This window comes from Erpetoichthys calabaricus, chromosome 4 (genome assembly GCF_900747795.2).
Source record: "Erpetoichthys calabaricus chromosome 4, fErpCal1.3, whole genome shotgun sequence".
Lineage (NCBI taxonomy): Eukaryota > Metazoa > Chordata > Cladistia > Polypteriformes > Polypteridae > Erpetoichthys > Erpetoichthys calabaricus.
In genome coordinates this window covers 127,361,435-127,505,613 of record NC_041397.2, presented here as the reverse complement: position 1 = coordinate 127,505,613, position 144,179 = coordinate 127,361,435, and the positions used below count along the sequence as shown (strand labels likewise).

Below are 144,179 nucleotides of genomic sequence, written 5' to 3'. Positions count from 1 at the left end.
AAAACAAAAGGTTGAGAATAGCAAGCAAAGCGAAAAAGTAGGCAAGAGACAGGCAGGCAGTAGGCAGACTTGTTTTATTATTTTAGAGTTGTCCACTGAGCATTCAGAATAAAAAGTCAGTTGGCACCTATAAACTCACCCAGAAAAGCAGAGCCATCACGGTATCAGGTCAGGGTCTGTACAGTCTGTTTACTCTACAGATGCAAGTATTTTTTTACTAAAGGTGGCCTGAAAAGTTTTACTGTAATTAAAGCACATTGTTTTAGGCATTATGTGTTAAGCTAGCAGCCATCCAAGACCTAGACTAATTGTGGGACATGACTTATTGGGTGGCTAGGCTCTTTAAAGTTGAGGTTTTAAAGTATTATAATAAAAGGAAAATCTGAATTATGAGAGTTGTTTTCCATTTGCTTTAATGAGAAGAACTTTGCATTAAACAACAGTCAGGGGTCTCAGGGGTAAGAGTGAATGGGACAGAATCTGATGCAAAACTATACTTGTAGGTTACAGGAGTGTTTAGAAGAGCTGTTCTGATTACACTTGTTGATCAAAGTGCAGAGTTATGGGACAGAAAAAAAAACTACATTATGAAGGGGTTTGGCTGTAAGTTTTAGTAATGAAGATACAGTAACAAGCTAACCAGTCAAAATTACAAAAAGTCTGGAAGTGAAGCATAAACATAGGTCAGTAAAATACTACAGCTTTGCATAGCACATCTGGAATAACACTGTGCCAAAATCAGTTGGATAAAACAAATGTTGTTTGACAATCAAATGTTAGCTTTTGCTTCTGAACAAGACCTTTTCTGAATAAATTTGAATTACATTCAAATAGCACCATTTGATCTGACAGCTCTACCTCATATGCACTACATTAATTTGGCATCCCTGTGTGTGCATCTTATTATTTTTTAAATTAATTAAAGGCATTGCCAAGGGACACACTGATAATTAAATCAACATCAATCAACCAATTCTTCTTCTCACACCATACCCATCTCCTACAGCAAAGAAGGCTCAAGTTCTGCAGGCAGCCCTACCCTGGTAGCCATGGTCTGCCACTGATTTAAGATGGAAATTTGGAACTTGGCTGGAATTGACTGCAGGGCAAAATTTAAAGCCACCTCCAGGCTTAGTTAATGTAGAGTCAGGTGGTGAGTTATAGAAGACCAGTCAACTAGCAAGAAGAAGTGAAATGACAGAAGAGGGAGAAAGATGGAGACATTATTACGTGTTGTGAGTTTAGGTGATTTGTGGTAATGCTGGTAGGTAAAGGGCAAGTCTCCTCACATGTTACACAGAATTCCTGTATAGTTATGTTCAGAGAGGATGGAGATTTTTGGATTTCTTCCTGTTTTGAAAATGGATAGATGGATGATATTGTCTATAGAAAGATGCTATATCTGAAAAGGTTCTCTGTTTGCCAAGTGCAGAGCAGTGATGCAATGGATACCCTTTCTGCCTCGCAATTGTAAATTTCCTGGGGTTGAGTCCCAGTACAGTCAGTGTCATGTTTGAAGATTCTCCCCATCATCACACATTTTTTTTCCAGGTTCACTGTTTTTTTTCCTACATCTCTATGTAATTATATTTTAGATTTTATGAGAGAGTGTGCCCTGTGATATCTTGGCACTGTGTCTTTGAACTGGACAAAGCAGGTACAGAAAATGGAGAGATTTCTGTTTACTAGCTAAACTAAATATAGCATTCCCACAGTATTTTTGTAAATTTAATGCTTCCTACTCAAACATCATCAACCCATCCATCCATTTACTAAACCTACTTAATACAAAGCGTTTGGATTAAAAGCAGGGTCAGACTTTGTAACAGGTTATTTGACAGTTTTAAACTATATGTCGAATCATTATTCAGATTGTACTGTACAACAGGTGGCCTGCTAAACTGAACTGTAAATTTTCAAATGGACAGAAATTCTCATTTCAATAAAATAGCTTCTCAGAATGAATCAATGGAGAAAGTGGCGTGATGGCAGGACAAGGAGTTTCTACTGTTTTCTATGTGCATTTACTCATTAAGTTAGTGGAATTTGAGAGAATACAAATGTAGTAAAAGGTGTGGCTGTTCCCAAATACAAATATAATATCATCTAATGAAGCAACTCTGTAAAACAACCTGAAAAGAAGAGTGCTAATATTTTAAATTCATATTCAGAATATATTTCTTTATTTTTATAGAAAAATAGAAAAGTGTGTGGAGAAAACACAATCTGTAGTAACAAATCAAATAAGAATAAAGCAACCTATAGCTGTATTGCTAGATCTAGCTAATTTGTATAGATGGGCTGGCCCACCATCTAGCATAGTGCATTAAACCCTCTCTACTACACCTTTTCCAAACCCTCTGATTTTCTGTCCACTCTTGCCACACAACATCTCTGCCTGTAAAAGTGCCACTACCAAGGGATGGCCTATAAATCCCTCACCAGGACAACTTCCACGGCATGCCAGAGGTCAGTTGTAGATCAGCATTGCTCCCTGTACCCCTGAACCACAAGTCACACTTCAGGGACCGGGCTGCCTCACTGCATGCTGTCTGTAATATGCAGTAGGGCCCCACTGGTTTCACATGGAAAAACTTTGTACAACTTGATGGTTAAGGGGGATTGCTGTAGCTTTCTGTGATGTTTCTCTTACAGTAGTGCTAATTGAGTAGTTAATTCTCAGCCAGCTTTTAAATGCGGAAAGCATAACACCCCAGTGTCAGTTGACTCACACTGGCAATTTACAGTTGCCACTGTAGGCTCCTCTTTTGCAATGTGGAGCATTCATTGTTGCCCTTGTAAATCTCACTTAAATGACGTTATTGTCTCACAAATGAAGAAATTGCCAATCAGTATTCCTGATTTACAGTGCACTTTTTGTTGTTGCATGACCTGTAAATCACTACTTCAAAAAATGAGATACACTGCAGCAGATTAATTAAGTTAACATTAAATTAATAATGTCAAATTTGGATATATGTTATTCAAGTTAATGCTTTATTTTCCTTAAGCATTGGAAATTGTGTTGGAGAAGACATACTGTACATGTCCACTAGATGGCAGAGCTAATGTTGGCACTAACTGTACACCAATTAAGAGGTGTTGACAATGTAGACTGCTGAGAAAAGCACATTCATGTGAACAGGGATGGCCATACCTACATGGTTCAGATAGCACTTGTGGTGTAGGCTTGAGCAGTCAGAAAATTCAAACAGTATATTGTGACCAGGTTGGGGAGTACTCTGGAGGATACCCCACACCTAAAAAAATGTAAGCACAATCCAGTAAAGTTTTACAAGAGTAATTTATTATAAAAAATAACTATACAAGGGACAGTAAAAAGATGTGAAATACAGAGCGTCATCTTGAGCTCTTCAAAATGTTAAATCAAAATAGTGTGGGTGCCTGAAAATAAATTTTAAGGACATAAAATTATTTTAATTTTTAAATCATTCATTGCTGATTACTGGATTTATGAGAAAGCATTGAAGCAGCTGGAGGGTGGGAAAGAAGCTGTCTGTGAGTGTTTCACAGTCTTTATGGCGCTATATGCTTAAATAACAGAGAAGAAAAATACATCTGCTGAAAAGCTTCAAGACTATTTGAGGAAAGGGGCAAAGACTTTGAGAGAAAAAGAATAAACAGAAGACTCTTGCTGCTGTTAGAGTTTATCTTGGCCTCAGAGATGCTTAAGAGTGTGATAATGGATAGCAGAAAGTGACAGGGAGTGTTCATATTGTAGGAGGACACAGCTTTAATCTTGAAATGACCAGATTTACAGTGCTAATCTGTGGCAGGTTTGTAAATTTGTTAATGGCATGCGAGTGCCTTAATCTGTATACTGTACATATAGTATTTAAGTATGCATGTCTCATGAATAGTGACATTCCTGCCAGATGGTGCTTGGAATAAAAGGTGGACTGGCTTTTGTTTCAGTTTTGCTTGTCCATGTAAAGAGGAAATTGTTTTTCTTAAGTTATGCATATCCTAACTGATTGATCATTCCATTGTACTAGAATAAAATTTCAGTGCTCACTCAAGACTAGAGCACTGGTGGGATCCCCTAAAGACCATAGGGTATTTCACACACTAGAGGGTGAAAGGGAAGGCTTAAATGAACACAAAGAGAAAACAGAAACAACAAAGGCTGTGTTCATTTGGGCATTGCTAAACACTAACTGCCCAACTGTACAATGTAAGTGATTCTTCAAACCCCTCCTCCCCCGCATATCTGGCGAAGATTACACTGTTCATCTCCTCCGTAATACCATCCCTACCGAAAAGCTTGATGTTGACAGCATTATGTTGTGGAGCTGCTTCTCTGCAGAAGGGAAACTGGCCAGAAGAGAAGGAAGGATGAATGCAGCCTTGAAGAAAACCTGCTCCAACGTGCATGCAACCACACATGGGAAATCGTCCACCTTTCAGCATGACAATGACTTGAAGTATACAGCCAAGACAATTTGGCTCTCGAATAAGTCACTGACTTTTCTTGAGTGGCCCAGCCTAAATACAGACTTAACCTAATATAACATCTGTGGTGAGCCTTAAGATGGCTATTTATAGACGTTTCCCATCAATTATGTCAGATCTTGAGAGGATCTTCCAGGAAGAATGGGTAAACTGCCCAAATCCAGGTGTGCAAATCTTGTAGAGAATCACCCCAGGGAAGGCTCAGAGCTGTAATTGCTGCCAAATGGGGTTTCTATTATTGCTGAATTAAAGGTTTGAATTCTGAAACCAATGACAGATGTCAGTTTTTGTTTTTCAAAAATTTGCAAACCTTTCCAAAAACATGCTTTCACTTTGTCATGATGGGTTATTGAGTGTAGATTGATTAGCACAAATAGCAAACTTACCCATTAAAAATTAATTAAAATAAAGTGTGCAGAAAGGAAAGGGGTCTGAATACAATGTGTATATATTGTAATAACAAAGCTGAGACAATAAGGAGGGTTGGGGCACCTGTAGGCAAATCTCAAATAACTGAAATTGCAAGAAAATAAAACATGAGTAAACAGCGTTAAAGAGAACGTCTTTTCAAATGGGAGTCTGTTTCTGACTGCTCAAAAAGGTGGTGCTTCCGGGTTACGATGGTTTCCAGAAGAAAGAGTCGGGCCCAGGAGGACAGACACCCAAAGTGAAGTCAGTGATGAAAAAGGCGTTAATCTTCCGGTCTGCAGAGGGAGAAAAAGAAAAGACGTAACCACAGAGCAGCAACCCCTGGAGCGGCAGAGAATTATCATCACCAGAGCCCTTAAACTGTCCCCTATGCGCACATGCATATACACACACACACACACACACACACACATATATATATATCCATCCATCCATCCATTTTCCAACCCGCTGAATCCAAACACAGGGTCACGGGGGTCTGCTGGAGCCAATCCCAGCCAACACAGGGCACAAGGCAGGAAACAATCCTGGGTAGGGTGCCAACCCACCGCAGGACACACTCAAACACACCCACACACCAAGCACACACTAGGGCCAATTTAGAATCGCCAATCCACCTAACATGCATGTCTTTGGACTGTGGGAGGAAACCGGAGCGCCCGGAGGAAACCCACGCAGACACGGGGAGAACATGCAAACTCCACGCAGGGAGGACCCGGGAAGCGAACCCAGGTCCCCAGATCTCCCAACTGCGAGGCAGCAGCGCTACCCACTGCGCCACCGTGCTGCCCATATATATATATCTCTATATATAATCTTGATTTGGATCTTGATCTTTGTTTGTCCGCGAATTCATGTTCCCCTGACACTGCCTTGGTTGTTACTTTTCTTTACAAACACTGTCGATACCACTCTTTGTGTTTAGATCTGGCGTCGATACCTGCTTCGTTGTCGAGACTGTGGTTTTTTCTGTTTCTATCGACCGTCATTGGCAGCACTTCGTCCAGATCGAATGTTCACCCGCTTCTTGGAGTCGGCAGTCAGAGTATATAAGTCGGACACACTTCTGTGATTTTCCATCAGTCGGCGTTTGGAGTTCAAGAAAGAAGCATTGGTTCTTCCTTACTCTTTGGATTGCCACAAAGCAACCTGCGAGATTGGAGAAAGGTTGAGAAGAGATCGCGAGAGGAAATGACAGCGTCGTGAAAACGAGACGGACTGTGAACGGAGAGAAGCAGAAATTCTCCTCCACCACCACATAATTACTATTTGGACAGTGATTCCAAGTAGGCCGTTCCTATCGAATCAGTGTCCAAGGGTTTTGTTTTGTAATTTTGTTTCCCTTATAAAAAATCATAATGCTGTGCGACGAAGGGCCCAGTTCACGACTTGCAGCCGTGTTTAAACAGGGAGCCCTTCACAGACAACTTTAACATGCGCAACGTAGTTGTGCGCGCATGGCTAGTATATATATACTAGCAAAATACCCGCGCTTCGCAGCGGAGAAGTAGTGTGTTAAAGAGGTTATGTAAACATATATATACATAAACATATATACTTATATATACATATCTACATATACACATATCTACATATATACATATATATATACAAATACACATCCACATATATATACATATATCAACATATATATACACATACATATACACACATACATACATACACACACACACACACATATATATATATATATATATATATATATATATATATATATATATATATATATATACAGTAATTCCTCCTCCATCGCGGGGGTTGCGTTCCAGAGCCACCCGCGAAATAAGAAAATCCGCTAAGTAGAAACCATATGTTTATATGATTATTTTTATATTGTCATGCTTGGGTCACAGATTTGCGCAGAAACACAGGAGGTTGTAGAGAGACAGGAATGTTATTCAAACACTGCAAACAAACATTTGTCTCTTTTTCAAAAGTTTAAACTGTGCTCCATGACAAGACAGAGATGACAGTTCTGTCTCACAATTAAAAGAATGCAAACATATCTTCCTCTTCAAAGGAGTGCTTGTCAGAAGCAGAGACTGTCATAAAGACAGAGAAAGCAAACAAATCAATAGGGCTGTTTGGCTTTTTAAGTATGCGAAGCACCGCGGCACAAAGCTGTTGAAGGCGACAGCTCACACCCCCTCCGTCAAGGGGCAGGGAGATAGAGAGAGAGAGAGAGAGAGAGAGAGAGAGAGAGAGAGAAAAACAAAGTCAAAAATCAATAAGCCTTTGAGCATTTAAGTATGCGAAGCACCGTGCAGCGTGCAGCATGTCGCTTCACTAAGCAGCTGCACACAGAAGGTAGCAACGTGAAGATAATCTTTCAGCATTTTTAGACGAGCGTCCGTATCGTCTAGGTGTGCGAACAGCCCCCCTGCTCAAACCCCCTACGTCAGGATCACAGAAAGTCAGCGCAAGAGAGAGAGAGAGAAAGTAAGTTGGGTAGCTTCTCAGCCATCTGCCAATAGCGTCCCTTGTATGAAATCAACTGGGCAAACCAACTGAGGAAGCATGTACCAGAAATTAAAAGACCCATTGTCCTCAGAAATCCGCGAACCAGCAAAAAATCCGCGATATAGATTTAAATATGCTTACATATAAAATCCGTGATAGAGTGAAGCCGCGAAAGGCGAAGCGCGATATAGCGAGGGATCACTGTATACACATACAGACACATATATATACATTGTAGCAGTTGAAGCTCGTGTCCACCTCTCGAACCCTCAGGTACCACTCTGATGACCAGGTGAAAGTATAAATTATATTTATTTTATAATTATACGGTGCACCAAGCACCCTCCACACCACACTCATATACTAACAATACTCTTCTCTATAAACCAATACCTCCTCGCCCAGACACATCGCCATCCTACCTCCCAGCTCAGCTCAATGTCTGGGCTTACCCAGAGTCCTTTTATAGCCCCTGACCCGGAAGTGGCTCCAAGCCAAACCCACAAGTCCGTTTTCCTTCCGGGTCAGGGCAAAGTCCTTTTCTTCATCCCGGGAGCACATCGCTTCTTCCAGTCACGTGACTGGGATGCACTCCCGGGTTATAGGGCATGCCAGAGCCCACTAGCCCCCTTACAGCGACTCCTGGCGGCCCCCAAGGTATCCAGCAGGGCTGTGTCAAGACACTACACAGTCCATGAGGCCCTGCTGGAACTCGGGGCGCAAATATGCTGTCCGGAGGGCTCCTCCGAGCGGCCTGGGGGTGACGACCGGAGTCCATAGCCGGTCGTCTGTCACAACATATACATATTTACATATCTATATATATATATACACATATATACATATCTACATACATACACATATCTATCTATCTATCTATCTATCTATCTATCTATCTATCTATCTATCTATCTATCTATCTATCTATCTATCTATCTATCTATCTATCTATCTATCTATCTATCTATCTATCTATCTATATACATCCCCGTGCTTTGCAGCGGCGAAGTACTGCTTTTAAATTTGTATTAAGAAGAAAACGTTTTTAAATTGAGTGAAAATCTACCAATAACAATTTGTTAAGGATCTGTTTTTTTGTGAAGCTGACTTCACACAGCCTCTCCGCTGTTTTATAAACGAACGTCATATAAGGTCTTCCTTTTTCGTTGCTTTGCCAACGGAAGCAGCCTTTTTATTTAATCCTGTTTTTACGATTGTTCTGTTTGTATGTCACGTTGTCAGTTCAGCACTCCGGTTGTAATATGACCAAGCTGTGCAAGCACACTCTTGAGAATTCAACGTATAGTTGTACAGGAGAAAAGCAATCTTGCCTGAAATCAATGGCAACCTTTTGTAGGTCTATGAACTTAATTTAAACTTTAGGTTTACACGGTGCTTTCTTTCTGAAGTACCTGCACTCATGAATATGTCTGTATGCGTCAGTCGCTCAAATCCCCACGGTTCGCACCGGCGAAGTTCTGCTTTTAAATTTTGAAGAAGAAAAGAAAACCTTTTAAAATTGAGGGAAAATATACCAATAACAGTTTGTTAAGGATCTGTTTTTTTTGTGAAGCTGCCTTCACTCGAGTGATGACTTCGAGCTTTAAGCCTGAGAAATCACCCCGTAAATGCACACGTTTAATTGCACATCTGTTAATATGTATGCTTACAAAGTTTTAAAAGACACTCAGTAATTACACAGTATTAAAAGACACTCAACAATTAATGTCATTTACCTTCGTTCCCGCGTTTGACTCGTGCTGTAAATCTCTTCCTTGTTTTCACTTCACGTGATTACGTAGGAGGCGTAATACGTGATGACGCGATACGTGACTCCGCCTCCTCCATTAGAGTATATGGACAAAAAACAGGTTCCAGTTATGACCATTACGCGTAGAATTTTGAAATGAAACCTGCCTAACTTTTGTAAGTAAGCTGTAAGGAATGAGCCTGCCAAATTTCGGCCTTCTACCTACACGGGAAGTTGGAGAATTAGTGATGAGTGAGTGAGTGAGTCAGTCAGTCAGTCAGTCAGTCAGTGAGTCAGTGAGGGCTTTGCCTTTTATTAGAATAGATTCATGGCATTCTTAGTCTGAATCACAATCTGATTGTATGGGTGGTTACCTGCCAGGTAATGCTTGTGGTTGGTCAGCAAGTTGGCTAACATCCGCCACGGTGCCCTCTTTTCAGTTGCGAGAAGCAGATCATAGAATGGTTGAAATAGTTTTAACGTTAGGGGCTTCGCCTCTGACGCTGACGTTCGAGGTTCGATTCCCAAGAGGGGATGCAGTGAGTGTGTACGCCTGATGAGCCCAGAATTAGGGCGAAACACGTGTCGCGTACTCTTTGCATTATTTGACAGTAAAACTATTTCAACCATTCTATATATATATATACTGTATATATATATATATATATATATATATATATATATATATATATATATATATATATATATATAGGGCGGGGTGGCATGGTGGCGCAGTGGGTAGCGCTGCTGCCTCGCAGTTAAGAGACCCAGGTTCGCGTCCCGGGTCCTCCCTGCGTGGAGTTTGCATGTTCTCCCTGTGTCTGCATGGGTTTCCTCCGGGTACTCCGGTTTCCTCCCACAGTCCAAAGACATGCAGGTTAAGTGCATGGGCGATTCTAAATTGGCCCTAGTGTGTGCTTGGTGTGTGGGTGTGTGTGTGTATGTGTGTGTGCGCTCTGCGGTGGGCTGGCGCCCTGCCCAGGGTTTGTTTCCTGCCTTGCGCCCTGTGTTGGCTGGGATTGGCTCCAGCAGACCCCCGTGACCCTGTAGTTAGGATATAGCGGGTTGGATAATGGCTGGATGGATGGATATATATATATATATATATATATATATATATATATATATATATATATATATATATATATATATATACAGTATATATATACACTATATATACCGGGGTGGGCAAAACAGGTTTACAGATGTGAGTATTCGAAACACAGAGTTTCTTCTTGTATTATTTATTAATTATTGTGTTATTTATTTGTTATTGGCCTTATTATTTGTCTTATTATTATTATTGTTATTATTTCGTATCCTTACTTAGCAAGTAGATTACAAGAATGTGTAAATAATGAAGGCCAGCAATTTGAGCACTTATGAGATGCACTGTGCCATTGTGACATTCTTTGAGTTAATAAAGCAATTTAATTAACATAACCTGCCTGTCTTTTTCAATATGAACAACTGTAAACTTACTCTTGCCCAACCCTGTATATACAGTATATATAGTCAATTTACAGGATCAGTTTTGTCACATGTACAAAGTACAGTGAAATTCTTACTTGCATTTGCTAACTGGAAAGCAACACATCACCACTCTCTGGTGATCAGTGAATGTAACTGCCTTACATTCAAGCCACTGTCTCTTTACCTAATAACATCAGAGCACATTAGTCATAACCTAGCAGCCACAACTTATATACCTAATGGGGTCATTCATCAAATAGAAAGAATCATATGATGTGCCATTCTGTAATTTGTGGCCTGTACTATCTTTTATACATACTGTAAATAATGTCCTCAAACCTAATGGAACCAACCCCAGCACCATCAGGCACAAGACATAGCACTAGTCCATTGAAAGGCTCATGCGCATTCACTTAGGGCCAATTTAGAGTTGCCTGGATGTCTTTGAAGATTTGGGAGGAACACTTGAGTACCAGGAGAAAAATACATGCAGACACAGGGAGAACATACAAACTCCACTTAGACAATAACCATGCGTTTGATTTTCAAGCTGTCAGATTTGTGAGGCAAAAGCTCCAACCACTTCCATTCATCTTAGCTTTCAGATTCTCAAGCTTAGAGTACTTATTACAGGGAAGAAGATATGCAAGATTTACCAAGACAAACAAAAAAAAATAGAGTATTAACATGTCAGGATTGTTTCCCATTGTTACAGTGCTGGGAAGACATTCAATTGCAATGGAATATAGTTCTTTATTTTTGCTCACAGTACTTTAGGCAGGGTTCCATGGCTTACAAGTTTGGTCATGAAGCTATGTTTGTCCCTTTCATATTTAGCTTAAATAAGAGAATAGCCAAATGCAAATGTCTGCTTGCAAAGATAATTATTATTCAAGCCAACTGAAAACATTCATAACTTGCAATTCTAGCCAAACTGGGCTTCATAAATACAACTTCACTTATAAATATTTAATTGTGTTCAAAACAACATCAAAGGAGTTTTAAAGATACCCATTAGAGTTTTTTTTCTGATGTAAAGTATTTACCTATTGTGCTAGCTGTTATTATTGGCTTCCTGGATGACAAAGAGATGTCATGTCAATAAAGTGTGTGATAGAAATTAAAGGGCCTGGCAGGGCCATATGTGAAATAAACTCACACTGGGTGAAGAAGAGCCCTCCAAAAACCAAAATTATTATGAAGCTCCCATTTGATAATCATAGCCCATGCAGATGTAATAAATGCCCAGAAAGGGAGTATTGTGTATTTGTGCAGTACATTTACATAGGGAAAAACATGCTATAATTGTGTTCATATTTTGTACAGTTTTAACAAAATCAGTTTAAGTGACAGGCGGCATGGTGGCGCAGTGGTAGCGCTGCTGCCTCGCAGTTAGGAGACCCGGGTTCGCTTCCCGGGTCCTCCCTGCATGGAGTTTGCATGTTGTCTGCGTGGGTTTCCTCCGGGCGCTCTGGTTTCCTCCCACAGTCCAAAGACATGCAGGTTAGGTGGATTGACGATTCTAAATTGGCCCAAGTGTGTGCTTGTTGTGTGGGTGTGTTGGCACCCTGCCCAGGATTGATTCCTGCCTTGTGCCCTTTGTTGGCTGGGATTGGCTCCAGCAGACCCCCGTGACCCTGTGTTCGGATTCAGCGGGTTGGAAAATGGATGGATGGATGGATGGAGTTTAAGTGGCATATTCAAGATTACACAATAAGCTGCAGATCATTAGTGAAACAGAAACTTGACTTTGTAGTTTAAAGAACACCACTGTAGTCATTATGGCATACTGTCTGACTAATTTTGACTCTGGTTTTTATCAGATAGGCAAAAGAAATACAGTATACATTTATGCAGTAAAGTATTAACTTTCATTTACTCATTTTTTATTTTATTTTGTGCTGTTAGCAGCACGCATCATCACAAGGCACTGGACAGAGTGAAAAAGATTACAATACAGCATGGAAAATATAAACTGAGAATTCCAATCAAATCAGCACAGGACATATAACAAACAAACTGACAGATGAATCTGTCACACTGAGGTATTGAGATGTCTGTGGGTCCAAGCTTTTAAATGGAAAAAGATGCCAAACAGACACTAAAGAATATGCCAGCCAAAGTGTAATTAACTCAGTTTAATTATGCATATCAGTATTCAAAATGCTTCCATTACCATTTTTTTTTCCAAATATCACTCATATTTACTTTATACTGCTTTTTGTTTACATTGTGAAGTTAAAACTGATAATAACACCATCCAACCTCTGGTCCTTAGGGTCAAGCTGACAGAGATGGGAGTAGATTCATACCTGGTAGCATGGATCGTGGACTATCTTAAAGAAAGACCTCAGTATGTGCGTCTCGGGAACTGCAGGTCTGACATTGTGGTCAGCAACACAGGAGTGTCGCAGGGGACTGTACTTTCTCCAGTCCTGCCACATGCAAAAGTTCGCTGACGACACTGCTATCGTGGGCTGCATCAGGAGTGGGCAGGAGGCGGAGTACAGGAACCTAATCAAGGACTTTGTTAAATGGTGCGACTCAAACCACCTACACCTGAACACTAACAAAACTAAAGAGCTGGTAGTGGATTTTAGGAAGCCCAGGCCCCTCATGGACCCTGTGATCATCAGAGGTGACTGTGTGCAGAGGGGGCAGACCTGTAAATACCTGGGAGTGCAGCTGGATGATAAATTGGACTGGACTGCCAATACTGATGCTCTGTGTAAGAAAGGACAGAGCCGACTATACTTCCTTAGAAGGTTGGCGTCCTTCAACATCTGCAATGAGATGCTGCAGATGTTCTACCAGATGGTTGTGGCGAGCTCCACTGTGTGCTCCACTGACAGACTGAGAAGATCGTTCCTCCCCCACACTATGCGAATCTTCAATTCCACCTAAGGGGGGTAAACGTTAACATTATACAAAGATATTGTCTGTCTGTATACCTGCATTGTTATCACTCTTTAATTTAATATTGTCTTTATTAGTATGCTGCTTCTGGAGTATGTGAATTGGGATTAATAAAGGGATTGGGATTAATCTATCTATCTATCTATCTATCTATCTATCTATCTATCTATCTATCTATCTATCTATCTATCTATCTATCTATCTATCTATCTATCTATCTAAACAAATGAACAGATCAGTTAACAGTTGGGCAACAGATTAATTAATTCCCACTATAACTGTTTTTAACATTTTTAAATCATTGTCTTTAAATACATGTGTACATACATTTAAAACAGGTACTGTATATGTAATGAAGGATCAGGTCAGGGTAGATCACAAAATTAGCAATTTGTATTGACTTCATGTGTGTATTGTGAAATCAAAACAGGTATCTCTTAAATTAGAGCCGTATGATATCTTATACTCCAGTAATATGAAGGCTAGATTATTAATAAATTAGATTAGAATTAGAATATAGAAATTACAATAGAAATATAGATTAGAAACATTTGCCTCTTCTACTATTCTGCTAATCTAGTTAAAACTACTAAAAGTGAATGAATTATACTTTTAATTTTTTTAGCTAATACAGAAATTGTGTTAGGAGAGATAAAGACAGGAAGAGTCATTCATATAATGACAACAAGATCTTTGCAAATATATTAGAGACCACCACCTCTGAGAAGGCATTATTTTATATCCTCTGTCCCCATTTTGTATCATTTGTCCAAGTTATTGAGACTTCCCTTCATGTTACACAGCCTCCAACGACATTCTAAAACTTAGTGTGGCAGATTTCAAGGCCACACCTAGTCTGCACTTAGATTATATTGTGTTGCTCCCTGGCTGCCATTAAGCCTTTTGAAGTATCAATATCAAGGGCAGAGATATGAGAACCAAGCCAACCACTGTGACAACAAAGCAAATTCCCCTTACAGCATGAAAAGCTTTCACCTGTAGTGAAACGATTATATATTAAATTAAATGTGAGATCAACAGGTGAAATTTATAAAGACACCAAACCTTTCCAAAAAATGTAACAGTTAAATAATCTGTTTCAAATAGTTAAGGATCATTTTATATATACTGTATATATATATATATATATATATATATATATATATATATATATATATATATATATATATATATATATAAAGTAGTTTTTATTCCTGAGCTGCAAATATGCAAACCGTATCACAGACCTTCTCTTCCATATATATATATATATATATATATATATATATATATATTATATCTGTGAATGTACTCAATGACTTTTTACAAGTCACATTTGATTAAAAACAAGAAAAAATATGTACTGTCATTTATTAACATGTATCTGCTTAATTACAAGCTAGGGCCAGGACTTTGTAAGTCTGCAGCACTAACCATCTGCCACCATACCCCTTTACCTTACTTGACTACAAATATAATCTTTTTATCTGGTTCTGGAGGAAATATTTAAGGGATAATACTTAATACCTTCTTGCTAAAGCTCATCACAACAGAGTTGTTTAGAGCTATTAAATGGTAACTCTTTCCATTAGAGATGTGTGTATATCTCAGGAGAAAACAGTTCCAGCTGTTATTTCTGGGAACTCATTAGCGGCATCACTAATTGTTGTATACTAGAACAACTAGTTAGCTGCAGAAAACTTGAGCTTTTCTTTGTTTTTTTTTTCACAAGGTTTCAGAAACTGGGAGCATAAATGGACTAATGAACATAGGAGTAAAGGGTGCTAAGGTAAGTAGATGTGTGCTTTCTATTAAATAAAATGTAGTTATGAATTTTAATCAATTCTTGTTTATCATGGTGCCAGAGAGTAGTGACATGGTGCATGATGGTCAGACATACTGTACGTGCTCTGTACCCATAACAATGTTACTACTACTACTACACAATTAATGCAATGTTTTACTATTTCTTTAATATTGTAGTTAATTGTTTTCGTTAGTTTTCACCAATGACCACAACATCATACTCTGGATAACAAGTCAAAACCACAGTGGAGCTTGGAAAATGGTAATAAGCCCTGCTGCCTTACTATGTAGAAACACAATTCTCTACACAGGTCGGTATTAGTTGTGATGGCCAGCCCAACCTTCCAGAAAATTCTCCTCTCATACAAAGTTAACTGTCCTTGTGGTCCTTTATCTATATGCAGTGCAAGAACTGTTCTGGCCGCCATGCCAGCACCATATCTGAGGCAATCTTTACCAATAATCCCAACATTTTTCTGTCAGTGGTGTGAATCGTGTATATTCTGTTGATACCGTCACACACGTGCGAATAGGAGGCAGCTAAAGGATTTAAGTAATGGTAATACCACATCTGACCAGGAGGCGGCAGGGTGCACTGACTGTCTTTCTCAGTTCCCTGCAGACCTTTCCGGAGAATCCTGCTAGGTTCTGGCACCTCAGAAGACCTTATTTCGGTTCGGGGTGGGGTGTGTGTGTGGGGCCTTAGATGATGTCACTTCCGGTCAAGAAGATGTCACTTCCAGTTCTAGCCCCTTCGATGATGTCACTTCCTATACAGGCCTTTAAAGCCGCCATCTTACCACCAAGGAATCAGTTCTGTTTTGGACTCAGTCTTGTGAACAACTCTGTTATTTTCAAAAGCCTTTTGCAGCCAGGGATATTATATGGTTGGCTGCCCCAAACATTTTCATGATGTCTGGTCTGTGTTTATATCACAATACCAAAAAAGACATTTGCAAGCTAAGAACAGACAACTTGGGAACTTACAAAGATGTGGTGAAAAAAAAAACTTTATTCTCAGGCCAAGAACTTTATTTTCAGTCAAGTTTTAGGTTGTGTCAAATTTGTCCACCTGAATCTATATCCACAATACATTTTAGGCTCTCCTTTTATTTCTTATCTGAAAGCTAAGTCCGCATTGTGAGCAGCTTCATAGCAACAAATTTAAAACATTGTTAGTCTTAAATTGCACGTGTCTTGTCCAAACATGCTGCTATTGCTGTACTTGCCGGCAAATGATTTAACATGGCCTGCAATAAATTACTCTACTTCAATTGTATATGCCCCAAAAGAAAGAGAAAATAAAGGTAGAACCATTCTAGGGCGTCATGGGGAATTAATATACTCACACAAACAGGATTATCTCCTAGTAACCTTCATTTCTAATAAAAACAATGCTATTTCAAGATTCAGCTTTCTGGGTTTGAAAGAATCTCATGCTCTGTTCTTGTTTGTATGGGGCAATTGTGTTTGACCTTGTGTCTATATGAGTTTTCCTTCCATGTTCCCGAAAATGAGAATGGTTGGTTTAATTGGTATAGAACAAGAAATTCTCCAAAAGTAGGGAACTAAATTGAAAACCATCAATGGGCCCAGAACAGTTCTAAAAGAATTATAGTCTTATATGGCTGAGATGAGAGAAACTGTGCAGTTAATGCTAAATGCTCAGGTGGCTTCATGGGAGAAAAAATAAAATCAACTCAACTCTTTGATCTCATGAGACCAAAATCTTTCTTTTTGGTCTCAATGCTAAGCACTATATTTGATGCAAATGTAACAATAAAAAGTCATTTTAGAAATTCTTATTCTCTCATGAAGCAATATCATGTCATAAGGCTCACTTGTTTATAATGCTCTGCATGGCTTGTAAAGAGAGGGACCAACATGGATACAGTAAACCTCAAAATAACCCTAGGAGAACATCCTGCCACAGTATCCAAAAGACTTTCGTTTCCCCATAAAACAATCACCCAAAATATAATCAGAATCACACAGTGTTTACTTAAAACACAAAGCTCACTATCGTGAGGCAAATCAGTCTTAACCTTAATCCAACTGAAATTATATGTTAGCAGGTCAAAATTACTGTTCAGTGTCCCATCAAACTCAGAGATGCTTGAACAAGAAAAAATGAACAAAGATTGTAATGTCCACAAGTTGGCTGGGGCGTATCTTGAATAAGTGAAGGTACTGTTTTATGCCAAATATACCATTACCCCAAGAGCAATGCACAAATATACCATTACCCCAAGAGCAATGCATACTTACCACTGTGGTAATAAACATTTTTTGTAAGCAAACAAATTCAGAAGAATCTTTCTTGGATAACAATCTCAAACATGACTGGTGCAATCTGCTTGTTTTTCATCTGGTCCCAGGATTGAAGAACTAGGTAACACTACTGTAAGATGAGCTGAATATAGTGCAAAGGCTGAAACTAAATGTACAGCTGATGTAGGGATATATTAAGATAACAGATAGTAATGAAGAATCTCACAAGTTTTGGAATTTATTCCATTCATGCTTCAATCTATCCATGTTTCAGAAATCATTTGTTCTATTGCAGAAGAACAAAATTCTATTTTGACAGCAATGAGTATAAGAAAGAAATCCAAGTCTTGATACAATGCCAGTCCACTATGGAGCGCACATACACCACTCAAAGAATCTAACTAGAAAAATTTAGTGTCACAGTTTAACCAAAGTATGCCTACATTTCTGATGTGCGAGAAACTGGAACAGCCAGACAAAAACACATAGAGAATGTGCAAACACCATACTGGGCCAAGAACTGAATGCAAGTGCTTTGAGGCACATGACAACAATGCTAGTCACTGTGTCATTTTTGTAGTAAGAAAAAAAGGCTTTATACTGTTTAATGTCTGTCTTAAAGAATTGTTACTGTAAATTGCTTAATATGCAATGCATACCCTAAAGAGTTAGAATGAGTGACATTACAGCTAAAGTCTTTTAAATATTTAAAGCATGTTTGGGAGGGTGAATTTAATACTAATGAAATGCACACAGGCAGGTATGGGCTTATGAAATATATACAGGCAGTTTTCGATGTCTATGCATGCGACCATATACTTAAAACTTAATTGTCTGCTTCATTAAATATATTTTAACAGTAGGAGTTTAATTACTTGAGATCTTAGGTAAGATCTGCACTCTAAATGGGTTAATGGCAATAAAATGAAAATTATGTATGATTTTAGAATTAGTTTGTTATTTCACATTTCTCCAGGCACCCAGGACAAACTTATAATTACACAGGATCACATAGCGGGTAAAAAGCCAAGTGCTCATCTTACTCATGTAGGACAGTATCAAACTTATAAGAAAAAAGTGAAATAATAAAATCTCTTTGACCCCCTCGGACTTTACTAAACACTTTTCTTCATTTTCTACTAACCCCTAATTACAGCATACAAGATATGATTATAAAACAATGAGAGACTGCACTTACAGTTCCTGCAAGATTACAATGCATGCTTGTTGAGGAAAGTGACATATTCTTCCCAATGAGGACAAAAAAGTTTATCTCTTCCCATGAAGTACAACAGACTTAAATGATGCATTTTTAATATCACTAAAAAGTCAATATGATGTTCTTCAAAACTAAATTAATAATAATTTTAATTTACCAATCTACTATTCCTAAAAACATATTCTTAAGTTTGTCTAACAACTTTTTATGCAATGATCTGTTTATTATGATAAAGTAATAGTATCAGACAACTTTAATATTCACAAATCTTCCGTAAAACTGATTCTGCTAGTGCAATGTAGCTGACCTAGGACAATTACCATTTGGTCTTAAAACCAGGTATATACAGTTAGGTCCATAAATATTTGGACAGAGACAACTTTTTTTCTAATTTTTGTTCTGTACCTTACCACAATGAATTTTAAATGAAACAACTCAGATGCAGTTGAAGTGCAGACTTTCAGCTTTAATTCAGTGGGGTGAACAAAACAATTGCATACAAATGTGAGGCAACTAAAGCATTTTTTTAACACAATCCCTTCATTTCAGGGGCTCAAAAGTAATTGGACAAATTAAATAACTGGAAATAAAATGTTTATTTCTAATACTTGGTTGAAAACCCTTTGCTGGCAATGACAGCCTGAAATCTTGAACTCTTGGACATTACCAGATGCTGGGTTTCCTCCTTTTTAAAGCTGTGCCAGGCCTTTACTGCAGCGGCTTTCAGTTGCTGTTTGTTTGTGGGCCTTTTTGTCCGAAGTTTAGTCTTCAACAAGTGAAATACATGCTCAATTGGGTTAAGATCAGGTGACTGACTTGGCCATTCAAGAATTTTCCACTTCTTTGCTTTAATAAACTCCTGGGTTGCTTTGGCTGTATGTGTTGGGTCATTGTCCATCTGTATCATGAAACGCCGCCCAATCAATTTGACTGCATTTAGCTAGATTTGAGCAGACAGTATGTCTCTGAACACCTCAGAATTCATTCTGCTGCTTCTGTCCTGTGTCACATCATCAATAAACACTAGTGTCCCAGTGCCACTGGCAGCCATGCACGCCCAAGCCATCACACTGCCTCCACCGTGTTTTACAGATGATGTGGTATGTATGCTTTGGATAATGAGCTGTTCCACGCCTTCTCCATACTTTTTCTTGCCATCATTCTGGTAGAGGTTGATCTTGGTGTCATCTGTCCAAATAATGTTTTTCCAGAACTGTGCTGGCTTTTTTAGATGTTTTTTAGCAAAGTCCAATCTAGCCTTTCTATTCTTGAGGCTTATGAGTGGCTTGCACCTTGCAGTGCACCCTCTGTATTTACTTTCATGCAGTCTTCTCTTTATGGTAGACTTGGATATCGATACGCCTACCCCTTGGAGAGTGTTGTTCACTTGGTTGACTGTTGTGAAGGGGTTTCTCTTCACCATGGAAATGATTCTACAATCATCCACCACTGTTGTCTTCTGTGGACGTCCAGGTCTTTTTGCGTTGCTGAATTCAAAAGTGCTTGCTTTCTTTCTTAGGATGTACCAAACTGTAGATTTTGCCACTTGTAATATTGTAGCAATTTCTCGGATGGGTTTTTTCTGTTTTCGTAGCTTAAGGATGGCTTCTGTCACCTGCATGGAGAGCTCCTTTGACCGCATGTTATCTGTTCACAGCAAAATCTTCCACATGCAAGCACCACACCTCAAATCAACTCCAGGCCTTTTATCTGCTTAATTGATAATGACATAACGACGGACTTGCCCACACCTGCCCATGAAATAGCCTTTGAGTCAATTGTCCAATTACTTTTAAGCCCCTCTTTTTGTAGCCCTCCTGGAAGTGCTCCAGGTAGTAATTGGCCTAATTAGGCTGCACTTCCAGGGGTGGCTGAATTCCAGCCCACAGAGGCTCGTTAAGCCGTGCAGCTCCTCTGGGTGGTGGCCACGGAGCCCAACAGGTCTGAGTCCTGAAGTCCCACACCTGTGGCCCCGATGTAACCCAGGAGAGCTGCCATCACGCATTCTGGGGAACGTAGCGTGCATCCCATGGCTGCTCCCCTGTATCCAGTGTTGAAGGAGCGTCCCGGCTGGGCATGGGACTCGGCCGCCCGTCACAATATATATACAGTGGAACCTCGGTTTGCGAGCATAATTCATTCCGGAAAAGTGCTCGTAGTCCAAAGCACTCGTATATCAAAGTGAATTTCCCCATAAGAAATAATGGAAACTCAGATGATTTGTGCCACAACCCAAAACTATCCATCCATCCATCCATTTTCCAACCCGCTGAATCCAAACAGGGTCACGGGGGTCTGCTGGAGCCAATCCCAGCCAACACAGGGCACAAGGCAGGGAACCAATCCCAGGCAGGGTGCCAACCCACCGCAGGACACACACAAACACACCCACACACCAAGCACACACTAGGGCCAATTTAGAATCGCCAATCCACCTAACCTGCATGTCTTTGGATTGTGGGAGGAAACCGGAGCGCCCGGAGGAAACCCACGCAGACACGGGGAGAACATGCAAACTCCACGCAGGGAGGACCCGGGAAACCCAAAACTATTCATATAAAAATGATTAATACAAAATATAAAGTAAAAATACATAAAAAAATGAACTTGCACTTTACCTTTGAAAAGAATCATGGCTGGTGTGAGTGAGTTTCTAAACTCTTGTGGGATTGCAACCAACAGAACGACACGTGGAAGAGCGTCCCAAAGCAATCGCAGTCTCCCAGCGCTGTAGCAGTTCTCCGTAAAAGCGAATCCGCGCGCACACAGTCACAATGCTAATGCTGTAGTAAACACTATACGCTCATACGGATGTTGATTATATGAGTGAGGCACACCGACTTAGACGGAGAATAGGAGACGATTGCCCACAATCCCGCAGTGAGAGAGAGAGAAGAACCACCAGCTCAGTTGTGATCACATGACGCTTAGCAGACAAACTACTCGTACTGCAAGACCTCGCTCGTTTATCAAGTGAAAATTTATTAAAAAGTTTTGCTCGTCTTGCAAAACACTCACAAACCGAGGTTCCACTGTATATATATATATATATATATATATATATATATATATATATATATATATATATATATATACATTCATATTTTTATATATCTATACTAATAAAAGGCAAAGCCCTCACTGACTCACTGACTGACTGACTGACTGACTGACTGACTCACTCATCACTAATTGTCCAACTTCCCATGTAGGTGGAAGGCTGAAATTTGGCAGGCTCATTCCTTACAGCTTACTTACAAAAGTTAGGCAGGTTTCATTTCGAAATTCTACGCGTAATTGTCATAACTGGAACCTCTTTTTTGTCCATATACTGTAATGGAAGAGGCGGAGTCACGTATCGCGTCATCACGCCTCCTACGTAATCACGTGAACTGAAAACAAGGAAGAGATTTACAGCACGACTCAAACGTGGGAACGAAGGTAAATGACGTTAATTGTTGAGTGTCTTTTAATACTGTGTAAGCATATATATTAACACATGTGCAATTAAACGTGTGCATTTACGGGGTGATTTCTCAGGCTTAAATGCTTGCCTTTTATCAAACGCGGGAACGAAGGTAAATGACGTTAATTGTTGAGTGTCTTTTAATACTGTGTAAGCATACATATTAACACATGTGCAATTAAACGTGTGCATTTACGGGGTGATTTCTCAGGCTTAAAAGCTCGCCTTTTATTAAAAAGGTAAATGCAAACTGTTTTCATTCTGAAGGGCACAAACCACGTTGGATTTCAGCCGTTAAACACACAAAAATGTTGGTACACCAGATAAATAAGCACAACATATTATCAGTTGTATTGTATGCTTACAATACATATAGAAATGTGTTAATCGTTAACTAATAGTATGGGATGGAGTTTTTCGACTCGCGCCTTGATTTAAACGATTGCATGTCTTGGTGGGTTTGCGTAGCTTATTGTCAATATCTTTACACCTGTTTTTAAGACTTATTAACTGAAACGGGCTTTCACGAAAAAAATTAGGGCTTTGCTACAGGATACACCCTCCACAAGTTAAGGAAGTAAAAATAAAAGTATATATTTCTGTTTTATTTAAACCTTTTAAGTTCGTATGCATAGCCCCATTTAGCTGTTTTAGTTTTTTTTTTCTTTCTTCAGTAATATTTAATCTCCTTAAAGAAAAACAACATATGCATTTTACTTTTTTTGTATCTCTTTAGTAATATTTTAGAGTAAAAGGATAACCAGTATTTAAACCTTTTATGTTACTTTATAAAGTTATTTTACACAATGTTGAAAAATTAATAAGAAAGCTACATATTTTGGCAGCTGCTGCTTTAATTTTCAATGAAATAAAAAAAGCTCTCCAAGAGAAAACCTCAATGAAGAAGAAACAGTTTGCACTATCTAAAAAGGAGAAACCCTCATTGATAAAGGTTTGCTGCAGATGACTTAACTGAAAATAAATGAATAGTTCCTATGTGTATAATACATATTTATCTATTTGACTTATGCCTTTATTCCAGCAACTTGCAACATCTGAGGTACAATTTGTTACATTACTTTTGTTTTTTGCAGCACAGGCAGGTGAAGTGACTTCCTCAGGGTCACACAGTGGTGTCAGTACCAGGATTTGAACTGACAAGCTCCGGGTTTGCTGAAATATTACTGAAGAAAGAAAAAAAAACGAAAACGGGCAAATGGGGCTATGCATACAAATGTCCATCCATCCATTATCCAACCCGCTATATCCTAAATACAGGAGCCAATCCCTGCCAACACAGGGCACAAGGCAGGAAACAAACCCCGGGCAAGGTGCCAGCCCACCGCAGGGCGCACACACCCACACACACCCACACACCAGGGACAATTTAGAATCGCCAATGCACCTAACCTGCATGTCTTTGGACTGTGGGAGGAAACCGGAGTACCCGGAGGAAACACAGACAGACACGGGGAGAACATTCAAACTCCACGCAGGGAAGCGAACCCGGGTCTCCTACCTGGCACCTTTCACTGCGCCACCATGCCGCCCACATACAAACTTAAAAGGTTTAAATAAAACAGAAATATATACCTTTATTTTTACTTCCTTAACTTGTGGAGGATGTATCCTGTAGCAAAGCATATATGTATATATATATGTATATGTAGATATGTGTATATATGTATATATGTATATGTATATATATGTTTACATAACCTCTTTAACACACTACTTCTCCGCTGCGAAGCGCAAGTATTTTGCAATATATATATATATATATATATGTGAATGTATGTATGTATGTATATATGTATGTCTATATTTGTATATACAGTGATCCCTCGCTATATCGCACTTCGCCTTTCGCGGCTACACTCTATCGCAGATTTTATATGTAAGCATATTTAAATATATATCGCGGATTTTTTGCTGGTTCGCGGATTTCTGAGGACAATGGGTCTTTTAATTTCTGGTACATGCTTCCTCAGTTGGTTTGCCCAGTTGATTTCATACAAGGGACGCTATTGGCAGATGGCTGAGAAGCTACCCTACTTTTCTCTCTCTCTCTCTCTCTCTCTCTTGCGCTGACTTTTTCTGATCCTGACGTAGGGGGATTGAGCAGGGGGGCTGTTCGCACACCTAGACGATACGGACGCTCATCTAAAAATGCTGAAAAATTTTCTTCACGTTGGCTACCTTCTGTGCAGCTGCTTTGTGAAGCGACATGCTGCACGATGCTTCCCATACTTAAAAGCACGAAGGGCACGTATTGATTTTTTTATCTGTCTCTCTATCTCTCTCTCTGCTCCTAACGGAGGGGGTGTGAGCTGCCGCCTTCAACAGCTTTGTGCCGCGGTGCTTCGCATACTTAAAAGCAAACAGCCCTATTGATTTGTTTGCTCCTTTGAAGAGGAAGATATGTTTGCATTCTTTTAATTGTGAGACTGAACTGTCATCTCTGTCTTGTCTTGGAGCACAGTTTAAACTTTTGAAAAAGAGACAAATGTTTGTTTGCAGTGTTTGAATAACGTTCCTGTCTCTCTACAACCTCCTGTGTTTCTGCGCAAATCTGTGACCCAAGCATGACAATATAAAAATAACCATATAAACATATGGTTTCTACTTCGCTGATTTTCTTATTTCGCGGGTGGCTCTGGAACGCAACCCCCGCGATGGAGGAGGGATTACTGTTTACATATGTGCATATGTATATATATGTGTATATATATGTAGATATGTATATATTTATATGTATATATATGTACATATGTATATATATATGTAGATGTGTAAATTTGTATATGTATATATATGTATATGTGGATGTGTATATGTATGTATATATATGTATATGTAGATATGTGTATATGTAGATATGTATATATATGTATATGTATATATATGTTTACATAACCTCTTTAACACACTACTTCTCCGCTGCGAAGCGTGGGTATTTTGCTAGTTTTGAAAATAAAATTCAAAATTAACATCCGACATATGGTACAGGTATTGAGTGGTATTTATACACAAAAAAAAATGGCCACAGGAAATGATATAACAGGAAGTGATATCATCACAGCGGGACCGGGAGTGACGTCATCAATGAGGGGACGGAAGCGGAAGTGTGGAATGGCCATTTTGGATTCTGGAACGGAGGTAAGTGAAGTTATTTGTCGTCTTTGTTTCTGAAGGAACAGAGAGAAGCAATAGTACCCATCAGTAACTGTTATGAAGAAAGGCAGACTTGCAATACGCTGTAGTCGCTGTGGTGTGTCGGTTAGAACACAGGAACTAATCCAACCATTTCAAGAAATCGCTTTAATATTGAGATGCCAAATTTCACATGAAGTAGAACAACTGTACAGGTAGGTGAGTAGGTATATGTGTGGTTCTAACAGGCAAACAACAAAATAAGACATTTAGTACATATACATGTTATCTCACTATGCTATACACAAATGTGCAATAAGTGGCACTATAACTTCACACTTTCAACGCAAGGTGTTTGCAATTACAAGTTCAATGTGGAAACGTAAAGTATTAACCTAACTACTAATTCAGAACAGTTTTCTATCTAGCCTTTAACACTTAACTTCTAAATATGTACATAAGCACTTACATTTGGTCAACAACACACAAACTTAAACTTTCTCCAGCGGCTCCAGTAGTTCCGGCTTTCACGAGGTATATCTCACAAAACGCGCATGCACCCTGCACACGCCACGGTTTTCACGTCATCATGCTTCAGCGCCTTAAAGGCACAGGAGCCTTTTTTATAGCTGCCCCCAAATTTGATATACCAAATTTGACCTTTTACATCATTCTAAAGGTTTGTCACTGGAAGGCTCATCATCAGGAATTCTTGGAAGTTCTATAAGTCGGGTCACAGGTCGAGTATACACTTTTCCATTAATCCGTACTTCAGCTGTTCGAACTCGTCCATCAGCTCCTGGTATGACGCGCAGCACTCTACCTACAGGCCATGAAGCTCTGGGTAACTGTGGATCAAGAAGCATTACTACCTTTCCATCTGCTAGATTAGCTGCCTCTTTCTGCCACAAGATTCGGTAAGTAATACTTAAGAAAGCATGACCAGAAACGATCTGCCAGCACCTGACTATGTCTCCACCTCCTTCTAGTTAAGAGATCTGATTCAGGATAGACAACCTGAGGAAGAGAGGAGTCAGGCCGCCCCATAAGCAGATAGTTGGGGGTCACTGGGTCAAGATCAGATAAATTGGAAGAAACGTACCCCAAAGGTTTTGCATTTAAGATCCCTTCTACTTCCACTAGAATTGTCCTCAGCACCTCTTCAGTAACTGTTTGGGACCCCAAGGTTATGTTAAGTGCAGTCTTTATCGAACAAATCTCCCGCTCCCAAGCACCACCAAAATGTGGTGCACCTGGTGGATTGAACTGAAACCTAATTTTTTGTTTGACCAGAAGCAACTTAAGATCATTTGTTAAACTTGCAAAGGCCTCACACAACTCTCGATTACTTCCACGGAAATTTGTACCTTGATCACAAAGCAATTCATAGGGTTTTCCCCGTCGTGGAATAAAGCGTCGAAGGGTCATTAAGAAGGAGTCTGCATCCATGCTATTAAATATGTCCAAATAGACACACCTGGTTGTAAGACATTTAAATACTACTCCCCATCTCTTTTCATTACGACGGCCGACCTTCACAATAAAAGGCCCAAAGCAATCCACTCCAGTACTATAGAATGCTGGCTTAAATAAACGGAGCCGGGCTGGTGGCAGATCGGCCATCTTAGGCATTTGAGGTTTAGCTCGCCATCTTTGACACTCTCTGCAAACATGCTGATGTTTCCTAATTGCCTCTCTTTCTCTCAGGATCCAGTATGTGCGCCTAATTTCAGCAAATAAACGTTCTGGTCCAGGGTGACTAAGTTGTTCATCAAATCTTTGAATCAGCAATTTTGTCACAGGGTGAGTAGGATCCAATACAATAGGATGCATTGCATCACATTCCAACTGCTCAGCTCGCCGCAGCCTACCACCAACTCTGATAATTTCACTGGAATGGTCAAATTCTGGAGATAAGGCTATCAGTCTGCTACTAGAAGAAACAGGTTTATCTTCTTGTAGTTGACTGAACTCATCAGGAAAACTATCTATTTGAGCCCTTCGTACAAGTAGCAATTCAGCCTTTTGGTAATCAGAGGCACAAAGTTGATGATCTTGCTCAGCTCCTTCAACTAATCTTACAGTGGCTTCTAACAGCTCACCATAGGTGCGAAACTGACTAGTATCTGGAATAGCTGGTACTAAAAGTAGGAGGACTGTACAGGGTTTAGTAGGCTTTAATTCGGCTATATCTTCAGCAACATTGGTGCAAGTCATTTCAGGCCAATCCCTTTGGTGCTGTAGGAGAAAGGGTGGTCCAAATCGCCAGTGACCTGGTTTCGCTATCTCTATTAAGGTCTTTCCTCTAGTGATGTAATCAGCAGGGTTATTAGCAGAGTCTACGTAGCGCCAGGTATCATGTTCTGTTAGCTCTTGAATCTCAGCTACTCTGGTGCCCACAAATACCTTAAATCGGCATGAATTAGAATGAAGCCAATTAAGCACAGTTGTTGAGTCTGTCCACAAGGTGACACTTCTGATCGGTATGGATATTTCTGTTTTGAGTAGCTTGGAAACTTGAGCCCCTGTCAAAGCGGCACAAAGTTCTAACCTTGGGATCGAAAGCTGACGCTTTGGGGCTACTCTGGATCTAGCCATTACAAAGGAAACCTGCCAGTTGCCTTTACCGTCTTCCATTCTAAGATAGGCCACTGAACCATAGGCCCGTTCTGAGGCATCACAGAATATATGCAGCTCCCGTCTGGTTTCTGGGACATCCATATCAGTTGTTTGGTAGCACCGGGGGAATGTAACCTTTGACAAGTGAATTAGCTCTGCCTCCCATGAGCACCAGGCCTGAAGTAAATCTTCAGGGAAGAGAGGGTCATCCCAATGTTGCTCCTTTTGCCAGAGCTGCTGAACTAATACCTTTGCCCTAGTAGTGAATGGAATAAGGAACCCAAGTGGGTCATACTGACTTGCTAGAACTTTATAAATATTCCTTAGTGTGGGTCTGTCATACTTAATTTCCCGATACCTGTAGCCTAGAGTGTCAGAAGAGCAATACCAGCATAAACCCAGTGTAGGCTCTGGAGAATGTATACGATCCTGAGCTAGCCACAGTTCACTCATTTCAGACCGTGCTTCCTTTGGCAAGTGACCTATCACAGCAGGATTGTTACTAGCCCACTGTCGTAACTGAAAGCCTCCTAAATTAAGGAGATTTATTAATTTATCCACCATGTCCTTCGCCTCTTTAAATGTGGAGAAACTCTGTAGAAAATTGTCAACATAAAAATGCCTCTCAACTGCTAACCTTATATCATCACCAGATTCACTATGATTATGAACATGAGTTTGCAGGGCAAATGTAGCACAGCACGGGCTACAAGTCGTGCCAAATGGCAAAACTTGCCACTCATAGATGTCAGGGTCCATCTTTTGTCTAAAATTTCGCCAAATGAATCTAAGGAGGCCCTTATCCCTTTCTAACAGGCTTACCTGGTGGAACATAGCCTTAATGTCTCCACTAACACCCACAGTATGCTCTCTAAACCGAATTAACACTCCTAATAGTGATGAGCCTAAAGTGGGCCCAGGTAACAAGTATTCATTTAGCGTTGATCCTCTGAACTGAAATGAGCAGTTGAAAACTAGCCTGTTCTTACCATTATGATGAACCATATGGTGAGGGATATACCATGATTCCTGACTAGCTACTGCTTCCCTTGGTATTTTAGCGATATAGCCTGCTTTCTCCAGTTTCTCTATTTCCGCAGTGTAGATGGCTGCGAATTGTGGATTTTTTGCTAGTCTTTTCTCTGTACTTCTGAGACTTGGCATCACTGCTTCTAATGAAGAACTCAGGCAGGGCATGTCACTTCTTCGTAACAAAGGGGTTGCGTATCGCTGAATTCCGTCTACTTCCATTCGAGCAGTTTGACTTTGAAGAAGAAGTATGGCTTCTTTATCCTGCTTGGATCGAGTGACTGACTCAACATTCCTATAGGGCAAACAATCCAGTTGCCAAAGTCTTTCCACATTTCTAAACAGTTCAGCATCTGGGGACTGGAAGGAGGAAAACAAGCACTGCGTGGAAGACATTTGATGTTTAAGTCCCCTTACTGGCCCTAGCAATGTCCATCTTAAAGAAGTCTTGATTGCTGCTGGCCCTCCTGGTGGGCCAAGGCGTACAGGCTCGAGTGGGTTGAGTAAGTGGGGATGGTCAGCCCCAATGAGTAGAAGGGGACGCGCATTTTCAAAATGAGGAATACTCAAGCCTTTAAGGTGTTGATACTTCTTCTGAAGAGTAGTAATCGGGTACGAATGTTCACCCAATGCTAGCCGCGTTGCAGTAAAGGCATGCTGAATCTTAAATTTCCTTTGTGGCTGTGTTGCAGGAGTTAGCATAAATGAAACTGATGCTCCCTCCAATGTCTCAATGTCATGTCTAACTGTCCTTAACTTCATCTTTTCAGATTCTCCCTCTAAGCCAAGCTCTTTAGCTGCTGCTGAAAGCAAAAGAGTCCGTTCGGAGCCATCGTCTAACACTGCGTAGGTTTCCAAGGCTCTGTTGCCATTATAAAGCATTACCTTAACTACCTTAAGCAATACATAACTGCCATCGGTGGGTCTGTCACCATAAAGAGTCTCAGTAGATGAACTCAGCACACAGGTATCTTGTTTTGGGGGGAGAGTGTTAACTTCATGCAAGACCTTTAGATGTTTCCCTTTACATATATTGCAGGGTTTTTTGAGATTACACTGAGCTGCTTGATGCGAACGTCCACACCTCCAGCATTGTTTCTTGGTTTTGATCCAGTCTATAATTTGCTCTTTAGTGAACTGCTGGAATGTGGGACATTGACTAAGGAAGTGCTCTGTATTTTCACAATATGGGCAGTAAGGTTTAGGCTTTTCTTTCTTCATCTCTGACGGGTCATCTATAGAAGGGTTGGAAGTCTCAGTCGCAGAGCTTTGGTTTGCTCCAAGTAAGACCGTAGTTGGTTTTGGTCCACGTTTAGGTTCTCTGTGTTTCTCCACTTGTCTGGGCTGTCCTCCTGAATCGTGACACCACACTTCAAATTTTAGCCAAGTTGAGAGATCAAGTAAAGTATAGGCCGCTCCTGGTCTATGCAGCATGTGTCTGCGGAAGTTCACCCGAAGGTCTGGTGGAAGCTTTGTCAACAGACGAGCTACATGAGATCCACATCGGAGTTCAATGTCACCCTCAGGCCCTATGGTTCCCAGCATACCTACTAATGCTTGCACATTTAAAGCAAACTTCTCAAAAGCTTCTGTATCCCCACTACGAATTGCTGGGGAGTTCATGACTGCTGAAATTTTCTTCAAAGCCAATTGATGAGGTTGTCCATATTTCTCAGTAAGAGCTGCCATGGTATCAGTGTACGGGTAAAGAGAGTTCAGGTATGCATCATCTATTAAACGGGCTTCCTCTAACTTCAGGTGCTCAACCAAAATCTGGTACTTGAATAGCTCTGTACTGCTTACAGGGAGAAGGTTGGTTAGGGCTATCTTGAGCCATGCAAACTCACTGGGATCTTTATGGATGAAGTCTGGGATTGAAGGTTTAGGTCCCCTATAGAAGGTCTCTTGCGCCTGCGGAAAGTACTCCCGCTGGGGATGATCGAGAGTGTACTGATCACATTCTGTGGATGTAGGAGGTTGCAGGATATACTGGTGAAATGGCTGCGGAGGAGGCTGGTGAGGCAGACGAGGAAGACGAGGAAGAGGCATTGGAGCAGGTGTGTTAGGATCCACACAGTACTGATGTAATGGTGGATGTTGCCTGGTTGGTGTCCTTTGTGGAAGTGCATCACGATTCAAATGGGAAAGGGAATCTGGTCTAGGTGGAGAAGAGCAGGACTGAATTCTGGCTTGTCTACTTTGGGTTCTCATTTCACGCATCCTTGCCACCATCTCTTCCATTAGGTCAAGCATCGCATCGGACTCCTGGCTAGGTTGAGGATCCTCCTGCTCATGGACAGGTGAGAAAGGTGCATTAAAACTGTTATCAGGGGCATTTGAAGTCCTAGGAGATGGCACTGGTGTTCGATAGACAGTCCGTGGTGCTGGAACTGGTCCAGCCCTTCTTAATGAGTCAGGACTAATATTAGAAAGGCTAGCTGTCTTTGATTGTGAGTGTTCATAGTCTCTCTCAAGCTGTAGCTTTTTATGAGAATTATTCTGTGCTCTTGGTGAAGTTATCTCTAGTTCTCTACGATTTGGTGTTGCTTGCGCTTGCAGAGTTTGAGGTAACAACATTCTGCTGGCATCATAATCCTCTTCTTGGTAAATTGTGTGCAGTACTCCTGGCCGCAGTGAAGATGATGCTTCCAGAACCCTGTAGCCTGCATAGCTTAAATCATAATCTTCTAAGTAACGCAGAGGGCGCGATTGTCTTCTTGGATAGGTCGCTCCAGCTTACTGGTTGGAGTAAGGATACATGTTCCACAGTAACTACTGCGATCCGGCTCGAAGGACCAAATTTTGTTATGAAGAAAGGCAGACTTGCAATACGCTGTAGTCGCTGTGGTGTGTCGGTTAGAACACAGGAACTAATCCAACCATTTCAAAAAATCGCTTTAATGTTGAGATGCCAAATTTCACATGAAGTAGAACAACTGTACAGGTAGGTGAGTAGGTATATGTGTGGTTCTAACAGGCAAACAACAAAATAAGACATTTAGTACATATACATGTTATCTGACTATGCTATACACAAATGTCCAATAAGTGGCACTATAACTTCACACTTTCAACGCAAGGTGTTTGCAATTACAAGTTCAATGTGGAAACGTAAAGTATTAACCTAACTACTAATTCAGAACAGTTTTCTATCTAGCCTTTAACACTTAACTTCTAAATATGTACATAAGCACTTACATTTGGTCAACAATGCACAAACTTAAACTTTCTCCAGCGGCTCCAGTAGTTCCGGCTTTCACGAGGTATATCTCACAAAACGCGCATGCACCCTGCACACGCCACGGTTTTCACGTCATCATGCTTCAGCGCCTTAAAGGCACAGGAGCCTTTTTTACAGTAACCCTTCATCTCGCGAGAGTTTACTCACCTTGGGGTTTGCTGGCTGCCTCCTAATCACACGTGCGTGACAATATACAGTGGAACCTTGGATTGCGAGCATAATTCATTCCGGAAACATGCTTGTAATCCAAAGCGCTCGTATATCAAAGCGAATTTTCCCCATATGAAATAATGGAAACTTAGATGATTCATTCCACAACCCAAAACTATTCATATAAAAATGATTAATACAAAATATAAAGTAAAAATACATAAAACAAATTAACCTGCACTTTACCTTTGAAAAGAATCATGGCTGGTGTGAGGGAGATGAGAGAGAGGAGGGTTATTGTGTAGGACAACGTTCACTCTAACTAATGGAATCTCTGCTATCTGTTGGCTCACTGGAATCTTCTTCTTTTTTTGCAACTTTAACAAAGAACCTATCCAATGACAGTTGCTTTTGCCTGAAGAGTCACTACACTTGGACATAAAATAAAAAAGATGCTTTACGCACTGTAAGGATTTTAAACGCTTTTGGAATTCTACCCAACGGGATGACACGCGGAAGAGTGTCCCGAAGCAACTGCAGGCTCCCAGCGCTGTAGCAGTTCGCTGTAAAAGCGAACCGGAAAGATCGCGGACATGCTATAAGCACCTGCCATTGATGAGTGATACAAGGAACATTATTAATGCGCATTTCACAGTATTACTTGGCCACTAACCTGGCCATGACCCTGCCTGGCTGCTGTGTCTGTGTATAGGAGAGTGGCAGATCCCGCTACAATAAATAACCGTGCTGTTCTGGTTTCAAGCTTAAATTAGAAACCAAAAGGCATACTTGAGAACATAAAGTGAGAAGTCTATAAACTGGAACAAAAGATCAAAAAACAAAGCACAACACTCATTAAGTATTTTTACCCAACTACCCATTTTACACTGTTCCACTGTTGACATGACAAGCTACGAAATTTGGCTACACAGCCATAGCATGTCCACAAATTGGTGACATCCACAAATAACAAGATGGCATCGAAAAGAAATGTGAAAATAAGAAAAGGTGGGCCACCAATCTGCTCTTGGTCTAATGTACCCCGTGTTGTTATATTTTACATAACCAATGGAGTGATAATTGCTGCCTTTTAAAAATCTTATGTATCATGTGTTGATAAACCATACAAATAAGAATTTAATTGAATTTTATACATGGGGTAATAAATCTGCTGAACTATACACTATGCTATATTTAATTTTTTAATAAAAACTTTAGACATATGATATAACCAATGCTATCAGCCACCTATATGTGGTAATTGAATTGGGAATACCCATCAACCAAACAACACTCAGTGTTAAATGCTTTCTGTGGTAGGGTGTGTGAGTGCATAAAATGAAAAATACAAAGAAAATGAAAAATAAAGTATTACAGAGACCAGAAGATGAGAAGCAAAGCATAAACTTAGCCAAGTTCAAATCCAAAAGTCTGTCCTATCATTAGTCTAGGCCAGAATCAGAAACGAAAAATTCTAATTAGCCAGAAGACTCTAACCAACAAACAAACAAAAAAAAACCACAAACACACTACACTTAGGTTTTGAAAGGACTATTTAGAATTTTTTAGGTTTATTCCTTGCTACGACGTATAATATGGGCTTTGTAAATTGAATGTGGGCCTTTTCAGTCATCATTTTGTTAATGTTATAATCATCACCATTTTGTTTACCCATTGTTAAGATATAGCCATGGTCACTAGATTCCAAAGTTCAGAGGTTGGATCTTAAATGTGTGATGGGTTACTATGGTTGCACTACCTCATCCAAGTTTGTGAATGTACTCCAACCTTTAAGTACATCATTTGAATCTATTTTCTATTTAAGTATTTTTTTGGCTTTTACCTTTGCTTGTCTTTTTGACTTAGAGTTTTAATTCCCGTTTTGATTTTGTCCTCAGGTTATTGATCTCCTGGTTTTGACCTTTGTTTTGGTGATCAAAAAATGATTTCCTGTGAGTGATCCCAAGATCAGATGCCTTAACCATGACATGTGGACTCTGCAAGTGAAAGTAAAACTATTGAAAAAAAAGACAAGGGACATGTATTTAACACATAATCACCAACCTAACCCAAAAATTAGGTGCTACATCTAGTTCTTATCTCAGGGCTAATTGCAGCCACAATGAAGAGCTAATAATTCTGCATCCTACTAGATTTTCAGGTGACCTTAATAGCTACAGCTATTACAGCTACCTGATACAGCTACCTGTATTTAAAAGGAGTTTGCCTGCTGATATCAAGGATGAGCTGGATAGCCATGACATTGGAGAGACAAAGGAGTAGATAACAGATGTGGCACAAAAATTTGGATTGAAGCTACATTAATGGTAATTAGAACAAAGGTGTGAAAGGGGAATGTTAAATTGGCTAACTGATACAAAAGCAACATCAGAGCCTCTGGATTTGGATTTGTTAATCCTACTCCTAAGAGTAGGACCAAATTTGCATTACTGTCTGATTTTTGACCCAGTTTGGACTACTGATTATAATCATTGTTTTATTAAAAACTTCAGTCTGGTAATGTCCTCAATCACCTTGTTAGGTAGGAAATACAACAAGAAATTTATCTGGACTAAGGGGGCTCAGACCAGTTTTAACTATATCAAACATTTATTTACCTCATCTCCTGTACTTCATCATCAAGACTGTGACTTGCCCTTTATCTTAGAGGTAGATGTATCAGCTGTTGGCATTTAAGCAGTATTGTCTCAAAAGTTGGTAGACTATGAATTATAACATCCTGTGAGGTTTCTTCTCTAAGAAATTAAACCAAGCTGAGCAAGATTATGATGTGGGCCATAAAGAACTGTTGACTTTAAAGTTAGCTGACATTATTTAGGGCCCAATTTCTTTTTGATATTTACACTGACCATAAAACCTACTGTACTTAAAACCAGTTGAAAGACTAAATGCTTGTCAAGCTTGATAGGTATTGTTCTTCTGCCTTCGTTTCAACTTCCATATCACTTACAGATCTGGAAAAAGGAATGGCAACACGGATGCCTTGCCTTGCATTTTCAAACCTGATGGATATCACCAGGAGCCAGAACTGATCATTTCTTATGAGACATTGGTGGGTACAATGATACTACCATCTATAGATGACTTGTTGCCAAAAACAAGGGAGGTTAAAAATGATCACCTGACTCCAAAAAACATATTCAAAGGTAAATTGTATGTTTCCCCAAAATTAATGCAACAGCTTTTAGAAATTTCACATCTACCTCCAATGATGGGACACTCGTGAATTACTCACACCATGTATGGTTTGTAACAAAACTTTTGGTGTGACAAAATGCATAAAGACATCAGTGAATATGACAAAGCTTGGAAGGTTTGTTGAGTTAAGAATTCACCCAGGTTTTCTGTTGGATTAATTCAGGTTTTTCCAAATCACCAATTTAACTCCTTCTTAAGGATCTACTACTATTCTAGTGGTAGTGGATTGATTTTTAAAGCAGGCACAATTTATTTCATTAAAGGGGATACCTTCTCCTAAGATTTTAGAGGAGTTAATATGTGTTTACTTTGTCAGTGGTATTTGATCAAGGTCCACAGATTATTTCTTAATTTTGTAAAGCTTTCAGTGAACATTTGAGTTGTTTAGTAATCTTACGTCTGGATATCATCCAGAAGTCAATGAACAAATTAAATGTGTTAATACAAACCTTGAGAAATATCTTATGAACTGTTAGCTCCAACCAAGACAATTATGCAGACTTTTTACCCTTAGCAGGGATTTCTAGGAACATTCTGGTAGAGTATGCTTTGTAAATGTTGCCTTTTGAATGTCTCTATGGCTGTTGTCCATGACTATGTGATCCAACCTTGATTCCCTTGTCAAGTCCTAGTTTTCCTAGCTATATTAAACAACTTTATAGTAACTGGATTTTGGCTCTTCAACATCGGAGGAGGACTGGATTATTACCTAAACACTTTGCTGATAGGAAATACCAACCAGCACTGGTTTTAGAAATTGTAAAGAAAGTGTGGTTAGCTACACAAGAAAATAGCTTACATCTGACTTCTTGCAAATTAGTGACAAAATATATTAATCCTTATGTCATTATGAAATGTATTGGGCTCTTTCATGTACTCTCTCCTTGCCAGCACATTTTAAAATGTATTATACCTTCCATGTATCTCAGCCATGACCTGTCAGTTACAGTCTTTACAATGTTGTTTCTTCCCCCAATCACTCCATATCAATTATTAGTTGAAAGTAATATGAAGTACAGTCCATTTTTAATTCCCGATGACATAATGGGTTAGTGGAATATACAGTATGGTGCATTGTAAGGCCTATGGGCCTGAAGAAAGGACTTGGTTCTGTTTTGATGCCCTTCACTGACTGCATCTTTTTTCTTAGTTTCACAGTAAATTTCCTCAGAAGTCTGATGGGCATGTTCAGAAACCACACTGTTAAAAGGATGCTATATTATGAAAAGACTACTTAGTCATTTTTTTCCTCACTAAATAGAAACTTTTTTTTTGAGTGTGGCAATCTATTTTTAGGTTTAATCCTTGCTACAACCTACAGTATATAGGTTTTGTACATTTTATTCATTTCAGATGCCATTTTATTTATGTTAATGATTGTCACCATTTTGTTTACCTTTTGTTATTATGCAGCTATGGTGACTGGAGGTGGAGTCTCTGAGGTCACGACCCTGATAATAACTGTGCATTGGGTTAAAACATCATATGTCGACACACTTCCTCATCCATGTTTGCAGATATACTTCAACCTTTATGTAAATATTTTGTTTAAATCTCCTTTCATTTCAAGTATTTTTTTTTCTTACCTTTGGTTGTCTTTTCTACTGAGATTTGAATTTTTGCCTTTGTTTTCATGTTTTTTAATCTCACAGTTTTGACCTTTGTTTCATTTTGATCGCTCCTTTTCTTCTGATTTACCTCAAAAACTTATCCTTGCTGTTCTCAATAGCATAACATGGCAGTTCTGTCTGTAGTCTTGGATAATCAGAATGTGCAGTGTGCTAATGTTTTAACTGTTGCATTGATGACATAAAATCCTTCAAATGCCCAGCATCAGTGAGTAGCAACACCTGTGCAAATGTACACAGAATGTTCATAAAATGGTGGTGCACATAATAACTAATAATAACATTGTGATAAAACATGAAATAATCCTAGCACCAAGAAAAACTCTCCATAAGTGAATGCTAATGTTAGATCTTATTTCACCAGTGTAAAAACCCACAAATAAAACTCAATCCTGACACAAAATATACAGAAATAACCAGGTTACAATATGCAAGCTTTCGAGGCAACTCAGGCCCCTTCTTCAGGCAAGATGAAAAGAAGGGGCCCGAGTTGCCTCGAAAGCTTGCATATTGTAATCATCTTGCCTGAAGAAGGGGTCTGAGTTGCCTCAAAACCTTGCATATTGTAATCTTTTTAGTTAGCCAATAAAAGGTGTCATTTTGCTTGGCTTTTCTCTACATTCATAATGGCTAACACGGTACAACACCCTAGTACTACAGAAATAACCAAAAATCAAATTAAAAAGGAACCTGATCATAGCAAGATTATGCAATATACCTATGTAGTGAAACATAAAACAGTGCCACAAACCAAATACTGATTTTTATAGTGCATGCTGAGTCATTTTGGTTGAGAATATGATAGGAAGAGTAAAAAAATGATTGAGGACAGTGTATTTGAGTGAGTAAGTGTATTTAGTAACTATTACTATTTCTTGTTAGTAGACTTTTTTTTAAGTCCTTCATATGAAGAACCAATTCTGCTTTTAGACAATAATGCAAATATAGAGCTTTGTTTTGTGGTATTTTTAAATCAACTTTGAAAGATTTGTAATCATCTTTAAAATATTATAGAAATAACTTTGGGTGGATGGAGCAGAAACGGAAGAATATACTCAGACAATGTTGGTGGTAGGTGGCCCTTGTTTTTCAGCAGCCAAACCTGAGTATCCTACTTACTTGTCCCCATATTTCTGATCCATTCTTGTAGTCTATGGACAACCTACTGGGGTCTTTTTTGGCAGGGTATATAGATCATAGCCTTAACCCAGCCACAGGGGATGCACAAACCAGTGTGTTTCTTCGTGCCGGTCCCAAGCCCAGATAAATGGGGAGGGTTACGTCAGGAAGGGCATCCGGTGTAAAATTTTGCCAAATCAATATGCAGACAACAATACAAATTTCCATACTGGATCTGTCGAGGCCTGGGTTAACAATGACCACCACCGGTCAGCCAACAGGGTGCTGACGGAAATTGGGCTACTGTTGGCCAAAGAAGAAGAAGGAGAAGAAGAGGTGGGAGACATGTCCGGAGGCAGGAGGAGAAGAGGAAAGTAAAGAGAGTGGAACTGAGTGTAGGAAATTTGAATGTTGGCAGTATGACTGGTAAGGGGCGAGAATTAGCAGATATGATGGACAGAAGGAAAGTTGGTATATTGTGCGTGCAAGAGACTAAATGGAAAGGGAATAAGGCCAGGTGGATCGGAGGTGGATTCAAATTGTTCTATCATGGTGTGGATGGGAGGAGAAATGGGGTAGGAGTTATTCTGAAGGAACAGTATGTCAAGAGTTTTTTGGAGGTGAAAAGAGTGTCAGGCAGAGTAATGATTATGAAGCTGGAAATTGGAGGTGTGATGATGAATGTTGTTACTGCATATGCACCGCAAGTTGGGTGTGCAATGGGTGAGAAAGAAGATTTTTGGAGTGAGTTGGATGAAGTGATAAACAGTGTACCCAAGGGACAGAAAGTGGTGATTGGAGTGGATTTCAATGGGCATGTTGGTGAAGGGAACAGTGGCGACGAGGAGGTGATGGGTAGGTATGGTGTCAAGGAGAGGAATGAAGAAGGTCAAAGGATAGTGGATTTTGTCAAAAGGATGGACATGGCTGTGGTGAATACGTATTTTAAGAATTTTAAGAGGGAGGAACATAGGGTTACGTACAAGAGTGGAGGAAGATGCACACAGGTAGATTACATCCTATGCAGAAGAGTTGCTCTGAAGGAGACTGAAGACTGCAAAGTAGTGGCAGGGGAAAGTGTAGTTAAGCAGCATAGGATGGTGGTCTGTAGGATGACGTTGGAGATCAAGAAGAGGAAGAGAGTGAGGGCAGAGCCAAGGATCAAATGGTAGAAGTTGAAAAAGGAAGACTGCAAGGTTGAGTTTAGGGAGGAAGTGAGACAGGCACTGGGTGGCAGTGAAGAGTTACCAGACAGCTGGGAAACTACAGCAGATGTAGTAAGGGTGACAGCAAGAAGGGTGCTTGGTGTAACATCTGGAAAGAGGAAGAAGGAAAAGGAAACCTGGTGGTGGAATGAGGAAATACAGGAGAGTATACAGAGGAAAAGGATGGCAAAGAAGAAGTGGGATAGTCAGAGAGATGCAGAAAGTAGACAAGAGTACAACGAGATAAGGTGCAAGGTGAAGAGAGAGGTGGTGAAGTTTAAAGAAAAGGCGTATGATGAGTTGTATGAGAGGTTGGACACTAAGGAGGGAGAAAAGGACCTGTACCAATTGGCTAGACAGAGGGACCGAGCTGGGAAAGATGTGCAGCAGGTTAGGGTGATAAAGGATAAAGATGGAAACATACTCACAAGTGAGGAGAGTGTGTTGAGCAGATGGAAAGAGTACTTTGAGAGGCTGATGAATGAAGAGAACGAGAGAGAGAAGAGGTTGGTTGATGTGGAGATAGTGAATCAGGAAGTGCAACGGATTAGCAAGGAGGAAGTAAGGACAGCTATGAAGAGGATGAAAAATGGAAAGGCCGTTGGTCCAGATGATATACCTATGGAAGCATGGAGGTGTTTAGCAGAGATGGCAGTGGAGTTTTTAACCAGATTGTTTAATGGAATCTTGGAAAGTGAGAGGATGCCTGAGGAGTGGAGAAGAAGTGTACTGGTGTCGATATTTAAGAATAAGGGGGATGTGCAGGACTGCAGTAACTACAGGGGAATAAAATTGATGAACCACAGCATGAACTTATGGGAAAGAGTAGTGGAAGCTAGGTTAAGAAGTGAGGTGATGATTAGTGAGCAGCAGTATGGTTTCATGCCAAGAAAGAGCACCACAGATGCAATGTTTGCTCTGAGGATGTTGATGGAGAAGTTTAGAGAAAGCCAGAAGGAGTTGCATTGCATCTTTGTGGACCTGGAGAAAGCATATGACAGGGTGCCTCGAGAGGAGCTGTGGTATTGTATGAGGAAGTCGGAGTGGCAGAGTAGTACGTAAGAGTTGTACAGGATATGTACGAGGGAAGTGTGACAGTGGTGAGGTCTGCTGTAGGAGCGACGGATGCATTCAACTTAGAGGTGGGATTGCATCAGGGATCAGCTCTAAGCCCTTTCTTATTTGCAATGGTGATGGACAGGTTGACAGACAAGATTAGACAGGAGTTCCCGTGGACTATGATGTTTGCTGATGACATTGTGATCTGCAGCGATAGTAGGGAGCAGGTTGAGGAGACCCTGGAGAAGTGGAGATATGCTCTAGAGAGGAGAGGAATGAAGGTCAGTAGGAACAAGACAGAATACATGTGTGTAAATGAGAGAGAGGTCAATGGAATGGTGAGGATGCAAGGAGTAGAGTTGGCGAAGGTGGATGAGTTTAAATACTTGGGATCAACAGTACAGAGTAATGGGGATTGTGGAAGAGAGGTGAAAAAGAGAGTGCAGGCAGGGTGGAATGGGTGGAGAAGAGTGTCAGGAGTAATTTGTGACAGACGGGTATCAGCAAGAGTGAAAGGGAAGGTCTGCAGGACGGTAGTGAGACCAGCTATGTTATATGGGTTGGAGCCGGTGGCACTGACCAGAAAGCAGGAGACAGAGCTGGAGGTGGCAGAGTTAAAGATGCTAAGATTTGCACTGGGTGTGACGAGGATGGATAGGATTAGAAATGAGCACATTAGAGGGTCAGCTCAAGTTGGACGGTTGGGAGACAAAGTCAGAGAGGCGAGATTGCGTTGGTTTGGACATGTGCAGAGGAGAGATGCTGGGTATATTGAGAGAAGGATGCTAAGGATAGAGCTGCCAGGGAAGAGGAAAAGAGGAAGGCCAAAGTGAAGGTTTATGGATGTGGTGAGAGAGGACATGCAGGTGATGGGTGTAACAGAACAAGATACAGAGGACAGAAAGATATGGAAGAAGATGATCCGCTGTGGCAATCCCTAATGGGAGCAGCCAAAAGAAGAAGAAGAAGTTGATCATAGCCTTCTGGTGCTGTCTCCTGCAATAAGAACTTTGAATGTGCTGGATATCCCAGTAGGAATTCAGATGTACACCAGAAGAAGAGAGTGAGATGTGGCCTTGGCAAAACTATGCAATACTTCTCAAACACATTATACTACAGGGGGCTCAGCAGTTGCAACAAATGCTTGTTCATCTATTAAGACAGAAAAATTGGGGCCTTGGAAGCACGGCAATAGGATAAAGACCACCAGGCCTATAAAGGACATCGCATAGTCTAGTCCCAGGCTGGGCCTTTTGAGACTTACTTGCCTCTTATTGGTGTATAGGGTCATTATTGTCAAATTTACAGAGTACAGTCTAATTCTTACTTGCATATACTAATCAACATGAAACACATTGCCACTATCTCGTGCCATGATTAGAGAGTATAATTACCATACCTTTAAACTTCTGCCTTCATTACCTGACTAATCTCAGATCACAGACAGACTATAATAATAAGAAATAAAAAATAAAACTTGCAGTGAGAAATCTGCCTTAAGAAACGTGCAAATTTAACATGACTAAAAGCTGAGGTTTTCACATCAAAATCTATTGAAAGGAGTTCTAGCCTGGTCTCTTTATATCATAGTAAAAGAAGAAACACTCCTGAACTCAGACATGCTTTTTTGGCTTGGCCAGATGTGACCCCAGAAAAGGGATTAAAGCTGCCCTGAGCTACAAAACAGTAAGCATTGAATGAGGAAGTAGAGCTGGGCCAATGGCTCAATTGAGGGAAGACAAGAAGACTGCACTGATCAAAACAGAGGTGAGATGTGGTGAGGTAATGTGAGAGGAGTAACACTCCTATTACAAAAAGGAAGGGAAACATTCTGTTCATCCAAATTATGAACATTTTCTTTTCAACCTTATCAGACATGTTTCTAAATGCTGACTATCCATTCTGCTCCAGATTGTTGACTTGGATACTATGAGTCTGTCCATTAACAGTCCCCTGTTATTTGGTGTCCTAGCAAATTTACACAAGCTATGTCCAAACCACCTGCAATTTTTATGGACACAAACTGCACTTGTGAATGTATTGCCATTGTGCCATTAGCATCCAGTTTATTGTAACAAATTCTTTCATATCAAAACAATTGCAAAGTTCAGTCGTGTTAGCTCCCAAATATTTAAGAAGTGCATTTGAATTAATATAAAAATACAATAGTTTTTTTTTCTTTTTTATCTGTTAACATAGTGGCTTTTCCCTGCAAATAGGATATTACAGTGTGTCACTATGCAAAAAATTAAAAAAACTTTCATGTGATTAAGAGCTAAATTAGTTATATGCCTTTAGACATCAAAGTGAACACTGACAATTTTCATGAATATGAAAAAAGGAAATCTGCTACCTAGATAACTGAGCACTTCTGCTATGGCCTGCTGATGAGGTTTTAACAAAAACATTCAGCTGCATTATTCATAATAGGATCTAAAATATTATATAATGTTAAGTAGTTACTGGCCCTATCCTCTTTTAGCACTGCAATTACTAATTCGTTAAGTGTAATGATGATGATATTGTGACTTAATATACCTTTTTCATCAGCTCTTTTCTTCTCTTATTTTCTTTTTCCTCCCAAAAATGTACTTGATGGCTTTGGCCTCTCAATGATTGAATGATCTTTCATGATTTGCTGTTAAATATTTTTTTTTCAGTTATTGTAACAGATACATGAGTGAGCTAGGTTCGCTTCCCGGGTCCTCTCTGCGTGGAGTTTGCATGTTCTCCCTGTGTCTGCGTGGGTTTCCTCCCACGGTCCAAAGACATGCAGGTTAGGTACATTGGCAATCCTAAATTGTCCCTAGTGTGTGCTTGGTGTGTGTGTGTGTGTCCTGCAGTGGGCTGGTGCCCTGCCCGGGATTTCTTCCTGCCTTGTGCCCTGTGCTGGCTGGGATGGGCTCCAGCAGACCCCTGTGACCCTGTGTTAGGATATAGCCAGTTGGACAATGACTGATGACTACATGAGTAAGTGGTCACCAACCGCTTTAGTCAATCAAAGATTATAGTATGTCTGACTAAAGACTAAACTAACACAATGTTCAACAAATATATTTTTCATTAATTATTTTATTTAATTTAGTGATGTATGTATTTATTTGTAAATCAGGCTATATGACAGGCTTTGCACTGTATATCATTTGGTGGGGTGCTATTCCATATACTTGTGTGCGTTTAAAGAAAATTGAGTTGCATGTATGTATTTTGTTAGATGTCACATCACTGATCTGTACAGTAAAGGAGTTTTAAGAAGGGTACTCCTTTACAACCCCTCTTGGGCTCCATTCTTGTTAGCAGATAGTAGGTGCATTGTGAGGAGAAGATTAACACGGAACAGTGAAATAGGTAACTGGCTGTGGTTGAGTGCCGTGCTCTATGGGAAACAGGGTGATTGTGTAGTCCAGATTATTTGCCACACTCCCTATGCCAGGAATCGTCACTTTGTCAAGCTGTAAATTACCCAATACAGTGGTGCTGCATCTTATTTTAGTCATGTTTCCATTATAGAGCAGGCGTGAGTATCCAAGGGTAAATCAAATACAGCCAAATGATGAGAAGCACTTAAAATAAATGTAAAAAAATATGATTAAACCTGAAGTAATTTAAATTACATAATTACTGATATAGAACTTAAATAAATGTAAAATTTAAAAAGTCAAAATCTTTTAATTTACCGCTTCAGTTTTAAAGAAAAAATGTAACAGTTAATTAATTTATTTCAACATCACTTCATTCCCTTAAGGAGCACAAGAGCCAATCCTAGAAGCATTGGGTGCAAGGTGGAAACCGGGTCAGTCTATGTCACTCACCCCACCATAGCGCGGGCAAAGTATGCTATTTCTGAAAGGAATTCAGTTGTATTTTAACATATAGTTTTCTTATTTTATAGATTTACAGTGAAGTGGACACAAATATTGTGTCCACATTTCTGTTGCTTCCCCTTAATTCATCACCCGAAAACTTTACCTTTGACTAAAGAATGCATCGATTATTTTATGTATTTGTATGTTATGTGGTGTAATGGGGTTAACGTTCATGTCAATATTATAAAATGTTAAACTAGGTCCTGAAAGGGGCTTGGAGAAAATGAAGTAGAGCAGTTGGGTAACATCCTGCATGTGCCCGCTTCTTGATTAAGTAATGCAGTAATGCGTTGAGCGCCATGTAAAAACAGTTCTGCATAAAGTGGCGCATTTCATGATTGAACTTCATAAATTAGTTCAAAGATGAAAGATTCGTGCTTCACATTGTTGACTATTCCCTGCGCACGTGGATATTAAACTATTAAAAAAATGACATACATCATTCTACACCACGCACTGCTTAAAGGAGAAATGTATCATTAACCGGGGGGCAACAGTACAAAAATGGACGGATGTAAATACAGTGCCAGCTAATTAACATATTGACAAAGGGTGGTAAAGAAACAATGTATTAACGTTTAAGACTTGCGATTGGTCTGTATTTTAATTTAATAGTGTTCACACATTCGTTGTTAAAATTAGTAATATTACTGCAAAAATGTATATCACATTTTATCCTACCACATAAAATAAACACTCGCCCTCCCATTCTCGCGAGGCAGCGGACATGTTCTAATTCTCGCGATATGTGAATGTCAATGGCTCTCTGTCAAGCTCTGTGATAAACTCTCGCGTTAGCTTCGGCTTTTCTATACCACGGGTTAGTGAAAGGTGTCCGGTAAAAAAGCTTCGACTGAGCTTAGGGACAGATCGAGACACAATAGAAAAAAAACGAAAAAAAAAAAAACTTAAGAAATACGAAATAAAGAACATCAAGTGACGTAAAAGCAAACAGAAAAAAACCTTCGAAGCTCAACCTTTCTCTTTAATCAAAATTATTCCTCGTTATTCTTTAGTTATGAGTCATGTGGCCGTCGAAAATGCGCTCAGTCTAGACCAGCAGGTGAGTTATAAATAAATGGTAAATATTTGTCTATTAAAGGGATATGATACGTTATTTTAAATCAAAACGTGTTCAGATATGTGTTATACGATAGTTTTTTTTGCGCTTTCCCGTCTGTTGAGGTAAAATGGTGGAGAAGGAGCGACTGGTAATGATGGCGGAGGTTCGTATTTCAGTGCGGAGTTTTAGAAGCCGCACAATGGCGGCCTTTGTTTCCCTGACACCGGTTTTCCTTTTTCTCGTCAGCGTTTTTTCGCCATTTCTAGCACAGTTTAGGGGAGTAAACTCCTATATTAAACGTTTTTGCGTTCGTTTGGCGAAATCTATATAGTTGAACATGAATGCTATAGTGTCCTAAACTAACAACGTAGTCGCTTTTGAAAATGAACATTGCGACGTTTAGTGGAAATAGGAAAACGTAGTCGAACCCTTTTTTTTACCTTCGATAATACCACTCGATATTAAATCATCGGTTGATAACTGTCATTGTCTTAATAGATGTGATTTCGTCAAACCCATCACTGTTCTATTTTTACATACATGCAAACATTTAGTTTTAATAGTTTTCTGGATGTACTGGTATGTTCTGTAATGTACAATTTTTTTACTTTTGTAGATGTAACTTAGAATGTAATGCATAATTATGTGTTTTTGGTATGAATGAGCTTTTGATTACTTCGATTATGTATAGGCCTACATAGCGGGTTTATGGTAAAAATGTGTTTACCAAGTTGATAACTGTACTTTATGTTGGAACCAACGGAATTCCGCATTTGTTAGTAAAATGAAAACGTCGAAGGTATTTGCGTTCCGGGAAATCGGGAGAGGGAGTTATCTTTGTAATTAAGAGGACGTCGTCGGCGTCATTCAACCGGATGTGGAAACTGCTGTAAACAAGCCCTCGGGGGAGATTGAGCCTGCTGAGGTTTTTTTTTTTTTTTTTTATCCCGCACAGTTGGCACGGCTTCAAACGACTACACACAAGAATGGAAAAAATATTTTTTTTATTTATTTAAAAAGAGAAAAAAATTGCTTGCTATGCAGCTTGTAACTCGACTCCTCTTTCTTCACTCGGGGCTTGTACTGCTACCCGGGTTAGGACGTGGCTCTATGTAAGGAGGTGGAGGAGGAGCCCCGGGTACAGCAGCAATTGAAGGGCTCGGACCTCGGCTACATTACTATAGTGATGAGTTCAGGAAACTTGGACGCTGACCGGCCGTGGCAGGGAGGCAGATTATCCAGAATCTTCATTTCATCACAGTTTCGAGTGAGCCGGATATTTCGGGGTAATGGTCGACGGTACCATTTCCCTTTCTCTGATGAACAATGACTCGCCTCTGTTGCACTGATTTCTGTACAGAGTGCCGTGTTTCATTTGAATATGATCCCTGTTGCAATTTTTTCGATGTTTTCTTTATGTTGGCTTCTAATCAGTCTCTCTGGAGCCGTCTCTTTACTGGCATCTTGGTGGTTATTTTTTACTTTAATTTGTTGTGTTTGTGTTTGGTAGCTGGCTGGTCTAGACCTGAACTCTGCAGCAGAAGGACAGAGCGGAGGAGGGGCAGGCAGTAAGTAATGTTCTTTTGTCATTGCACTGTGCACTTGAAACTGTTATAAATTGAGTGTATTAGTCTTTCATTTGTAGAATAGTTTTATTTCTTAATTTCTTTCCAGTTAATGACGTGTATACATTTAGATTATGAATGTGCTAAAAGATTTAGCAAGTGATAACAATTTATTGCAGTTGAACACATTCTAATTCATTTTTCTGTTAATTTTGTTTTAATCACTTTTAAAATATTTCCATGTCACACAGGACGTTATATCCCTCCTCATTTAAGGAACAAAGAAGCTTCTAAGAATGGTGAGTAGTGCAAGATAAAGTGAGCAAGGTTTACTTTTATTGGTTAGTTGAATGTAGTTTGTCCCTCTTTTTTATAATGTGAAATAAAATACTTTATTTTAATTTGTTCATCATTTTGGTTTATTTTAGCATCTATGTCTAGAAAAGCAAAACGATATCTGCTTGAATGCAGTTTTTTTTCCGTTTTTATTTTGCAGACTAATTTTGTTGTAGATTGTGTTGTCTGTACTTTAAGTGGACATTCTAGGCTGCTGTTTTGGTTTATAAGGACTTGGGGCACTTGAACATTAAGTTCTGTCAGTTTATTTTGCATCATAGTAGTGTGTAGAACATTTAAAAAGTTTGGAGTAACAGTTTAAAGATCCAAAATTAAAAAATCAGCACAGTAAAATTTAAAAATGAGAAAATTTGAAGATAATGTAAAACTTGCCATGTTGAGCAAAATGGAAATTTGCTTACATTTTGTTTTTAGTGCGAGGAGTTTAAACTGCTGTAGGAGTTGTGTGTGCTGTCACTCACAGTATGTTGGGTTTGTTTCAGTAGGAGAACCTTGACTTGATCCAAATGGTAGACATTCATGAAAGTCACAGTACTACCAGAGCATTGATTATCGTAATTTACACACACCTTTTGAAAAGTCAGTATCTGTTGTTTGTAAAGGCTGACAAGATATGAGGAATCATAAATAGCAAGTCAATTAGAATTAAGGCAAAAAAGTTAGTTGACATGAAAAACTGGTCACTAATAAAGTGATATGAAAGCAGACAGTTGCGGTAGCCCCCAAATTGGGGCTTGATATTCCTGATAGACTTATGCAGCCGGTTTGGACTCAATTTTTATCAGCTTTTCTCCATCATTAGTTCAGGATTGGTGGAATTGATCCTGAGGCCCCCGAGATTGCCTATGGGTATGCAGGCTTTTAGAATGGATGTTGTGATCCTGGTCATTCTTAACAAGTCACATTTCAGATTTTGAATTTGATTTAATTTGACATCAGTTGATGTGTTTTCAGTTAGTTCTGACTAAACTCTGTTTCCTGCCGCTGCTTAGTTGTGTACTGCAGATGAGTGTTGCCTACCAGGAGCTAGGAGAAGATCCCTGTGGTAGAGCTAAAAGGTTCAAATTGTATGAAGCAGCTGTCTTAACATCTTGTAAATGTGTATAATGAAAGACCCAGAAGGAATGTGGCACTACTGGGGAATTGCAAAGATAAGGTAATTATCTAGAATTGATGGCTTAGCTTAGAAAAAATTGACCAGGGCGGCTAGGTTAAATTAACATAATGAATTTGTAGCGGTAACTGACCACTATTGTGGAAATGTATTTACCAACAACATTAATCTTAAGCCAAATACTTAATATCAAGAATATACATTTAGTCTTTTGTCTTGAATATAATACCCCTAAAAGCCATAACCATTTGTAATGTCAAGCATTACATAACTGAATTAACTTCAGCAATGGTAATTACTTAGGCATGGAGAGTGTAAAAATGATTAGCTCCAATTGTTCTGGTACAAGAACGTTTTCCAGCAGGCAGGAAAATTCAAGTTAAATTATTTCACCTTCATGATGTTTTAGCGCCCATAACCTTGTCAGTTACTTGGGCAGAAGTTTAAACTTCGATAATGCATTGCTGACATTTTATTTCCAGTCTACTAATAGCAGTCTGAATTTTTAATTAGAGACAAATTTTAAAACATTTACATGTTTAAGGTTTACGTGAGCTTTTTAATTTTGTTTGCAGTAGATTTTCATTTTCAAGGAAATGCTAAAGTGTTGTAATTTGATCATAAATGTTTAGTTCCTAATTTTAAGGTCATCAGTTTTAGTCAATTTCTGGTATATATTTATGCTTTTAGTTTGTGTCAACCTGTCTGCTGTTAGTTTTGAGTCTTAATATATGCTTCTGCCCACAGAGTTGCAGTCTGAATTCAACTTCACTATGAAATTCCCATACCTCAAGCAGATTTGTGTATAGCAATTTTATACTGTACATGTTTACAGTTATTAGAATGGTTTTTATAATTTAAAAAAATATATCTTTTTTTGTAATTAAGTGTACATGTATTGGGTTGTTTAGCATCCTGAACACTGTTTATCCTTATAAAATTATTTCAGAATGTGAACTAGTTTTATTGAACCATTTTACCCTTTAGTCTGGTCTTGCGTACATATTTGTACATAGTGGTGCCCTTTTTGTATACAGTGATCCCTCCTCGATCGTGGGGGTTGCATTCCAGAACCTTCCATGAATGGTGAAAATCCACGCAGTAAAAACCATATGTTTATATGGTTATTTTTATATATTTTAAGCCCTTATAAACTCACCCACACTCTCTTATAAACATTTCTCGCACAGTTATTCATCATAAACCCTTAATATTCTTGGATATTAAGTAAGATTCGTTGAAATTATGTATGTAAACAAACTGTTGATATATGATATGTATGTGCGTAGTATATAATTAATACGTAATAGTTTTAAACACATTTTAATACATTTTAACAAGTAATTTTGTTTACTGTATATACAGTAATGCACTAGTTTTACTTACCTACTAACTTATATAGGTTATGTTAGATATATTATGATTATTCCTTTATTAGTATCATATTTCTAAAATACTAACCCTGCAGTCATGCGCCATTTGCATTCTGGTAATGTTTACATTCTCAGCTGATTTTGGCTGGTAACCCCGCCGATTGTTGCCAGTTGTAAAATGGTACAGTTCATTCGGAACATAATTTATTACTGGTATTATTGTTAAGAATTTTAGTTTGATTAGGGAATATAAAAATGTGAGAAATCTACAACATGTAAATATAAATAAAACCTAAGTTATTTTAAAGAGATTGTCTCCAATATCTCACATGTTACAGCCATTACTACGATAGGCAGGCCATCAGCTATAAATACGTACAATGCAAGAAAAATTGTATAAAATGTGTGTACAGTTGCACTAAACGTACGTACATATAGTAAGTACATAGAAAATTAGTTATGGGTACTCGCCAACAGTGAAACACTTTGATGTTGAATGAGCGAGACGAGATGCTGGCTAACACAAACTGCTGTCTGACACTGAGCCAATCGGCTCCCAGGAACATAACCGCATGCTCTGATTGGCGGATGGCTGAGAAGCTACCCAATGTATGAAATCGACTGGGCAAACCAACTGAGGAAGCATGTACCAGAAATAAAAAGGCCCATTGTCCGCAGAAATCCACGACCAAGCGAAAAATCTGCGATATATATTTAGATATGCTTACATATAAAATCCGCAATAGAGTGAAGCTGCAAAAGTCGAAGCACAATATAGCGAGGGATTACTGTATATTCTCAAGTTGCTTTAAATTTATTTGTGGCATCAAAATCAGTACTTAAATCCTCATCAGTGTACTTGATTCAGACTTATTTTAAAATGTTTTTCTACACCTACCTGAGGCATTCCCTTTATACTGTAAAAATGTTAGAATTTTTATTTTGTTTGGTGTTGGGCAATTTTTTAAGCAATTTAGCATTTAGTCAAGCAGGCAAGGTATGAGCAAGTTCCATTTCTGCCAACATTCATAACCCATTGAGTATTTGCCAATATACATACAGTAATCCCTCCTCCATTGCGGGGGTTGCGTTCCAGAGCCACCCGCGAAATAAGAAAAGCCGCGAAGTAGAAACCATATGTTTATATGGTTATTTTTATATTGTCATGCTTGGGTCACAGATTTGCGCAGAAACACAGGAGGTTGTAGAGAGACAGGAACGTTATTCAAACACTGCAAACAAACATTTGTCTCTTTTTCAAAAGTTTAAACTGTGCTCCATGACAAGACAGAGATGACAGTTCTGTCTCGCAATTAAAAGAATGCAAACATATCTTCCTCTTCAAAGGAGTGTGAGTCAGGAGCAGAGACTGTCATAAAGACTTAGGAAAGCAAACAAATGAATAGGGCTGTTTGGCTTAAGTATGCGAAGCACCGCGGCACAAAGCTGTTGAAGGTGGCAGCTCACACCCCCTCCGTCAGGAGCAGACAGACAGACACAGACAGAGAGAGAGAGAGATAGACAGAGTTTGTTTTTCAAGCACAAATCAATACGTGCCCTTCGAGCTTTTAAGTATGCGAAGCACCGTGCAGCATGTCGTTTCAGGAAGCAGCTGCACAAAAGATAGCAACGTGAAGATAATCTTTCAGCATTTTTAGACGAGCGTCCCGTATCGTCTAGGTGTGCGAACAGCCCCCCTGCTCAATCCCCCTACGTCAGGATCAGAGAAAGTCAGCGCAAGAGAAAGAGAAAAGTAAGCTGGGTAGCTTCTCAGCCATCTGCCAATAGCGTCCCTTGTATGAAATCAACTGGGCAAACCAACTGAGGAAGCATGTACCAGAAATTAAAAGACCCATTGTCCGCAGAAACCTGCGAAGCAGTGAAAAATCCGCGATATATATTTAAATATGCTTACATATAAAATCCGCGATAGAGTGAAGCCGCGAAAGGCGAAGCGCGATCTAGCGAGGGATTACTGTAATCCTTTTTTCAAAATTTAAACTTTATTAAAATGACCAAATTACTGTACTTTGTCACAGCACATAGTTTAAACTAAAATGAACCATGTTTATAGCTGTTTGTTTTTGTCATTAAGGCAGGAAAGAAAAACAAACTTTTTTTTTGATCATTGAGTTTCTCGCATAGCTGACAAAAGCAATATGATGGATTGAAAATCCACCACTGTTACAATTATTCCTCCCACAGAGATGTACTTCTTCTTTGAAGTGTCTCTCTCCCAACAGTTACACCCTCTAAGATAGCTCAGGCGGTACATGTATTGAGGAAGCTGAAAATTGCAATCCTGCAGCCAATCAATCTGCTTACTAGTGACTGAGCTGATGCCCATGCTGCTGGTTACGTAATGTGACAAAATCCTGTCGTGTCCAATACTATTACTCACTGTTTATGATTTCTGCTAAGTATTAATCTGTAACAAAGTTCATTAGTATCATTAAGTTGCTCGATACAAATGAAGTTCTGTTGAATAGAAAAAGTTTGGGTTTTATGCACTTGTTTGTATTTGCGGAATTGTCAAATTGAGACTTGTGTATATATTAACACAAGTGCAAAAGTAAATTTCAGAAAATAGGAGATACTAGTCTACTATTTTGGTATTTATGCAGAATAAAAAAAACTTGCCATAATGTAGGAAAATGAGCAGATTTCAAGAAATCGTCCTGGTGTTTCAGTACAACTGAACCTCTTTTTTTCCTTGCAAAATAAGGAGCAAGCTAGTAACAATGAAAAGGTACCATATCAAATAGTTAACTTTGATGGAAAGTTTAATTATGTAAGCAGATGTTATTTTCAAACATGAGGGTGCAGTGTGTTTCTGCAGACAATGTGTTGAACAATGAGTTTAGAGGAGAGTGTAACCACCATATGGAATGTTAATTTATAGATTTTCAATTTTTTTTTTTTAAATCTATTTTTGTCATTCAGAAACTTCTGAGTGATGCTAGTGTAGAACATGGGAGTTGCGAGTTTACCAGAGTGTAACAAATAGATGGTTGTAATGATTAGAGTGGTTTATCATTTTTGCTTTCTTTTAAAGACTTCACTATATACCATATGTGTTAAAATATAACATAATAGTGGTTTTGTCCTTTGCAGTAGACCCTCATCTTGTACAAATTTAAATTTTTTCAGTACATGGCATTGGATCATCATAAACAAAGAAAAAGCAAATTGACGTGGCAGAGTGATGCCAGTTTTTTCTCTCATTGTGCAAGGGAGCCTCTTGTTCTATAATCATTACCTGCTTTTTCTAATCCTGCCTGTTTGTGACATTAAAATGTTGGTTCCATAAGTCTAATCTGTTTTTAATCTAAATGTAACCTTGGCAGTTTTGAGGAATTCTTCCAATAATGCATTAGGGCAACTACTTGATCTATAATGGTGCGGTGGAGTGAAAAGGAAGTACTATTTACGTTTAAAGTATAATTAACTCTAACAGATCTGGAGGAAGGGATGTGTATGAATGTATAGTTTATAACGCAGTAACCAGCTACAACATTAAAACCACCAACAGGTGGAGTGAAAAATCATTGTCTTGTTACATTGACGCCTGTCAAGGGGTATGATACATTTAGCAGCAAGTGAACAGTCTGTTGTTGAAGTAATGTGTTGGATGCTGGATAAATTTGAAAGCTTAAGGATTTAAGCGACCTTGACAAGGGCGGTAGCTAGTAGACTGGGTCAGAGCATCTCCAAAATGGCAGGTTTTCTGTTGTTCCCAGTATGGATTGGTTAGTACCTACTTAAGTAGTCCGAAGGATACCATGTTAGAGGTACTGTAGCACAAACTGACAGTTTCATGCTGTCAATGAGAGAGTGTTGTTAGAACACTCGGTACATTCCAGCTCGCTACGTAGCCACAGACATAAGAGCCCATGCTGACCCCTGTCCGCAGTAGATGGTGCCTACAATGGGCATGTGAACACCAGAACTGAACCATGGAGCAATGGAAGAAGGTTGCCTGGTCTGATGAATCGCCTTTTCTTTTAGATTATGTGGATGACTGTATGTATGAATCATTTATCTGGGGAAGAGGTGATATCTGGATGTACTAAGGAAAGAAGGCAAGCTGGCAGAGGCAGTTGATGCCCTGGGCAATGTTCTGTTGGGGAAACCTTCAATCCTGGCATTCATGTAGATGATGGCAGTGGCCTCTTTCAACAAGATACTCTGTCCTGCTACATTGCAGAAATTGTTTAGGAGAAATTGAGTACCATGACAAAGTTCTAGGCTGTTGACTTGGCTTCCACATTCTTCAGATCTCAGTCTGATCGAGCATCCCTGGGATGTGCTGGAAAAACCCAACCTTGGAGTTTAACAGGACTTGAAGGATCTGCTGCAAATGTCTTGGTGCTAGGTACCACAGGACACCTTCAGAGATCCTTTTCCTTGACGTGTCCGAGCTGTTTTGGTGGCACAAGAGGGGACTACACAGTATTGCACAGTGGTCTTGAACAAATTACTAAATGTGACTGCTTTAATATACTTACCAGTGCGGTGTCTCGAATAATATGGTACCCTGAAATGAAGGGACAATGGTGTGACAAATGTAAGCAAATACCCTTAAACTCTGCCGTTTGCACTTTAATCAGATCTGTATTGATTTGTAATTTTTAGGCTTTGGAACAAGTGGTGGCTCTGAGGCTAAGGATCTGTGGTGGTATCCAGAAGGTTGCCGGTTCGAATCCCTGTCGCTGCCAAAAGAGATCCTAATCTGCTGGGCCCTTGAGCAAGACCCTTAGCCTGTAATTGCTACAGGGGCGCTGTACAATGGCTGACCCTGCACTCTGACCCCAAGGGATATGCGAAAACTAACAAATTCCTAATACAAGAAATTGTATAAGGCGAAATAAAGAAACAAAAAAAAAAAGGGGTGGTAAATGAAGGAAAACTGTCTTTGACCCAAACATTGTGGGGGCACCAAGTTACTAGTTTTTTGGAGTTGTAAAGATTCATTAGGGAATGGTGTTTTGGTTTGGCAGTTTTTCTTGTACCTATAGTTTACATTTGGCACAAAACACAAATGTACCTTTAAAATGAAATTTATATTGTTTTGAAACTGGTGGCAGGAGTCGAATTGTTTGTATCAAGACTCCAGTCTTTCACCCCCCATTTTATCACGAATTGAAGTTTTTAACTTTGTTTTTCTTAATAGAAAATATATTCTTTTAATATGTAATCTAGTTTTCATCTTTAACCTGCTATATCTCTTCATAGGTCAATTCAGTTAACTGGTAATTTTTCCTTTATACCTGACAATTTGTTTTGTTTTACAGCAGGAGTTTCATATATTTCTGATAGACCAAGTGGTTATCCATTAAGGAGCTGTAAGTTTTATGTTCCAACAGCTTTGAGCATAGGGAAAACTGCTTCAGTTTATGTGCATGGAGATTGCAAGCCTAATACACTAAGAGCAAAAATTGCAAAGTTATAGCCTTCATATATACTGCACTAATTTTTTTTCATAAGCATGTTAATGTGCACCTTATCTTAATTTACGTGGTGGGGTGATTTGCAGTTTGAATTACCTTTTTTAATATTTTGGTGCAAATTATCTGTTTTAAATTTCAGGAGTAATATGATTGTCTGCTTGCTAAATTGGCAAGGGGGAGCTTGTTTTCTTTAGTTTTTGAAATCTGAAATATACTGTTTAGGGTGCGCTGCATATCATAATCTGTCTTGATAATGTTTGTGGCCCCCCCTTCCCTGTTGCCTCCAAGCTAGCTTCTGCAATGGTGACCACATTGCTTGGGTACTTTACCTGCTGGCTATTTCATTACTACAATTTTTTTTTGAAGTTTCTCCTAAACAGTACCATCGTGCAAGGCACCTAGATCGAAACTACAAACGTAACTTTAGACCTGCCACTGGACATTCAAATTGTAGGACTGGTAACTATGAGAATATAAGGTGTTTTTTAATTTAAAGTTTATTTCAATATAGTTGGTAAACAGTTTTGTGCTCTTACTTAGGTTACTCAAGACACCCCTCTGAAGAGCTTGCCTTTTTTCAGAGCTACAGTGGTAGCTGGCCCATCAGAAGTGGTATATTCAAGTGTGCTTGCATGAATATTGCTTCTGTTGTGTGGTTTTTTGTTTTTTGTTTTTTTTTTTGGTACTTGGTACATTTACAAGGTCACTTTTTAGAATATTCATAAACAATACATACTTGGCGTTAGTACTTGTTGATCAAGCATGGTGGCTTGAATGTTGCAGCAGTTGTGACTGCCTTGGAGGTTGAATATTCTCCCAAAATCACAAGAATAAGACAGGATGTATTTTGTAATGAAGTCCCAGAAAAGGCATTGGAAGAATGTTATAATACCACTCTCACTATTAACTGATATATACTCCTGAAAGAAAACACCTTTTTCCTTGGTATATTGGAGTGTGTAAGAATCCTTACTATTAGCCCAAACCCTTTGGTGTGAGAATATACTTTTCAGACCTAAAGGTCGTCTTTACTATAACATGAGCCGCTTAATGGTCTAAGATTGACGCATTATCCAGCAGCTCTATACATAAATTGGCTGTGCTCAACTAAAGGATATACAGTAATCCCTCCTCTATCGCGGGGGTTGCGTTCCAGAGCCATCCGCGAAGTAGAAACCATGTGTTTATATGGTTATTTTTATATTGTCATGCTTGTGTCACAGATTTGCGCAGAAACACAGGAGGTTGTAGAGAGACAGGAACGTTATTCAAACACTGCAAACAAACATTTGTCTCTCTTTCAAAAGTTTAAACTGTGCTCCATGACAAGACAGAGATGACAGTTCTGTCTCACAATTAAAAGAATGCAAACATATCTTCCTCTTCAACGGAGTGCGCGTCAGAGAGAGAAAAACAAACAAATCAATAGGGATGTTTGGCTTTTAAGTATGCGAAGCACCGCCGGTACAAAGCTGTTGAAGGCGGCAGCTCACACTCCCTCTGTGAGGAGCAGAGAGAGAGAGACAGAGAAAAACAAAGTCAAAAATCAATACGTGCCCTTTGAGCTTTTAAGTATGCGAAGCACCGTGCAGCATGTCCTTCAGGAAGCAGCTGCACACAGAAGGTAGCAACGTCCCTATCATCTAGGTGTGCGAACAGCCCCCCTGCTCACACCCCCCTACGTCGGCGCGAGAGAGAGAGAAAGTAAGTTGGGTAGCTTCTCGGCCATCTGCCAATAGCGTCCCTTGTATGAAATCAACTGGGCAAACCAACTGAGGAAGCATGTACCAGAAATTAAAAGACCCATTGTCCGCAGAAACCCGCGAAGCAGCGAAAAATCCGCGATATATATTTAAATATGCTTACATATAAAATCCGCGATAGAGTGAAGCGCGATATAGCGAGGGATCACTGTATTGCATTTCAGAATAACCCTTAAGGTCCAAGTAATGTATAATTTTTTAAAATCCTCTTTTTTGGAATGCTAATTGTTTTATATTGTGGTAGTAGATAGCTGTGCTGTCTTGTACAACAAAACTTTACAAAAGAAATTTTCTGTAAAAGGTTGCAGGTAACCATCATGTATGTAAAGCTGGCCTACCAAAAAGTGTACCTGGAATACCTTGTTTGCAAAGCTGGTAGCCTGACAGACTACCATATGGATTTACAATTTGTCCACACCTTAGTTTACAGTTTTGTAAATAAGCCTTCAGTTCATTTGCATATCAGTCACATTTCTGTTTTTTCAGTGTGTTGCAGTGTTACATTTATATTTGGGAATTTTTTTCCCACCTTGGTGTAAGATTAGGTAATCTATAAGTTTTGATTTGGCATTTAGGAGAAATTGCTGTGCAAAAACTAATTGCTGTGTTTAGAAGTTTTATTTGGTTCACCACAACCTTTTCTGAATATTAAATGAAATCTGCAGTCTCCAGTGCTACTTCAAAGCGTATTATTGACTCTGCCCATGTCGCCTGGCAGGTGGCTTGCGGTGAGCAAAGGATGATTCAGAAGAGGAAGAGTTTAGAACAGGTAGAGTAAGGTCATGGTGCTTGACAACTGGAAGCAGCAGTCATCTAAAATAACTACACTAACCTGTAATTCACATAACACCAGAAGTGACATAGCCATCCAGCAAGGTCCTCCATCCATTTCACACACTGCCCAATTTTGTTGAATTAAAGCAGCAACCTTTGTATTTATTTCCTCTTGTGAATTATTCATTTTGCATCAGTTATGGGGTAAGCTGCTTTTTATTTTCATATAGATCGTACCTTTTAGCTAATGAATTGAGCTTCTTAATTATAATGAAAATTCAATGTACAAGACATTCATTTTGAATGATTATTTATAAACACGTTGTCTTGGTGACCTTTGAATTTAACTCTTCCTATACTATATATTCTGATAGTATCTAACTGACGTGACTTATAAGGAAAGAGATGATGGATTGGACCTAGGTGAGAAGAACACGGACTAGTTTGAAACGTGGAAATGAAAGTAATGAATGGAGCACAAGAGTGCAATGATTTTCTGGATGTTAGGAAGGATGAGTAAATAGGCTTGGAGGTTTATGGTAGTTCTTGGCAGTGCTGCATACTAAAAGCCGTTACGGTGGCCACGAACCACTGGTTGCTAATTCATTGCATGTTTTCATTTCTGCATACATTGAGTCTAACTGTGTAGCAGAGGTGCAGAGATGTTGTATTTAGTTTCACATGCTTCAGCAAGGAATAATGGCTTTCCCATTTTAAAGTGGCTAGATGAATTTTAATCTTCTAGTAGAGTAAGTATGTTTGTCATTGAACTGTAAGAATTAGTACAGTCATTGAACTGTAAGAAAAGCTGGAAATATCCAAGGTTTGGAACATGCTGCACATATTCTGCAGTGTTATGCAATAGCATTAAATATTTCAAACTCCCGTCACCATGTATAATACAAATAGTGTAATTTTTAGGAATAATTCGGTGTTTGACAATACTTGTCTAAATTTAAACAATTCAGTGGTGAAATATAGTACTTTTTTTACTACTTTATTACTTAAGTGGCATTAATCAGGTGGCTAAGTTAGGTGATCATCCATTCAGTCTTTTCAAAAATGATCACGTCCTGATGCCAGTCCAGTTATAAAGAATTTGCTTTTCTCATCTTTACTGAATCTTAAACTAGGTATCTACACTGGCAGTGATATACCTCAGGAATCTATTCTCTGTTTTGGATACTTTTTTTTTTTTCTTTTTTTTTTTTTTGCTCTTTTTCTCTTAGTAATAATCATTTAAGAAATGCTTGAAAGGAAACATTTTTTAATATGGCCATTGTTTTCTGTCTGCTGCTGTCATGATGAACCTCTTTCTGGATCCCAGTATGGAACCGATTTTCTTAATTTGGTCCCCTGATTTAAAAAGTTTCAGAACCCCTGCTGTAGAGAAGTCAAGAAGCTGTTAACGACACTTGATGTAAAATTTTACTTGACCCAAAATGAATGTTACACATGAAGTATCTCGCACATCATACAGAGACAAGCAAGAAAAAAAAACCAAATACATCATTTGGAACCATTACAGTTGAGGTAAATCAAAAAATACACTATCATAGATATGTATGTGTGTTGTCTGGGTAGTACATTAATGAATCAAGAGCTTTGTTTTTACTTACAGGAAAAAAGTAAGTCAGTAGAGTATGCCATACTTACTGACTAGCAGACACAAATACCCTGTGGGCATTCAACGTGTCAAGTGCATTACATACAATGAAAGCTCCAATATAAGTTTTTTCCAACCATCCATGTCTCTCTAAGGCCTAGAGGTATTCATGACATTATTACATTTTGGGGTGGAAAAACCTGTTTGCTAATATTTCACATTTTTGTAATCGAATATACAAGTTTTTCTATATGAAACTAATCTTCACTGTTTTATAGTGCTTTGAATTTAAGGGGAAGTGGAAGTGCATGTTTGTGATCATGAGGGGGGATTAACCACATTGTTGAAAACAATGGGAAATACAAAGCCGGCAGCAGCTGCAAACTAATCTGTAAAGTGTAGGGAACCTTTTCCTAACTTTTTAGATGCTTTTAAAGAAGACTGAGTGTAGGAACACCAAGGGTCATTGGATATCTCTTAACTTAGTGATTCAGAGCTTTGATTTTGTCTCACTCTTACCTGAGGCATGAACACCAAACGTTTGGTACTTAAACTGTTGCTTTGAGCTGTAGTGAGATGTCTGAGTTTTGTTTGTAGGAAGCTGCACTTTTTGAAAAGGGAAGTTGTTGCAGGTGGATAAAGGTGTAGGTAAGGGTAGGAAATGGAGAAGTTGAATCAGATGATAAACATTTATCTTAAGTATTTCATATTACTAATTTAGTTGATTATAGTTTTGTACATAGGAGTACATTGTGACCTGTGAGCCAGCATCTCTGAGTTAGTTTTGCAGAGAAGTCTTCGAATTGCTGAGTTAAGTTTTATTGCTAATAAAAGTGATAAACAGAAATAAAATGGACACGTCTCTGAATATATGGTTCTCTGGTTGTGGCATAAAAATCATGACATTTCAAAACAAGTGGCTGCATTTGTTTCTGAGACTTGTCTATATTGCATATTGTGAGGTGATGTTTCAAAAGTTTAAGGGGTCTGAGTGAGTATTAAATGGAGTGTAAAGAAAGGAACGTAACATTGTCAGAGGCAATGGGAAAGTGAAACTTTTTGGTTGTCTATGTGATCCAGACCATACTTAAGACAGGGGCTCATCTGTCAAAATCATGATACTATTTCTAACAAATTAGTGACCGTTTAACCTTGCAGTATGTGCAGACTCCTTTAATGCTAAAAACAGCTTAAGGTCATGTCCCCTTACATGCCTTTTTAGTAGTAGGTTTCATTTACTGCCGTCACTGCCAGTTTTGTGCAGTTTGACATATTTCCAGAGACTTGGTCCAACCAGTGTGTAACTTGACAAAATCAAACAAGTTCTATTTTGCTAACAACCAGTGAAGACTCAACCTGCATGTAATTTAGCTGCAAGGAAAAAGAAACGAGTATTTTTGGACCATGCAAATGAACACTAGTCTACCTCATGGTTTACATACCACAATAGAATTAGAATAAAAGACAGATTTTGGTTGAACTTGCTGTCCTTTAAACCCTTTGCATTGGAACCAGTGTTTTCAGGTGGCACTTCGTAAATTTTTAAACTGCTGGATAGTTCTATCACAGAGTCGTGTAATTTACCATGCTCTGGTATTGAGATCAGCAACTGCAATTAAGTGACATTTATTGCAGGTAGAAGTCTTGTAATATGACATCACCTTTAATGAACATTAAATGTGATGCTTGTTGCGTTTTTGAGGACAGACTTTTTGTTTTATAAGTGTAATATGTTAAAGCATTAAATAGTAAAGGAGAGCCTGAAGTGGAGTCTAAAAGTGTGATTACATAAATGGAAGTAATGCCATTCTTGATTTCAAGGGTTAACTCTAAACGAGTAAAGATTTGCTGTTTTATTGTAATCTGCAGTTAAAGGTGGAAAAGTAGTGTTTGTGGTTTTCAGCTGTAGTTGCCCGAATGTTTTGAAATGGGTCTATTTACCATTTGCCTATAGAGCAAAGAAACTTTTTTGTAACTCGCCTTTCGGTTCTTTGAGTAAATAAGGTCAGTGACTAATAGCTTTTTCAGTGTGGACTTTTTGAGCCTGTTGCTTCGGTAGTTCATGCATTTCACAGAACAATAAAGTATAATTTGTAAATGGATTTAACGGTTAGATCTAGAACTTAAATGCCAAAAGCTAATGTGTCCTGTAAATGTACCTTGTTAAACTAATTTTCTTGCAGCTTTGCATCTTAAAAAAGCATGTTTCTTCCATGCTTTTGTTTTCTTAAACTTGACAGTGTTGAGCGTTTCTTAATTTTACTAATCATTTATCCGGTTTTGTTGCACCTTTTAAGGCTTATGTCTCATCTTTAAAAGCTATAGTTTTTTTTTTTTTAATTGTTTAGATGTGAAAATATGAATCTTCCTCATGTAATATCTTCCAGATAAAATTTTGAGATCAGGATTATGGACAAAATAGTTTTGTATTTTAAAGATGGTGTTCTGTGTCTCATTAGCCAGGTTTCCATCCAAGGAGTTTTTGCGAAAAAATATTTAGCGCTTCAAATTTTTTACCGATATAGCTGATGGAAATGCTAATTATCGATAAAATGTTGTACGTGTCGACATAATATTTTTCCATTTAACTTTAGCGCATAAATTCCATGTCGATACTTCAGATGTCGCAAAAACTACATTGGAAACAGTTTTTGTCGGAAAAAAGGGCTTTAACGCAAATAAATGTGTCACATTTTCATCACGTGCAATCAAAACGATGGCGGAGCGGCTCGCATGGTCTGATGAAGAGAGTTTTTTTTTTGATTAAACGTCGTTATTTTGTATTAATTCAAATTTCAGTTTTAATTAAAAACCTTAAGGGAAGCAGGTTAATTCAGTTGTTATCGCACTGTGAAGGGATGTTGAAAGGTAGGCTCACCTTTACAGATCCGATGCTGCAAACACAGCTGCATCATGGGCACTTCCAGGAGTGCCAACGCAAATGTCTCGTATCATGCACCTGTCATCAACAAGGGCCTGGAGAACAATAGATGGCCACCCTTTGCGATTAATGTAATCGCGGTAGCCTTCCATCGGGGGAAGAATAGGCACATGCGTGCCATCCAGCGCACCGTAAATCTGTGGCACAAGATGCACCAAGGAATTGCGGTATGCAATTTCATTGGCCTCCGCTACAGTCGGAAGTCTGATATAACGCCGCATTAATTTTTCTTTAATAGCGGTGCACACAGCATATACACATCGATGGACGGTAGTTTTACTAACCACGAAAGTTTCTCCAACTACTCTATACTCGGCACAGGTTGCCAGCTTGTAAAGGGCGATGGCAATCCGCTTTTGGGTTGGAACCGGTGGTCGGTGGCAACCTGTGATGGGCGCAACATCAGGACTGATGAATCCACACAACATGTCAAACGTCGGCCCGTGTCATTATAAAATGTTGCAGCCAGAGATTTTCTGTTAAGTGTCTCTCCACCACCTCCTCTCAGAAGGTCTTATTCCGTCGTCTTTCCCATACCCGTGGGCTTCGTCGCACTGGGGTACTTTCTTCGAGCTCTAGGGCTATCAGACAAGCAACTGCTTCATTCTGCTGTCGTCTTCGGATATTATGTACAATTCCAATTATTTGTGAAACTGAAATAACAGTAAGCTGGCAAATTTCAAAAAACTGTCTGAATAATCTCTCCATTTCTTTGTTTAGTGGAGAGGGTGTAACGTGGAAAACAAAAGGTAGATAATTTGTGACATACACAAAATTATGTATGGAAACGGCTCAAGGGCAGATTTTTTTCGCGATACAACAAAAGTTATGCGACAGTTCGTTTTGGGGGGGGATGACGTCATCACGCACACCATTTTATCGATAAAAAGCCAGTTTGATGGAAACAGGCTGGAGACAGCAAATTTCGCACATTTTTTTTTACGTATATTCTGTTTGTCGATAACAAAACGTCGCAAAAAACTGGATGGAAACTTAGCTAGTGTGGCACTTAGAAATAGGAATGTCACAATACCAGAATTTTTGTATTCGATACCAGAACTAGTGAAATGTCACGATACTCGATACCTATTCAGTACCACAGCAAATACAGAAATCTTGTCAGCTTTTTAATTAAAACTAACCCACTTACTCAAAATTGTATCTTTTTTTCTGTTAAAATATAAATGGTAATTAACTACAAATTTAGTGGTATGTCTAAGTAGTTTTTACTATTTTTAGGCAAACTAGTATTCATAAATATCAAAATACAGTGTAATTTAATGTGCAAGATACATGGGAATTCTTCCAGTGTAGCAACAATTCAGCGGATGTTGTAGGGGGATTTCTGAATAGGGTTTGGAAAATAAACCAGGTTGTTCATGATGGGATTATTTTCCAATGTGCACATTCTAATTCTATCATGTTACATCAGCTGCAATTCAGACATACTGTGTAAAATAGTACAAAAACAATTACATTTTTATATCTATATTGTTGAATTTATGAACTCCATTAATTTCGGGGTGTAATTTCTCCATTTTGTTAATCCCCAAATGGAAATTGTTCAGTTAAACTTTTTGAAGCTGTTTTTATAATATGCTTTTATGGTTTGGTTTGTCAGAGAATCCCTCTTTTGCCTTCTAACATTTGCTATTGTGTTACATTTGCATCATTAGCTGGTAAAACACTTACTAGAGACTAATATTAAATTGATAAGTCAAATTGATTCAAATGTCTCAAACTCCTGGAGCTTTAATTGTTGAAATTGGTCCCACTTTTTAATGTTTGTCTCATTTCCTGTGAGAAATCTTGGATGTTAGTTTTACATTAATCCATTATTGGAACTCTTGTAAAAACTTTATTGTGCTGTTTTTCAAGCAGTCTTAAATGAGTGAGACTTTGTTATTGCTTAGACTGTACAAGTCCAGAATTAGAAAATTTACTCGACTGGCTTTAACAGATGGAATGCATTACATTCACCAATGAACTATTAAAATGTGATAAACTGTACTTTGCTTCTTCTACTTTCATAACATGTCAAGTTGTTCAAAAAAGAACTGCCGCAACTCTGCTTCGTGCTTCAAACAAAGGATCGAAACAGTAATTTTTTATATTTTGGTAAAAATGGAGCAGTTTTTTATTGCTGTTGTACATAACGGTTTTTACTTGGCTTCAGCTGTTGGCACTGCTTCTGTGAAGTTTCCTGTCATATTCCACATGTTATACAGGAAATTAATCTAAATCCTCCATCCTTATTTTGGGGAGGGGGTTAGTTTAGGATTTGGTATTAAAAATTAATCAAGTTTAACAATTACTTCTCTCATTAGTGATGCCCTGCATTCTTAAAATACATACATCTATTTTTAAGTTATCTCCATAATTCGTGTTTTTCCATTTCCTGACATTTACCTTTGCTGTTTTAGTGGGAAGAATCCAGCTGCAGACCTCCACAGCTCTGTGATTTAGGAGCTCTGCTAAACTGCTAATAGGATCGCACTTTTGTCAGTTGGACTAATTGAGTAATTTTTTGACTCTGATAACCCTCCCCAACCCTAATCTTTACAATAATGTAAATTGGTGTATCGTGTAACATCACTGATGTATAATGTAAAGCGACAACCTCCCAAGTGAGAGTGGTGCTCAACACTTTTTGCAATGTTAATGCAGTGCTGTAGCACTATGAGCCATTTCATTTGCAGTTTACACGTGCTATTTTCACTTATTATTGTGCTTTCCAAAGTAGTAAGTCTATTTTCAATCACTCTTGAGTATGGTACAGAATTTTACATTGGTATCTTTTAGTTTAAAAAAAAAAAAAAAAAAAAAAAAAGCTAGTACAGTTTGTCATTTTGGTATCAACTTGGTACCAAAGTCTCTTCTATTATAAAAAAAAAATCTTTGGGAGGGAGACTAGGGAGACGAGACGTGATCTTCTCGGAAGATAATTTGAAGTCCCGTGAGAGACACTTTAACTTGCTCCCAGCTCTTAAAACAAGTAAAACAGAAAGCTAGCAGATGATCTGACTGCTTCTTCTTAGCGTGCGTTCAGCCATACCCCCTTCACAACGTGAGCATCATTAAACATCCAGCAAGAAAGATGTAATCATGCCCGGGGCCGGAAATAAAGGACAAGTATTGATTACAAAAGTTTTAAGGTAAAAGTGAAAATAATGCATATGTAACAATTGCCATGAAACTAATAATCTCTTTAAATTGTGTATCTGGTAAACCAAACCTGGGGGTGGGTGAGCAAAGTGAGCAGGGGGTGGAGCTCCTAGTTTTTTTTTTTTTTTTTTTTTTTTTTTTTTAAAGTACTGCGAAGGGTCCAAAGGTACAGATTAATTTAATTGATTTAATTGATTTCATTGCTTAGGGTCACAATTTATCCATAAATTACATTTCAGTATTTACTGCTAAGAGATCCTACTCCATTGGGCCCTTGAGCTAGGTCCTTAACTTGAAAAATTGCTCCGTGGGTGCTGTGCAATGACTGATCCAATGCTCCAACCTCCATTATAAGTATATATTTATTAAATGTAGTGAAATACTCCTATAAACATTTGAGTCGGAACTAGCATTTGCTAATATAAGCTAATCACATCTTTCTTTTTCCCCCAAATTCTACAATGAAATATATATAAATAATAGAGGGGAAAGGAGACCTCATAAATAATAACTCTGTAATGCTGCAATATGGTATCAATTTCCATGTTAAATTTCCTTGTGAAGGCCACTAGGAAAAATTATACTTATCCTGTTAAGTTCTAGGTTCTGTACCTAGGCTTAAGCATTTTAGCTGATTTGAATGTTTCCTTTTAAAGGTAGCTTGATTTGTTAAACTTAAATATTTGACATTCATTGCATTTGTGTGCTTATTACTGAACGATACTAACATTTTTAGTGCATTCATTTAACAAAGTACAGAATTGAAGTATTGTATGCTTATACTTGACTGCTTTTCTAAATTTTAAAGGCACTAACACAAGCTGAGTGGTTTTACATAAGTGGTTTTTTTTTTTTTGTTTTGTTTTGTTTTTAAGACCAAAGGCAGCTTTGAAAAAATAAATAAATAAATCTAAGTCCACACTTTAAGCTTGGAACATTTTGAAAACCGTGCTGCTTTATGTCTTAATTGCATCAAGTATTGTGTGTGAGAAGCTCTTTATGATCAACTCCATATTAGTTTAATCTTTCCATCAGTCAAAACTAATGTGGATGGATTCTATAAAGTGCCTGGAATTGTCTTGTTTTCTAGCAGACTCTTAAAGTTTGTTTTATTTGTTTCCATTACTGGGTGTTAGAATCTGCCTTGTAATTGTATTTTACTTTTAGCCTCTCCTGCCTTTACTGACAGCAGTGTCACAACAGATGGAAATGATGACACAGCAAGTGTGCTGAGCTGGGCAGAACGCTGTGGTAAATGTTACTGATTGAAAGTTTGGGCAGATTTCTTTTTTTTTTTTATGACATAAATGAATAATTTTAGTGGTGTATTATGTGCCATGATGTAACAGGGCTGTGGCCTGAGTGTTAAATTTTGGTACTTAAAAGACTAGCTTTTCTAAAACTGTTCTACTTATATGTTGAAGTAGTAGTTTTATTGTTTTGTCAGCTTTAATAGTAACATGAACTGCAACTCCTGACATAGCCCTGAGCGAGGCTCCACTCAATTGCAGGGTTTACTCACAAGCACAGTCGGTCATTTTGGACCAGTCTAAAGTTATCAATTGACCTAATTCCTAAGCAACACGCTTGGCCTGTTTGTGTAACACATACAGGACACTTTTTCCAAATCAGTTATTTGCAGCGGAGATGATCTATAGATTTTATGAGATTAGTGTTGGCAGATGATAGGTTTAAATGACGGTAAAATAATCTTGAAGCAAGACAATGAATTTGTTTCATGTAATATAAACAGGCTCAGATTTATTTCTTATTTCCATTGGAATAGGAAGTGGAGAGTTTTAAGCCTTGTGTTGTATTCTTTGACCTTGTTTCTTCAATTGAAAGCATGTATTACTGCACACAAGCAGAAATCTGGGTAGAATGGGGAAATGTTAAGTGTATGAAATTTTCTTCTAAAATTTCCTGTTTTCTTTGCAACTTGAAGTTTCTTATGGAAGAAATGAGGCTTAAAATATTAAAATGAAGTCTGTCTTCACACAACAGAATATAATGCCAAATTATAAGATTAATATCCTAACAACAAAAACTGAAACATCCATGATACTATTGTTGAAACAAGCAAATGGGATCTGTTTGACAGTTTTAATGGTAATTTAAAATTGTCTCAAGTGCAATTACAGGAAGCGGATACCCTGTTGTGATATGTACTTCATGGATGTTTTCTGGATTACTTAGTTTCAGAGATATTTTATCATATTTAAAATAAACGAGTTTTTAGGCCGAGACACGAAAGTGTAAGTTGTAGCTAATTTTATTCCTGTTTGGTGCTACCAAAAGCCTTCCTTCACCCAAAGGTATGCAGCCTATGGGTGCTTTATCAGGACTTGAATTTTGACTTTGATTTGCTGGTTTCACACCTAATTGAAAATTAGTTTTGATACTGTAAAGTTGAGCAGTCCTGCTGCAATTTCACTTTTTTTTTTTTTCTTTTTATGGAGTTGGGTAAGAAATACTTGATTGTGTGAAGTATGACCATCCAGCTATCAGTTGGGTTATTTTAACTTGTAGTGTTATGCATTTAAATGTGATTAAATACTAGTAGATTTGTTGCCTTTTTTAGCCTTATAGAAATCACCAGACATGACCCCATTATATGAATGGAGGACTCTCATTGATCCTAGGATTGTAGGTAACATGCATACAGTTGTGCCTCCATCTATTTTCCAGATTAGGGTTACTAAGACTTTGTTTCTTTCTTGGCTGCACTAGCTAGTTTTTCAAAACTTCCAGACCTTTTAGTGGCTCGGATCATGACTGAAGCTGCAAATCTCTTGAAGTCATGCAATAAGTTAATGGAACTACATAACTGTTGATGTATAGTTAACAGGACTGTGAAAGCAAATTGGTAACCACTACATTTGCAGCAAATGGGGTGCAGTTTCCAGTTAGGAATATATTGCTATCAAGTGGCAAATTCTGGATACTATACAAATATCGTCTGATCTCTTGTGTGAGGCAACTTCAGAATAGTACAGTCAGTTTTTACAGGTATTCTGAAATTTTGAATTGAAAAGACTTCATATCACAATGCCTTTTTAATTCTAAAAAATTAAAGCATGTACAGTTTGCCCTTTGAAATTCTTATGACTTGTCCATAAATACCTGTAAATATATATATTTTTTGTTTGCTAATATCTGCCCCCCTATGCTATGCAGTTTAACAGGCAACAAAATCTCACAAACCTGAAAAGCGTGTGCTGTTAACAATTACTTTTAAAGAGGCTGTGTTAATGACTTACTTGAATAATTTTATTAGTTTTAAGCAGTGTTTTTCAGTTAGTGTATGAGAAAGATAAGTGAATAACATTTATTTATAGATCACATTTTCATACAAATGTAGCTCAAAGTGCTTTACATGATGAAGAAAGAGAAAAAAGGCCAAGTAAGAATTAAAATGAGAACACTAACAGAATAAAAGTAAGGTCCAATGGCCAGGGAGGACAGAAAGGGGGGAAAAAAAAAACTCCAGATGGCTGGAGAAAAAATAAAATCTGCAGGGGTTCAAGGCCATGAGACCGCCCAGCCCCCCTCTAGGCATTCTACCTAACATAAATGATCAGTCCTCATTGTATTCAGGGTTCTCATGGAAGGACTTGATGATGACGGTCACATGGACTTTTGGCCTTTAATCCATCAATGTAGGAACATCATGGTGCTTTGATTAGGTGGTGGTGGCGTAGGTCGCCACCACAGAAAACTGGAAAAAGAACAGGAGAGAGTAGGGGTTAGTATGGATTTTGGAGCCACCATGAATAGTAATGACAATTTAATTGAATATGCAGAGCATCAGAATTAAATTAAAATGAAGTTATGAGAAAGCCATGTTAAAGTAAAAAAAAACTAAAAAAAAAAACTGCTGAAAACATTAAAGTGCTCCATCGTATCAGCCTGGTGAATTCCTATTAGCAGGCTATTCCAGATTTTAGGTGCATAACAGCAGAAGGCTGCCTCACCACTTCTTTTAAGTTTAGCTCTTGGAATTCTAAGCAGACGCTCATTTGAAGATCTAAGGTTACGATTTGGAATATAAGATGTCAGATGGAACGAGGATTATTTAAGGCTTTGTAAACCATAAGCAGTATTTTAAAGTCCAGTCTGAATGGCACAGGTAACCAGTGTAGTGACATCAAAACTGGAGAAATGTGCTCAGATTTTCTTTTCCTAGTTAGGATTCTAGCAGCTGCATTCTGCACTAGTTGCAATCGATTTGTCTTTTGCGTAGTCCTGAGAGTAGTGCGTTACAGTAATCTAGTCTGAAAACAAAAGTGTGAACTAATTTCTCAGCATCTTTCAATGATATAAGAGGTCTAACTTTTGCTATATTTCTTAAGTGAAAAAATGGCTGTCCTAGTGATCTGATTAATATGCGATTTCAAATTCAGGTCACAGTTAATTTACCTCAATTCTTTACCTCCGTCTTGACTTGTAATCCTAATGCATCAAGTTTATTTCTAATAACCTCATTATATCCATTATTGCCAATCACTAAAATTTGTTTTTTTTTTTTTTTTGCTAGAGAAAATTACTACTCATCCACTCAAACACAAGTAAGACATTGTGTTAGTGAAACAACAGAGTCAGGGTCATCAGGTGCTTTTGATAAATACAGCTGCGTGTCATCAGCATAGCTGTTGTAGTTCACGTTATGCCTCGAGATAATCTGACCTAACGGAAGCATGTAGATTGAAAAGAGCAGCGGACCCAGGATAGAGCCTTGTGGAACACCATATAAAGTATCATGTGTCTTTGAAGTATAATTACCACAAGTAACAGAATTTTCTACCTGCCAGGTAGGATTCAAACCAATTTAAGACACTGCCAGAGAGGCCCACCCACTGACTAAGGCGATTTCTAAGAATATAAAGCTTATATATATTCTTATATATGAGTATAAAGCTTAGTATGTGCAGATGGCAAGAAATTGAGTAATTAATGATCAATCCTAACACACCGATCTCCTCCATGCTAATGAAATTCCCACCACTTTTTTGTTACCCGGAGATGAAATCCTGTAACAGATCTTTCTGATTCTATAAAATAACATTTTGTAAACAATACTGGGATGTAATCACAGCTTTGGAAATTTATTGTTTGATGCTCAAACTATTGCATCAAGGTAACTGAATCTCAGTGGGCGATTAACCAGTTCATATGTATACTGGTTGAAATTCATCTTGTGGTGTGGATTTTGAAAGTTTTACTAGTATACTAACATTTTTTAATGCTAAAATATTCTGTCAGTGTGCAAATTTGGACAGGGAAAATTTTTTTTTTTTTTAGTTTTTCTGGCTTCAAAGGACTTGTGTGTGAACTGTTTATAATACTAGGTATTGTCTAACTGGTATTTTTAAAGCTAGAAACTTCAAATGGAGGATGTATGATAAAAACGTTTTTCCTATTTTCTTGGCTGTGGTATGTTTGGTTTCAAAGCAATTGGTCGAATACCTGCTCTCAAGATGTAGGGAATTGACAAGCATTTTGATATATAATAGATGCACCTTTGTGCATGATTTTGCTTTAATACATTTGGTAAAATTTATATAATAAACTTATAAACTAATTTTATGCTCAAACTGTATAATGCATTACTGGGACAACATCTGGAATACTAGGTTGTTACTGCTAACTACAATTGCAAAAGCAGCACTAGTAGCTACATAAAGAGCAACCAAATGCATCTTTGAACTAAATGGCATGTGCTACCCTTAACTCTTTTAGGGCTGATTTTTTTTTTTTCTCCCAGGGCTGAATATTTTTCCCAAAACTTAAAAAAAATAAATAAATAAATAAAACCACAAAGCAATGGTTTAATGTATCAAATCCACAAGAATATTTATTTTTGACAAATGTTACTGTCTTGCATACTATAATTTCATACATATCACATACATCTTACACAGCAAAGTATATCGCTCAAAGCAGCCAATTGCATGTATTGTCACATTGCACTGCTTATAATGTGTTGCACTGGTGTCTCCTTTTCAATTGTCAGTTACTGCACTTTCTCACATATATTGTTAGTGTGTACTGTAGAGAGATATGTCACCCGTTTGACATTGTGCCATGCCACTGCCACCAAGTTTTCCACCCGCATGAAAACCGGATTGTCGCCTCTTCATCTTTAGCCTGTGTGGCTTCAACTGTGAAGGCCTGTGTCTCCTGTTCACCCTCACTGTGCCACAAACTCCAATTCCCCTGCTCTGTAGCTCCATGAACAATTCTGCTAATGTATAAAAATTGTCCATGTACGCAACATGACCCAAATGTTCATAGCCCTGAAGTAGCTCTAGCACAACTTGACTTGTCATGGGACAGTTCTCTCTTTGAAAGAAATACTTCCTGTATATGTAATTACTTTCAGGCAGAAACCAGTATTTGCTTCTGCCAGTACAAAATCCTTTATGCTATACTTTGTGGGCTTGTCTGGCATATATTGGCGCAAAAAAAGGCATCCCTTGTATTTTATCATAGATTCATCCATAGACAAATCATGGCCAGGCTGATAAAATTGTTTATATGTTGGTTCCACAATGTCAAGCAGGGGCTGAACTTTAAACATGGGGTTATATCCTGGCTAACCCCTTGAGATTTGCTTCTGGTTATCACAGAAGTGAATAAAATTTTGCAGCAGCATGTACCTATCACGCGGCATAACCTGACCAAAGCACATTTGGACCAATGCTCCCTGAAGTTATCACCAGTCTAGTCCCATCTCTATTTATAATGCCACAAAGCTCTTCATCTTGTCTTTTGTTGTGGGTTTCCACTTTGAAAAACTTGAATACGGTTCAAGCGCAGCCCGCAATTCAAAAAATTACTCGGCAATTTCAGTAAAGGACTGCCTGTAGTAGTCCAGCAGCTGGTAATATGTCGTGTCCGTCAGCAAGCCATGCTGTCTTGTGAACCAATTTGGCTCCCACGGATCAATGTCTGGGTATTCCTCCCACACGAACCTTGCTGTAGGTGCATCGGCTGCGAAATGCGCTCAGCTGGGGTGGCATTGGCTGGTGTCCGGTCAGCTGATGACAGTCCCTCACTCTCTTGCTCGATCTCCTGATCACTGTCAACAAAATTAGATTATGAAAAATCAGAGCCCAACTCCATGATAATTTGCAAAACATCGTCTGCTGAGTATTTTCTTTTCTGCACTCACTTCGCTTCCTCATGAGATGTCTATGCCATCTTGCCTCGGTTTACATTTCGTAACTCGCACACACGGCAAGGATTAGATGCGGAGTCAATGAGTCTAACATTCCCCGCAGCAGAGTGGGAATGCCTGTGATGTAACAATGGTGACAAAACTCACTAACAGCTGATTGTCGCCCTCTACCCCTGGATGTCGACTTTTGTCAACATGCACCCTCAACCCCTCCTGTCGACAAAAGTTGACATCTACCCTAAAAGAGTTAAGGGATAAGAGAATTGACTTTTTCTATCCTTAAGCAGCATAGAGCTTTTGAGGTCTTATTGCATGACTTCAGAATGCTTGAAAGGAAGCATCAAACTCCAGATGAGAGATTATTAGCCTTTAAGGCATACTGAAAACTGCTCTGTATTTCACCATCCTTCAGAAATCTCCTCTTTTGGCCTGTGTTGCTAATGGTTTAAGGAATCTGCACATTTTCCTTTGTATTCCCTCAACCCCCATGATATACCAGGTTTCCTAACACTGGCTGAGTAGCCTGGGTTAACTTACACTCATGATGAGCCAATTAAGATCTGCATGCCAAGATAGGTTGGCACCTCTCCCATCTTTAATTACTTGGCGTTGTTTATTGCTGTTGCAATAAGTGCCCTTAAAGTTGGATTGTGTAGTTTTAGGAGGGCCACGAGTTTTACAGTAATCCCTCGCTACTTCGCGGTTCACTTTTCGCGGATTCACGACTTCGCGGATTTTTAAATACAAGTGATTGCCCGCCTATCACGGAAGTTATGTTCCAGACCCATCAGCAACAGGAGAAAATCCGTGATATAGAAAGACCATATAAATAAACATTTTTTTAGTTTAAGCCTTAAAATACCCATCCCACATGCTTTAAACACATGTAAACTTATAAAACACACTTTAACACATATGATATGTGGATGTCGGGCTAAGGATATGAGTAACATCTCACTATTATAAAACATTTTAACTTCACGCAAGACAAGACAGTGAGACAGGAAAATTGGTGATGTACACCTAAAAGCCTGATTGTACAGGCTTTTAAATTATTGACACGCAGAGCGACAAGCAGCACAAACCCAGCACAAAGTCCACTTCTCCTTAGCGTTCATTCAGCTCCCCACCCCCTTGACAATGCGAAGTGGCAGGAGCCTACTGCGCTTCCGGGGAGGGGGGGTTTGAGCGAAGGTGCGTTCAGCTCTCTCACACACACACACACACACACACTCCTCGAGCAGAGCAACAAGCAGGCATTTTGGCAGAAGTAGCACAAAGTCCATTTCTGCTCAGCGTGAGTTCAGCTGCCCCCCTTCACAAAGCGAGTGCAGACACATTGACGTCTGATCGCTGCGTGCAGTGTGCAGTGTTGGTCTGAGGTGTTTAAGAATGTAGAAAGTGTTTAAGAGCATAGGAAGTGTTTATAAGAGTGTGGGAAAGGTTAACAAGAGAGTGAGAAAGGTTTATAAGAGTGTGGGAAGGGTTTATAAAGCCTTAAAATATGTATAAATAATAAAATAAATATAGGTCGCTACTTCGCGGATTTCACCTATCGCGGGGGGGCTCTGGAACGTAACCCCCGCGATAGGTGAGGGATTACTGTATACTGAAATTTGCTTGCTCTTCCTAATTTTTCTCTGCCATAATTTTTTTTTTTTTTACAATATAAAATAGTGATGCTCCAATCGATTTGGCTACTGATTGAGATGGGGATTGGCTACTGATTGAGGTGAGGTGATTTTCACCCCAGAAAATTAGCAGATCTCAAACTATTTTCAGAACCTGCATTTCTAAGCTATATGATAATTTAGTTGATGTGCTCCTTTACGCAAGGTATTGCAGTAGTTGCGGAAAATTTTTGGGCTGAAATTCCTATAAACCATTACTTTTGGAGAGAGTGAAGACAGGAGTATTGGCTTTTACTTTAAAGAAAGTGAAGTAAACTGAGAAAAGGGAATTTGAGGAGTCCTGCTGTTTGTGGAGAGGAGCTGCAGTTTATAAATAAAATGGAAGCATGTCTTGAGCAGATATTAAAAGTGAATTCAGACCATTAATTTTTGTTCTGTAATTTATGGATACTCCTTGTCTGATTGTGGACTGTGAGCAAGGTGGTATTTAATCTGAAAAAGAGCAGATCAAGAAGAATTTGCTATGTCTGCTAGCTTAAGAGCCAAATGTACCAATTTTATTTGTAAACTTGTTAAGGTAGCTAGTAGATTATTGATAAACTAGTAGATTGTTGATAAAAAGGAATATTAGAACTGGCATTTTAATTATGACAGTTCTTTTATGGCATGCATATTATGGATATATGGTTTTTGCATAGGTTTTAAGTGTTTTTAAAGGAGATTACAAGCAACATTTTACAGTAATGAGTGTAATTCTCACTTATTTTAGTTGGCTAAAATTGTGGTGCACATTATACGTGAGATTTTCAAAGAAATGGTTTCCCTCATAAATCAACAGCTGTTGCAGTGTGTTAGCTGTCTCTGGCTGCAGCGTCAACAGCAGCACCTGGGCAGGGCTAGGGGTGAGCGGCAAGTGGGCTGTTCTGAAAAGCATACAAAACAATATTTTCATACATAAATCAACAAGTCACTAGTTCTTTGGCCACTCTAACTGCATGTTTGCCATCTCTGGTTACAGTGGCTATGGCATCAGCAGGTGGGCAGCGGAGGCAGTGTCACACTGCACCTTCTATCTGGTTTATACCTCTTGTCATTGTAAGTGGCGGCCCTTCCAGGCGAGCATTTCTGTAGGTGCATCAGCTACATGAACGTGTTCAGCACTACAATCGGCAGAAGCCTTTAAAACCTCACTTGCACCAAAAATGGAGTCCCACAAGTTAAGAGGCCGAGTCAAAATAATAAACTGTACACAAAGCATAGTCTTGAATATTTTGGTTTGTGCATTTGCTTTGCTATTGTCAGATGTCAATGCCACTTTTGCTGCTTTTTGCTCTTCCCTACTCGCGCACACGCAGGGATTAGACATTACAAGTCAATGAGTCTGACATTTGTCTAAGCAAAGAGTCTGTTGTAACTGTGAGATCCCCCCCAAACGATTGCAGCTGATCATAGCCGTCACCCATCCTGTCAAGTCTACATTTACCCTAAAATCTTGAAAAGTTGAGGGTGTGCATTATATTTTTTTACCTGAAAATGTGCTTTATATGCAAGATTATTATACTGTACAATATTTTTATGACCACCGAGCAATAAACCTACTGATTTTAATTTGGTTAAAAGAACCGCTAACACCTGTCATATGCAGTTTAATTAAAAATACCACTTTAATATATAACAAGGTTTGTACATGGCTGGATATGCAGGAATTTAGTGTTTCTATATTAAAGAGAAAAAAAATACTATAAACACCATGGTATTGGAAATTAGCCAGTTGTAGTAACATGGAATTGGTTATCGTGAGCACACTACAATCTAAAGCGATCAGAGCTTCACATTCACGTTTTTCCCTAGTGCTAACCATTCATTATAGGGTTTTCTAAGTATGATATCAAGCAGAGTATAATAAAGGAAATGTGTGGGTATTTTTTTTTTTTGGCTGTATAGACTGATCTTTTACCCATATATATACCCTGTTTGGCCAAAGGCTCTCTGCTTACTAAGAATATCACCTAATCACTTTTAAGAATGATGGGATGGCACACGATTATGAAAACTGAATTTAGAGTTGTAGAAGAATATTTTGGGGAATGTCGGCACTCTTCAAATGATGCTGTGCCAAAAATGGCTGTCGTTCTGACAATTATCCAACAATTATCCTACACGTTACATTCTGAAATTGGAAATTTTAAAGTTTTTTTTTTTGGGGCGGATTTGTAGTGGTTACTATCAGTCTTTAGTGAGGAAGAATAGAAAAATTCCTCTGGGTAAATTTAAGACTGATGTATCTGTGTGAAATATTTATTTTTTCATTTCTGCTTAATGTGCTATTTTTTCTGTTAACACATGTAAATCTTGGTATTGATCTGAATAGACATTTTATTTTTAAATTATAATTTCTCAAGTAGGAATCTGATTTCCATTTAGTGTTGCAGAGCACTGAAATGTTCAGATCCTCAAGTGCCTATCCAAACTCCTTACTGTTGGTCTGTTCAAGATTGAGCTGTATGGCTAATTGTGCAGGTGGGGGAAAAAATAAGTTGAGAAATAAACTAAAACCAGTAGTAGTTTTTTTCTAGTAATTAATTTAAATTTGAGATGATTACCACTAACAGCATTTTGTTAATGAGCGTTGTGGGTGCTGCTAGGGGTCATTGCATGTTATCTGAGTAAATAACCAAACTCCCTTTCACTGTGATTACTTTATTTTGCTTAATCTCTCCCTTTGCTCTTTAAACATTTGTTAAAATCATTTTGTCCAGAGCAATCTGATGAAAAATGGATTTCTTGAAATTTGTGAAGATGCTATATTTTTAGATTTTACTAGTTAAAGCTGTTTAGAGTTCAGTTTAATAAACATTTTTTCCAATGTTTTGTAATTTTCATTGAAAGACAATATTAAATTTTATGTAATGTTTTATCTTTGTGCACAGTAATTGTAAGTTATCAGATGCACAGTACTTCTCATGAAAGACTCCATAATACACTGATGGGAAGTCAGGAAATGAGTGAATTTGTGAATTTCCCCTTGGGATTAATAAAGTATTAATAAAATATTAATAAAATATCTATCTATCTACTGGAGTTTTGCAAAGCATACACAGTCTTAACCTTTTAATCAAACTGAATAAAACTAGGAGATTTGGTTAATTGCAGCCGAATTTCAGTATCAAAAACTGGTGATATGATGGAAGAGTCTGATTAAGTGGGTTAGAGATCTTTGCTTAGACTCCCCTGCTTGGTTCAAGGGCACATTTAGGAGTTTTGGCTCTTAAAATTAATTTTTCCTTTCAGATTCTCCTGGCTGGGACAGTGGACGTGGAAGTAATGGCTTTATGAATGGATTCCATGATGGCAGAGATGTCCGGATGAATGGTGGTGACCGCAACGCTTTTGGAGGAAGAGGAGGAGGATCCTCGCGAGGTGACAGAGGTGGGCGTGGAGGGTATCGTGGCAACAGAGGTGGTGGCTCCTTTAACCAGCCGCAGCCAGTTCAGACCACAGGTGGGAAGTACATCATTCCACTGTATTGATCTTAAGCAGTTTACCAGAAGAGAAAAAAAGCAGTGGTTCATCGCCCCTTAATTTTAAAACTGAATTTGTGGTTTGGATCATTTGCACAGTTAAATATTTTTCATTGGAATATAGACTGCTGCTGGTGTAGACTGGTTTGTTTATGCTGATCAGCTGTATATTTACAGATTTATCTGCAGCTGAATTGAAGGATTGTAGGCATACAGTTTTATAACGCCATAAACATGCATTCATTTTTGTTTTACAAGACTTGAGCATGTATATATTGGCTTAAGGGTGCTGTTCTGGTATGTTTTTAGAGTAGATAGAATTTGGGAAGCTTCCTTTCACCAATTATAACTACCCCCAAAACGTGTCCTCCACCCCAATAGTTTATAATGTCAACATTCCAGGCAGACAATTGAAATGGACACTTAAGAAGAAGACATTCTATCTTATGTGGCAGAGCTGTATAAGGGAACTGAATTAAGATAAGGAGAATGAAAAGGTCCATTTTCATTGATGGAGACATTTCCTTAGAGGTAAGGTATCAATATTTTTTGGCGGTTTATGGCCTTGCGTGTATGGCCAAAAATCTGGGTAGATGGGGAAGTTTGAGAAATCTGTATCTGTATTTGGAAATCTGTAATTTAAGTTGTAGCACTTAACTTTTAAGATGTATAACTTCAAGGATTGTGTGCCTTTTTAATCTGTTTGGCATTGAATTGGCATGATCATTAACACAGTGCTTAAAGTAAGATGAGCAAGTGACTTTTTTTTTTTCTTTTTTCTTCCTCTAAAAATTTGTTTGGTTCATCAAATGGGACCCTTTCAGTCCCTCCGTCCCTCTCTCTCCTACCCCCTCACAAAGTACCCAAACAATTGGTGTGACATAGCAAACATCTAGCTTCTTTCTCTGTAGTATTCAAAAACTCTTCCAGTCTCTACAGGTTTTTTTCGGATTGTAAGTCCTTATTTGTATATTCCCACCAAAGTGGGCGATTTGTATTTTTTGACAGATATTTTACTGTTGTCCTCCATGAGACAGTGTCATATTCAATGAGAAAAAGTAACATTTTTGGGTGTTCTGAAGAGTTAGCTAGAGCATAGATTATGAATTTATGCTCATAGAGGCAGATTTATACTAGAGGAATCTGATTTGGGTTTTTGCACAAGTAGCCATGATCAACTAAAAAAGGGAAGTGTGTTGTTTGAGCCCTGTGTGCTGTTTGGTTTGTTGTGCTCATTATGGTCTTGGCCCAAACTCACCAACAATGTAGATGTGGCAAATGGGTCTCACACAGCAGATTTCTTTTAATAACAAATTATAAAGAGTAGTTTCAAAAATAGAGGAACATTATGAAAAAACACAACCAGTGGTGGTTTTTGATAACAGTATCACCAAGATCACAGAAATGTAAAGATGACAAAATATTTTAGCAAATCCGAATGCATGAAGGACTACAAAACTCTTCATGTCGCTACTTCTTCCAAAAGACCCCCGTACAGTTGCTTTTCTGTAAGGAATATGTCTGAACTATGCATCTGAGCTCAAGTTGCACATTAGCTATTGACACCGGAGGTCAAGTTGCAGCTTACCCCTTCCCTCTTCCATAGAGGGCCTTTTGGGATATGCAGTGAAAAAAAAGATGGAAAAAAGCCATGGAAAAAAAGTATTTCTTAGAAATCTTGCAGCCTAGTAACCAAGAGTAGGAAATTCACAAACACACACATGCAATATTTGCTTTGCTGTTCCAAGTCAAGTATCTGAGACATTTGTTGGCTACATAAGTACTATCAATTAACGGCTTGCTGTAGTCTAGAGGTGGAAAATTAGCACTACATAGCATAACATTTCTTATGATCGGTTGAAGGTGAATAAGTAACATCTGTTGTAACATCTGTTGTACATATGTTTCATTAGAGCTTTAACTGCCATATTTTGAAACAATCAAAAGAAAGGAAGTATGCTGCAATGAGTATGATACTGCATAGTGTGGCCTTATCAAGTGTTCCTGTACCGGATATATTATGGACTCTTTCCATGAGGGCACTAGCTGCATTGTAAGCTTTAGTAAATTGGGTGAAGTGGAAAGTCAAGCAAAATGATACCTTCTATTGGCAAACTAAAAAGATTACAATATGCAAGCTTTCGAGGCAACTCGGGCCCCTTTCTTTACAACACCCTAGTACTATAAATTGGGTGACAAAGACCTTTTTTGTCTAATGACCCCAATTTTTAAAGTTTATTTGATAAAGCTCACAGAATAGTTACGATTCTAAGGCTTCTGTAAAAACTGTAAAACATGACAAACCTCTTTTAATAACTTAAGATTTGAAGTCCAATATAAGGTGGACGCATTACATGAATTATAGTTGCCAAGAATGTCAAGCCTAAAGACTAATTGCTGTTCTTGTTGTCTGTGCTAGAAAATCATTACACGGTTTAATTTGACATACTCAGTGACTTGTACTTGTGCAACATTGTGAAATAGGCAAAGTATTGCTATCCAATCCACTCTTCTGACAGCCGATAACATGATGGCCAGTGGAACTGATGCCTGTACAGAGGCTTTATAGGTACACACAGTTCAGTTGCAATCTCTACCATTCTCCCCAACTTTTTGCCTGGTACATAATATTAGATAGATACTTTATTAATCCCAAGGGGAAATTCACATAAAATAAAGTGATAGGAGTGATCGATAAAAAAGAGAAAAATAAAATTAGAAAAATAAAGTAGTACATGGAGCTGCTGAAAAGGCTGCCACTCTTGGCGGCGCCTGAGTCTACTGGTTAAATATTAGGTTTATATATTAAATATCTAAACATCAGATGGAAAAGTCTCTGTCGGGTCTGAAGCACCTGTGTTACAATGCATACAATGCATATACAAGAAATAAGTATTTCTGGGTAAATATGATCATTGGATGTCCGCTCTCAGACACACAAGCCTACTTCATGACTTTTCATGACTTAAAGCAAAATCATACTTGGAGGCAGTTGTGGCACACTCCTAAGATCAACAGTCATGTATAGTTTGTCATCCAAAATCTGTGACTTACCCTAACAAAACTCAAACAACTCACTAGAATTATGCAAATAGTCTGAATAAAACTGGAAAATTGTTGTTCACAATATAGATGTTGTGTTAATGCTCAACTTAACAAGACCTTGATCTAGAAGTAATCAATACTTGCTAAGTGTTTGTCCTCCTAATATCATAAGTACTTGTAACGGTGTGTTTTATATAGCCAGAAATGATTATAAAAAAAAGTTTAGCACCGTGTTTTAATTTTAAATGAATAGCCTTATTGTTTGCTTTATGTACCTTTTAAACATATGTATAGTCACCAAAATTCATAACCATATAGAAGTGGTTTTAAATTTTTTTTTTCTCTATACTCTATATATATATATATATATATATATATATATATATATATATATATATATATATATATATATATATATATATATATATAAAAGGGAATCCTGGAATGGAAAGCAAATGCAAGGCTATGATACATGATGATCTTGAAAGACATTTAAAAGACCCGCGAGACCAAGGAGACTTGCCACGGTGCATCTCGCGGGGACCGTAAACATGAGACTTGGTGCCAAGAGATTGTCCCAGGGCCGTAGCAAAAAGGACAGCGGCTGTACAGGCTTTAAAGTGATCGAAGGGCAGCGCAACAGCAGCTATAACCCCCCCCTTCCGAACGCGAGCAGGGTTATACATCCTGCAAGAAAGAATTCAAACACGCCCAGTGCCAGTAATAATACAGGTATTGCTTTAACAACGTCACGCGAGACCAGGCAGTGAGCCATCATTTTAAACAAGTCAACAGACCTCTAGACCTCTAAGTTAGCAGTTGTTGGATTGCTTTTGGCAGGCAAGCATCATGTGTTCCCAGCTCTTAAAACGACATGCGACAGGCAGAAGAGGCAGCTAGCAAGCAGCAAAAAGACAGCAAATGATCCAAAGACATATCCTTGGCGTACGTTCAGCCGCAACACCCTTCACAACACAAGCAGTATTATACGTCTGGGAAGAAAGATGTAACCAGGCACGTGGCCGAAAATAAAGGACAAGTATTGCTTTTACAAAAGTTTTTAAAGTAAAAGTGAAAATAATGCATCTGTAACAATTCACAAGAAAATAACAATCTCTTTAAATTGTAGATTGCCTGCCTGAGGTAAAGTCATCCCTGATGAATGGGGACGCGGGAATTAGGGGTCCTTTCATCGGATTAGTGCTATTTCAGATGTGGAATGGCAAAATGGGGGAGGCAGCTTGATGAATGAGGTCTCCAGGACTTAAAACAAATCCAAATCATATTATGTGATTGTCTAATGTGAAATTTTCCGTACTTCTAGAATTTTTATTTTTATATTGTATTGAGGATTTATTCTGTTCTATGTATTGTACGGCTCAGAATTAAGAGACAATGATTAAAATGACAAAGTAGAACTTCATAAAGACGTTTACAAACGTTGACATTAAACACATGCAGAGCAGGTTAGAGACTATGAAACCAGTGAAATTAGAAAGGCTCAAAAAACGGTGTTGTACACTTGTGGAGAAAGTTAAAGGATATGAAAGTAGGAAAATTAGAAAATATAAAAAAAGAAAGTAAAGATCGCAGTAGCGCAAAACTAGGGCGAAGCCCCCTAGTTTAATAAAAAACCAAGATATTTAAAATAGGAATTATTGCTTCAGTTGAGAGCCCTGTACCTTAAACACATTTTCTGAAAGCATCTTATTTGAATCCACAGCTCTGAGGGTTAAGATTAGACAATATTTGTTTTATTTGAACATAGCAAATTGTCTACCTTTCAGAATGAAATATTAGTGGATAATTAACATAGCTGTCTTCTTTCTAAGGTTTTATTCCTTCTGCTGTATGTTATGTGAGGTGAATACAAATATCAAAAAACTTTGGGTGGTCAGAATCGCAATTTCTTGCCTCCCACTAACGATTCTTACTTGACAAGCATGAAAGTGTAGATGACAGTCCTGCATGAGGTGACAGTATAACTGAGTCAGGATGTTCAAAGGCACCCAAGTTTGGGTCATTTCCAGTAGAGTTATGAATTACTGTGAGGGAGGAATTTAAAGATGTAATGGACTGTGGCTACAATGTTTTGACCATTGTAATGGAAGCTCATGTTTTTCACTGTCATGAGCACCAAATATTTTTGGTGTTGTGTTTTGTTTGCATACTGTGTGTTTGTAATGGGTTTTCCTCAAACATACACTGGCACATTTGGTTTCTTTTTCTGGATGATGCAACAGAAAGTGAACCTCTTCTATGTTTACCATTTGCTTAAATGTTACTTGTGGTAGATTCTGTATATGCAGCCTCTTTGCATTTTATGTCACACATCTTTCTGTAATGGCTCGTCCCTTAAATTCTTAACCTAGCTTTATTAAAAGCTGGAAGCAGCCATTTCTTAAACCACCTGATTGTTTTGGAAGCATCCCAAATCTGTGATAAGTTCTTTGCAAATCTCTTCAGAGAGAATATATGATATGGTCTTTGTATTCAGATTCTTGACTGATCCACTTTTACTAAATAGAAAATCCTACTTTGAATTATTTCAAAGCATTGAAACTTAATTTTTATAATGTTTTGTTGTAATAACTTTAAAAACTCCTATCGGTTGAGTCCATTGGTAAATTTAATGGCTTATGTTGGCAAGGGAGAGAAAGTTGAAGCAAAAGGTCACCACTTTTGCCTTGAGCAAAACTGCCACTGCCCTCTGTCTGTAGAAATATGAACAAGACAGAAGGTAGAAATAATGGGAGTGGTAAATTACCAGACATTTTGTAGTGTTTGTGTACTCACGGTTATCTTAATGCAGCAGGTGTACAGTTAAGATTTATTTTAAGGGGGAGGGGTCCAATAATTACATGTGGTAAGTGGCTGGTCACCATTTCATTTCTAAGATCTCGGTACTCAACAGTGTTAGTCTGGTCTGGTTAACCTCATTAGTTGTTGGTCTGGCCAAGAGTTTTTTGACACTTCAAATCTTGAACAACCACCTTTTTCTTTTCTAAGCAACTGAGAATTAGAAAATTTAAATGAATTGAACCATCTCAAGCAGGAGCAACTTTTATTAAGAGATCCAAGAACTCCCAGCCAACAATTTCCACAACCTGAAATGCTATCAAGAGATGGTATTTAAGGGATCTTTGGGTTCAAGAAAAAAAATCTGGAAGACCTTGGAAACTTGACTGCTGGAACATTTTGTATACTGTGTAGGAAGGCTAAGCAAACCCCCACGTGACTCGCTGCAAGGAATCTGCAGGCAAGTTTTAGGTGAGAAAGGAGTGAGTAGTGGTGTACTGCATTGCTGTGATCAGAAGAAAACTGTACCTGTGATTTTTGTCTCCGATATCTGCATAAAGCAGTGGCATTCTGGAACCAAGTGCTCAGACAAAATCTGTTTGATGAAAAATGGCATTTGAAGGCAATAATGCCTTGACCTACTGTTAAGTAGGGTTTTTTTCTGTTATGCTTTGAAGTTCTGTGGCAGCTAATGGTACAGGGAAGTACCAAGTATCAAATCAATCTATCATTGTCAAACAGGAATATAAAATAAAATAAAAAGGAGTTGTTTACTAGGGATACTTTGATCATGTTTTTTAAGGCAGATATTGTTTGCAGATTTTTCATGTTATTCCAATAGTTTTTTTCTTTTTACATTTTTAAAAAGCTTTTTTTTTTTTTTTTTAATATATAAATACTTGGCTCCTGCATAACCAGATGCATAGAAGCCTTGTGTCGTATATTAGTGTTTTTTTATAATTAAACTATAGACCACAGGTGTTTAACTGTTCATTTTTTAACAAAATGAATTTCTGTAAGCTTTGTTCTGTGACCATAAAATACTAAAATAAAATTTCCTTAAAATACATACTTAAATGTAAAAAAAACTATCCATAATACATATGACATAAAAGAAAATGCTTCTCATATTTACAAGTTGTGGTATTGTTTCCTTTTTTTATATAATTAAGCCTCATTTCAGATAGATGCTTTATGGGGAAACGGTATTTTTCACCATTTCTCCAACAAAGATATATGTATATATTCACAAAATTTGATACTGGCAGTTAGTAAATTTGCGTGCAAAAGAAGCTCATCAAGCATTGCCCTTCTACTGCTTTAGAGAAGTTAACAATAAATGAGAAGTCCGTTCTGGATATGGAAATTATTGGAAGAGAAAACACAATTATGTAAGCATATACAGTGCATCCGGAAAGTATTCACAGCGCATCACTTTTTCCACATTTTGTTATGTTACAGCCTTATTCCAAAATGGATTAAATTCATTTTTTTCCTCAGAATTCTACACACACCCCATAATGACAACATGAAAAAAAGTTTACTTGAAATTTTTGCAAATTTATTAAAAATAAAAAAAATTGGGAAAGCACATGTACATAAGTATTCACAGCCTTTGCCATGAAGCTCAAAATTGAGCTCAGGTGCATCCTGTTTCCCCTGATCATCCTTGATGTTTCTGCAGCTTAATTGGAGTCCAACTGTGGTAAATCCAGTTGATTGGACATGATTTGGAAAGACACACACCTGTCTATATAAGGTCCCCCAGTTTTCAGTTCATGTCAGAGCACAAACCAAGCATCAAGTCAAAGGAATTGTCTGTAGACCTCTGAGACAGGCTTGTCTCGAGGCACAAATCTGGGGAAGGTTACTGAAAAATCTCTGCTGCTTTTGAAGGGCCCAATGAGCACAGTGGCCTACATCATCCGTAAGTGGAAGAAGTTCGAAACCACCAGGACTCTTCCTAGAGCTGGCCGGCAATCTAAACTGAGAGACTGGGGGAGAAGGGCCTTATTCAGGGAGGTGACCAAGAACCCGATGGTGACTCTGTCAGAGCTCCAGAGGTCCTCTGTGGAGAGAGGATAACCTTCCAGAAGGACAACCATCTCTGCAGCATTCCACCAATCAGGCCTGTATGGTAGAGTGGCCAGACGGAAGCCACTCTTTAGTAAAAGACACATGGCAGTCTGCCTGGAGTTTGCCAAAAGGCACCTGAAGGACTCTCAGACCATGAGAAAGAAAATTCTCTGGTCTGATGAGACAAAGATTGAACTCTTTGGTGTGAATGCCAGGCGTCACGTTTGGAGGAAACCAGGCACCGCTCATCACCAGGCCAATACCATCCCTAAAGTGAAGCATGGTGGTGGCAGCATCATGCTGTGGGGATGTTTTTCAGTGGCAGGGACTGGGAGACTAGTCAGGATAAAGGGAAAGATGACTGCAGCAATGTACAGAGACATCCCGGATGAAAACCTGCTCCAGAGCGCTCTTGACCTCAGACTGGGGCGACAGTTCATCTTTCAGCAGGACAACGACCCTAAGCACACAGCCAAGATATCAAAGGAGTGGCTTCAGGACAACTCTGAATGTCCTTGAGTGGCCCAGCCAGAGCCCAGACTTGAATCCGATTGAACATCTCCGGAGAGATCTTAAAATGGCTGTGCACAGACGCTTCCCATTCAACCTGATGGAGCTTGAGAGGTGCTGCAAAGAGGAATTTGCGAAACTGACCAAGGATAGGTGTGCCAAGCTTGTGGCATCCTATTCAAAAAGACTTGAGGCTGTAATTGCTGCCAAAGGTGCATCGACAAAGTATTGAGCAAAGGCTGTGAATACTTATGTACATGTGGTTTCTCAGTTTTTTTATTTTTAATAAATTTGCAAAAATCTCAAGTAAACTTTTTTTTCACGTCGTCATTATGGGGTGTTGTGTGTAGAATTCTGAAGAAAAAAAATGAATTTAATCCATTTTGGAATAAGGCTGTAACATAAAATGTGGAAAAAGTGATGTGCTGTGAATACTTTCCGGATGCACTGTATATCTTATCAAATGGTAGGATATCAGTCAATGCCATTTTTTTGCATTGCTTGAATTGGAATAGTTTTTTATCCACTAAAAATGTATTTGGGCTGTGTTTTTATGCCATTCATTTAATGTAGTCAAAATATGTGATAACGTACTATTTGTAATAAGTTGAAGTGTAAGCAGGTTTTAAACCAGTCATTAAATCCCCAAATGTTCCACCATGTGTAAATTTCGTAACTTGTTGAAAATGAGTTGTGTGGCATATCAATTGTTGGAACTTGTTGTTGCTAATGAGTACGACTGAGACTTTCTCAGAAAATCCTGGCCATCTTTTTCATATTGCAGAATATAGTAATTCAAATTAACCTGTGCGCAATTAGTTGAAAATATTAAAATAAGATTTCTTCCAGTCTGTAGTTTGTGTGACTTTTAAAATTAGGTTTATTTCATGACTTTAGGACTCGTAGAAGAGGAGGATATATTGTTAAATTGAGGCCTCACATGATGATTTGTTTTTATGTTCATTATTGAAGTTTTCCTTGGCAAAAAATGTTTTCTGCTGGTCTTGTTCTAAAGTGTGGTCCTTACCAAATTTCATTTTGCATCCGGTTGCATTTATAGATTTGAACAGTACAGTACTTGATAAAAAGCTTTTGTTTTAAAATGTTATCCTGTACGCATTCCTTAACTCTTTAAGGGCTAATTTTTTTTTTGTTTGTTTCTTTTCTCCCAGGTCTGAATATTTTTCCAAAAACTAACATTTTTTAAAAAAGAACACACAGCAATTTAACATATCAAATCAACAAAAAATATTTACTTTTGACAAATGTTACTGTCTTGCATGTTGTATGAGCCTGCATACTCTGATTTCACATACATATCACATACATTTTACACAGCAAAGTCTGATCTCGCTCAAAGCAGCCAATTTCAGTCATTGCCACATTGCACTCCTTACAATATGTGTTGCTTTGGTGCCTATTTTTCAATTGTCTGTTGCTGCACTTTCTCACATATATTGTTAGTGTGTACTGTAGAGAGACAAGTCACCCATTTGCCATCGTGCCATGCCACTGCCACCAAGTTTTCTGCCTGCATGAAAACCGTAGTCGCCTCTTTTCATCTTCTGAAACTTTATGAACTTTATGTATGGCATTATAGCCTGGCTCACCCCATGGGATTTGCTTCTGTTTATTACAGAAGTGAATAAAACTTTGCAGCAGCACGTACCTAAGCCACCAGGGGACAAAACACGTTTGGACCAATGCTCCCTGAAGTTATATCACCAGTTCTGTCCCATCTCTATTTGTAATGCCACAGCGCGCTTCATCTCGTCTTTCGTTGTGGGTTTCCACTTTGAAAAACGAGAATGTGATGCAAACGCAGCCCGCGATTCAAAAAAAATCTCTGCCTACCTGTTTGTCTCGTCTGACAGTAGCTGAAAAGCAGCATCAGGAGAGAGCAGCCTGAAGTACAGCAGCTGGTGATCTGTCGTGTCCAACAGCAAGCCATGCCGTCTTGTAAACTCTGGTAGCCAGATCGGCTCTCAACGGATCAATGTCTGTGTATTTATCCCATGCGAACCTTGCCGTAGATGCATCGGCTGCGCGAAGGCACTCAACTGGCAGCAGATCCGCTGGCGCGGCATCGGCTGGTGTCTGATCAGCTGATGCCTGCTTCTCACTCTCTTGCTCGATCTCCTGATCACTGCCAATAAAATCCGATTCTGAAAAATCAAGAGTCCGACTCTGCGATAATGCGCAAAACATCGTCTGCCGAGTGTTTTCTTTTCTGCACTTGCTTCGCTGCCTTTTCACATGTCGGTGCCATCTTGCCTTTGTTTACATTTCACAACTCACGCATACGCAAGGTTTAGTTGCCGAGTCAACGAGTCTAGCATTCCTCCAAGCACAGAGGGAATGCCTGTGACATGACAGTGAGATTTGTCGCCATTAACAGCTGATTGTCGCCCCCTATCCCTGGATGTCGACTTTTGTCGACATGCGCCTTCAACCCCTCCTGTCGACAAAAGTCGACATCCGCCCTAAGAGAGTTAATACATATGAGGTACTTTTGCTAGAAATTGTGTAAGTAAAATTGATTTGTTGATTTGTTTGTATTTGGTAGTCAAATTGATAATTTGAATTTTTTTTTCTTGATTGCTTGAATGACACAGTAAATAGTTTAGCGGTTTACTCTAGGGCCATTGTGCATTTAGCTAATGCCTTCATCTGTTTACATGTATTTAACAGGTTACCCACAACTGACATTCAATTTTTGCCTCTTACTGAACAAATTACTTAAGCAGAGACACCTTAATATGCTTCAAGTCCAGTGATTTAGCCACCAAACCGTGATACCTGACAGCTACCTTGGTAGTGAATATCCATTCATCTAAAGTGGTGTCCTGGGTTTTTGAAATGTATTTGTAGGAGCCATATAAAATTGTATGCTTAAATATAATTGAAGCATGATTACTGAAATTATCAAAACAAGCAAAGCTCGGAAGTTCCTCATTTATACAAATTGTCAGCAGTAGTTCTCAATCTGGAGAAGTCATATATCATTATTTTTATTAAATTAGATAATTAGCTATTTTGGTATTTTGCTAAAATATTAGTCGGAAAGAATGCCACAAGGGATGGAATAATTTGGCTTGAATGCAGGGTCACTACAGAGGAATGAATGTGACTTGCAACTTGTTTTTAGCCTTAGCTTTCTGGTTTTTCCATTGATAGCAGTCGTTTTACCATATTTTCAATTAGCAACAGTAAACTGAAGTTTCATTGATTTTTTTTGCACTTAACATTTTAATGCTATGAGTTGTATACCAATTTTGCATTAGTTCCATGGTATGTTTTTTTTTTTTTTTTTCTTTTTCCCCTTAAGCTGCAGACACACTGACCTTTCACAAACATTTAAACGTAATATGTTAAATGTCCGTTTTGTTGTGCAGTGCAAAAGGAATTAATGACTCCTGACTGCTTTCTATTTTATAGTGGTTTTTAGTTGTAGCTCCTACATATACAGTGGAATCTCAGGTCACGATCGTAATGCGACCAGAGTTTTGGAACGAAATCCGATTTGGTCGTGTGACCCGAAGTAATTTTCCCCCATAGGGTTGTATGTAATCCGTTCCGGATCGTACAAGCTGTATGTAAATATATGTACGCTTGCTCGCTGCACAGGGAGAGACTGAACATGTGCAGAAATCATCGGCGCGTACGAACCAGAAGGGAAACTGGCTTGCTCATCACCTGTGTGTGGTCGTGAACAGATGCAAAAGTTTGGCAAACTTTTTGGTCGCATCCCGATTTGTACGTAGTCCGAGATGTTCATGACCCAAGGTTCCACTATATATGCAAGGATTAAGATCGAGTGAATAATTCTGATTAGAATTGCACCTGTATCCCTTTTCTAGTAGTCTACCTAGTAACGTACCCAGCTTTAGACATACTTCATTGTTTAATTGCTTGAATTTTTATTTTGGTTTGAAATGCTATTGCATTCGTTATTTTTAATTATCCCTTTATTTTGGTACGTAACTTGATTTAATTCGAATGTCATTGTCAAATCTCCTACTTTCACAAACTTTGATTCAGTTACTTAACCAACAGGTGCATTTTTTTTTTCTTCAGAAGCATCCATTAACAGCATATAGGTTACACAAATACATTGACTGAATAATCCTGTTCTTAAAACCATGTAAATTATAAATCAAGGATATTTTTTGCTGAGGTATCCTATTTGAAAAAGATTGTGTTTGAAACAGAAAATAAAATTGTGGTTGAAGCATTTTACTATTTGAGATCTTCTGTATTTTTGGAACCAGTTAATTGGTGTGTTGTAGGTATTTCAAACAGTACTTAGTCTAATATTCTCACTAGATTACAACTTCTTGTTCTAACTGTAGGTTTTGGTTATGATAAAGACAATGGCTGGAACACTTCCAAAGAACAAAGGGACCCCTACACCAGCTTTGGTGGTCGCAATGATAGAGGGAAGTCATCCTTTTTTAATGACAGAGGAAGTTCAAGGTCACGGTAAGGTGGAGTTTCTTGTGTGAGCACTTCCTAGGTTTTCACTCACTCATAGCAATTAATATTACCATTTTGGTAGGGAATTTGTTTTGCAAGTATGTATATACCATGTGTGAAAGCACTGGCTTTGTCTCTTGCTCACACACTTGTAAATACACCTTTTTTCCCTTCGTAAACTTGCTTTGGCTCCTATTTAAATATAATACTGCCTTAAGTTCAAATTGTATTTTTCAGTGATGGAGGTTTATTGTCGCTGATTGGTTAATATAGACCAAAAATATATTTTTATACATGGTTAACATGATAGTTCACATGTATTAGTTTGAAAATTAATTTTGTGTGTACTGTATTAGGATAGACATTTTCAGTACATTTTACTGCCTACAATATGTAAATTCTTTATTTTGAGTAGATATGATCGTGGAGGGTTTGGCTCCCGAGAAGGTGGTGGAAACAGCCGGTGGATTGAAGATAACTCTCGAGATGATGATGATTGGTCCAAGCCCCTCTCACCTAATGACCGCCTTGAGCAGTAAGAAAACTGCTTTAATCATTTCTGTAAATGGAAAGATACATGTTAATGTCCATTGAAAGCATGTTGCTCAAAATGTGATGACATTTGCTGGTTTTAAACAGTCAAAATTAAAGCATAATACTCTTAATGGATGTTTGAATTTTATGAGGTTTTCCTGTTTAGTCTCTTTTTGCACCACTGGATTTTTTTAATGCATTGTTTAACATAGGAATGCCCATTCTAAATGCCTTTTGACAAATTTTATAGCCATTTTGTGTTGGTCAGGATAATGGATATGTGTTAAAGATGACACTTCTGTCGTTTGGGCTGGAGCATTCTTCAACTTGTATATTGAAAGCCTAAGTTTGAGGTTTTCTAATTTGTTCATTATTTATGTACAGTGGCAGGAAAACAGTGTTTTTTTAAATAGTAAGTGAATGGCATTTGATAGTGAACATTAATGTGTTAAACTAAGTTTGGATGTATCTTGTATTTGATTTGGGTGTTTGTAGGGACTATGATTTAAAATGGATAAATGCTGACAAATCCTTTAAAGTGGAGTTCATAAGGTCTTTCTATGGTGTTTTTTTTTTTTTTTTTTTTTTTTTTTTTTTTATATTAGAGAGCTTTTCTCTGGAAGTAACACAGGAATTAATTTTGAGAAATATGATGACATTCCAGTTGAAGCCACTGGTTCAAATTGCCCTCCTCATATAGAAAGTGTAAGTAGATACTTTATATATGATTTGTTACAATCCCCCTACACTCAACCATATGCATTTTAGATAACCTGATTAATTTTTTTTTAAAGCCATGTGCAGTGTTAATCAAAGGACCAAGTGTTCTTGATATTAAAGCGTTTTCTTGTCTGTACTTCAACTAACCTAGAACGTTTTGTGTATTTTTAACTAGGGCCATAGCAGACTGCTTTGGAATACTTGTATGTATGCTTTTTTTTTTTTTTTTTCTCCTTCCAGTTCCAGGATTTAGATATGGGCGAAATCATAATGGGTAACATAACTCTGAGCCGTTATACCCGCCCTACACCTGTTCAGAAACATGCGATTCCAATAATTAAATCCAAGAGGGACTTAATGGCATGTGCACAAACAGGTAATTAAATGTATTGACTAATTTAAAGGCTTGTATGTGCATGGAATTTGATTCCAGAAAACCTATCAAAAAATAAATTGGCACACTTCCAAAATGACTTTGTGATGCTTTCTTCTTCCACTAGGTTCTGGAAAAACTGCTGCATTTTTACTTCCAGTTCTAAGTCAGATATATACTGAGGGACCTGGAGAGGCTTTGAAAACTTTAAAAGCAAACTCTCAGGTAATTGTGTAGTTAGTCTTTGGTTTAGTTTGTTAAACATCAGTCTGTGTGTGGGATGTGTGGTTTTGTTTATTTTAAGTAAACTTTAGGCTAAACTGAGGTGTGTGCTTTTGCTAAGAATATTTGTGTGAGCAAACTCTTCCACTGTGTGCTTCCTTCAAACTGTACTCAAGTATTGAAATTTTAAGCAATGTTAGGTCTCCTTGTTTACGTAACATTCTAAATTAGCTAGATCGAGTTTTTTTCACCCTTTGTGAAGCAGAACCCTTGCTTTAACCCTCCTTACAATTAAATTTTCTTCTCAAAAAATGTTAACGGTACTTTTTTTGCTTGAAAAATTAAATATTTGATCTTTGTACTGTAAAACGTGCAAAACACGAGTACAAAGTGAGAAGTGTAAAGTATATTAATGATGTTTAATAAAAATAACTAATACCATATATACTGTCAATGTCATTTGTGTGGTATTTTAAGAATGATAAAATACACAATCCAGTGTTAGTTGGGATAATAGTAGTGTGATTCCTTACAGATTTTCTTACCAGACTGATCATCACATGTGCAATTGACAACAAGCGTCACTTTCGGTTTTATCAGAATCACTTTAGGTTTCCCTGTCAGTTTCATTTTCTCTGCCTGAAGATATTTGCTTCATCAATGCTTGTATCCCTGTCAAGAATGTGTAACACCTGTGCTGTTGAAAAACATTTCTTAAGGGACACCACTATGAGGCTAAGAGATATGTCTGCACTGTTGCCTGGGTCAGGGGTTGCCAACTCCGGTTCTGGATTACCCCCATGGCTGCAGGTTTTCATTCTAACACTTTTCTTAATTAGTGACCTATGAAATTAATTCATTTTAATTGACTTGCTTTTGAAGACTCAGACCCTTGTTTCTTTTTCCTTAATTAGCTGCAAAACAATTAGATACAAAATGAGCAAAAACATGACCAGCAAACTGTGTTCATCATACAATATCTGAAAATAAGGAAAGAAAAGGGTTACAATGAAAACCTGCAGCCACGGTGGTCCTCCAGGACCAAAGTTGGCGAGCCCCTGGCCAGGATAACACTCGGGCCTGTCACTTGCACAAGACACGCCCACAAGTGTTTCCAAAGCAATGCTCCGCGCTAATAGTGTTGGCACTTTTATAGCCAGAGTAATCCTCTACTCTTTATACATTTGCCCAGGACGAACACTTTTTGGCACTGTTTGTATAGCCAGAATGTCACTCTGGTCTAACATTAAGGAGGTTTAAGCAATGTTATGGAATGTGTTAGATTTGCAGAATTGCTGTCTTTGAAATGGTAATGGGGGGGAGAAAAAAGTATATTTTAAGTCTAAATTTCTATTTCTAATATTTAACTTGGAATTCCTTAATCTGAAAACTTATTTACGCAACTGTGTTAATTCGTAATGCACAGGAGCTATAAGTATTTTGAAAACTGGTTTGCTCATAATTTGACACTCTCTTTAGTGCTATAGCACCTTGTCATACACCACGACCTAGTGCAACAGTAGTTGTGTGTGATTTTAATTTCCCTTGCACCTTCAACATTGGTGTCAGGCCTATTAAGGAGTCTTTTTTTATTATATATATATATATATATATATATATATATATATATATATATATATATATATATATATATATATATAATACACACACCGTGGAACCTCGGGTCACAACCATATTTTGTTCCAAGACTCTGGTTGTGACCCGAAGTAATTTCCCCCATAGGATTGTATGTAAATACAATTAATCCGTTCCGGACCGTACGGGCTGTATGTAAATACATATTTAAAGATTTTTAAGCACAAAAAGTTAATTATACCATAGAATGCACAGTGTAATAGTAAACTGTTTACTTCTGCTTGGGTGCTCTCGCATTCTTGCGCGCTCTCTCTCGCGTATGTATATGTATATATGTGTGTGTAAATATTAAAAATCTATTAAAAAAAAAAAAAAAAAATCCTGTGGGAGGGAATGATTAGGAGACGATATGTGATCTTCACGTTAAGATCACGGAAGACAAAAGACCCACGAGATGGCCAGCAAAAAAAAATCAGTAGTGTAAAGGCATGCAGCACACACAGATACAGGGGTCTCAGTGCATATAAAGCGTATTAAGGACAATGTTATAGATGAAACGTTGACGAATAAAAGATCGCATTAGCGCAAACAAAAGGAAATTAATCATCAGGAACAGGTGTAATTGAAAAAATAGCAGGACAAAGCGAGGTCAGAAATAAAAGGCAAAGAGCAGAAAACAAAATCTTTTCGCATTCACAACATTCAATGCACAAAACATAGATTTACACAATAATGAAACATATGCTATGAGAATCTGTGGTCCCGCAACAGCTAAAGCAACGACAAGTTTAATTTCGCCAAAGAAAACACAATTCGGTCAGGTGTATATTTAGGATCACAGAGAATCGATTACAACGCGAGCAGCAAAGACATGAAATGTCAAAAAGGACAGCAGCTGTACAGGCTTTAAAATGATCGAAGGGCAGCGCGACAGCAGCTGCCCTTCACAACACGAGCAGCGTTGTACGTCCTGCAAGAAAGAGATTTAACCACGCCCGGGGCCGGAAATAAAGGACAATTATTGTTTTTACGTCACGTGAGACGAGGCAGTGAGCCATCATTTAAAACAAGTCCACAGACATCTAACCTAGCAGTTGTTACATTGCTTTTGGCAGACAAGCATCGTGTGCTCCCAGCTCTTAAAACGACAAGCAGAACAGGCAGCTCACAAGCAGCAAAAAGAGAGCAGATGATCCGATGGCATATCCTTAGAGTAGTGCGTTAAGCCACAATCTCCCCCAGCCATAACACACACACACAAAACGTGAGCAGCATTATACGTCTGGCAAGAAAGAGATGTAACCACGCACGGCCGGAAATAAAGGATAAGTATTATTTTTACAAAAGTTTTTAAAGTGAAAATAATGCATATGTAACAATTCCCATTTACAGGGTCTCTGTATTACATCTTGCCTGAAGAAGGGGCCTGAGTTGCCTCGAAAGCTTGCATATTGTAATCTTTTTAGTTAGCCAATAAAAGGTGTCATTTTGCTTGGCTTTTCTCTACGTTCATAATGGCTAACTCGGTACAACACCCTAGTACTAACAATTCCCATGAAAATATCAATCTCTTTAAATTGTATATCCAGTAAACTAAACACAGGGGTGGGCGAGCGAAGCGAGCAGGGGGTGCTGCCCCCTAGTATAATTAATATTAAAACTGGAACAGTAGAGTACACATTTTTGTTTTGGTTAAGGAAGGAAAGAGTATTTTTAATTGATATTGAGAATTAAGCACACAGTGAAGAATTACCTGCTAATGCAAGATTGAGTTCATATATACAGAGAATTATTTAGAGTAGTTGTTACGCTAAATTGTTACTGCTCAGGTTTTTCTTGAATCATTAGGTTAGCTTCCTTCTGCTCAGGTACAAAGGGGCTCTGTGGGTGATTAATGCTAAGCAAATTCAGCCAGGTTCACTAAGTTCAGCAAAATTGTGGAAATATTCAGACATTCTCTGAAGTCTAGGAAATGCACTGAAGACAGTGGTGAAGGATAAACTGAACAAGTTTTGAGTGGATCATAATATTGCAATGGTCTTGAGTGTTCCTGATGGCTAGGGAGAGTTTGCAAACTATGCTGGACAGATTATTATGGTCATAAGTGGGACATTAGCTGTGAAGCAGCTGTGCTAACTATAGGACCAGTGTCTTCCTGAGGTGAAATTAATAGAACAGTATAATTTCTTGCAGACTAGAAGCAATTCACTAAGGTTTGTACCCTACTGGTTCAATAGCAGGTACTCTCCTCGCTTGAACTGAAAAGTACAGGTTCCTCAAATTCTCAGATGCTTTTGTTTATTCACTGCTACCTTGGTAGTAATATTAAAGGGGTTAGCATATGAATGATTCACCAATTTCAAATTAATGTTGTGCGTTGGAGTAGTTTAGCCCATTTAAAACAATTCTTTGGATATACCATTAGCTTAACTGAATCATATTAGAAGGTCTTAGGCCAAGTTTATACTTCACGCGATGCATGCTCCAGTGGGCACTAGTTACGCAGGTGTTGTACTGTTCATACCTGCGCGCGTACTTTACATAAATCTGGAAGATTACACAAGATGGCAGTGCGAGATGATATGATGGTGAGAACTGGTTCAGCTTTGCTGTGTTGTGAGTTGCCTGAAACACCCATTTAATTCCGAGGACACCTTGCCGAAATATCTCTGAAAAGGATGTTTAATGATCGATCAATCCAGGGATGCGCCCATTCCTGCAAGCATCAGGCGCGAGACACAGTTCCTGGATGGGGCATCATCTCCTCGCAAGGTGAACACAAGCACACACAAACACTAGCATCATTTTTACCGTTGACATTTTTTAATGATATAGTAAACTACGTGGTTAAAGTAGACATTTTGAGATTACAGTAATCCCTCCTCGATCACGGGGGTTGCGTTCCAGAACCCCCTGCGAAAGGTGAAAATCCGTGAAGTAGAAACCATATGTTTATATGGTTATTTTTATATTGTCATGCTTGGGTCACAGATTTGCACAGAAACACAGGAGGTTGTAGAGAGACAGGAACTTTATTCAAACACTGCAAACAAACATTTGTCTCTTTTTCAAAAGTTTAAACTGTGCTCCATGACAAGACAGATGACAGTTCCGTCTCAATTAAAAGAATGCAAACATATCTTCCTCTTCAAAGGAGTGTGCGTCAGGAGCAGAGAATGTCGGAGAGAGAGAGAAAAGCAAACAAATCAATAGGGCTGTTTGGCTTTTAAGTATGCGAAGCACCACCGCACAAAGCAGTTGCAAGGAAGAGAGCAGCTCATACCTCCTCCGTCAGGAGCAGAGAATGTCCGAGAGAGAGACAGATAAAAACAATCGATCAAAAATCAATACGTGCTCTTCAAGCTTTTAAGTATGCGAAGCACCATGCAGCATGTCACTTCATGAAGCAGCTGCACAGAAGGGAGCAATGTGAAGGTAATCTTTCAGCATTTTTAGACGAACGTCCATATCGTAGACGAGCGTCCGTATCGTCTAGGTGTGCAAACAGCCCGCCTGCTCACACCCCCTCCGTCAGGAGCAGAGAATGTCAGAGAGAGAGAGAGAAAAGTAAAAATCAATACATGCTGTTTGATCTTTTAAGTATGCGAAGAACCATGCAGGAAGCATATCGCTTGATAAAACAGTCATATTTAAGCCCAGCAAAGAAGAGAGCAATGTGAAGGTAATCTCAGCGTTTTTTGAGGAGCGGCTGTATCCTCTAGGGGTGCGAAGAGCCCCTGTGCTCATAATATATTTGAGGAGTTTTATTTAATACGTAATACGGGCTCTGGTTGGGTAGCTTCTCAGTCATCTGCCAATAGCGTCCCTTGTATGAAATCAACTAGGTAAACCAACTGAGGAAGCATGTACCAGAAATTAAAAGACCCATTGTCTGCAAAAATCCGCAATAGAGTGAAGCCTCGAAAGTCGAAGCGCGATATAGCGAGGGATTACTGTATAGCCGAAATACCACTTTAATCACAAAATACACCTGTTCACCTTGTCCTTAATTTTTTTCTCTGTGGCTCAAATACAGTGCCGTACATTCTGATGCTGTTGCGAAGGTGCGTGTGAGACCTTTAAAATGTATCCTATCATTATAATGGGGAATATGCGATGCTTTAACATAAAAGCACCACGAATACATTTGTATGTCGACATTTTGCTTCACCACATTGAACCATTCATTGAAGCAGGCACATCGATCCTGGAGGTTCCTCAAGGCAGCTTTCTGTCACATGTAGATAGTAAACAGACTCTGATGTCACATTTTGACTTGTCGCACTGCGCCTCAACTTTTTGCTGGTACTGCAGCTCATACATGCGTTGCGTTAATTTTTGATTATGTGCTCGGAGAATGGGTCAAATGAACACTGGGAACGTGTGGCAGCCATGATGCGTGCATGTACGTTTTCTGAATGTGACGTATAATTGAGCCATTAACCCTTTAACCGCCAACTCCCTAAATATTCCCCACGCCAGGCGAAATCTGAACAATTTTCGTTTTTTTACTTTTTTACATTTTTTACATTTATTCAAGCAGTATTGACCACTAAATGTTGTGCAAGTTGCCAGTGTATACACGAAATCTATAAATGTAACCTGAATTCTCAGCTAAGCAAAACATCTTGATACCAAACCGTGCCCTTTTCAATGGTAGATACTGTCGAAACTGTAAGCGGCCCTTCCACGACAATAAACTTTCATCAACTGCAACTGACGGTCCTGGCATGTAGGGCAACTGAAATGCTTCAAATAAATGATCAATCAAAGGACGTAGCTTGAACAAGTGGTCGCGGTTTGGATCTTTCTTATCTGGCTCGTTTCTGTTGTCATTCAAATGAAAGAATTTCAGCAGCAAAGAGAATCGGTTACGTGTCATGACAGCTGCAAAAATAGGTGTTGCATACATAGGATCTGTAGACCAGTACATCTCAATATCTGGTTTTCTGATTATTCCCATCAACATCAAAATCCCAATGAATTTTTTCATTTCGTTTTCATCAGTGTCAAACCAAGCACGAACACGGGAATGTGGAGGTAAATTGGGATTTTTCTCAATAAACTGTGCTGCATACAGATTTGTCTGATGAACAAAATGTCTGATCAAATCAGGTGACACAAACAGCTCATAAAACTGCTCAGCAGTGTAATTGTTTACATCAACAATAAAGCCACACGTTCCCTCAAACGAATGCAGAAAAGGTAGTTCACCACGGGCAGCAGCCCAGCTGAGATGCTGGGGATACACCCACTCAGCGCCGTCATCCGATGCGTCTTCATTCACAGTATCATGCAGCGCACGTTGCTGCTCATCACTGTCGCTAAAATCTTCTTCAGAACTGCTACATTCATGATCAGAACTGTCCAAAATCGCCTGCAAAGCCTCACTTGAAGTCAGTTTACGTTTCGCCATATTCACAGCTGTTACATGCGAATCACGTCACATGACCGGCCAAAACAACCACAGACTTGTCGAAATACAACGTAGTAATAATACCCACGCCAAACCGTCAGTTATACTACTTGCCAGGCATTCATATAACCACAGGCAAATGTGCCGGATAATTCCGGCAGTATGGCGTTAGCAATAAAACAACGGTGCCGGATATATCCGGCAGAGGGCGGTTAAGGGGTTAATGTGATTCTGTGAAAGTACAAAGTTGTGATTAAAGAGAAAGCAGGGCTCTCTCTGTATGTGTTTGTATAGGTAAACCATTTGACAAATGTGCACAAAATAACTTGAGGAATAATGAACAATACCTCACAAGTAACATGTGGTTGGGGAGTTAGTACCATCGGTGATGCATTCATAAAACCCCCACTTTCTGTTTCTGGTGCTGTTAATTTGCAAGTCTGTGTCTGTCGGGTAATATCCTAGTTACATTTATGCCCATTCAAAAGTAAATTTTTATTACAAATGTTAAGGAAATACAGTTTAGGTAACTGCTTTTACATAGGATAATGGAAAAGACCTGAAGCCAAAACAGGTTTGTGCTTTAGCATTTTCAAGTATTTAGTCATTGTGTTTTTTGCTGCTACTTACTTCCTTTGGCTAATGTCTATTGCCACAGGTTCATGAGAATTGTATAATTTTTGTAGTCTTGTTATTTTTACAAATGCACACAAGGATAATCTATTGCCTGCATTGGCACAACATATTAGAAATGCTTTTCTGTGGCAGCATTTTTTCTCTTTAACAGGAACTTCCATACATGTACCTCCCACGTAGAGTGTAAATAAACTTGTATATAGTTTTTCTTACACAGACTCGACCAGAATTGGCAAAACTCAGATGTACATGATTAAAATGTAGACTTGTAATTCTGGACAAACAATTTATTTCCCACTGTCTTTTGTGAGTGCATTTGACTATAGAGCAAAACGGGAGGTTATAAAGAATATCTAGGCTTGTTCTGAGGAAATCCTAAACGTTGTGTGCTATACAAGAATAAATTTACTTTTGAGAAAGTGAATTCAGTATTTGAGACAATGAAACCATCTGTTTCATGCTAGGACATGGTACCTACCTATGCTTAAATGTTTTCCCTGGTATATATTTTTAACTTTAGTTATCACTAAATTATTCTTGTCCCAAGAGGGAAATGTAACTTTTTACAGAAGCTCAGTGAATAAATATTGTAACAAACTGTAGAAACGCCAGAATTACTAAAAAAAAAAATCTGACTTAAGATGATAATGTCATGATTACAATGAGGCATTTCATTAAGACATGCAAATGATTGTTAAATGATAGTAAGACTGAAACAGTCTGATGTCCAACTACAGTACCTGACTGCAACTGCAATTAATGAATGAATGGTACATCATGGTTTAAGATTTTTTTCATCAAATTTGTTAACAATCCTTGTCAGCTATCCAAATTATTTTTCCCTTGACTGTTTCTCTTTTTACATTACATTAACAATATTGTTCTCTAAAGAGGGACTTGTTAGATGTGATTGGCCATGATTTTCTTCCTCGCTACCTTTAGTCAACTGCCTACTTTTTCTCAGTGTTCACTGTAGTGCACACAAACGGCAGCATATCCTTTCTAAGCGTACACTGGTTGAATCTGTGCCATTTATATTGCAGGCCCCTGTGATTCTTCTTAGGCGAGTTTACTTACAATTTCAAGGGCAATCTGTTTGAACCTTCTTTGTATTTCTAACAACTTCTAAAAAGTCAGTTATAGGAATTATCATTTTTTGTGATCTTCAGCAGACATATGTGAATACCATTCAAAAAAATTGGTTCATTCTTGCAAGGTATTAATTTTGGGACATGACTACGTCACAACTAGTCCTTCAGAGAGTGAGTTGCAGATATATCCAGTTCAGTGCTAACATGTTTAATCACATTTTCTTATGAGTATTGTAGATCTCATAAAGCTGGTATTGAAGTATGGGTACAAAAATGTTACACAAGTATATTACACATAGCAAGTATATGGTAGATGAAACAAAGTTTTAATGATTGAAATAGGTAAAGTATTCCTGTAATTTATTGCTGAGATTGGTCTCTTTGGTGTGCTGTCTCGGTTTTTGTTGTAGCAGGCTGTGGAATATAAATGGTTAGTGTAGTTCGGCAATTTCAGTATAGTGGATTAGGCTGAGGAGGAGGAGGATTAGAAGTCTTCAGAAAACACAACTATAAAATGCAGATGTCTTTTGGATGGTGGACGAAAGAGCAGGTGTTTCCTTTTAAAAGCCTTATTGTAAAGCCGAATCATACTCTGTCCATAAATGTGTAAAATATCAATTTAAAGCTTAACATTTTTTTTTATTAATTTAGGAAAATGGAAAATACGGCCGTCGTAAGCAGTATCCAATCTCTTTAATATTGGCCCCAACTAGAGAACTGGCTTTACAGATCTATGATGAAGCTAGAAAGGTATGGAAATGAAAATGCATTATTAAATGTATTTACTGTATGCATTATTTTTGTACATTTCAATTTAATGGACAGTATTTATAAAATTGTAGGGTTTTTTTTTTTTTTGGTAATATGCCTGGTAACTTCAGTTTTTAAGTAAATTTTTAGGGGGAAGTTTAGAGTAGGGATTTGTTACTAATTAAGAGTAGGATTTTAATCTTAAATGCTCTAACGTTAACCTAAGTACTAATCTTTTATATTCACAAATGTTAGATTTTCAAATGTAGTAACAGACTGGTTTCAGCTTTAATTTTAACATTCAAAAATTTCATCTTGGTTTTTCTTGTTGTAATATGTAAATTAGTTGTTTTGATAGTGATGTCAAAACAGCTTTTCAAAAACCTGAGGTTAGCATAATCATGGAGGTGGGTAGTATTGCCATAAAATAACATATGATTAAAAATTGTTTATAATCTATGCGCATATACTTTTCAGACTGATTTCAGCTTAGGTGCATCGGGTGGCCCAATTTCATAGGTTAAAAGTGGGTAGTTTAACTGTTTTCATAAACATTTTAATCAAAGCAATTCCAAAATGTCTGTATTGCATAAAACTTAACACGAAATAAATATATTGCCAATGCCTTTGCCAAAAGGCGATTTTGCCAAATATGTACCGTATAGACTAAACAATTTTAAAAATGAAACAAGTATTCCCAATTCCTTTGGTTTTGGATTGCACAAAGAAACACCTTCATATTGGCTTTCAGTACATCTTTATGAACGTGATGAAAAATTATAAAGACAAACCAAAGAAATTTTACATGTACATCAAATACAAGCTCTACAATCCTGCCTACTAAAGAAAGCTGTCACACTTCTGAAATTTAGTTCTCTCGAGCATTTTCAAGATCCCCTTTCTTCAGAAATCAATGTTGACAAGAATTTTTAAATAGATTCTAGAGAAAAGCCAAGCAAAATGACACCATGGCTAACACGGTACAACACCCTAGTACTGTAAATAGATTCTAATAAAGAAATAGTTTGTATTGAACAAAACCTCTTCACTTACATAGCCTTCCAGTATACATGAATCAAAAGCTGTAAAAATGCTTCTTGTTGCTTATAACTTTATTTATACTTATCTCCTTTTGTTTATTTATAAGAAGAAAAAAAATACAAAAACGCAGAACTCTGCCCCGTTTTCCTTGGTGCTCCAAACACGTGCTTATTTTGCTTAATAGGTAATCCAGGGCCACCTTATCATAGACTGAGGAAAGTAAATGCATGCATAAATTACCTCACGTCACAAATTGATTTTCTTTTGGCAGCTCAGAATTGTCATGAGTTTGTCTCTACATTGTTCAGTTCCTCGGCAGTTTGTTTGTAAAATGCATATGTGAGCTTTCTGTAGAAAGTGTAACGGTGCAATATCTGCACAAGTCTGAACTCGACCCTTCAAACATCTTGTTTTAATGACAAAATGTAATGGGTCTTCACATCATGCAGCATACAAAATATAATGTAAACAGGTAAGGGAGAGGAAGGACTAATGCACAGACACAATTGACCACTCCTTATCTAAGAAGCTGTCATCATGAGCCTTCACGCTATGCTACATTGCATTACCTTTTAAGCTCCTTCACTGCTCAGTTCTGTCCTCAACCCGCAAAGTTTTATTGGCCCCTTCTATCAAGGTTGGGCTGCTACAGTAATGCAAACTACAAATTTTAACATTAGTTAGGTCCCTACTGCCATCGGAGTCCACTGTCCATGATAATTGTAGCATGCAATTTCTGTAGTTTACATGTTTATATTCAGTTGGTGAAACTAACAGCAATGAACTTTCAGTTTTAAGACATGTAGGCTATATGCTTCTTACTACGTTAATGGATGTGATCATTCAGAATCATCTGTAGCAGGTGCTTGCACCCCTTTTACTAACAAGTTCTTCATTTTGTCCGTCTTGTGGCTGCGAGGACAGCTTCACCCGCTGCATCCTCCCCCAACTATCTCCTTTGTATTGGTATGTTCCACATTGTGTCTAAATAAGAAATGAAGGCAGCTTCCTGACTTCAACTTCAGTAATTTATACTGGTTGAGAACTTTGTATTGGTGTACCATGAGCCCCGTACATGATGGGTAATCTTACTCTTGCTGCTATTGCTTATAATATTTATATTGATAAACTCATTTATATTGAGAGATTGGTTTGTGAGCTGTACATTAAAAAGCATAGCCCTAAACTATTTAGCAACCATTTATTTTCATGTTCTTCTCACTAGTGCACCAGTTTGGCTGATAACATTTTTAGATTGGTATGCTACAATATACTGCATAGTAGACTGTGTCCTTTATTTTTATTGGTACTACAGAGATCTGACTGTTTGATTTTATTTGTAATCAAGGATTTGCATGAGAGATTTTTACTTTGCAGCATATCCTAATAGCTACCATTGTTTCTTGCAGTTCTCATACCGTTCTAGAGTACGTCCTTGTGTGGTCTATGGTGGAGCAGACATTGGACAGCAGATTAGAGATTTGGAACGTGGCTGTCATCTCCTGGTGGCAACTCCAGGTCGCCTTGTGGATATGATGGAAAGAGGAAAGATTGGCCTGGACTATTGTCAGTAAGTTGATTGTTTTCATTTTGTATTGTAAAACCTTTTGTATATACTTTGTATGTAATGATGCACTCAAAATCTCATTATATTTTGATTTTGTCTGTGGAACTGTAAAGTTTGCAATTCACCTTTTATAGTACTTCCACAAAGAAGCTCAAGATCAAACCAGAATATTTCATCTCCCTGCTTGCCATGAGAAATGAAGCATATTGTTATGGAAAGAAAAAAGGTCCTAAGGCAAAGCATAAAATTGCTGCTGAAATGGGTGGTAATCACCTGTGTGCATTTTTCTAATGCAGAGCTCAACAGTAATTTTTAAATGTTGCTCCAGATATGTTTGTTTTCCAAATTATAACATATGGTGGTTATGTTTAAGAGCATATATTTTGGAGTAATTAATGTGCATACAATTTAAAAGACAGCATATTGATTTATGACCTAAAAGGTCTTAATTTACCGTAGGATGTTAAAGGATGTTTCTTTTTAGTGTGTTCTACCTGATACTCTTGAAAAGCTTCAAAGATGCTTGTGCTTTTTTAAAATATTCAGGACTATTTCTCTTGCAGTTCCTTTTTTTGGGTTTCTAAAATATTTTTGTATTTTATTTTTTAAAATATTTTCTAGTAAATATTTTTAGCATTTTGATATGTTTTAATAACATTGCAGTACTTTGAAGAAACCACATGAATATGTGAGGGCCCACTTGCCTGATATTTACCTTTTGTACTTTGGCTGCAATCTTTACAAAGGTGCTTGATTTTGATCTTGTATTCATTAAAACAATCATCTTTTCTGGTAATTTATTGGTGCATAACGCAAAATTAGTATACCATTTCAAAAAACAGTCGGTATGTTTTTTTTAAACACATGGGGCTTAAGCATTGCTTTTTAAATTAAGAATAAAAATTTCAGACAATCAAAAGTAATTTTTAGAATGCAGAATTATTCGCTGCACTTTTTTTTCTATAACTTGATTACAAAAAAAACTTTTGAATCAAGAGGGTAAAAAAAAAAAAAAAAAAAAAACTGCAGTGTTTCCATCAGTGATAGCCACAGTTGGTGAGTGGAAATGCAAATGCTGCTCCTCTCCCCATTAGTGCTGGGCGGTATACCAGTTCATACCAAAAACTTTTTTATTTTTATGATATGGATTTTTCTTATACCAGAACACCGGTTTAAATAGCCTAAACAACATTCGGAACGTGGCGCAGTGGGAAACTGTTTAAGGGGGACCTTTTTCACTTAGTGGAGGTATTGAGCAGTGAAAATGGACAGGGAACATTCTGAAACTGAAGCTGTAGCAGACGATAAAGTTGAACATGATAACACAGAAGAACTTTTGACGAAAAAAGGTGCTGTCTGTTATCTGTAGATACTTTGGTTTTAAAAGGTCGGATGTGGAGCATTATGTTCAAATGTATGAATACCATTTCTATACTAGTGGATAATACGGCGAGCCAAGTTGTACTTGTTTTATTTATTTTTCAATACTGTGTAATGTATCTGGTTACTGTGTAATACTGTGACGGTGCCAGTCCCCTACAGACTCCCTCTTCCCCCATGGGAGTCTGTTGAACCAACACCGTCGATAGTTATGACCGAGATGAGCTGAGAAATCTCATTGAAGCCAGGGGATGTTGGGAAGTGCTCAAGTGCTTTTGTTAAAAACAAAGTAAAACCAAAAGTGTCCGTTGGACAGTGTTCAGAAAAATACAGTACCCAAATAAATAGCAAATCCATAAAGCCAGTGAAATGTGGGGATAAAATCCATAATAAATATATCCGTTAAAATGCAGTCTCTCTCCTCGCCTGATCGCAGCACACCACCTTCTGTCTCCACGGCTCACCCTTCAATGGCGTTGCTGACGGAGCCTTTACAGCACGAACTGCTTTCTGCCAACCCCTGTTTTGGCTGCCGCCACACTGCGCAGCCAGACCGTCCGAGGTTGGCACACCTCCCGTCTTCCTTCGTGCTCACTCAGTCACTCCTCAGATCCATTTGGAGGTCTTACATTTTGCTCGCCCCACTCCACACGCTTACTCAGTGGGGTGAACCAGCCCCTAGATCGCCTAAGCCTGCACTCCCTCACGGAGCCCCAGCTCGTGCTGCCTTCTCCTTCCTGGTGTCTGGATCATCTCCCATGACTGCCTTCTTTAACCTCCTTGTGTTCTATCTTTTCTTTTTTCCTTCCCCCATCCTGCCGGCCCATAAATGTACGTCTCCGTCCGTGGGCTCAGCGCCTTATTCACACGCCACACTAAGCTGATGAAGCAATTGAGAATGATCAGATGCGACTCGCCCCCATCAACTCCCTGCGGTCGAGCAGTCGCGCCCACAAAGACTGACACGGCGAACTGGATTTAAAAATGGACCTTTTTTTTTTTTTTTTTTTTTTTTTTTTTTTTTTTTTTTTTTGACCCATCCATCCATCCATTTTCCAACCCGCTGAATCCGAACACAGGGTCACGGGGGTCTGCTGGAGCCAATCCCAGCCAACACAGGGCACAAGGCAGGAACCAATCCCCGGGCAGGGTGCCAACCCACCGCAGGACACACACACACACCCACACACCATGCATACACTAGGGCCAATTTAGAATCGCCAATCCACCTAACCTGCATGTCTTTGGACTGTGGGAAGAAACCGGAGCGCCCGGAGGAAACCCACGCAGACACGGGGAGAACATGCAAACTCCACGCAGGGAGGACCCGGGAAGCGATCCCGGGTCCCCAGGTCTCCCAACTGCGAGGCAGCAGCGCTACCCACTGCGCCACCGTGCCGCCCCTTTTTTTTGACCCACTAAACAACAAATAGTATTATAAATGCAAGTTGCAGTTTTATTATTTATATTATATATATATATATATATATATATATATATATATATATATATATATATATATATATAGCTTAGCTTGAAGCAAGGTCTATATTAATGCAATTTGCCTTAATGATGGTTCAGTTGGTAAAGATGTCATGTCCAAGTTGCACTTGTTTTATTTTAGTTTGGTGAATACTGTGTAATGTACCTGGGCTTGAAGTTTTGATGTAGTAGTATTATTACTGGAAGTTGCACTATTTATTTTATTGTTATTATTTATTAGTTTATATATTATGCAGTTTAATGATGGTAAAGTTGTTTAAAAAGTCACTTTAACATGTCAGTGGACAGAGATTGTTAACATTAACAAAGTGTAGTTGGTTTACAAAAAATATTTGCCATTTATTCCTTTTCTAAGACATGTTCAGTGCAATACAACTAAATGCCTCTTTGGATGGTTGACAGTTTGTTGTCAAAGTTTTAGTTTAAGCGGTCTGCAAAATTTGTTCAATAAAAAGGTTCTATATCTTGACAGCAACTGTCATGCAGTGTGATTCCTTCTCTTCATTAGTGCGCCCCCCCCTTTTGAAAACTATCACTTTATGGAGCCATGCAAACCTGTATTAATACTTGTGTGCACATTAAAATGTTTTGTACAATTCTCATGACAGTGGAATAGGTTATTCTTAGCCAGTCTACTGCAGTAATTGCAGTGGAAAATGTGATTAACTCATGCATGGGGGGGAAAAAATACCGTTGAATACCATGAAACCGGTACAATCTTTTGAAAAATACCGTGATATAGAATTTTGGTCATACCGCCCAGCACTACTCCCCAGTGTCTAGAAAGACCAAAGCACTGTGTTGAGCAGTGGCACCAGTCAGATGATGCAAGGGTGGCCAGTTCTTAAACCTGTGTAGCTTTAAAAGTGAGCGGAGTGACAGCAGCAGTGTGTGGGAAGTTGACCTACCATCTCCTTCAGGAGAGACTTTTCCATCCTGTTCAGACACTAAAGTTGAGTACGACAGTGTCTCATGTCACCTTTTCACTTGTTGGGTTGTTATCTGCATCCCATTCTCTTTGACTATAGGATAGTACCTTCAGTGTGCTGGGCTGATAAACTAGAGTGACCTCTAAACTCTGCATTGCTGTATGCTTGTTGGGAGTCGTTCCAAAATTAAGTATAGCTAAAGATGAGGCACTTTGAAGCCTGAAAAAAGTTTGACCACTGGAGATGCATTTTAATGGCAAGTGTAAATGTAATCCAGCTAAACTACAGATATGTTTATATGAAATGGACTTTAAATGAGGTAATTGAGAAATCTAATTCTGGTAAATACAAAGTACAACATTATTAAAGCAGAGCATGTAAACCTGTTTTGTTTCTGGTCCTAGAGAGAAGTCCCTGCGTAGAACATTTTGCCTAAATGAATTGTCTCATGAACACAACCTCTGCACAAATCATGCAGAAGGTTCTTAATACATTTATGTACAAAAGCAATAGCTAATTTTTATCTGGAATCAGCCGCTACCTTTGGTCTTCCCAAAAAAAAATTTAAATACCTCCTAACAGCTTCAGAAAGGTGGCATATTCAAAATAGACTTCATAGCTTGTACTGCCAAGTTTTTTTTTTATGAGAGCCTCTTGTCTGTGAATTTTAAATGCCTTGAATACTGTTTGAATGTTGTTGCTAAATTTTTCCCATTTTAATTGACTTGTGTTTTTAAGTCCTCTGTATTGCTCCATATTTTCCTTAATACCCAAACAAATATATGAAGCTACTGAGCAAACCAATGACCAGTTAAACCTGGGCCTCCGAGTAAAACCAATTTCACTCCACCCAGTTTATAATTAGAAACACATTTCTTGTTGTTAAATAAACTCCTTATGTAATTCCATGACTTACTGATGCTTTTATTCTACCACAGCAGACTTTTTCAAAACACCTTCAAGTGTTTTGTGGACCTGAGCAGACCTTCCCCTTTATTTTCAGAAATGAAAGAAATTAAGGGGCATGAATCCTATTGCAAGTCAATTAAAATGAAGGCAAAAGAGTTCATTAGCAGTAAAAACCGGTCACTAATGAAGAAAAGTTAGAATGAAAACCTACAACTAAAATAGCAATCCAGGACTGGAGTCAAAGACCCTCTTCTATTTTATGAGTGAGCGTGGCAGTTGGTTCATGGTATAATTTTTCCCCAAGTCCTTGCTTATTTTTTCAATCAACTGTTCAAGAAAGAAGGAAACGTAACCAGTAAAACATTTAAAGTCTAAAGTTGAGCAATAATGAAAACTCAATTTAAAACATTCTTGCTCTCTAAATTTGTATGGCAAGATCTACCCGTTTCACCTTGCCAACTTTCTTAGGATGTGCCAGGTTGTTTGTGGAATGGTTTTCCTTCAGTACCTGCTGCTGCTGCTTAGTATTCATTAAACATGATGCTGCTACCACCACATTTGACAGTGGGAGTGTGAATGTCACTTTACCATTCTGGGTCAATGACTAGGGTTAGAAAGGTGACCTAACCTAGATAGTGTGTAGGTTTAATTCTGCACTGAGCTCTAAGATATGTTCAGTGCTTTCAAAATGATGATAGATGCTTCTCTAATTATGTTCCTGACTTATTTTGACTGTATTTTGGGTTTCATCTTTGTTTGCTTTGTGGAAAATAGCAGCCATACCTTTTGATCACAGAAAGAGCAGATGATATTTAACCTCTTTTTAAATAGCTCCTGTTGGGTTTCTCTATTTCTTACAAAGGTGTAAACCAACAAATGTGGTGAATTGTTAAGGTATGAATACACAGCACCTGAGTATATTTTTCCTTTTCATCAACATTTTTGTATGTTTTCAATTTGCTTCTTTAAATGTGGCATGGGAAACATTGTAGATCATTTGGGGAAAAGTCCTTTAATACAATATAAGTTTAAAATGTGAGTTTATTTTACAAGCGGAACATTTTTTGAAAATACTGTGTATATTGACTATAGTTGACTGAAATACAGTGGAACCTCAGTTCACGACCATAATTCGTTCCAAAACTCTGGTCGTAAACCGATTTGGTCGTGAACCGAACCAATTTCCCCCATAGGATTGTAAGTAAATACAGTTCGTATGGTCTGGAACGGATTAATTGTATGTAAATATATATTTAAATTTTTAAGCACAAACATAGTTAATTAAAACCATAGAATGCACAGCGTAATAGTAAACTAAATGTAAAAACATTGAATAACACTGAGAAAACCTTGAACAGAGAAAACTAACACTGCAATAGTTCACGCTATAGCGCTACCAACCGCTGGCTAAAAACACTTTTTTTTTTTTTTTTTTTTTTTTTTGAGTTTTAAGCACGGGGAAAAAATGAACATTTGAAAAAATCCGTAATTTAATAAACCACCAAGAAAAGTAACATTGCAACAATGCACGCTACGAACCGATCGCTGTAAACAGAAGTGAAAACAAAATCAAGCCCAGTGCATTCTTTAACTGCCTTCTCTACCTTATGCTTCCAGCCCCCTCTCTCGCTCGTGCTGCCTGTGTGTGTGTGCGCGCGCGTGTCTGTCTCTCTCTGGCGCTGCCTGTGTGTGTGTGTCTCTCTCTCTCTCTCTCTCTCTCTGTCTCTGTCTCTGTCTCTCTGGTGCTGACTGTGTGTGCGTGTATGTGTCGCGCGCTGTCTCTTGCTCGCTGCACAGGGAGAGACTGAACATGTACAAACCAAAAGGGAAACTGGCCTGTTCATATACCGAGTGTGTGGTCGTGAACCGAGGCAAAAGTTTGGCTAACTTTTTGGTCGTTAACCGATTTGTACGTGTACAGAGATGTTCGTGAGCAGAGGTTCCACTGTACTTGGTCACACAATACCCTGTTCTTGAATCTGAGTTTAAACTTCTAGTGGTGCCACATAGAGTTCTCCTTTGTGGTAGTTAATTACAATTGAAGATTATGCAGTGGGAGAGGATTTATGATTCCTTTTGTGTGGATAACAAAACTTCCATTTAGGTGGGTACCATTGCTTCATGTAAAGACACTTCTGCTGGCACACTACTTAAGTAGAGCTAAAATCTTTCTTGTTGTTAGCACCGTGTCCTTGAAGAAATTATGGCTCATCTTAAACTTAAATCTACTGTTGCACCATATAAATGAAACTAAGAAAATCTGCATTTTATTAAATTACAGCTATCTGGTTTTGGATGAAGCTGATAGAATGCTGGATATGGGGTTTGAGCCTCAGATTCGTCGCATTGTTGAACAAGACACTATGCCTCGCAAGGGAGTACGGCGTACCATGATGTTCAGCGCCACTTTTCCTAAAGAGATCCAGGTATTTTTATTTACAACTTTTAATTTTATGTAAAATAAGGCCAGTGTCTTAACTAGTTATCATTTGATTCAGATTCTTGCTCGAGACTTCTTGGATGAATATATCTTTTTGGCTGTTGGACGTGTTGGTTCTACCTCTGAGAACATCACACAGAAAGTTGTATGGGTTGAAGAAAGTGATAAGCGCTCTTTTCTTCTAGATCTGCTTAATGCTACAGGTAAATGAAATAAAGCTTGTTTTTATATGTAAATGCAAAATACTTTTTCAGATGCACTTTTTTTTTTTTTTATAATTCAGGTAAGTTAATATCAGGCATAATTTGAGACTAGAACCTTGGACTTCTAAACTCTAAGTTGGCCATAGATACTTTTTTTTTTTTTTTTTGTCCTTGGTTTGTTTTGCTTGCAGAATATCAGTGAGGCCTCTGAAAAGTTTCATATATTTCTTTGATGGTTATTACTTTTGATTCATAAGCAGGGCATAGAATGCTATTTTGTAATTGTTGTTTGTCACTTATCATGGCTTGACTGAGGTACTGCTATTCAAGTGATGACCTGGATGCTTGGATGTCTGTTTTTCGAAAATATTTGTATATTTTGGGGTGGAGGATCAACGCCTGAAATACAGACCTCTGGAAAATGACAAAACCTTAACTTCAAGTTGTAATTCCTACACTGTACAAAGATTTGGTGTTTTAAAAGATTTTGGTATTTTAAATGGCTAATGTGATGCCAGAAAGCTGCTGTGAATTAGCTGTTTTCTGAAGCCTGTGTTACACCAGCACATACTAGGCTTGTGCCAGTGAGAGTAAAGAGACAAGTGTTGTGTATTAAGAGTTGTATTTGAGTGGTGGACTTTTTTTTTTTTTTTTCTTTTAACACTAAATACATATACACTGCCTGGCCACAAAAAAAAAGTCGCCACCTGGATTTAACTAAGCAACTAAGTACGAGCCTCCTATTGGATAATTACTACATGGGCGATTATCCTTCAGCTGGCAACAAGTTATTTAACCCCAACTGGTGCAATGAGTTGCTTCTCATTTCTTAAACAACCATGTCAAAAGACGCATCTCGTGGTTGTGGAAAAGATGTTAGTCTGTTTGAGAAGGGTCAAATCATTGGCATGCATCAAGCAGAGAAAACATCTAAGGAGATTGCAGAAAGTACTAAAATTGGGTTAAGAACTGTCCAACGCATTATTAAAAACTGGAAGGATAGTGGGGACCCATCGTCTTCGAGGAAGAAATGTGGCCGGAAAAAAATCCTGAATGATCGTGATCGGCGATCACTTAAACGTTTGAAATCAAATCGAAGAAAAACAGTAGAACTCAGGTCTGTGTTTAATAGTGAAAGTAAGAGCATTTCCACGCGCACAATACGAAGGGAACTCAAGGGATTGGGACTGTGTAGCTGTAAGAAAACCAATAATCAGTTTAGGCAAACCAGAAAAAAAGGCTTCAATTTGCTAGGGAGCATAAAGATTGGACTCTGGAACAACGGAAGAAGGTCATGTGGTCTGAGTCCAGATTTACCCTGTTCCAGAGTGATGGGCGCATCAGGGTAAGAAGAGAGGCAGATGAAGTGATGCACCCATCATACCTAGTGCCTACTGTACAAGCCTGTTGGGGCAGTGCTATGATCTGGGGTTGCTGCAGTTGGTCAGGTCTAGGTTCAGCAACAGTATGTGCTCCAAGAATGAGGTCAGCTGACTACCTGAATATACTGAATGACCAGGTTATTCCATCAATGGATTTTTTCTTCCCTGATGGCACGGGCATATTCCAAGATGACAATGCCAGGATTCATCGGGCTCAAATTATGAAAGAGTAGTTCAGGGAGCATGAGACATCATTTTCACACATGGATTGGCCACCACAGAGTCCAGACCTTAACCCCATTGAGAATCTTTGGGATGTGCTGGAGAAGGCTTTGCGCAGCGGTCAGACTCTACCATCATCAATGCAAATGCTCAAGTTCCTTGTATAAACAAAGTATTTTCATATAACCTGTGAAGAGCCACCTAGAGGTGGGCGGTATGACCAAAATTCTATATCATGGTATTTTTCTAAATTCTGCCGGCTTCACGGTATTAGACGGTATTTTTTTCCCCATGCATGAGTGGATGTTAACCACATTTTCCACTGCAATTACTGCAGTAGACTGGCTAAGAATAACCTATTAGACTGTTATGAGAATTGTGCATCGTACAAAAAGACATTTTAATGTGCATACAAGTATTAATCCAGGTTTGCATGCCCCCATAAAGTGATAGTTTTCAAGGGGGTGGCACTAAAGAGAAGGAAGCACATTGCATGACAGATGCAGTCAAAATATAGAACCTTTAATTGAACAAATTTTGGAAAAGCTTAAACTATGATTTTGACAACATATTTTCAACCATCCAAAGAGGCATTTAGACTTAGTAAAATATCCAGAGGTGTTTGTCAAAAGTTGGATTGCACTGAACACGTATTAGAAAAGGAATAAATAGTAAATATTTTTTGTAAACCAACTACACTTTCTGTTAATGTTAACAATCTCCGTCCACTGACACGTTAAAGTGACTTTTTAAACAATTTTACCATCATTAAACTGCATAATATTTAAACTAATAAATAATAACAATAAAATAATATTACTGATAGTTGCACCATTACTTCAAAGCTTCAAGCCCAGGTGCATTTACACAGTATTCACCAAAATAAAATAAAACAAGTGCAACTTGGTGATGACATCTTACCAACTGTACCATCATTTAGGCAAACTGCATCAATATGGACCTTGCTTCAAGCTAAGCTATATACATAAATAATAAAAACTGCAACTTGCATTTATAATGCTGTTTGTGGTATAATCCTATGGAAGCGCATTAGGGCCACTGTGAAGAAAAAAAAATATGGACACGGAAGAAAAAAACAAACTATGTCAAGATTAAAGTCGACATTTCCACTTTATTCTCATAGTTTATTTTATAATTAAAGTAGAATGTTGTAAACTAAACTTCATCCTAAAATCAATGTTTAATTTACTAGATTTCCTCAAACCCCGTCACAAGTTAATACAGCACATCAAATACTTTGTGTTAAATGTTCCCCGACCCAGTCGTTAATCACCACGCTTCTTAAACTAACTTCCTCCGCACTAAGAGCAGGCGCCTGCAGCAATCACCGCACAGAATCCATTCACTTCATGATATTCCTGCTCTCTACCAAAACCCCAGTTCCTGTCTTTCCTTTTTCTTTCTCCACATTACCAATCGCCACACGATAAACGTGTTTGAAATTAAAACTAGGTATTAACTTAGCCGATGGAGTGTTCAGAACTTTGAAAATATCTTCGTTATACATGTTTAATTATGCCATCCATTCAGAGTTGCGCCCATCTCTGAACGAGTTGCCAGCACAGGGTGAATACAAGCAAAACATACACTAGCAAGTACAAAAACAAGTACAACTTGGCTTGCAGTATTATCCAGTAGTATAGAAACAGTATTTACACATCTGACATTTTAAAACTAAAGTATCTCCAGGCGACGGACGTGACTCCTTTTTTTCGGCAAAAGTTCTTCTGTTCATCATGTTCAACTTTTAGTACAGTTTCGGAATGCTCTCTGTCCATTTTCACCACACGGCATACCTATGCTGCCGCCCACTATTTGGTGGTGTAGCAGTGAAAAAGAGCCCTAGTGCAACAAATCTGTGTTTAGCGGTGTAGCAGTGAAAAAGGTCCCCACTTGAACAGTTTCCCGCTGCCCCATGTTCCGAACGTCATTTAGGCAATTTAAACTGGTGTTGCGGTATAAGAAAAATCCATATCATAAAAAAAATAAACGGTTTTCGGTATGAACCGGTATACTTCCCAGCACTACAGCCACCCATCTCTAGTTTCCTTGTAATACAGTTTAAATTCTGTGTAAATGCAGTATTTGCACAGTATCATTTAGGGAATAACAAGGGGGCTCCTCCCCCTTCGCTCCCCTACCCCCCGGCGTTTTGAACCCGTGCCCGCTGGTCAGCCGTAGTTTCAGACGCGCGTTGTAGGAGCTTGCGTTGTTTTGAACCCGTGCTTGCCCTGCTTCTGCGGTTTGAGACGCGCATTGTAGGCGTATATCCGTCAGTTGAGCTCGTTCGGTTTGAACCCGTGCCTGTTTTGCTTCTGCAGTTTCAGATGGTGGATAGGAAGTAAAGAATGCATTGTATGGTAAATCACAAAGATTTATTGAAATATCTCTATATACAATATTTGTAGTAAAGCTGGTTTGTTGTCCTTGAATGATTTTTCCTTGGTATTGGAGTATTTATAACTAAGTTTAATGTCCGATGAACGCCGAACTCATGAGAAGGCTACATAAAGTTGTCCATGTCCAAATACGCAGTGGTATCTGGTCTATTGTTTTGGAGGTGTGAGCGCAACTCCATTAGTTCTTCCTTGTTTAGCGTTAGTAATATGGATAATGGATTGCACTTACTGTTAATACGTAGCGTTTTCTGTGGTTGAATTGTTAATGTATGACTGTAATGTGATGATTAAGTTATGCTGTATAGTCTTCACGTGTGAGGATGACGGACCTTTAATACGGAGTGTTCGTTTATTCTTATTACCCATCAGGTGTTTTGCCTGTGTCGTGTGGTTGCACTGTTAATATTGTATCACTGTAATGTGATTCAAATATGTTGTGGAGTCCATATTTGTGGGGTTTCTATACTATATTGTGTTTTTGCTTGCGGTTTTATTAGAGGTGCGTGGATCATGCATGTGTGTGGTGTGTTTGCGTACTGTCTGGCGCTTTCCGTACTCCAATTGATTTGTGACCCTTTCTGGACTCCGTAGTCTGTCCCGTTTTTTTATTTTTAGTAAATTTGCAAAAACCTCAAACTCTTTTCACGTTGTCATTATGGGGTGTTGTGTGTAGAATTCTGAGGAAAAAAATGAATTTAATCCATTATGGAATAAGGTTGTAACATAAAATGTGGAAAAAGTGATGTGCTGTGAATACTTTCCGGATGCACTGTAATTGCCTTTTTTTGTAAGATTTTTTTTTTTCACAGTAACGGTGCATGCAATGTGATGCCTAGGTTCTCATTGTACCTTAGTCAGAATTGCCCACTGAACTTGTGTAAAGAAGTGTTGGAGTAGATTATACTGGGAAATGGTTATGTGCTTATGATGCAACTGTCACCTGCAACCCTGAAGTTAGCAGTTTGTTGGGGGGGGTGTGAGTAGCTTTTGGGGGATTCTAAGAAAGGCATTGTCTCCACCCCTGTAACCCAGTACTGGAAGAACCTGGTTTTATAATGTGTGCAACTAAATGCAGGAGATGTGAATTGCAGCACAAAAAAAACAATATAGTATTCAAAATGTAAGGTTTTACCTCTTGGGGGGTATGTAGTTTAGGCACAATAATGCCAAAAGCATTAAGTGATACACAGTGCGACTTAGCAAGTGTAATTGTTAGAGTGTAGAATTGTTGTAACCTATGTTAATGCAAATCTGCATGTTTTTCCTGAGACATTATACAGTATGGCCTACTTTTCAAAATGACAAATTTGTATGCTGCACACTCAAAGCTGGTACAGCAAGGATTTTTCTCATCTATAAAGACGTTTGTTCTAGATTAAACTCATGGCTTTCTTCCTGGGTAGAGTATGTATTTAGCTGCAGTCTGTTAAATTCAGAAAGTATTCAGACCTCTTGACATTTTTTACATTTTGCCATGTTGGAGTCTTAGTCACTAAATTTCTTTCAATTAAGCCACACTAAATACCACAGAAAAACATTTTTCAGATTTACTAGAAGTAAACTGAAATATCACAATGACGCTAGTATTCAGATTCTTTACTCCATACTTAGTTGGAACATCTTTGGCAGCACTTGCAGCCTGCAGTCTTTAGAATATGTTGTAACGAGCTTGGTACACCTGGAGTTGAGGATTTTCTACAGTTGTCTGCAGATTTTGTCAACCCTGCAAGGTTAGATGAAGACTGTTGACAAACTGTTTCTGTTGCTCCAGAGATGTTTTCCTTGTGTTCAAGTCGGACGTTCACAGAGTTGTCCCTAAGTCACTTCTGTGTTGTCCCTGCTTTTGTGCAAACATCATGCATTTGCATACATGAACATAACCTGATTAAGGTGAATAAGTTAAGGCAGAAACAGGGTTTCTTAAAAATCCGTGTTTACATGTTAAAGTAATCTTCTGGAGTTTGCCCTTTGTGGAGAAACGTTCCAACGTTGTTAAATAGGCATGAAACCTCTGATAAATTACCTTATGGTTTTGTAAATGTTTTGTCAAATTGACACTTTATAGGTTTGTTACTGGAATGCATGCAGCACACTTTCTGCTTGGCTGTGCAATTTGAGCCCTGTAAAGGACCCAGTATGTATGCTTTCTTACCTTGTACCCAGTGCTGTTGGAAGAACAATAACGCAGGTGTTTTTAAGTCAATAAGTATTGCGTTAGGTTACTTGTTACTTCAAAAAGTAATGATTGTTTAACACACATTACTTATAACATGTTACCATACTGTTTCTAAGAGTTTTGCTGAGTTTAGCATTGTATGTTCAGCCTATCAAAAAAAATAGCAACTTCTGAAATATTGAGATGGATTATTTCAGCCAGGTGAAGGAAAAATGCAGTTTATAATGCAATTCTTATCATACACAGGCTGAGTGTGCACTGTACACTCGCAGACGACAACATTCTCAACCGTAACCCAGTTAAGAGTTTTACATAGCCGTGGAGAAATCTACCTCTGTTAACCAAGTCTCTCAGAAGCCAATAACCTGATTTCTCTAACTAGAATAAGGGTTTACACGGTACTTTACGAATCAGGTTTCTGTGAATAACCACACACTATTAGATTTAGTACCTTTTATATACACTGATGTTTTTTTTTGTAATTGTGTTTAATCGAGTTGTCCACAGGTGGGATGCCAAACAAAATGTAGAAACTTCTCAATGATTATCAATAAAATGTGATGCACATGAGGCAAATTTCAAGTGCCATTGCAAGGGTCCGAATGCTCACGACAATGTGATTTTGTTTATTTTAATTTTCAAAAATGTATAAAACCTAGTTTTTGCTTTGTCATTTTGGGGTTTTATTGGTTGATTTGGGAAGGTTATGCAGCAGCAAATGTGAAAGTGAAGGGGTCCAAATACATTCTGAATGCACTATAGCTTGGGGAAGTATAGAAGTATGTGGATAGAGAGAGGTTAAAAAGATCATGGTAAACCAGTCACCACAACTAACAAGTCATGATATACTGGAAGAAAACCTCTTTTCAAATAATCCAATCATCTTCTTTGTGTATAGGCAAAGATTCTCTCACCCTGGTGTTTGTGGAAACAAAGAAGGGTGCAGATGCTCTTGAAGACTTTTTGTATCGAGAAGGATATGCATGCACCAGTATTCATGGGGACCGATCACAGAGAGACCGAGAAGAAGCTCTTCACCAGTTTCGCTCTGGAAGGTGTCCAATCTTAGTGGCTACAGCTGTGAGTGAATTGTTCTAAAAGCTTAAAGCCCTCTTGGTATTATTTCAATACTAATCACTTTATTGTTTCAAATGAATGTAGGTTGCAGCACGTGGCCTGGACATATGCAATGTGAAACACGTTATTAATTTTGATTTACCAAGTGACATTGAAGAATATGTTCATCGAATTGGCCGTACTGGTCGCGTAGGAAACCTTGGTGAGTTTGTTCCACACTAGTATTATGTGTCTTCTGCTTTTTACAAAGTTGTAAAAAGACGGTATTTTTTATATGTACAGTGGGGCAAAGAAATATTTAGTCAGCCACCAATTGTGCAAGTTCTCCCACTTAAAAAGATGAGAGGCCTGTAATTTTCATCATTGGTATACCTCAACTATAAGAGACAAAACGAGAAAAAAAATCCATAAAATCACATTGTCTGATTTTTAAAGAATATATTTGCAAATTATGGTGGGAAAATTAAGTATTTGGTCACCTACAAACAAGCAAGATTTCTGGCTCACAGACCTGTAACTTCTTCTGTAAGAGGCTCCTCTGTCCTCCACTCATTACCTGTATTAATGGCACCTGTTTGAACTCGTTATCAATACGACACCTGTCCACAACCTCAAACAGTCACACTCCAAACTCCACTATGGCCAAGACCAAAGAGCTGTCAAAGGACACCAGAAACAAAATTGTAGACCTGCACCAGGCTGGGAAGACTGAATCTGCAGTAGGTAAGCAGCTTGGTGTGAAGAAATCAGACATTCAAGACCCCTGATAATCTCCCTCGATCTGGGGCTCCACGCAAGATCTCACCCCATGGGGTCAAAATGATCACAAGAACGGTGAGCAAAAATCCCAGAACCACACTGGGGGACCTAGTGAATGACCTGCAGAGCGCTGGGACCAAAGTAACAAAGGCTACCGTCAGTAACACACTACGCCGCCAGGGACTCAAATCCTGCTGTGCCAGACATGTCCCCCTGCTTAAGCCAGTACATGTGCAGGCCCATCTGAAGTGTGCTAGAGAGCATTTGGAGGATCCAAAAGGGGATTGGGAGAATGTCATATGGTCAGATGAAAAAAAATTATACTCTTATTTGGAGGAGAAAGAATGGTGAGTTGCATCCAAAGAACACCATACCTACTGTAAAGCATGGGGGTGGGAACATCATGCTTTTGGGCTGTTTTTCTGCAAAGGGACCAGGACGACTGATCCATGTGAAGGAAAGAATGAATGGGGCCATGTATCGTCAGATTTTGAGTGAAAACCTCCTTCCATCGGCAAGGGCATTGAAGATGAAACATGGCCGGGTCTTTCAGCATGACAATGATCCCAAACACACTGCCCGGGTAACGGAGTGGCTTCGTAAGAAGCATTTCAAGGTCCTGGAGTGGCCTAGCCAGTCTCCAGATCTCAACCCCATAGAAAACCTTTGGAGGGAGTTGAAAGTCCGTGTTGCCCAGCGACAGCCCCAAAACATCACTGCTCTAGAGGAGATCTGCATGGAGGAATGGGCCAAAATACCAGCAACAGTGTGTGAAAACCTTGTGAAGACTTACAGAAAACGTTTGACCTCTGTCATTGCCAACAAAGGGTATATAACAAAGTATTGAGATGAACTTTTGTTATTGACCAAATACTTTTTTTCCACCATAATTTGCAAATAAATTCTTCAAAAATCAGACAATGTGATTTTCTGTTTTTTTTTTTTTTTTTCTCATTTTGTCTCTTATAGTTGAGGTATACCTATGATGAAAATTATAGGCCTCTCTCATCTTTTTAAGTGGGAGAACTTGCACAATTGGTGGCTGACTAAATACTTTTTTGCCCCACTGTGTTATTGAATATATGTACATGTGTATAAAGTGGGGGGGAAATAAGTATTTGATCCCTTGCTGAATTTGTAAGTTTGCTCACTTACAAAGAAATGAACAGTCTCTAATTTTTATGGTAATTTCATTTTAATGAGAGGCAGAATATTGACCAAAAATCCAGAAAACTTTGCACATCATTGAGAGAAATAAGTATTTGATCCCCTACATCCTAGCCAGACTTCTGGCTCCCACGATTTTGGCTGTGTGCCGATTACAGTCAGTCAATCCATCAGTCAATTACAGATACTACTGATCTCGACTTGTGTATAAAGCACACCTGTCCATAATCAATTTCTTCCATTCCAACCTCTCCACCACCATGGGCAAGACCCAAATAGCTGTCAAAGGATGTCAGGGACAAAATTGTAGACCTGCATAAGGCTGGAATGGGCTGCAAGAATCTTGGTGAGAGAGACAACTGTTGGTGCGATTATTCAGAAAAGGAAGAAATATAAAATGACCAATTGCCTTCTGTCTGGAGCTCCATGCAAGATCTTGCCTCATGGGGTGAGGATGATCATGAGAAAGGTGAGGGATCGGCCCAAAACTACACGGGAGGAGATTAATGATCTGACAGCAGTTGAGACCACAGTCGCCAAGAACATCGAAGCACTTTAAAGGGTGAAATTTGCACCTGGGAAATGCAAGCATTTAATTTCAAATGTATGATTCCAGTTGGTTTAGATTAAGATCCTTTTTGATAAGTGTTTGCATTGTTAATAGGTCTTTAAAATACCCCCCAAAAATAGTCTACTAACTAAACATATTTAGGGATGCTCCAATCAGGTTTTTTTTTTAGGGCCAATACCTATATATTATTGGATTGGCAAATTCTGGTACATTTTCACTTTTTTGTGTTTAAACCTCCTTTATTGCTCCCCGACAGTTTAGTTAAGGAGTAGGCTCAGGGTGCTTAAGAGCGGACAGTCAGTAAATGCTTGTTTAGAAGTATGATGCAGTGAGGAGGAGTTTTTTGGGAGTTCCTAATGGGAGTAATAACAATGGTCTGAGATTGCACCTGAACTTGCACATGGTTGAGTGACAAGATCACAACTGCAGATGGCAAGTCTGATATACAGTATTAATTTTTTTTTTTGTTTGTTTTTTTTATATAGTTTTTCTTCAAATTTAATCCATTGATATGCAGTGAATGATATAAAGTAGTGTAAAGGTCAGCAGAAAACTGCCGGAGGTTTAAATTTAAAGTTCAGGTTAACAAAAACTGGAAAAAAGTCATATTACAAATGGGCCTTCTTCAGGGACCAGTTAACGGGTTCCAACCTACAGACATTCTGCATCAGTTAAATTAAGCCATGCAAGCTGAAGTAAGCAATTCTATCTTCAGTTGATTACTTAAACTCTGTCTCAAAGCCGAGAAGTCTGTGTACTACTTTGACAATGAACACAGTAAAAAGTTGTAAATTCCAGTCCTAATGACAAGAAAAGGGCAATTAAGAAATAAAATGAAATGGAACATTATTACCCTTAGGAGAAGTTTGTGGGGTGTGGGGGAGAATCAAAGTGTCAGTGAGTATGATGTCCTACACAGTCCAAGGGCAATTGGGACCCGGAAGAAACTGATAGGAAGAGATCCAGCAGACCCAAAGTCACAACCAATTCAGAAGATACGTTTCTGAGGGGTCACCAGCTTGCGTGATCGGTACCTCACAGTACAACAGCTTCAGGCACAGCTCAAGTGGTCGAAAAAACCAAGTCTCAGTTTCTACTATGAAGATACTTTTTGCTGAAGGTTTGACAGGGAGAGTGGCTGTAAGAGAGCCATTTGTTAAAGGACAAAATAGGGCCTTGGAAAACTGGCAGTGGATTACTGTAGAATGGAAGAAAGTCTTATGGACTGATGAATTAAAAATTTAAATCTTCTGTTCATCACACAGGGTGTTTGTATGCAGTCAAGCTAGTCAAAGGATGGCTCCTCAGTGTGTTGTGACTCCAGCTGTTAAACATGGATGAGGATTTGTGGTGGTCTGGGGTTCTTTTGCTGAAGGGAGAGTTGATGACTGGAATACGTGACTCAAATTCTGAATCAAACTGGTTACCACTGCTTGTCTGTTATATCAGCAAAAAGGTGGCTTACTTTGAGTAAAAGTTTGCACTTAATTATTCCTTGACTTTATTCACTATTTGTTTCATGCCTTGATAATTTCATGAAGCATTAATTCAAACCGTGCATTTCCATAAAAACTGAATAAACTGTAATGTGTTCTAAAACTTTTGACCGGTACCTTAGGACTAGAAGTTGCGTAATGTGATTTCAGTTTAGAGGCTTGGGTCTTATTCATCCAGTCACTCAAAGGCATGCTTTTTTTTCCCCTGACCGAACTACCATAACTCGTTGTCAAAACTTCAGTTGGCATTATTTTACCAAAAGTTAGTATGGTAAGGTTGTTTAAGCCATTAAAGTAAGGTTTTTTATTTATTTATTTTTGTATCTTTAGGTTTGGCAACCTCATTTTTCAATGAGAAAAACAGCAATATTACCAAGGACTTGCTTGACATTTTGGTGGAGGCCAAGCAAGAGGTTCCTTCATGGCTTGAAAATCTTGCTTATGAGCAGCAGCACAAGAGTAGCAATCGTGGCCGTTCTAAGAGGTACAGTAGTTAAAATTTACTTTTTTCCATATGTAATCAATATGTGCCATTTCTGACCTTTTGCCAATTGTTTGTAGGTTTTCTGGAGGTTTTGGTGCCAGAGATTATAGGCAGACAAATAACAGCAGTAACAGCTTTAGCAGTCGTGGAAATCGTCAAAATGGAGGCCATGGTGGGAACAGAGGATATGGTGGCAAGTCTTTTTTTTCTTTTCAATATGATCGACTTTTGTTGTGTTGGGAAATGTATTTAAATATTGTTGATAATTTCTTCAAATTGTTGCCTCAATTATAGTTTTCTTGTACAACATGTGTATTTATTGTCATTTCTCCCATTTTCTCCTTTTTAGGTGGCTTTAGTAATTTTTACAGCAGTGATGGATATGGAGGAAACTACAACTCTCAAGTTGACTGGTGGGGAAACTGAAGACCCTCCAACAGTGGAAGTCACCATGCCAAACTAGCTAAATGGAAACCACATGTAACTAAGCCAGACTATACCTTGTGTAGCTTCAAGAACTCGCAGTACATTACCAGCTGTGATTCTCTGAAAACATTTTTAAAGGGAGCTTAAAGTAATCGAAGATGGCCTGCAAGACAACCAGAGCATCACCTTTTTTAGATGTCAAGATATGGCTGCTGACTCAAATGCCTATAGAATCTTGGACTTTAGAGTTTAACTGCACTTCATTTATTTCTTTGTAAACATGAGGATCATTTGTTTGTTAATGTACTGTGCCTTTAACTTTAGAAATGAGTTTACTTTTAATGTCATGCTGGCCCAAATTGGCCAAGATATCTATTGTTTTTGTAAGGCATAAAGCTTGGACTAAATCAAACCTTGGCAAATACTGGGATGATGTGACTTGAAGTCATTGTTGTTCCATTTGAATTTCAAATTCTCACAGGGACAGTTATCAGGTTGCCTATATTTTAAAGGCTTTAGCACAAGCAGCTTGTAATAACATCACAGGAGTGTTTGATTAAATACAATTATTCCTTGTATGGCAAAACCATTTAAGGGATTGAGAGTTCTGATTTTGCTCACTCTATCCTGGATAGGTACCTATTTAGGGAAATGGTAGTCTTCAGAAAGCCATTCCAGTTGCAGTGATCTTAATACATCAAAAATAATGGTTTTAGATGGACACACAAATGCTGGAATATATTTCTCCACTTGTAATTGACTTGACAGTGTTAAGGCAGCTAGTTAGATACCACAAGCTAGCCATAAAGTGGGGCAGTATTTTTCCTTTTTTTGTTTTCTCCTTTTTTCTGGTTTGCTTTTGTCCTTTCTGGATCATTTTAAGGGGTAATTTAAAAACTTGATTTTTTTTTTTTTAACCAATTTCTAAACTTCTCATATAAGTTCTTAATTACAAAATGCCTGCCATATTGATGAAAATAGACGAATGGCTATAAGGACCACAGCACCGAAGCAGCCCTGCAGAATGTCTTGGCTGGTTTGGTCTTATACGCATGCTAGTGTTGATGTTTTTTGGTCAAGGGGGGAAAAGGGTGAATTCTGCAGCAGGCTTTATTTTATTACAGACATAAACATTTTCTCTTTTTAAGCTGCGTCAAGTTCCAACAGACATCCTCAGCTTATGTAGATTCTAAAAAAATGACTCATAAGATGGGATTTAAGCTGCGATTAGAGATAGCAGGTCAAGTATGTACTGACTGCACCAGGGGTTGCACGAAGCTTTCAAGAGTGCAGTTTGGTGCAGCAGTTTTAGTTTCATAGGTTTCCATTGCATGAACTGGCTGTGTATTCCACTTAATCTGGCAACATACGGAATTATGTTTCCTCCTGATGGTACATTAATGCTGTAAACACTCTGGCACGTTAAACTGCCTTGAGGAGTATTTAAAATCCTTAGCCAGGATGCCAGCATTTAATCTTTCTCTTGAAGAAAGGTAGCTTGAGGAGTTATGGCATTTAACTTTTAAGTGCAATAGATTTATTCTCAAATGTGTTGTGCCTTGTTCTGAAACTTTGAAGCGGATGCACTGACAGTATTGAGGTAACTTGAGATGAATGGTGCTATTTAGGTTTAGGCCCTTCTATGTTGTGTCCATCACGTTTTACAAATAAAAATTTTATTGCACATCTAGAGTTTTATATAAATGTCATGTGTGCGTGTCCTTAAGCTTCCAAATATTGTGTGGGAAGATAGTGAAACGCAGCTTGTTTACAAAGTGGCTGGGGCTTGATACTTAACCAGGATTTATTTGGGACCAGGGGGATTAGCAGTTGGGAATTTAGCTATTTGCACACAGATTTCTAGATTCTACTTTTTTGCTGCTAGTTTTGTGTAATTTATTAAGCATTTTTTGAGAAATATTTATTTTTATAAGCCTAAGTGATTCTTTGAAAGTTCAAGAAACTTGACCAAAAGACAATAAAAAAACACTGGCACTTGAATGTTGAATGTCACCCGTATGCGTGAAATATATATATTTCGGGGTAGTGTGAGCTTTTTAATGTTTAAAGTCAAATTGGACTCAAAAGTCAAAAATCCACACCTGTTACTGGTCTTTTTATAGGCCAAAATCTTTCTGTAGAATATACCAAATTGGCAAACAAAATTTAAAGAAAAAAAGCCAAGGTTTGGGTAAAAGTTATCAAAGTAAAAGAAAATGTTTCTTAGATGTTTATCAGCTTGGTGTCCAGATTCTCCAGTTGTATGTTTTTTGTTGTGTTTTTTTTTTTTTTTTTTTTTTTCTTTCCTTTTTTGGTGTCTTTTGTATGTGAATGTCTGGCACATGGAAATCTTAACATGTGGTTATTCTCTTTATTGTTGCATTTGCTGTCAGGTGCACTGGTGTCTTTCAAAGCATATAGTAAGTTCTCAACTTCAGCAATAAGTCTTACATATTATGGTTTGTGATAGAATTGAGGCATTTTGAGAGAATGAACATGCTTTCTGACTTACTATGTGCTTCAAATGAACACCAGACCACCATGCGTTTAGTATTTGCTTTATGTAATAGGTTAGAAAAGCATTGCACTGCATGAGAGAACTCAGCTGTGCATTTATTGTATGATTTTATCAAAAAATAAATACTCAAACTGCAAGTTTTTGACTGTCTGCTTATTTTTGATGTATAAGAATGCAGCATGTGGAAAAGGGAAGGATGTGTGAATGATTTTTAGAATGCATGCATTTCATTTTGATGTCCTACTGAATAATTGTTCCACTCTATTGAACCACCTCGTCCTTAGCCAGCCAATATGTATTGACTGCTAGTAGTTACGGTTTTTTCATATGTTAGTAGAATGCTTGGTTTTGCTTTCTTACATGGGTTTTAATGCTGGATCTGGGACAGATATTATTGTGGAACTAGACATTAAGCCCGTTAAACAACAGGCACTAGAACAGTAGTGCATTCTCTCACTAGAACAGTACAGTAATCCCTCCTCCATCACGGGGGTTGCGTTCCAGAGCCACCCGCGAAATAAGAAAATCCGCGAAGTAGAAACCATATGTTTATATGGTTATTTTTATATTGTCATGCTTGGGTCACAGATTTGCGCAGAAACACAGGAGGTTGTAGAGAGACAGGAACGTTATTCAAACACTGCAAACAAACATTTGTCTCTTTTTCAAAAGTTTAAACTGTGCTCCATGACAAGACAGAGATCACAGTTCCGTCTCACAATTAAAAGAATGCAAACATATCTTCCTCTTCAAAGGAGTGCTTGTCAGGAGCAGAGACTGTCATAAAGACAGAGAAAGCAAACAAATCAATAAGGCTGTATGCGAAGCACCGCGGCACAAAGCTGTTGAAGGCGGCAGCTCACACCCCCTCCATCAGGAGCAAAGAGAGAGATAGAGACAGAGAAAAACAAACATGCAAAAATCAATACGTGCCCTTCGAGCTTTAAAGTATGCGAAGCTTCACTAAGCAGCTGCAGACAGAAGGTAGCAACGTGAAGATAATCTTTCAGCATTTTTAGACGAGCGTCCCTATCGTCTAGGTGTGCGAACAGCCCCCCTGCTCACACCCCCTAAGTCAGGATCAGAGAAAGCGCAAGAGAGAAAGAGAAAAGTAAGTTGGGTAGCTTCTCGGCCATCTGCCAATAGCGTCCCTTGTATGAAATCAACTGGGCAAACCAACTGAGGAAGCATGTACCAGAAATTAAAAGACCCATTGTCCTCAGAAATCCGCGAACCAGCAAAAAAACCGCGATATATATTTAAATATGCTTACATATAAAATCCGCGATAGAGTGAAGCCGCGAAAGGCGAAGCGCGATATAGCGAGGGATCACTGTAGTGCATTCTCTCACTAGAACAGTAGTGCATTCTCTTTGATATTTTTTTTTTACGCTCATTTTCCTGTTCTATAAATCTATTTGCTCTTCTGAGTGTTTCTCTTTTAGCGTTTTTCTGACGCTCATTTTCTTTTTTTTTTGGGTGTCGTCGTTAGTAGATAGTCACAGTAATATAGGCTTTTATGTCCATAATTTCTGTTACAGTAATACTGGCTTGTATGTGGCTGTAATACGAGTCACTGTATTGTGTGCCTTTAATTTTCTATCGCAGTAATACTGTGCAGTTCCCCAGCAAGTATTTTAATCCGTGCGTGTGGCGTCTCCCCAGCAACGGATTTTATGTGCGGGAAAATAAATCTTTTAAAAGTCATTCTATTGTAATATCATGAAAATTCGTATATTTAGGAAAACCCCATCAGCGACTGTCACTTTTACACTGTACTGGGCCAGGCTTCTTAATCGCAAATCTGACATCCTCAGAGTGAACACTTGTACAACCACAAATACTAATCCCACCTCTTTGGGGAAGCTGGTTTCCACGTCTCAGTACCCGATTGGATTATTCGTGCCTTTTTGTTTCAAGTCTTGCCTCATTTACAGAAATCCGATTGGATTGGCTGCGCGATATTTTATAGGTCCCGTCCTCTGTCTTGTGTGACACATCAGGTGGCCTTTGAAGCCTCACACCGTGCTCCACGCATGCGCACTTCACCAGAAGACACACACACAAGGACGATGGACGCACATGGGTTTTATTAAAGAGGATGCTGTACTTGCACTAGATGTACCTTTAAGGAATAATTAGGGTTGACGTATTCAACAGCCCAACTGCAAACTGAAAAATTCTCACTGAACTCCGGTTGTCTAATCCACATGTCTCTTATCCATTTATATACTCAAGTAAAATGCATGTGTTTTGCTAAAATATTGATGCTACTGGAAAACTGCATTTACAGACAGGACAGTCACAAGCTTAAAATACTGTCCATTTGAATTGAAGACCAATTTCTTGACCAATAAGTGAGTGGTGTCTGTTTTTCCAGGAAAACCTGCAAAAGTTTGTCATCACTGTAACTACTTGTGGTGTAAGAAACCCAAAAGGGTGGAGTGTTTCTTTAAAGTTTGGATCAACATATTTATCAGTGGCACTCTTAGTTTGGAAAGAAAGATCTCCATGAACATAGTTGCCTTAGACTGCTTATCTGATGCATTTTGCTCTTTCAGCCTGTTTAACTGACTTTTTTTTTGGTTGTAGAATGTGGATGGTGAATGCCCAGTGTATCCACATGCACACCTCCCAAAAAGCACATGTTTACTGAGGATTAAAAGTGTGACCTTTTTTTGCCAGCCTTTGGACGGTTTTGTATTTTGAAGAGAACCATTCGTACCAGTAGACTTGGTTCTGCCTAAGTTGATGTCACATTAAGCGATTTCTAGTCGTAGGGAGTGTCTGACTTGTCCACTGTAGTTGCTGATCTGTTTGCTGAATGATAATATAAATGATTGAAAATCGCTGCCCTTGTTGGATTTACCATTAGAGTACCAACCGTAATAACTAATCGGGTGCTATTTGATGGGTTAACTAGTAATTGAGATCAGTCACAATCTCAACTTTTTTTTTCCTTTTTAATAACCTTCTGTCATGGTATGTAAAACATGAGACAGTCTGGCATCTTTTCAGTTTGTGATCAAGTGTCTGGGCATGACACATTAGGTGACCGTCTTCACAGATGTGCTGTGCCAAATGCCTCCTCCTTCCTAAGATTATATAAATAAAGGCTATGACTGAACTTTGCTGGAAAAGTCTTGTAACATGACTTGGCCTTTGAGCACCCTGTTCCCTACTACACCTTTATGCAGACTTCAGTTCTGCCGAGTTCAAGTCTTGGTGCTGGCCCTCATTACATGGTCAAGAAGTTGTTCGCTGCCTCAGATTACAACTTTGCAGCCCTGTTAAATGCAAATGCTAGTGTAGTAAAAAGGCAACATATTACAATATTACAATCTCAAAAAGGTGGTGAATAATGAGAAAAATGACACCTTAGTGCAGTGTATGGAGTATTGCATGGTGTCAAAAATGGGCACTTTTAGTTTTATTACTATAAATGCAAGTGACGTATTGTGTATTTGTTTAAACTCCTGTCCTTGTTTTCTTCCAAACCCATTTGTTACGGATCAGGTTAAGCTTTTGCTCTGTCAGTTCTGACTATTTCTTCACAGATATAAGCCAAATGCATTTTGGCCAACAGCTTTTTAGTAATTCTCAATTCTTACTAAGCGAGGCACAGAAATATTGCCCAACTAGAAATTGGCATCTAATTAAACTGGCTTGGAACAAAAACCTGAAATCCCTCTGGCTCCCGTAGACACAACTTGATGACCTCTGATTTACCTGGTTAGAGTCAAGTTGGGGCAGGTCGGTCCTTAGGATAGACACTTGTAGGTCACCCAGGGGGCATTTTGTTATATGCTACTATTGCTTGGTTCTGCCATTTTCTGCTCTGTTGAAGGCTGAAGCTCCAGTAAGATCTGGCATACGGTTTTATATTTACTATTTTTACTGTTTTCATTGACCTGACCTCCAGATTAAATGATTGTGGCCATCAATCCAGAAAAATGCCATGTTGTGCATTGAAGGTTGTGACTTTTACTACAGTGCTAAGGTGGACTGTGCATGTTTGCTCTGTATCTCCCACCGACCAATTCATAAATGTTAGCTGTTAACACTTACTGGGAAGGCGCTAGGAGGTACAGAATACAGCGCTGTGAAAAAGCATTTGCCCCCTATCTAATACCTTCTGTTTTTACATACTGTATTTTACTCAGTGAATTTCCTCAGACCTTTAGACAAAATGCAATATCATTTAAATCATTACTTTGTTTTTTATTCAGGTATCTAATATTAAAATTTAAATCCTTAGTTTTTTTATTTGGGTATCTAAGTAATCCAACACCCATGTAATAAAGTTAACTTCCAAAGCATCATTAGCACGGTGTGGCGGTTGAAATACACCCTATGAAGACTATTTTAATTAATGAGTTAAACAATGAAGTAAAAATAAAATTGCAACTGGAGTTGCAGATATTTAATACAAATCAAAATCTATATTGGGGGTCCTTGGGAAACGACACAGTTCCGTTCCTACAACAGTGATGTAACCCAAATTTTGGTGCAAGTCGAAACACACCCTAGCGTATCCTAACACATTTGCAAAATCATAATCTAGAACATAACACAACTAAGCCACAGGAAAAGTACATAAATATACTGTACACTGTACTGTAGTAACAGGAAAAAATTAGTGTAAAAAAAAAATTCCTTACCATTATTCCTTCTGATCTCTTTACAATGTCTAATTTTACTTCCATCATGATGGCTTTCCTCTTCTTCGAAGCACTACCATCTGAAGACTCTTGACTTTCTTTAGGAGCCATTATCAGGGCCAAACAAAGCAACACAAACTGAACACTTCCTCCGCACGCGACCAAATGAGTTCGCCCATGTAAGTACGAAACTAACAGTGTAAAGCGAAAGACATCTCAATTATTTAAAGTTTTTATGGGAGTGAGCATTGTAAACTTGAAACGTCGTATGTCGAGACATTGTAACCCGAGGAACCCCTGTATTGTGAATATCACCTCTTGGTTGGAATGTCATAAAACTAACCACACAAGCCAGCCCTCGGGACACCTGGACTATTACCTTTACCAGACAATGCCTATTTGAGCTAAGTTGCCAGAAACTAAAACTCTTGTTTCATCTTTTAAATGACTGTGTGTATATGGGTTTAAACTCTATCTTGACTGATTTGAACCTTAGCATCTTTTAGATCATTCTTTTAAAATCTGAAAAACCATTGCTAGTTTTTTTGTAATTTGTTAGCCAGAGGTAATTTAACATCGGAAGATGCGCCGGCCTAAGAGAGAAAACCCCGATGTGAGGCAAATGGGACAGGGATTTAAATATTTTTGATTATTCATGTAATTACTTGTGTGTAGGAAGGTTCTTTCAAGAGTGCAATGCGTGCTGCGCTGAAAAAGGAACATAGACGAGCAACAAGAAGAAAGAACCCAGACAAGACATCTGGAATTCCTAAAAAAATTGTAAAGACTCAAAACCCACATAGACTGAAAAAACTTCATGCAGCTCTTCACCCCAGATTTCAAAAGACTCCTCTTCCATAGTTTCTTTTAATATCTAGTAGTAGTAGTAGATATCTATTTAGTATCTTTTAATAAGGCTATTGGATACATTTCCTAACCTTTTAAGACTTTCTTCAACATAGTGTTCCTACTTTTGATACCATTTGTTTTAATGTGCTTTATTAATTTTGCTTTATAGTAATAATGATTTTTATATTGTTTTAATATGGTTTGGCCAAAATATAGTGTTAAGACAATAGGGTTAGATGCAGTCACATCTGGCTTTGTTCAGTCATTGGAGGCCAATTCGAATAATCTTTGTTCAGCTCTTAGTAATTCAGGGGGCAAGTACCTTTTCAGTGTCACTACGTTAACATTATACAAAGTTATTTTCTGTTTTTACCTGCATTATCAATCTTTAATATTGTTTTTTTGTATCAGTATGCTGCTGCTGGAGTATGTGAATTTCCCCTTGGGATTAATAAAGTGTCTATCACAACACCCCATAATGACAACGTGAAAAAAGTTTACTTGAGGTTTTTGCAAATTTATTAAAAATAAATTGAGAAATCACATGTATATAAGTATTCACAGCCTTTGCTCAAGAATTTGTCGATGCACCCTTGGCAGCAATTACGGCCTCAAGTCTTGTTGAATATAATGCCACAAGCTTGGCACTCCTATCCTTGGCCAGTTTTGCCCATTCCTCTTTGCAGCACCTCTCAAGCTCCATCAGGTTCGATGGGAAGCGTCGGTGCACAGCCATTTTAAGATCTCTCCAGAGATGTTCAGTCGGATTCAAGTCTGGGCTCTGGCTGGGCCACTCAAGGACATTCACAGAGTTGTCCTGAAGTCACTCCTTTGATATCTTGGCTGTGTGCTTAGGGTCGTTGTCCTGCTGAAAGATGAACCGTCGCCCCAGTCTGAGGTCAAGAGCGCTCTGGAGCAGGTTTTCATCCAGGATGTCTCTGTACATTGCTGCAGTCATCTTTACCTTTATCCTGACTAGTCTCCCAGTTCCTGCTGCTGAAAAACATCCCCACAGCATGATACTGCCACCACCATGCTTCACTGTAGGGATGGTGCCAGGTTTCCTCCAAAATGTGACGCCTGGCATTCACACCAAAGAGTTCAATCTTTGTCTCATCAGACCAGAGAATTTTCTTTCTCATGGTCTGAGTGTCCTTCAGGTGCCTTTTGGCAAACTCCAGGCGGGCTGCCATGTGCCTTTTACTAAGGAGTGGCTTCCGTCTGGCCACTCTACCATACAGGCCTGATTGGTGGATTGCTGCAGAGATGGTTGTCCTTCTGGAAGGTTCTCCTCTCTCCACAGAGGACCTCTGGAGCTCTGACAGAGTGATCATCGGGTTCTTGGTCACCTCCCTGACTAAGGCCCTTCTCCCCCCGATCGCTCAGTTTAGATGGCCGGCCAACTCTAGGAAGAGTCCTGGTGGTTTCGAACTTCTTCCACTTACGGATGATGGAGGCCACTGTGCTCATTGGGACCTTGAAAGCAGCAGAAATTTTTCTGTAACCTTCCCCAGATCTGTGCCTTGAGACAATCTTGTCCTGTGTTTTCTCCGCTAAAAACGGAGGCAGCAGTAGTTGCAACAGAAACTTTAATGGCAACGTTAAACGTAGCAGTAGCAATTGAGAGAGTCGAATCGGAGGCTGTTGTTCTTTCCTCGAGGAGGGCGGAGTCAGCAGCAGCAGCAGCTGCGCTAGTCAAAGACGCAGATAAGCCATCTCTGCATAAAGTGGAGGCAAAGGCGGCTAAAATAGAAAACCTACACTTGTCTGCTGGTCAGACAGGAAAGGCGGCTAAAATAGAAAACCTACACTTGTCTGCTGGTCAGACAGGTTGTGTATTGTTAATCATTATAAAGCAAATAAATGGGAAAGCAAGAGAGAGGAGTAATACCTGGCTGAACAGTCGCGAGCAGCTAGCGGTACACGTAGCGATGTATAAGGAGAATGCCATACAGATTAAGCAACGACCGCTCAGTGTTAAGGTGTGTGCTTTGATTTCGGGGTCTTTTGACCCTGAGAAACAGCAGTAGAAATGAAGCTGGTTATTGGGAGCACTCCTTTCAAAGCCCCTGTGTTGATTATTGCTGCAGAGAAAACAATATGTATATTGGAGAGTCAGTTTACAAGTAAAGCTGCTATAATGTGAGGGTTACTTGTATGTAGTAATGAAGGAAGTGTAAGTGACAATATGGTGTGCATTTGTTTAAATGCAACAATTGGTATGAAAAATGGCATGTGGCAGTATAGAAACAGCCAATGCCAAATTGCAAGTGAAAACAGAGGACTGAAAGAAAAGGAAAAGAATAAGAATGTTTTCTTCCATTTATTCTCTACTGCACTGCATTCTCTGTATAATTCTGATGTTTAAAAATGTTATACCAATAGTTAGCACTGGTTACTTTTACAAAAAGTTATGAATTAAGATAAGATTTGATTTAGACATTGAATGTGGAGCAACTGGTGGATTTGTATAGCCATTGTAGACTGCAGGGCATGAGTTGAATAATGTGACTGAAAACTAAGTGAATTAAAGAAGATGAAGAGGAGATGAAAGCAAAGCAGGTGTTTGTATATGAAAGCTTTTGAAAGTATTTGAATTAAAAGTGAATTTGGAATGGCCATTTTAGCAGTTACTTGGAATGAAAAACTTATTGGTGTTTCAAGCAGCACATTCATATTGGGGAATAAGTAAATGGAAGACAGTGGCTTACCATCCAGTTTTTGGCACTCAGCATGTAGAACGAAGGGGTGGAAAACCTAGCTAGTGGGCTGAGTTGAAAGCTGTTGCTTTGATGTTAAGGAGGACATACTGAAAGGCCTGTTGTGATTCACACTAACAGCTGGGTAGTTTTTAGAGTCTTTGTTACATGAGCACCAAAGCAGGAAAAAAGATAGGTGTCACATATTTGTTAAGCCTGTCTGGTAGTTAAAGAGCTCTAGGAGTCATTGTGGAGCATGGACAGAAGGCAGGTATTTTTAATAAATACGTGAGCACTTTCTCTCTAAATCAGAAATGCATATTATTTCAATCACTCTGGCTAGGTGGACAAGGTATGGCAAGTTGCAGCACTATTAATACTTACACCTGATAACAAGGTCTGGATTAATAGTCTAGGAAGAACAACATCCAGAAAATGAGAAACAGTGGCTGCTAGAAAAAAGGACATAAGACTTGATTTGACTGAAAGCCAGAAAATACTTTCTTGCATCTATTTCTATAGACTTTATTCAAACCAGAATGAACTGTTTATTTTGGACTGAATTTGTGTGCGACAAAGTTTTTATACTAGGACATGAAGCAAGCATCAGAATCCTGCTGAAAGAAGCCATGAGACTGCATCATCATCACCATCATTGTCCAGCATGGGACAGAGGACAAGACAACTGGACACAGAGAGACAAAACCTAAGTGTTCTTTTCCATAAGCACATAACATGGGATGTACTGCATACTGAAGGAAGCTGGTTTCTAAGGGCAAGACAGGATAGTTTAGAACAAATTTTTAGGGATTTCATAGGGCCCAAAGGGAGGACAGTGGACAAGACAATAAAAAAAGACTATGAGGGAATCACTTTGTCCAAAAGGCCTAGATAGATAGGTTATGCCTTATTTAGCATTTGTTTTAATTTTTGTAGCCTGTATATTGACATGTATAGCCCACTATGCTGAACTAGGTGGCTTACAGCGATGTTGATTCTGGGGTGGGTTAAATGTCAATATAATGTCTTGTGTTTTAATGGTAACTTTGAAACAGGCTATTTTCCTCCACCTTTTTGAGGCCCATTAGTTGGGGGCCATAGATATATTCTGTGCTTTGTGGGTGATGGAAAGGTGTAAAGGGGCATGAGTGTAAGGCTAGTGGTGGAAAAGCAGTAAAGAGGCTTGTAATGTGCTAATTGAGTAAAAAGAGGGGGATAAATGGAGTGCTGAATGCCCAAAGGACTACAGTCTTAGTCACTTAGAGGCAAGAAGCTGCATTGCAGGGAGCTGCACAACAGTATCTGTGACTGTGGAAGTGATGCTCCAGCAAAAAGGCAGTTAACATTCCTCTGGTGGTCCTCCAAAGATTCGTGCTCTGGGTGTACTATAACCTCTGCTACATTTCAAGGGGTGGCAAATGGCACTGAGGTCTGTGATTCCACCAGGCTAGTCCCACACTGACTACAGCAGAGCTAACCACCACACCACAAAACACCTCACACCTGTATGCCTTTTATGGCTACCATAGTTAGAAATTGGGGGAAATGCATGTCTCGGAGGAAACCATAAAACTCGGGAATATAACATGAGGAACTGGACATTAAAGCTAAATTAATCAGATTCATTTCAGCTTCAAATTCTAAACTAGAATGTTAGATTTGATATTTTGTTATGTAATTATTTAGTGAGTGAATTGGGTCTAATAATGTGTGCTACAAAAAAACAATAAGGTAAAGACATCTAGAACAAAATAGAACAACAAAATTTAGAGAAGATTTTGGGCCTTTTGACAAACTGGTAACCTACATTGTATAAACTAGAGTTCAGAACTGTAAAGTTTATCATAGAGAGTTCATATGACACTATGGAAATGTAATATAATGTACAATGCAGTAGGTCATAGTTAATTTTTAGTTTTGAATGGAAAGTGACCACATCAGGGAAGGACACTAAGAAATTGAAGGAGGCATTTCATATGAACACTAAGTAGGGGTATAAGCCAAAAAATATTTTTAGTGCTCAAGGAGGGAACAGGAGAGGGTGTCCACCTGTTGGGTGCAGCTTCCAGTGGTGATCTGTTGGATGGAAAGACATTTGATGCCCCATACAGGATGTCCCAATTTATTCTGGCCAGAATTGGTGGCAGTCGGATCTCTCTACTGATTGAATAAATTGAGCAGGGGAAATTAATTTGGTTTATTTGATAGTTGAGATGAAGGCCTCGTGTGAGGAAATGTGTTCCTTCCTAGGACCAGATATTTAGTTAGCAGATGCAAAGACATTATAAAAACATTTCTGTTGTTTGTATAGAATTGTAGCTTAGATAGATGGACTTGTGTTTAGGGGTCCAGGGGTGGAGTAAATAGTTCCCATTGTTTAGGTGAAACACAGTATTGTGGCAGACAGTAATTTAGAATTGACACACCACTTGAACTTGGAATAGGTGTTTAGGATTTAGGCAATCCAGCTTCCAGTTTGCATACAGCATCTCAGTCATTTGAAGAAATAAAGACAAGAGCTGCAGAAATAACAACACAGGAGTTACTAGAGTCAACTAGCCAAGGATTCAGAATGCTTATGGAATCATTATGAAATGACAATGGCAAATGTTGCAGTATATCTGATGGGATCCTAGCATAAGAACTGCATCTGCTGATAAATTTTTCTTTTTCTGCTAATTGTAGGAGCTGTGAAGTACTTCAAATGTCCTTGGTGAGCCAAATCTGCTTAAGGGAATGCGTACTTGGGCAGTAGGAGGCGACTGGAAGGGTATGGGAACACACTACCAACCCGGACGGCCAAGGGTTTGAAGGGCTCACAGTTCATCATTAGCTTGTCTGACCAAAATAGGGGTGGAGTGTTATGGTGTATAAAATCTGTACATTTTGGTTTAATTTTCCATTATATTTTGGTCGAGATAAAACAGATGAACTAAATTTTAAGACCAATCAAAGCAGGTTTTTCTTACACCTCACTTTCAAACAGCTGTTTCCAACATTGAAAGGAAGACATTCTGATGGCTCAATTACTTTATTACCTGGGAAAGGATGTTGTGCTGACACCTCAGGCTATTGATTACTTTATGGATGGACATTTGGGATAAGAATGTGCATGGTTTACAGCCTGGGAAAAGGGAAACTGAGGCAAAATCAAAGAACTTTATTATCTGGGAAAGAGTTTGAGCAAAATTCATCAATCACATTGACAGCCAGCCAATCAGGTGCATGTGTTGTGAAACCAAGGCATGACATTTCATAATAAATATGCCTTGGTTTGAAAGAGGAAGGAGAGAAGAGGAGGAGGAAGGAGAAGAAGCAAAGAGAAGGAGGAGGAGAAGAAGAGGAACAGACGAAGACGACATTGGTCGTCAGAAAGGCATCATGAACATCCATTGCTAAATCAAACACCTCCCTGGGACATTCATCCTTGTCATTTCAACTTTTTCGTAAGCTTTTCCTAAAGACTATATATATTCAGACTTTCCTATCAGTACCTATTTTCTATTATTCTTTGTTCCAGTGGTATTATTATTATTCTTGTAATAAATACCATGCTGCTTTTAACTTTCTATGCTTTGTCTTAATGTCTAGAGTGATTGAATTAATAAGTTAGATTTCTGTGAGCACCTGGTGACAGCCAGATTTTTGCCATTATATCTGTGCTGCGAGGTTTATAAGGCTGAGAGTGAGGGCGCCGCTCAAAAGAAGGGACAGTACGATAAGAAGAAGGTATTCTTGGCTGATAAATGGCCTACAGTCAAGAGTGCTGAGTCTTTGTATGTTTAAATATATTCTTGTAGACCAAAAGTAATATTTAGGTCTGAGATATCACTAAAACATCGTATGTTGTTCGTGCCGATAATAAGTAAGTCTCTTGAAGTGCTGAGTGACAGGCTGATGTGTGGTTTTAAGTGCTAAGTGTTAATCAGTGTGTGTGTGTCATTCATGGGGCACTGTTGTGGTTAGGGTCTGTGTGTGTGTTCATTTTAAAGTGCAACAGTAGACCAACTCGATAACGAACTTGACGAGAACATTTACCCTTGAAAAACAGGTAAAGGGTAAGTAGAGGGAAATACTATGATAATACAACATGGACACAAATAGATGAACATATACAGGCTTGGTCCGCAACAGAAATAAAATCCTGCAGTACTTATTTATATTCCCTGCTTTGTGCCCCTATAAATGCAAGTTATCGCCAATATACTAATAACCCAATTGTGCTTCACTCACTCAGAATATGGAACCGATGTAGGAAACATTTTAAGACAGAGAATCTTTTATCTTTGGCATTTCTGCACGTGAACCACCTTTTTCCACCCTCGCAAACATATGCAGTTTTTAATGTCTGGAAAACATTTGGGATTAAATCACTTAGAGATCTGTACATAGACAATGTCTTTGCATCCTATGAACAATTACATTCCAAATTTAACTTTCCAGCAACACATTTCTTTCACTATCTTCAAATTAGAAACTTTGTTAAACAAAACCTGCCCAATTTTCTTCATCTCCCACCTCCCTCTATGCCGGAAAAAATATTGAATAGTCTTGAGGACTCAGACAGAAGCTCCGTAATTTATAAAAACATTTTACAGTCCCTCCCTTTCAAAAATCCGAGAGTACAGTGAGAAAAGGATCTCTCCCTCAACATCTCAGAAAAAGAGTGGAAGGCAGCAATGCACAGAATTCACTCGAGCTCCATATGCACAAAGCATACAATTATTCAACTTAAAATTATTTATTGAGCACATTTGTCTCATTTAAAATTGTCCAAAATTTTTCCAGTGCAAGATCCAACCTGTGAATGCTGCAATCAGGTTCCAGCTTCATTGGACCACATGTTTTGGGCCTGCACCAAATTAACATCATTCTGGACCAAAATCTTTAAATGCCTACCAGACAGCCTTGGTGTCCCAATCCCTCCTAATGCATTAACAGCTGTGTTTGGGGTACTTCCAGATGGGTTTAAAGTGGAGGAGGACAAACTAACTATAATTGCCTTTACTACACTATTGGCACGTAGACTTATCTAGCTCAGCTGGAAGAATCCTAACTCACCTATTTTAAGTTAGTGGGTAACTGATGTTTGAAATTGGAAAAAATCTAATTCTCACTTAGAGGATCTGTGCAGAACTTTTTCAAAACCTGGCAGGATCTAATCAATAATATTTTAGAATAAGCTTTTAAAGGACTGAGGAAGCAGATTCTCTCCCCTTTTCTTTTTCTTCTCCATTTATCTTTATTCACTTATTTATCCATCTATTTACTTATTTTTACTAGCTTTAAGTTTTACTCTGCTGACCTAGCTCTCTTTCTCAGGGGTGGGGGTTGATTTGTTTTTTCGATCCTATGTTTGTAAAAATTGATCTATTTGTATAGGATGTTGTGTTATTTCAATAAAATAAAAAAAAAAAGGATCAATGTGTCAAACATCAATGATTAACAGCAGTACAGTCTGCTAACTCAAGGAGTGAGTGAACAGAGAGACACACAAAGAAACAGAGCGTGCTTTTCTTTGTCATTTTTCTTGAAATGTGCCAATGAAAATCTCTCTAGGGATCCTGAAGACTACGAGACAAAGCATTGATTCCATACCTTAAGATGGAAAGACTTGGACAAAACCCTAAGAACCATTGCTTATATCTTTGACTCTGAGACTAAGCCAGCAAGTAAAATTGGCAGATGCATTTCTGGAAGTATGAGTTATTAAAGCTAAAACTAATAGCTTGTGTGTCAGGTAAAACTTTGGATTTTATTACTTTCTCCCTCCAAGTTTAGTGGGAAAGCTAGACTCATAATAGCATAATCTCCATGCATTAAACTCACAGCTACCAGCGCCCAGCAACAGAGCAACTTCAAACTCTGCGATGTACACACATCCTCACAAAAAAGATGTGAAGAGAAGCACCACCTGCTTCACCAAAGTAAGCTGGCAATGAAAAACCTGGAACCAGATTTACACAAATATAAAAATCTTAGAAAACTAGGGGTCTCCGCCTCCTGATCTCTTTGTTCGCCAACCCCCATGCGGGCACTACACACTAGTCATTTTCCGGATCAGCCGCTTGTGACGATCGTGCTGTGCTTTTGGATACTGTAAACACAAATATTAACTCCGTCTTTCAAAACTATTATCGCTGACAATTCGTCACATGTTGGTTTATTATATATGCGAGTGTGATCTTTCAGATTCATCTAGAAATCCAAAAAAACTTTTTTGTCAGTGTTTTTCAGATAAATTTCGTGTAAAGTGCAATACTTTTGGATATATGGATTTGTATCCATTATTGGCTGTAGAATTTCTAATACGTTCGATCGTTTAACTCTTTCAATTCTGTGTTGCTATGCTTCTCTGTGATCATAAATATAAACCTGGCAGATTTGTGGTTTCTTTGAAATTAAACTTGTAGTAACTTTAACTGTTGCGGGACCACAGATTCTCATAGCGTATGGTCCTGAACCGTGTAAATCAACATTTTGAGAATTGAATGATGCCAACATGAACAGATTATTGTAGATTTGGATATTTTGCCTGTAGTGTTTGTGGATTTCACGTTCACCAAACAACAAATCTTTTAATTTGCGTGGATGCGCCTCTTCATTGGGAAGAAACACTACTTTCCCGTGATGGCAACACGAATTAGACGAGCTACAAGTCTCCGACTTTAAAGCCGAACAATATCTATATACTTCTGTCATATCACCTATGTCCATATATTCAATCTCTTTTTGCTGTTCCGTTATTTCACCGAGTAATAATTTCCATATGTTAGTGCTAATGCAATCTTTACTATAAGTTTTTTGAGACTTTCCAATTTTAGTACTTTCATAATCTCTAACCTGCTCTGCATGTTTATCGCACCAACGTTTTTGAACCTGTTCTACTTTGTTTTCTTACTCTTTTGTCTTTTATTCCCGCCCCGCTTGGACCTGTTTTCAATTCCACTTCCACTATAAGTGGTTAAATCTCTTGGCGCAAAGTCTCGCTGGGCTTGAAATTATCTCTCTGAAAAAATCTCGTCTCGTCCCAGGATTTTTTTTTACATAATAGAGAGATATTTAAAAGTCAGTTACAAAAGAAGTATGCTTCCTTGTCTAAAGAATTGTCAAATGAGTTATAAAAGGGAATATAATTCATATGTCTGTGCCCTATTTGAAAAAAAAAAAAAAAACAGTCTACCTTAAATGTAGACTTGGTGTTGTTCGTTCGCTGTCTGGCATCTAAAGAATTGTCCAATGAGTGAAAAAAGGGAATATAATTCATATGTCTGTGCCCACTTTGAACAAAATTAAAAACAATCCCGCTTAAATATTGACTTGGTGTGTTGTTCATTCGTTGTCTGGCATCTGTATGAATGTGCATATATCCATCTTCTATAATGCTTGTCTTATAAACAAACTGCATTACCTATTCTTTTTTGTGACATTTTTCATATATAGGTAAATAAGCATGCCCAACACCCCTGCATCAATTTGATAGTATATATGTCAGCTGTGAGCTATTGTGCAAATCTCAAACTTGGAATATGAAGCAAAAATAAATAAAAAGAAAAACCTGTTCCTTTTTGCAGAAGGTTGGCTGAGTCAGTAATGATTTACGTGCTAGCTTACTACTGATCGGTGTGCAATACGTGACCTGGGTAATTCTTTGAAATTAGTTAGAGATGCCACTGCAATATATGGTTCTAGAATCAGCATGCGTTATGTGTGGTGTGGGCTTGACTAGTTTTATTTATTACAGAAAGTTAGTTTCTGTTATTAGAATAAAAAATAGTCCCCGCATCCAATCTACAAACCAAGAAAGTGAAGGTGTTCTTGTAATCTTTGGTAATTTGCAGTCCTTGTTCACAAACTGATATTCTTTTCTCTGCCACATAATTCTGGTGTCCCTGCCTGGATAAGGGGGTGAGACAATAATAACATTGTGGATGAGTGAATAAAAGTTGCACCAAAGATGACTTAAGAGGAATGCAAAGGGAAAAAATAAGCAGTTTGTTAATAACAAAGAGACAAATTGAACAGAAACAAAGTAAGCAATATGCTGACCAAATGCCAAAATGAAAGGCCACATTTATGCCTCAAAGAGGAGCAAAGTTATGAATTTAAAACAAACTAGGGGACTCACTCACCCACCGACCCGCCTGCACTACACATCAACCACTTTGCGTCTCTCCTTCCCACGTTGTGAAGAGGGGGGCTGAACACACTCCAAGGAGACGTGGTTGCTCCTCTGACACCCCCTTTTAAACGGTGATACAATGGGAAACACAGTTTTTTTTTTGTTTTTTTTTACCTCCTCTTTGCTTGATCAGCTGCTGGCTTGCTGCTGCTGCCATGCTGAGTGATCTGCAGGACGTGAAAGTGTCTCTGAGACAATCACGTCTAGTCTCCTTCCAAGATTTTTTTTTTTTACAATAGAGAGACTTGTATAGTGATAGGTGAAACCTTGAATACCTAGGAAAGACACAGTGGAACAATGAAAAGTTAACTAGCATTTTAAGAGAATCGACTTAGCCAGGATGAGACAAGGAAGTAGTAAGAGTTACAATATTGTCATATACAGAGTAATGCAAATTTCCTCCATGCATATGTGACCAATTTGCAACATGTAATTTTCACATGATTAGCAAGAATGCATAAAAATACATAACTCTATGTTATGGAATAGAAAACACAAATTGGCTTACCTGATTTACAACAACAATAACAACAGCAATATGTATTTATATTGCACATTTTCATACAACAATGTAGCTCAAAATGCCTTTACAAGATGACAAAGAGAAAGTTATGAGAAAGAAAAGCAATTAAGATTAGGCAATAGTATTAAAGAATTAAGTAACAACAAAAAAGGTAAGATCAGATGACTGAGAGGACCGGGAAAAAACCCCAAAAAACTCCACTTAGGCTGGAGACAAAAACAAAATCTGCAGGGGTTCCAAGGCCAAAAGACCATCTAGCCCCTGCTGGGCATTCTA

The 144,179-nt window shown here is 38.5% G+C and overlaps 1 protein-coding gene across 8 annotated transcripts; it reads left to right on the top strand.

The window, feature by feature from the left end:
- Window positions 1–45,367: 45,367 nt before the first annotated feature.
- ddx3xa (DEAD-box helicase 3 X-linked a) lies at window positions 45,368–127,126 on the top strand. Of its 8 annotated transcripts, none has more exons than XM_051926118.1 (22): window positions 45,368–45,635; window positions 47,146–47,203; window positions 47,452–47,499; window positions 55,339–55,389; window positions 55,861–55,944; window positions 56,035–56,106; window positions 66,911–66,994; window positions 77,846–78,055; window positions 90,858–90,987; window positions 91,397–91,516; window positions 92,121–92,220; window positions 92,476–92,611; window positions 92,736–92,833; window positions 102,221–102,319; window positions 104,770–104,930; window positions 111,930–112,074; window positions 112,147–112,291; window positions 119,390–119,571; window positions 119,653–119,770; window positions 123,892–124,045; window positions 124,123–124,238; window positions 124,395–127,126. In XM_051926118.1, the coding sequence occupies exons 1-22, from the start codon at window positions 45,591–45,593 to the stop codon at window positions 124,469–124,471; spliced, it is 2,433 nt and encodes an 810-aa protein (XP_051782078.1). In that variant the 5' UTR covers window positions 45,368–45,590; the 3' UTR covers window positions 124,472–127,126. The 8 variants fall into 8 exon arrangements, with proteins under 8 accessions (XP_051782078.1, XP_051782080.1, XP_051782077.1 ...); XM_051926120.1 differs by having other exon boundaries at window positions 55,861–55,953; window positions 77,846–77,974; XM_051926117.1 differs by having other exon boundaries at window positions 55,861–55,953.
- Window positions 127,127–144,179: the final 17,053 nt, after the last annotated feature.

Excerpts from the sequence above, each read along its gene's own strand:
- ddx3xa (XM_051926117.1), top strand. The coding sequence starts at position 45,591 with ATGAGTCATGTGGCCGTCGAAAATGCGCTCAGTCTAGACCAGCAG. Across the intron at positions 92,612-92,735 it reads AATGGCATGTGCACAAACAG|GTTCTGGAAAAACTGCTGCA; the intron begins GTAATTAAATGT and ends TTCTTCCACTAG. Across the intron at positions 104,931-111,929 it reads ATTGGCCTGGACTATTGTCA|CTATCTGGTTTTGGATGAAG; the intron begins GTAAGTTGATTG and ends ATTAAATTACAG.